General features: G+C 44.8%; 1 protein-coding gene across 6 annotated transcripts; it reads left to right on the top strand.

The window, feature by feature from the left end:
* Positions 1 to 77,558: 77,558 nt before the first annotated feature.
* epha7 (eph receptor A7) lies at positions 77,559 to 129,752 on the top strand (the record flags this gene model as incomplete). Of its 6 annotated transcripts, none has more annotated exons than XM_084439881.1 (15): positions 77,559 to 78,177; positions 91,124 to 91,279; positions 96,784 to 97,119; positions 118,549 to 118,673; positions 120,135 to 120,303; positions 121,076 to 121,184; positions 122,075 to 122,130; positions 124,105 to 124,218; positions 124,670 to 124,855; positions 125,271 to 125,332; positions 125,555 to 125,764; positions 126,087 to 126,236; positions 128,228 to 128,421; positions 129,173 to 129,328; positions 129,638 to 129,752. In XM_084439881.1, exons 1-15 carry the CDS (start codon positions 77,574 to 77,576, stop codon positions 129,750 to 129,752), a joined length of 2,742 nt encoding a protein of 913 aa, XP_084296007.1. In that variant the 5' UTR covers positions 77,559 to 77,573. The 6 variants fall into 6 exon arrangements, with proteins under 6 accessions (XP_084296007.1, XP_084296006.1, XP_084296003.1 ...); XM_084439880.1 differs by having other exon boundaries at positions 124,093 to 124,218; XM_084439877.1 differs by having other exon boundaries at positions 124,093 to 124,218; positions 126,021 to 126,236.
* Positions 129,753 to 144,179: the final 14,427 nt, after the last annotated feature.

Genomic DNA, 144,179 nt, shown 5'->3' with positions numbered 1-144,179 from the left:
AGCATTAAACATGGTAATTTAGCAGACTCTATTGAGGTAGCCTACAGAATGCATCGCTTCAACTATCCACACGGATGAGAAATATAACGTTATGGTGCATTCCATTTGTCTCGGGAGGTGCGAGTGGGAACAGATCTTGTTATCAACAGCTAACTAGTAGCTCTAGCCTTTGTTAGCAAACAAGTTGATAACAACGCACTAAGTGGTATTGTGCGCACAAAACACCATAATCAGCAATAGCTTTAGCAGCTTGTTTGTCGCTCTCAACACTGCAGCCAGTAGTCTCGTCAGGCGCAAGGCGAAATTTAAATATTGCTGATTTAAATAATAACACGGCTGCAGCATCATCTTCCATCCGCCGGAAAAATTATGGTAGGCGGGCTCTAGCGTTCTACCTTCCGGATCGAGCTGAAAAAGTAAATAGATACCAGCCTGTTGACACGAGCATAACTGATCATGGCTGGATCATGGATGTATGATAATAGGTGGATAAGGCATGCAAAGATGGCAGCCCATTCAATCCAATTAAAGTTGCTCAGTGGCGCATGAAGCAAGCCCCCATGGCCAGGAACAGCCAGGTTTTGGCGTAGTGGCCAAGCTCGGTATTGCAAGTGGCGCCAAGAACCTGAAACCTATGAGGAAACTGAAACCTAAATCCCCCACTACACTGAAGTTACAGTAAATGGGTACTGTAGAGCCACCTATGAATGAATCATGGTCAAAATCATATGGTGAGTTCCTTGGCCCATGCTGCACCCCTCCACCGAGTTTCATGCATATCGGGCCGGTAGGTTTTGTTTAATCCTGTCCGCCTGCAGACACACACACACACACACACACACACACACACACACACACACACACACACACACACACACACACACACACACACAGACAGACAGACAGACAGACAGACAGACAGACAGACAGACAGACAGACAGGGGCGAAAACATTACCTTCCGCCCTGCGGCAGAGGTAAATATACTTGTTTATACTATAGGCAGTTGTAGCCTAGATAGGCCTTTTACCAGAAAGCGAAACTGTGAGCAGCAAAATAAATAGAATAGGTGCTTAAGGCAAAGGGTCCAGGTACTCTTGAAGAGCTGAGTTTTGCTATTCTCATGGCGCCCTGCGTCTTCACAATGAGTGGCGCTACATTGTTTTGGGAAATTCTGCTTTCTAAATCTAACCAACCCTAACTCAAATATACCATACTGTATATAATCTGCTGTAAGAATAGCCATTGCCATAGATGTATTGTTATTGATATGGATGACAGGACAGGACACTTCATGTACTGTAGGCTAGTAGTGGACAATACAGTACATGGGGCAAGTTCCTTCTTTAACAGGACACATCCTACTGGTGATTCAGAATACTTTATTGAAATAATAAATAAATAAAGTTGAGAGTTGTATAATGTGTATAATTTTGTTAACATGTTAACATTTGTGGAAGCTCCCTTCTCAAATGAATGGGCCATGACATGAGTCATACAACATGGCATATAATAACATGTAGGGTAAATACAGACAAGGAGGGCTTCAGTTTGTCCCTCATCCTCCTCTCCATCACTACCTCCAGACTGTCCAGTTGCTGCCCCAAAACAGAGCTGGCCTTCCTCACCAGCTTGTTGAGCTTGTTGCTGTCCCCCGGCCATGTGGGCAGTGTGTGTGTGTGTGTGTGTGTGTGTGTGTGTACTTGTCAGGGGAGGGAATGTGGACAGTGACTCAGGACCCACAATCCACTTCTATTATCGACTGACAGCAGGATGTCTTCATCCCCCGCCATGCTACGGAGCTCTTGACTCTGGAAGGCTGGTGGACGGCCCAGTTGCACTGGCATGACATCAGAACCCAGTCTCTGGAAGGGGCTGAGCCGGCCCCGTACCCCTGGGCTGGAGCTGAACTCCTGACCCGCTCTGTCCCGGAGACAAGCGCCACAGTACCGTAATCCCCTGATCCGTTTTCACAATGAATTTATCATAGCATAAAATACGTTATGCAAAGAAGGCAATGGGGGCGCGAATGTTATGACAGACAACCCTGTCCTGGTTGTTTTACAAGTGGATTTTCATTGTGTGTGTGTGTGTGGGTGGGTGTGTGTGTGTGTGTGTAGGGGGCGAGAGATAAGGAGTGGGCTTGCTTTCACTGTCTGTGTTCACCATCTGTCTCTGCCTCCAATTGCCTCTGCTTGTGCTGCATGTAGCCTACAAAATAGCGCTGTTCGTCATGTAAAGCTAGCGAGAGAACAGAACAGGCGGCGTCGAGTGCAGTTGAGCAAGCGGCTAATCCCCTTAGCACATAGACGACGCAGGCACCGGCTCTAATTGATTCTGAAACGACTTGGGCTGTATCTGGTGCGGAAAATGAAAAGATTTAGATGCTGTGTGGGACGTAGGCTACAATACAGTATGTGAAGGCAGCCTGGATCTGAGTTGACAAAGTAGACGGCTCCCTCCAGAACCCCATAAGAGGCAGAGATTTGTACTGACATATAACCTATCATGTATACAGTGGACCAGTCGAGGCCTACTCTTTGTGGGGCAGAGCATACATTTTTAACCTATTTCATTTCCTCTGGAGATTTCAGAAGGGGAAGGTGTTCACTTTTTTCTCTCTCTGCCATCACATATTTATTGAATCTTCTGTCAGAGGCTGGAAGGCAGAAAAAGAGATTATGTCGGTTCCTCAGAGAACAGGGCCGCGTGCCAAACTTTTTTTCCTTCCACTAACGCAGCGACTGATTTGGCTGTCGGTATTACTTTCAGACATCTCAATTTGCAAATTAGAACATTTCATTTTCACAGTCACCTGTTTGCAAACAGATCAAGGGCGTAGGTTTGGTTTCAACATTGGTAGGGACCATATAACAGTGTAGCCTGCATACAGAATTTTTGCTGGGGACGAGAGGTTAAACCTCTTATATATTCATATATTTATGAAATTGAATAATACTAATACAATGTTGTTAGTGTATCACATCCTGCCTGCTGCGTCCCTCCACTCTCTTGACTTTTGCTGCTGCTGCATCCCTCCACACTCTCTCTCTCTCTCTCTCTCTCTCTCGACTGCTGCTGTGTTTCATGCATAAAAATGATTTGATTAAAATTGAGATTTTCATTGGATTTTTAGACTGACATTCAACTCATAAATTGATATATCTGTCCATTAGGGGAGTCACAAAATATCAGACAGTAGGCAATACCAATTGTGAAATTCCACAATCCTGGATACCCAATTCGATACCCTAGTTGGAAAAAATAAATCCCATGTACTTCAATATACACCCTCCGGGCAATATAGTGAGAGGAAAATTATGAGATTCCAGTTAGCAAGTAAACGTTAGCTTATAACTGATAGAAAACAGGCTACACAGGGACGGGCTTGTATAAAGAAAAATGGACCTGAGTCCTCATAAAAGTAACGTTAATGGCTCTCATGGGCTGGCTAACCTCTAGATAACGTTACCGTATGAGTATTCAGTAATATAACTGCACTCCAAAGATAATGCGAACAAGGTTGCTTAAAAGTTGGTAGGGACAATTTGGGCCTCCCAAAATGTCCCAACCGTCCATATGCAAACCTACTCCCTTGAAACAGATGCACCAAATAATATTACAACTTTATTATGCTGTCAAGTGTTATGTAGCCCAGCATCTTTCATATTAATCAGTTGTAGGGAAATTATTGCTTTATTATTATTTTTATTTTTTTGTGGGGTGGACATACAGTATGTAATATAGGCCTACTGTGAAGGGCAGCTCTGCAATGTGTTCATTTAGTGATTGAAATTGGTGATTGCATGAATGAAAACATGCACATAGCCTGGCTTCCTACTTCAAGAACCCCAAGTTTTCCCACACAACTTCCCTTCTCCGTTCTCTACACTGGCTCCCGGTAGCGGCTCGCATCCAGTTAAAAAGTCTGGCACTAGCCTACAGGGCAATGAAAGGAACAGCCCCCTCCTACCTCCAGGCCATGGTCAAACCCTAAACCCCTCCCGACCGCAACGCTCTGCTACCTCGGGGCGACTGGTTGTCCTGTCACTCCAAGGCCCCTGCGGTCGATTGATACGGTCACGGCTCTTCTTTGTCCTGGCCCCGCAGTGGTGGAACGAACTGCCCACTGACGTCAGGAGTCGCTGCTCATCTTTCGTCACAAACTCAAAACTCATCTCTTCAAGAAGTACTACAAAGATCCACCCTCTTAAGCACCTATTGTATTCTTGCACTTTGCCTTCAGCACTAGATTATGCTCTTAGTCACTTGTTTTAGAAAGGAGATGCACTTTTGAGTTCTGGCAAGTAGTAGTACATTGGCTTTTCCTGAGTTAAATGCAATTATTATTAGTCGCTTTGGATTAAAGCGTCTGCTAAATGACTGTAATGTAATTTAATGTAATGTAATGTAAAGGACCATATTACTGTCAGTAACGCCAAATTGCACCCCCTAGTGGGCATATCTAAAAATGCAGAAGAGAGACCAGCCTCTGTGTTGCCACACAGCCCCTGGCTCCCATGTCCATATCAACTAATTAGTGTGCAAAAAAGCCCTACTGCATGTAGGGGTGCCTTACATCTGTCATTCTTGTTGCCTCACCCAGATCAATGAATAATTGAGTGCATGGTCTGTCCCATTTTGATGGTTTAAATGAAAGGGATTTATATGAAACTATAAAATGTCTGGGTGGGTCTAAAGAAAGACAGATGAGTCACTCATGTTGGATGTCATGAAAAATTATCTTCATCCAATCATCTTTATTGAGCCTATCTAGCCTGCTGTTTCCAAATAACTGTAACTGTTTTTAATTATTATTATTATTATTATTATTATTATTATTATTATTATTATTATTATTATTATTATTATTATTGTATTAGTTCTGTTATTATTTGTGTATTTGTGTGAACTCGTCAACACTGTAAATGAGGGAAACCTCAGTGCTTTACAAGTATAAATAAAGGTTTTAAATGAAATATGCTATAACCCTTCAGATGTTTAGAATGTGATACAGATTCCATCCTTTCAACAGCTGAGGGAGGGAAAACTCATTCAAAGTGATCTTCTTTTTTTCCATTCCCCTTGTCAGAACTTCACTTAAATAGAAGAAGAAATGCTTCTAGTGGAGTGCAGGAGTGGAAGGCCAAAACTACAGCTGTGAGGGGGAATGGGGGGGGGGGTCGTCAACTCTAGAGGGAACGTCTTAATCAGCAAAATGTTGTCTGGGTTTTCACTAACAAACAAATCGCTTTGGGAGGAACCTTTTATGTAGACAAAATGAGCTCTACTCTGTCAAAGACCGTCATCTCTAAGCCACCCTCGCTCATACTCCAGTGTGTGGCCCCTCCAGTGTGTGGCCCTTTGCTTGCAGCCAGCCTTTCTGAGGGTTATGCAACCTGAATTAAAGGAACACACTGCTGGAAGCAATGTGTCAGATGAGGAATTCTTTGTGCTAAACAGAACCAGGGAATCCACTTCACCGGGCAAGCAAGTCTCATAGTGTTTTGCTAGTTTAGATTCTGTTATGGCAGTTTAGGACAGATAAATACATATTTGTGAGACAAATCTTGGCTACAACCACAAAAGACATGCCTCACAGAAAGAGAACTGCTGCAACAATGTTTATATATTTGCTCAATCCTTTTCTCAAGACCAAACTTTTTTGTTGATATCAACGGAAGGCAAGCGGAATGATGGGCACCTGACCCTCAGATGACCTGTTTTCTCTTGTAGCAGGAGGAGGGTGGTGATTTTAATTTGAAATGCATGTCCTGCGTGGAGATGGTGCCAGTAGCAGTAATCTGTTGCACATCCTCAGTGTGGTACGAATGCCCCCGTCAGAAACCCAACAGGGGGCTGTCACCAGCCTGGTGCCATATTTCAGAGTCTGACGCTACAGAGATGAGATGTGCTTTTATTAGAAGGAAACAAACCCAAAAAAATAAATAAATACAAATGCAAATCTTATCAGTCGGAGGGGGGGGGGGGGGGGGGTTGGGAAATGTCCTCAGAGACTCCTGTGGGTCAATGTTTTTGGTTATAAGATGTTATGGCTTCATGACGTTACCAAAGTTAGGATATAGAGGATTATCAGTTCATCAAGCTGTCCGTTATAGAAAACTTACCAAAGATGGCACATGATCTTCACACACATGTACAGGTGAAAGATTTACTGTATTTCTCCATTTCTATAAAAAATTATCTAAAGATGCATTTCCAGTATGCCCTAGAAGATTAAACTAACCAAAATAGTATTCAATTACTTATTTACTTTTGAATACAGTTTTCAGCCTACAATCTGTAATTCATGGCAGTGACTTCTATCAAGGCTTTATCAATCTCTGCCTTTTATCTGTTTTTCAAATTGAATTAAAGTCAATGGCTCACTCAAAAAGGATTGAATGCGACCTGCTAGGAGTCCTTCCCTCTCCCTGAGCCTGCGGTCTTGCCTGGAATCCCAAGCATCAATTAATCCCCTTGTAATGGAGTCCCATCGTGTTGCCTGGAATTAAGGTGCTAACAAGAAGTCAATCAAGAGGATCGCTCGGCTCGCTTTGCCACGCAGAACACATCAATCGCTCAGAACCAGAGATGTGCTCCTGCATGACGGAGTAACGGGAGGTTTATTCATATCAGCCCAGGAGAAGAGGGAGAATTATAGAGTTTTGATAATAAAGGATTAGTCCTTCAGCCCGTTATCAATCGATGCAGTAAGAAGATCTGATGAAAGGCTACTAGATCATCACTAGCTGGGATAGTCTCTCTCTCTCTCTCACTCCCTCTCTCTCTCTCTCTCTCTCTCCCTCGTGCGCTCACTATCTTTGATAAGGCTCATTTTCACATACCTCTGACCCACTTGGGTAAAAGGGACAGAAATAGCCTAATCCCTGCTCCCTCATTACCCAGTGAGATAAGATGGTCTTCTCCTGGGGTTTCTGCCTGCCAGCAGGTACAGTAGGCCTGAGATGATCACTCTATCCCCTGGCTAGCACCACCAACACACTAACAAGAGAAATAAAGCAATGTTTATATTTACCCTTCTTGTAAAATGAAATAACTGGCTCAGCATCAACTAAACATTCTCATCTAATCAGCTTGCTATATAATGGAAAACAACACAAGGCAGACCAACCGATTCGTTTGTAATCAAACATCAAACATAGATTAGTCAAACAAAGCTATTCAAAGCATATGTGTTAGCAAACCATAGCAAATTCCAAGCGGTGTTTGTGTATGCAAATAACTACAATTCAAAACATGTGGATTAAAGCAGTTGATTTTATGCTTTTCTCCATTAAATTGGAAACAACACAGGAACTAAGCAAGTAATGACATGGGAGAATGGTTATCAGTTGTTTGCCCAGTCTTTGTCAGTCAAAGAAAATTGCTCAACCAATATGAAATGCTGGCATAAGTATTCATGCTTTGCCCAAAATTAGGTCTCTGTTTCCTGTGTCTTTGAGCAGCTATGTTAGTAGGCTCCTGTGTTGAAGAAATTGAAAAGCTAGTCAAACAGTATTCAGAAATACGTCATTATGCTTTTCTCTTTTTTTGTGTTTTGTATATTATTTACATTCCTACTGTAGGTGGATACTTTAAGTGGTAATATTTGTTCGTCCTAAACCCTGTGGCTTAAGAATATAAGTTTTAGATATGGTGCACAGACCTTTGCCCATGAATGCATTTCGTGGCTGTGTGTGGATACGAGCAGGACATTTAGTTTGTATTGGAGCATTTTGTCAGTCCAAGCCCCGTGTCTCTGTGACCTGCCCACGTCGAGATATGGCCGTTTCAATCCCCCCATTGACAATGAATTCGCTCCTGAGTCCAAAAAATGAATGGATGCCAATGGGCGGTCATGTGTGACAGGTTGCAGCGGCAGGGGACAGGGGGGGGGGGGGGTGCAGTTCGGTGCACTCTGGGCTCTCCCCCCGCACACCTCAGTCCAAACCATGTGTCTCTAGCGCCCCCACGCGGGGAGCTGGCTTCGCTCAAAATTGTGTTGTAATTCGTGGGCCGCCCCATGATTGGCATTCCGCTCCAAAATGTAATGGGTTCTAAGTTGGACCATGCTGCACCCCTGCACTGCTTCTGGGGCGGAGGTAAGAAATGGTTGATGGGAATTTTCATAATAATTTACAATGAGCAAAACTAGTATTTGCATCCAAAACCATTTGGCTTCATTTGCTGTTCCATCTGAAGTGAAGAGAACCCATGTCAAGTCTAGACTTAGTGGAATGTGTGAACGCTGTTATTAATTTGGGTAATGCTACAATGGAACACCTTGTGAATTTCTTTTCATGGCAGTTGTGAAATTAGAAAGTGAGACATTTCAGGTCTGGCGACTAGTTGCGAAGAGAGTGGGGGGCAGACCTGAACAAGGTGCTGATAAACACCTCACAAAAATAGTCGCTGGCAGATACACATGCTGAGAGCGTTTTACAGGAGTCTGAGATGGAGTTGGCAGCCGTCTAGGTCAGGCCTGGGTGAATGTTGAGAATGGGCCACCTGGAGGATAATTATGTGACTGTAGGCTCTAAGTGTAGAATTGACTGAACTAAAATGATTTCATTAGCTGCCCTGAATGACCCCCCTCCCAGGTACCACCAGAATACACCTGAATCCAGTGTTTGAGCCAGACAAAATGAGAGTGCAAGAGAGAGAGAGAGAGAGAGAGACGAACCTCATGTTGCTAAGCTTCCTGTCTGACTGGAATCTTAAGGACCTCGATCCAATTAGTTGTGGCTTTGTTTGAGATGGTATGGGCTGGAGCACACCTCTGTCCCCCCCCCGTCCCCCGTCCCCAATCATCTCTTTGTATCCCTTTCTCTCTCCATTGTGTGAGAGCATGCAACATATTTCACCCTCCAAACAAGAGAGGCTTCCACAGGCCCAGTTATCACGCCCTGGCTACAGCGACGGTCTGTTCGCAGTACTGTGTGTGCCTACGGTAAATCAACAACATCTTTTGAAGCTACAGTGATTGGGGTTTACTTTTCAAAAACGCCCATGGTTGATTTGTGGGGTTATGCAAAACGAGTACAGAGCCATCCTTGTCATTCTCCCTGGTTGATGGTGATTCTTTCTACTAAGTAATTATATAGATATATCTATGATGAGCCTCCTATAGCTGTATTTTATCAAGGATTTCGACCGACACTTCATTTTGCCTTCGACCACACTCGCAGGGACAGGTCCTCTAAGCGCCGGGGGAATACTGGTTCTTCTCCCACCCTGGGGGCGTCCCTAGACAGATCCGACACCTCCTACCCTGGAGTAAGTATTGCGCGACAGCATCCCGGCACTCATGTGAGCCCGGGAGACCTCGGGAAGTAGGCTGCAGCCACAGCTCCCTCAGATGCAGCCCTGTGCCAATCCCCGAGAGTCCCTCACTCTGAGTCCCCTGATCTGTCAGTCCAGCGAGGTAAGAGGCGTACCGCTGGCGGGTTCACATGAGGGACAGGGATGATCTCCCTCTCTCCGTCTCCAGCACAGAAGTTGCTATGCTGTCCTTATTACAGTAAACAGCAAAGATCCCTCACTCGGGCTTATACTGGAAAAGGCTTAAGGCAAGATTCCTACCCCCCTCTTTAACACTAATTTGTCATGACTTAGTGTGGGTGTGAGGAGCAGTGTGTGATGGTAATTGGGCCACCTAGTCCAGGTAATAGGTCCTGAGGGGGCGCTGGTCCCAGATGGCTGCAGTCATAAATGCTACAGGAGAGGTATATCTCTAAATACAGTATGTCTCACTATGTGCAGGTCTCTGCACAAAACTAAACTCAGTTAAAGGTATACTATGTAATATGTGGATTATTTCCCCCATCTAATGTCTAAAGATAAGAACTGCAACAACACAACGTATGTTTTGCCAAAATGCCAGAGAATGCACTGTTTCAGTCATACTGTGATAAGATCTTCACTCTGAGAGGAACATAACGTTACACTAATCAGTAATCACAATCAAGTATTTCAGAGTGCCATGTAATAAGTTATGTTAGATGCTGTAGTGTGGAGATAACGTTAGGTCTGGCTATGCTGATTCCAAGAAAGATAACTATAGCTAGTTAGCTAGCTTACCGGTCTAGTAGAAAAGTAGCCATGTCACCATACGACTTTATCCCATGAAACTCCACAAACTCTGTCCAACGAGCAAATGCTGGCCCGATATCTATCCGACTTTTGCTCCTTCTTCAGTCACTGAGCTTTTGAGATTCATATCGCACGGTTCGCCGGGGCTCAGGCGGAGAAGCAGGACGACGAAACTCGACCATTTTACCAAACGTTTAGCTGAAAAGAGTGAGTGGAAGTGGACGGAAAAGCTGCCGTTTTATAGTCGCACACACAATAACCAACATCTATAATGCTGCTAATTCATGGAAGTATAACGTTAGCTGGCTACTGCTAATCTCACAGTGGTGAAGCTAGAATAGTACCTGGCAACCCAGCATGCAGTACCAACGCTGTAATACTATTGGCTGGTATGATATCAACAGAGTGTCATTGTCGGGCCGTCCAAATTTCATAATGTAATAATTTCAGACAAAATATACTTTTTTTTATGGAAAATCAATACTTTTACTCTGCAGCCTTCGCAAAGCCCTATGGATGTATTATTTTTGAAAAAAATGTTTATTTTAATCCACATATTACATATTATACCTTTAATATTTGTTGTATTTGTATTTTTAGCTTAATGATTCTGAATGGGTTTTGAGGACAAACATCTTCACTTTGTAGCCTATCTGTGCTCTGAACTTCAGCAAATTATAATGATTAAAATGATAAACCCACGCAATTTCACCGTCGTCATGGATTTGGGCTCTTCAGATTGCAGTGATGCACCTCTGAAAAGCAGTACCCTATCATTTCGGGAGGAGGGAATCAGAGACAAAAGAAAACAGTGTTTATTTCAAAGAGGAAAATGTCACCCATTCATAGCGTGGTTCATTCAGTGGAGCAGGGGTAATGTGCTGTCTCATCTACGCTGTCAGTCGGGAAGTTAAATGGCAGGCTTTTCCTGCTGAGAAATGCATTGGCAGGGCTGCCTGCTGAGATATCCATATTAGATAGATCGCTGTTTTCTTTCAGTAAGTGCAGCCCTTCCTTTGACTCTGTAGCTTTCGGCTAAATTCGACATCGTTGTTTTCAGTTAGAATACACACACAATTGTACATGTTCTGAGTTTTAAGAGATGAGATGCTACTGTATGCTGGAAATATGATACAGAACCAGACTGCCCCACTAACAAGTCTTAATCACTTGTAAGCTGTGTGAAAATGTAATAATGGTGGTAAAGTATACTGTATTTAATACTATTTGTTAAAATTAAACATTAAGAGTTGTGAAAAGCAGAAAAAGACAGGAAATTCACAAGCACGCACCAGAATTTGACCTTTGCACTAACTAGCACACAGTGCCCATGGAGCCGTCGTGGTCTATCGATCGATCGAGCTATCTATCTAGAACTGACATTTTGGCTCCTAAGCCCAAGTCCAAATGAATAGAGATGAATCGGCAGCTCTGTTTGGACGGCTCTGTGGCCGGGTCTGGAGCCGACAGGGGGGTGGCTTGGTGCACTCGGAGGTCTATCCCCGTACACACCAGTCCAAACCCCTTATCTCTAGCCCACACGGGGAGCTGGCTTCACTCAAAGTTTTTTTTTGGCTCTGTGTGAGTGCATTTGCATGCAAGCGGGACATGTTTGGAAAAACTGCATTGGTTACCTTAAGACCTTTCTGCCAGTCCAAACTGCGTGTCTCTGTGACCATCGCACGTGGAGATGTGGAGATATGGCCGTTTCAACCCCTTGGCAGCACCCTCTGGTGGCTACACGGTGAAATGCATGATAGACCATACCAACCTACCTACCCCTACCTACCTACCCCTACCGTTTCTCTGATTATAGTAGTCTAGATATAAATATGTCTCTTCAGCATTCTCAGCTAGAATGCCTTTGGCTCTTACCTATTACCCAAAAATGGACCATGGGATGAGAGAGCAGAGCCAGTGATGCCACTTCAAATTGTCAGATCTGAAGGATTTAAACCTTGGGTCTACATACCACTTTTTAAATAAAAAGTTAAATACATAAATAAATAAATAGCTTCAAACATAGATTTTCATCGGTTTTCACTGAAATGTTCAATTTTCACCCGTGTTCAATTTTAAGAAACTGCTGGCACTGCATTGCTGTACAGCAGAGATTGTATTTGCGAACCTCTCTAAGTCCTCTTTTGCTTCTAACATTACCTTAATGATTCATGTTCCTTCCAGCACCCACTTTAGCAATTTGCACTTTGCAGGAAGTTGGCCAAAACAACCAACCCAGAAATGCAAATGAATAACAGCTTTTTGTGTTTGCAATTCCATACAGTGACAGACTTGACAGGAACATTTCAGCCATTTCTCTTCCCCCGGCAGCATGGTTTTGCCTACTCATTACACCCACAAATAAAGTCTGTGCTGAAAAGTTGGTCGAAAAGCCACATCATGTTCTCGTGTTGAATACAGACATCAACTTTCTCTCCCCAGATCCCCTCGTTTCCCTTTTCCCTTCTCGTTGGGATTTCTTGTGAACTTGGCGTACTTCAAAGCTATCGGATTGACACCCCTGCAGACGGAGAGAGATCCTATTCATCTGCCTGGCGGAATTACGCAGGCATCTCTCGAGCACTGCCTCAGAAACCAACGCCCCAACTTTAAATGTCTGCCCTCTCCATGACACCCAGCGGGGAAAAAAAACCCTGAACGAAAAAAAAAAACCTTTCTCACAGCTATAGGGTAGAAAGAATCAGTAAAGCACATCAGTGAATCCTGCAAATTGTTTAATGGACTGACATCAGTTACTTTGTGAGAGTGACACTGGGAGAAACAGCCAGGGAGAAACAGACAGCTTCTCAAGAACATTAGTTTTCCTCTGACACAGGAGAAATCTGCAACGCAAATCCGGGGGTGTTGGGTGAGAGCAGGCACCAGACTGTCAGAAAGTGACAAGTAAGATACAGCATATGCAAGGTTAATGGGTTTTCTGCTCCATTGTCTCCAACTCAGACACACACACACACACACACTTGCTCTCTCTAAAAGAAAGGTGTGCTTTGTTGTGTTTTAAGGGACAAGATGGGGTCATTTGTCAAGACTCCCTCTGCCGTTGCACTGCGCTGCATTCAGAACGCCTTCCTGGGCGCCGGTCTTAGCCTCGGGGCAATGTGCAGAGCAGGGCTCTCTACTCAGCCCCAACCCACAGGTACCGACCGCTCAAACCCCTCTCAGTTCGCTGGGGACCGCTCCAGTGCCCTCGATAGATCGTCCATCATGGCTGTCATAGTTCTGTGCCGGCTAATATCACAAACAAAGCCTGCGTGTCAGAGTGCCCTGTCAGAGTGTTATCTAACCAGCACCAGGGTGCAGTGGCCTGATGGGAAATATCTCAGTCAGGGAACTTGGGGTGAACGCCCAAGCAGGAGGCACTGTAGAGGAGGATGCAGTGCTGATGAGAAGATTTAAAACCATATTATTATTATATATTATAAGACCTGATAGGGATAATCTGTTGAAATCAGATAGTTTTGGTGTAGTGTAATGACTATATTAGAAGAATCCTGAGCTTGTACTGATAGGTAGCCTACTGAGATGACTGAGATAATGACAGTCTTAGACTGTTTATATCATGTTTCCTTTTACCACCACATGGTTTACTTGAATTAGTCCCACTCTGCTCACTCCGCCTGGCTCGTAGACAATGAGCACTTATCATATGTGCACCCAATTGTTACCATGTGGATCTTGTTACAGGTTTTATGCAAAAGGCATGTTCTAGGCATTTTTTAATGACTAATAAACCAGTTGAAAGACAATCACGTCCAGTGAAGTTGAAACGAAACAAGTTTTACACAATAAGACCGAAGATTAAGACCATCCAGCCTAGATCCAATCAATGTGTTGCGACGGATGTTGCTTTGTAGTATAAGCTGCAATCGCTGCCGCAATTACAACAGCATGATTACAGGACTAATCGGACATAACAGAGTAATTGCGACTTAAACCGCTAAAGTCTCGTCGGTATGAGTAACAGCCAGTGGAACGTCCGTGTTGCCGAGCCAGCGCTGACGCTCCAATGCCGTTGGAGGGTCTGAGAGGAAGCTGCGCTCAGATCAGATCCCCCAGTGACGCGTGGCTCCCTCGCCCCCTTGGCAGACGCACAGCAGCTGTTCCAGAGACAGATGAGCGGTGAGGCAGAGAAGCCCCTCCGACCGCTGCTCTCCTCCCTCATCAATCATGGCTGACGGCTCTCCATCATTATTCATATTTAAAAATGTTAGAAAAAAGAATTTAAAAAAAAGCTTCGCATCAATACAGCGGGCCGAGCCGGGCTAGGGGCGCTCCCCAGTGAGCTGCTGTCTGTCTCGTGTCTCTGTGCGTCCCTGTGTACTGTCAATCTCCTCTCTCTATCACATCAACTCCAGTGGCAACATCAGACTGAAAAGATGGCGAATGTGATCTGGGATTTGGGAGTATTAGTGCAGGTAAAAGTCAATAAGAGGAAAATAATATTACAAAGTGCCTCAGTGTGCAAGATGTATAGGCCTGCACTGTGGCCATCCTGTCAGTGTGGGGTGAGCTTCCCTCTGAATAATGTTCTTAATTCCAGTGATTGAATACTACATAAAACACTTTCTTTTTTTTTCTGCAGTCCTCTGTGTTACTCAAGGTGGCCAAAGTTGTGACTAATACACCCTGCTGTGCGGTTTATTCGCGCAAAATGTAGGTCTCCCGCAGATTATATAAGAGTTGGCTCGAAGGTTTCTCTGATGTCCTCCCTTGATGCGGATGTGATTGGAATACAACTCTGTTTGAACTCGGTGGAGAACTTTGAAAGGAGAGAGCTCCTGTGTATAATCTCCTACTCTGGGATGAAAGGCCCAGTCATAATGGACCATCTCCTTCTCAGAAGAGCTTTTTGGAGCAGGTCTGTAGCTTAGAGGGAGATTACAATGGATTTGCCACCGATCTCACACACTCCTATGCAAAAAAACAAAACTCCCACTCCAATCGGACCGTGGGGGCTGCAGCCGATTGTCCCCATCTTTGCAGCAGGTGTGTGGTGCGCGCGCGCGTGTGTGAGTGTGTGAATCAGCAGCTGTGACTATATGGGACCAGATTTAAAGCTTAGCCCAAGGGGAGGTTTTCTTCTGGTCAGTCAGCAGTAGTTCAGCGCTCTCCTGCTAGTTCCTTTATTTACCATCTTCACAGCAATAAAGAAGGACTGACGAGGCATCGCTTCCCTTCAGCTCCGGACTCAGGGAAGCAGATTCCGAAATCTGGGTCACCTCTTGATAATGGGGTGAGGACACAGTCAGAGGGATGAGGTCACACTCTGGAATCCTTCACATCCTTGTAGGCTCAGCGAGTCTCTCTCGCGCCTCTCTCCTAAAACGCAATATAGGTCATTACTGCATAGATTTGTATGCACCACGCAGAGGAGGGGGTTGTGCCAATGAATAATTAATTGACCAGGATTGCTGGGTGCAGAAAATCTGATGCTTGTGTGTAAAATTCAGAAGGACGCCTAGCTACGTAAGCTTGCAGCAAGACGCAAAGGGCACGTACCAGGGGACTTGACCAAGTTTGGAGCGATTAGTCATGTTTATTACGACATACAATAGGAATCTCCCTCTAGGATACACAACAAAGGGCCAGAGATTCAGGCACGGATTTCATCAATTCCTCTCGGTGCACTCAGGTGCAAATTCATCAGGAGAAGGTATTTGCTTATTCTGCACATGTATGGTTGACTAGAGCGTACTTGTATACACCATTAATGTTACCACTGGGAGCACTAGAAGCAGATGGAAGACGATACGGAGTGCGTGGTGTCAACGATTGTAATCCTATGAAATAAGTCACGCACTGCCAGCACACACATACCAGCTCATAGCAGCTCCAGATCTCCAGGTGTGAAGACACAGTGGAGATTCATCTTTGGAGCATGGGTTTCCTCCACAAAGAGCCCCAATATAAAATCATGCAGAGCAGATCACTCTCCTGTCCTGTTCATGACCACAACATGGGCATCAGCAGTTAGAACGGGTCCCTGGACGCTGCTGATAAAGACTGCCCACTGCTTCTGGCTGCCCTTGGAAGGACAGCAAGAATGGGAAAATACAGAGAACAAATGTCTGGCGATCATCCTGCATGTGTGTGTTTGTCTGTGCAAGTGTGTCTCTGTGCGTGTCTGTAAGTCTGTGTGTGACTGGAAGACGAATAAACAACCCTTCAGATCCAGAATTTGTATTATATTAACATGAGATTTTTGGATGATAAGCCACAGACCAGTGGTTAAAATGAAACCAAGTTTGGTTTCAATTTGCAACATTTGCTATTAAAGAGCCTTTCTGACTCCTCATGAATTTGCAATAACTCCTCTTATAGTTTTACAAGCCCTATCAGCCCTTAGGATATGTAAAGTCACTTCAGATATCTCTAACTAAATGACACCAGAAATGAGAAACAACGGTGAACTATAAAATGTGCCTGGTCTGCTATTTGTTAATGTTAATGTAAACCACAACTTCCACTCATTAAAAATAAATCAATTGCGTAATGGATCTCAAGCACTGATGAACATTCCCATTACAAAAAATAATCGGAGAATATGCAATTGTGTTTTAAGACGAGGAAAAGTACGCTAATTACTCTCTGCTTAAACTGTCAGGTAAAATAAGTATGGTTTAATGATTTTCAAAACAAATCCACTGGTGGATGAGCAGGAATCCTCCACTCAAAAAACCCTCTGAACAATCAAGGTTGGTTCATGTATTTATTTTGGTTTGAATAATTTACATAACATTTGTCGATTGAGGAAGAAGGAAGCACACTGTGTGTTTGCTCCTGCCCACAGAGTCATTCCTGAGCTCTCTGATAGCACACAGCTGCGAGATACAGTGCTCTTTTGTAACACTGTGATGCTTGTCTCCAGTCTTACTGTATAACCCACAGAATGAACAAGGCTGGCCAACTGCTTTTGCAGTTTCCCCTGAATTGCTTCCCCTGAATCGCATCTAATCAGAGGACGAGTAGTTTGTGTTTTATTGATGAAAATTGCAACAATTTAACATCACAGGACAGAGAATTTCAGGATTCATCTCAAGCAAGCAAGAGCAAATTATCGTAATAATCAGCTTTAGAGAGAGGTAGACAAGCATACATTACCTCTTCTGTGCAGGGCCAGATTTAGTGATTTTGAGGCCTAAAAAACTCACCTGACAATGGTTAGTATGGTGACTGCTTCTCACTAGTTGGTTATTATCTGTGATCGCCATCTTCATCTGCTACGTTACCATTTCCAGTCGAAGGAGGATTCTTCTGTAATGTAGCTCCTCTTCGCTACTAGTATGTAGCATTGTAACAGTTAGAACTAATATGGAAATATGACTATAAGACTAGGTATAATCTATGATTATACTGCGGTTATCACAAATATGAAAGAATATGTATTTAATACATTGAATGAACTCATATGGGGCACCACCCTGTTCTGTACAGGGAAACAGATAACCTTTATCAATAGTCAAATTTATCAATCTGTCTGAACGAGGAGGTCTTGACTCAATCAAGTGACCTAAAGATCATGTGATGACGCTATGACGTGATCAAAGCTTAATAATATTTATTGAAGTTATACTAATCAATTATTGAAATAACATGAAAACAAAAATGTGGCAATATGAAAACTCAATAGAGAGAATTGAAGAGGCACCTGACTGAAGACAATTCGATTCGATGTCCGGTGTAGCCCGCCTGTGCTTCCGTCAGAACAGTCTTTTGATGGCAGATTGTTGGTGAACAGTGAGGTTTGCGGAGACTCTCAGACTTCAGAGTTCAGTTTCAGAACTGCCAGTACAGTTATAATGTAAGCACTAGTACACTATCTATCTTGCTAACATTCGCATGATAACTAGAGTAGTTTAGGTGTACTGCAACACTGCAATACGTTACATTACGCTAAGATCACACCAATTTATCCATGCATTTGTAATTAGTCTCACGCATTGAGCGTGAGACACACGCATTTCAGCCTCTTCTCACACACAATTCTCACACAGAGAAATCAAAAATCTCTGTTTGCACCCCCCCTCCCCCCCCCCCCCCCCGTCAACAACAAGAATTATCTGACAGCACCCCCCCCCCCTGTCAACAACTCGCCCGACAATAAAATTGACGGGAAGGGGATAAATCTCACTCCAAGCTCCACTCTGAGTCTTGGCAACCCTGGTAATTACTTACCTAGAGCCTTCTCACCGCAATTGAATCATGTCTTTCTCCTAGCCCTCGAGGTCAAATTAGGACAATATGGCGAGTGGTACGTGAGTTCAAGCCGGTCAAGCCAGGTGAATTGTGGAGAAATTCAAAGGTCTAGAAAGGCCATTGTCTGGCCCCAGGCAGTGGCCGTGTCCGAAATGCCTGCTACCTGCTATATAGCAGGCGAGAATAGCATGCTACTTAGTACCTACTAGTCCACGAAAACGATATAGCAGGCGAGAAAATGTAGCATGCTACTCGAGTCAGGTGACGGGAATGCGTGGGTTACGTAATGCGTGGGGCACTGGCTGGCTAACTTAGCCGGTTGCGTTTCCATGGCTACAGGGCTACTAGTTAGCTACGACATTGTGAGTTTTCGAAATCTAATTTTTACCTCACATATAAACACAAAACTGCATTTGTAGCTCTGTGTCGTTATAACTAAGATATCTGACAAAAATTGTTTTTTCCATGGACAAATTTAGCCAATACTTAGGCTACATTTAAAAACTCCTTCGCTCTGCCCCGCCTGACAGTCACTGGCATCGGCCATGACAGCTGTCCTGAAAATTTTGCTGAACAGTGAGGTAGCATGTTCCGATTTCCGGAAAAGCATGCACTGAACTATGCTACGTTTTTTCTCTGTTTTTTTCGCCAATATAGCAGGCGAGGTAGCAGGCGAGAATAGCAGGCGAGAGGTAGCAGGCACAGTTTTGAAGTAGGATGCTATAGCAGGTAGCAGGGTTTCGGACACAGCCAGTGTTCGAGTACTGCCTTTGCGGAGTGTCTGCCTTGAGGCCACATTCCATTATACATTTCCGGAGTAGCCGTGACTGGTATACGGTTATCTGCTATTAAATGACAGTTATCGACAGTTATTTATAAAATTATTATTATTATTATTATTATTTATCCCAACTGCAACTGTTCATTTACATGCGAGGGATGGGTATTTAACAGTAATTTACAATTATTATGAAATACAGTAAGTGACACTATCTGACATTAACTGTCATAAATCCTCTGTAAATTAACAGATTTTTTTTTACAGTGTACATAAAAAGCTTGGTGCCTCAGTAAAAGTATAGTATATTCTACTCAAGAGCCTGTCTCCTTTTTAAATCCACACTTCAGAGCTTGAGGTGTTTAGTAGCACTTTGGTGCTTGTTTTCACACAGGGTGTTACCAGCTGCCTGTATTTGTTTGCACCACTAGACTAGACATTTCTACAATGAGTCAATATTTTTCATTCAGTCCAGGGTTAGATGCATTGTGCGTGCAATTGTTATAGTGGTTATATTCGCAACACAGATCAGATTACTCTTATTTAGGTACTGTATAAGTTTGGCCATGATTATATAGATCAGAAATAAATTATGGGGCCATACTATGTTTGCCATAATATGTTTTCCACCCATGACAATTTTAGTCAGGCTATTAGATGGGGAGCCTGTGAGGTTGAGTCAGACAGTGCAGAGCAGCTCTCTACTTCCACAATTGACATTGAGGCACGCTGAGTGAGGTGTGACATAGGTAGTCTCTCCTAATGGCTCAGATACACAGCTCTGTGAAGCTACTGGAGTTCTGGAATTCCACTGCCTTTGCATTTTGACCAGTAACGTCAGCAAGAAGCAGGATGAGAAGATGGAGTTAAAATTCAACAAGACGACCTCAGAAGTGTGTGGCAGGGACTAAACACCATGACTGGCTACAAGGGACCCAAGAGGTGTAGATGCTGCTCTCGTGAACAGCCTCAACACTTTCTACGCATGCTTTGAGACCAACAACGGCTGGATGGTCATCATACCTGAGGTGGTGGAGGGCGGGGGGGGGGAAGAGAGCACTCATTCTCTCTGAACACAAGGGGAGAAGGGTTTTTAAACAGCTGAACACCAGGAAAACCTTGGGACCAGACGGTATTGCAGGGTGGGTCCCCAAGGCGTGCACTCACCAACTGGCTCCTGTGTTCACAGTTATATTCAACCTGTCCCTGGCCCAATCCATTGTCCCCCCATGCTTCAAGAAGTCCTCCATCATCCCTGTACCGAAGAAGCCAAGACCAACCTGCCTCAATGACTACCGCCCGGTAGCTTTCATGATGAAGTGCTTTGAGAAGCTGGTCAAGGAACACATCTGCTCCTCACTGCCCAGCAAACTAGACCCCCTACAGTTCACATACAGACCCAACAGATCCACAGAAGATGTGATAGCTCACATTCTCCACACTACCCTATCCCACCTAGACAAAAAGCAAAGGGAACATGTGGTTATGTGAGATTGCTGCCGTTCATTGACTACAGTTCAGCTTTCAACACTATAACCTCACCCAGACTCAACACCAAGCTCAGGGTCCTGGGGCAGAGCGACACCCTCTGCAAGTGGATCCTGGACTTCCTGTCAGACAGACCCCAGGTGGAGAAGGTAGGCAACCACCCCTCATCCTCCCTCACACTCAACACAGGAGCCCCCCAGGGCTCTGTTTTGTCCCCACCACTGTACTCCCTGTACACACACGAGTGTACAGCCACCTTCGACTCCAATACCATCGTCAAGTTTGCCAACGACACAGCAGTGATAGGCTTGATCACCAACAATGATGAGAGGGCCTACTTGGAGGAGGTGATGTTCCTGACCCAGTGGTGCCAGGAAAACTACCTATATCTGAACGTCAGCAAGACAAAGTAGATGCTGGTGGACTTTGGGAGGAAGCAGGATAGGAACTATTCCCCTCTAATCATCAACAGGACCCCTCTAGAGAGAGTGGACAGCTTCAAGTACCTTGGCGTCCAGATCACCAAGGACCTGACATGGACCAACACACACCAAGGACCAACACACATGTCAGACACTACCACCTCAGACAACTGAGGAAATTCAGAGAGTTCCACCAAATTTGACAGATCTTCTACTCGCTTCCCCTTCCTCACTGGGAATATCACCACCTGGTACAGGAACAGCAGCTCTCAGGATCGCAAGGCCTTACAGAGAGTGGTACGGCCAGCTGAACGTACCTTGGGGGGCCACTCCCCCACCTCGAGGACATTTGCTCCAGAAGATGCAAGAGCAAGGCCAACAGGATCCTAAAAGACCCCAGCCACCCACTACAGTCAGGGAAAAGATACCCTACTCACATGGCGAGCACGGAGAGACTCAGGAAGAGCTCTCCGCAAGCCATGCGGCACCTGAATGACTCTGTACACTATTTCATATATTCTAGGATTGAGTCACCAAACCCAGCAGAGTGATGCAGCACAGGGTGGAACAGCACAGCATAGGGTTGAGAAGTGTAATTTAAGAGTTAAAAGTTAATTAAGAATACTTTAATTTCAAAGATAAGATTATTAAAGGCTTGATATTTGCTATTAATGAAGCAGTATAGCCTAAGCACCGCCATCACTGCTGCCACTGCACACACCCATTTGCACCCTTGCCAACCCCGCTAACACAGCCCCCACCACCCCTCTCACATAACAAATCACAATTCAACCCCTGCATGTAACAAACCCCACATTTATTTATTAATATCCATATATAGCATGTACATAATCCATCCAGACTATCTTATTTTACCTTTATCTTTATGCTGTATAGAAATAGTACTTATTGTGTAATTTGTAAATGTGTAACTTATAGTAAATCTGTATTGAGCATAATCTTGGAGTTGGCAGCAACATTTCACTGTGACTGTAAACTATACATCACATGTGACAAATAAAGGAATCTTGAATCTTCACTCTTGTAACACACGGTCAGAAGTTACATATTTCTCTGGCCATCTGGGAAACGGTATCGTAACCTCAAGGCCCGGACCTGCAGGTTCCGGGACAGCTTTTTCCACCAGACAACCTGGCTCTTGAACAATGGACAATACTGGCCTGTTGTCTGCCTGCCTGTGACACACATACACACATGCAGGCACACTCAGGTTCAAGCTGCGCATATACAGCACACCAACATGCAAAGAATGCACATTTGCACTTTTACAAACCATACACTTTATGCACACCATGTCTTTCTATTGTATCGTATTATACTGTTTTTATTGCTTACTGTACTGTTTTATTACTATTTTATTATTATTTGTATTATTACAGTTTTTATTACTATTATATTGTATTATTCAGTTTTTACTGCAAGGCTGAGGAGTCCTCATACTAGTATAATGGATGTAACAAATAAAATAATCTTGAATCTATACTACTACACCGAATCCTTTCATTTAGCTGCAAGCAAATGGTCAGACATGTAAGCTTGAGAGTGGGCAGGACAATATGCTGCTCGTGCTTTGTTGCCTTCAGTTGGTCTCACAACTCTGCAAATAGTAGATGTGTGTTTGTTTGCTTTGTTCCTACCCCCACCACTCATTTGATTCTATTTCACTCTGTCAGGGGATTTTATGCCATTTTCTGTCATTGATCATGCAAAGATAATGTATGCTTGGGCATAGGGCTTTCTAAATGAGAACATATACTGCCAGAAATCAAATGTGTACATCAAATAAATGCTAAACCAATATTTCAGTCTGCCTGTTGAAATGGTGTTTTATATCAGGTTTACATCCTATAAAACGTCCTGTGGTCTCGGACGCTTTTGTGTGTGCCAAATTTTGCATTTCCCATGCCTGATTTCATATGCAGTAGTGTATTGTATACATGGAGGTATACTAGTGTGACAGTTTCTGACTTGGTTGCAGTGTAAACACAAGATATGGAGTCTAAGCATACTGAATTATTAATTGGTGGTGCCAATTATAGGTCTAAAAGTTTACTCAGACAGTATAGGGAATACTAACACAAGCAGGGATGTGCAGATGCATAAAAGGTCATGCCGGCAATGTTTGCAAATAATTAAATGAATATATGCCTGGAATCAGAAACCAAATAGGCTAGTCATAAATAGCTAGCTAACTACCAAGCTGCTTATCCTACAGTATGCAGGTAAACAGGCTATGTAATGGCTTTTTTAAATCTGGACTGACTATGTAAACTAGACAGAATGTGAGATTGCGTGATAAGGATGGTGAAGCCAGGATAGCCTACAGTTAAGTGCTACAGTATTTAAGTGCAAAAAAGTGTCCTTTATACAAATGTTGTGGGACAGAAAGCCATGCCACTGCAGAGAAAAGGCTTTCATCATTCAAAAAAGGCCTTCACTTCGGTTAGTGTTATATATAGACACCAGAGTGGACGGAATGAAAAGCGGTGATGAAGAAAGTTATTGTCCATGACAGTAAGTGAGAGCTGAGAAATACATTATACAAATCCTGAACCAGAGCTAAGATAGACCCTACTTGCTAAAAGGTGTCTAGCAATTCCCTAAACACATCAATATGAAACAAAAATGAACTGTATTTTTATACTTTGTTTGGCCACATATCTGGTATCTGCCTTAAAGCAGCCCAATGTAGGATGTGGTATATTTGTGATTTGGCACCCCCTACTGGTTCACTTTTGCACAACCGTCGTAAAATTGTTCAGTACAGCTGCACGCCTGCATTTGTGAAACCAGTCCCCAAACATCCACATGAGACAATAGAAAACAGTTGATAGCTGGAATAAAAGGGCCTAGTTAGTATATATATATATATTCCTAGATATAATGTATGTGATAGTCACAACTAATGTCGGTCTATTGACAGCCTCGTTGGCCCAACTTGCAACAGTACACACACACGTGCATGCACCTATCTCCAAATGCGGTAACTACAAATCATACAATGCTGCACTTCATGGCTCTTGACAATCCGTGTGGCTAGCCAACTAGTCATAAAATGCTGCACAATGCTCCTGACAATCATATTGTGTGGGTAGCCAACAAGTGCTGCAATAAGTTACCTAACAAAACTAACTCAATTCCACATACATACCACACACTTTATCAGATCGCCAATTCTAACTCAACTGTTACACTAGCAAGCAAACGTCAGCCTAACATGCGATGTCAGCATGCATCCTCAGACATTCACAGCTAACACAGCCAAACGTCAAGCAATTCACAGTTAGGATCAGAGATCATGAGAATCAGACTCATAGCCAGAGTCATAGCCTTTCATTACACTTTGTCAGCACGCTAACTCGCTAGCAATTAGTCTAAAAAGTTACTACACAGATTGAAGTTTAGCTAGGGGACATGGTGCCCCAAGATAGCTAGATTACATGTATCCTCATACATTCACAGCTAGCACAGCCAAACACCAAGCGATTTCAACATAAGACATAGCAAGCTATCTAGCCTAATATAGGCTAGCTAACAATAGTACAGTACTGTCAGTACAAGTTCAACAGCAAAGAGGTCAGCTCTGCGTCAGTCTTGTAGCCTTTCAAGCTCCCACCAGCAAGTAAAAGCCAAACCAATATTAACTCTAGTTTGGCTTCTGGCTTGGTCTCTTTCTCTTTTTTGGATCTGTCTCTTTCTGTGATGTTCCTCTTTGGTCTTTTCACCTTCACCATGATGTGTATAATACTAATTTCTACTATTATTTTAGCAATAGCCAGCGGAGGTTGCTGTGTGAAGTAATGCCGTAAAGCGTTACGGATTTTATAGCGGCCCGCTACACCAAACTTATTATTTCAAGAAGAAGCATTTTGGGGAAGGGGTGGGAACAAAAGAGGCAACTTTTACTAGACAGTGTACCATCAAAATGATTTTGAAGCTGTTTTAAGGTTAAAAAACTACATTGAGCCGCTTTGAAGTAACTCATCACACTGACTGACTCACGGCTGTCGAGTGCTTATGCATGCATACAGTATATGTGTGCAATCCTGCATGCGTGCGTTCTTTCACTATAGGAACGCTCGGTGCTCACAGTGCTCGCCGCTGCAGGAAATCCGGAGGGAAGTAGGAGGGTCGAGGGCATCGCCCGGAAGCACCACTCTCCTGATACAATCAATGTATCTGTTCGGCAGGGTAGGGTGCACAGGCAGGAATTGATTATACTTTCTTTTTTAAAGGGCACTTCTCTATTAGGAGGCCAAATGGCAGGTTCTCAAGCCCCGTTTGAGGTCTCGATGCACGCGCCCGAACACAAGGCTTCGTTTTGGGGAGAAAATAGCTGGTAATAAGTTTACAATTTCTATTCTGTCATTTTTATCACAACGTTACTCCAAAAGGTACCTCAGCGCCCTTGCTACACTTGACCCGCCTCTCGTTTTACAATATATTCTGTTAGGCAAAACTAAAAGCGTCGTAGTGTGCATTTATGTTTCACCAGCATGGCCAAGGTAAAGGTCACAGAGAGACAGAGTAATGGCTCCAGCAATTCACTGCACTCTCTTCCAGGCAGCCGTTCATTTGCCAAATATGAGCTGGGGGATCTGCTGGGGAAAGAGAGAACAGTGTTGACTCATCCACACTCTATGCAGCTTGTACTTTTTTTTTTATCAGTTGTGTGCGATCGTGTATATATGTGAATGCAGAGGACTTGGAATACAATGTCACAGCCAATTTAATATCAATGTTAAGGATATAGGTTGTTGTGAATGTGGCGATTCAGGGCAGTCTCTAGTTATATGGCTTTATACTGATGTGGCAATTGTAGTAATAGGATGTATAAATCATGTAATAGGATGTATAAATATTAGGAGGTGCAAATCATATACAGGTATGTGACGCTCTGTAGTTTTGTCAGGAAATGGAATGACTGTGAAATGAGGGTTAGGGTTTGGGTTAGGGTTTAGTTCAGGGTTAGGGTTTGGGTTTGGGTTAGGGTTTAGTTTAGGGTTAGTCAACGGTTAGCGAGGTGTCATACTGGAGATGGAGAAGTGCGCTGGGCATCTAATCCACAGGTCCTGAGTTCAAGCCCAGTTCTTCCTTGAATACTGAGAATACCGTTCCGCTGTGGATATATTGAAATATGTCGAATGTCTTAAGTGACTGTAGAAAGATGTGACGTGAAGCTACAACTGTTATCTCTACCTATTAAGTCATGTTAAAGTCTTACAGGGGGCATCGTCAAAAAGATGTTCCGTTTTGTTTTAGATATCAGTGTTATATACTGTAGGGTTGAACAACAAATAGAGTATTGGCTTTGCGTCTATTCAAATCATAGGAAAACCTTGAATGGCTATCCGTTACAGAAGGGGTTGGCTCATTTTGCCTTTTTTGTTGTTGTTGTTCATTATGTGAAAGATGTACAACGTGTTATTTTCTCGCCTGCTATCAATTAGATATCCATGTTTTTCAGGTTTCGTAAATGTAATTCAAGTCGATGAGAATGACACTGGTAAGTGGCAGGAAATTGCTGTGTTTGACTAAACAGTGACTCATCTCAGAGTCAGACCCCAAAATGTAGCTCTTGGCACTGGCTGAGCAGCGTTGTGTCATCACAAAAGGTCAAAGGTCTAATGTGTTCACTTTGCTACAGACTTTCTAAAAGTGTCACCCAGGATTCAACAGGCAGTTAGTCAGTGCTGGCCAAGGGACACGTATGGAGTGAAAACACTCTCTTATGCACTGGACAATGCAATAGTGGAGGTGGAACTGCATCCGCAGTATCTCTAGGGTAAGTTCTGTCATCAGGAAGGTCATAAAATATCCCTCCTTCTCCGCCAAACAGTTGACCACTCTCTCTTGATCAAAACAACTTCGATTGTCTGGACAAACTGGACAGCAATAAGGTTATACCACTATTGTTTCATATCATGCTATCTTTATTGTGTGATATTGGATAGTTTCCTCAGTTGCAAAGTTTAACAGAGCAATAAAAAAAAACTCCCTTTCTTGTAATCAAAACCAGAGCTGAACAAAGAGATCAACGATGGCGTGGCGCAGGCCCAGCCGCAGCCCAGCGCGCCGGCGTGAGTCATCAGTGTCCCCGGCAGGGCCGGCCTGCAGCTCAGCCAGTAGGGAGGGACAGCAGCCAAGGGAGACCCAGCGGTGTGCCAGCTGTGGCTCTCTCCCGTGATCCGACCCTATGACCCTCCGGTCATGTGCTCGGAGGCTCCGAACACGACCCCGGCCTGCCGAAACCGGACACCCCTCCCTTCAGCCCTCTCACACGGCTGTGGTTACAGCAGCTCTCACTGGTCTCCAGCGCCATCCAATCAGCACGGTCCACCGGGGCTCAGTGTAACATAGAGGAATCAACGTCATTCAGATTCCAGACGGCCCTCTCACGCCAAGCTACGACTTTACGCTTGACATTGATCTGTACTTCAAAACCACAACAGGGCCCCACATTCCACCCCTCAGCTGACACAAACAATTTGTTGGGAAGGGTCCTCCGCTCGCAACGTGTACTGGTTTCCCTCCCCCCACATCTAAACTGACACACAATATCTTTATTTTGCAACGCAAAATAGATTTTCCCCTGTGTTGCTCTGGTGTTTCAACACATGATCAAACACACATACACACACGCGCGCGCGCGCACGCACATGTGCAAATTTGTTTTCCACACAGAACGTCATTACATGCCTTTCTCCGTCAACAACCGTCTGTTTGAATAAGCATTGTATTGGATCCTGCCCTCACTATGTTTGTGTTAGTGTCTGGATTAAGATTGTTCTCAAGCTCTGCAACTTAACAGTATATATTACAGTATATATTCAGAAGTCAGCATTTGATGGCAGTACAGATTTTTTTTCTGTTGGAAGACATTCGAAGTAATTCCGATATTAGTCCAGTAGAACGTTGTAGCTTACACACATCCAAGAATGTTAGAAGTGCTGACTAAAGGAACAAAAAATGTGTATAATCAATAACGAATGTTCACTCTTTATTTGCTCTGATACCTGTGTTGGTTCAAATAAAGAGTTTTCAACTTTCTTTAAAGATTTACCATATGTCAGATATTAACCGATGGAAATCATATTAGTTGTCAAGTATATTTTCAACCTTGCAGTCTATACACTATTCTGCCAGGGCTCTTCATTGTTCAATTGTTTGTGATGTTGGATTTAAAAATGTGTAATCACATGCCTCATCACATTTCTGGCAGCTGATAAATGCACGTCCTGGAGATAACTAGCACTGCACTTCAAGGACACTTCATATTTAAACCTCTTGGAGCCTGGAAGGAAATTCTCCCATGCAGAATGAGTGGGTGTCATGTGGTCTCTAGGTCTCAGCGACCCCATCCACTCTCCACCACATTCCGTTGTCCAGCTAAATCATTTTTAAAGCAGTCCTAGAATAAGCCTTTTCGCAGGACCCCAAACAAATGACACAATTTACAAAAATAGTCTGGTTCCCTCTCCCCCACTAAAAGCTTGTCACACAACGCTACTGTTTATCCATGGTCTAGCTCGTCATTTTTAAAAGAGAGGGAGTGACTTTAAGAGATCATGGGAGCTTGGCTGCTTAACCCTCAGACCTGAACTTTTTCGGTGGGGTGGCTGCGATTTACTGTGCGCCAGATCCGAGGAGTTCCCAGAAGTGTGATTTATAGGGTGCAAATTGATTTCAAATCAGTCTTAAGGCCATTTAAGTTTAAAACAGCATTCATTCTGTTTCCTATAGGCAAACCACAGAGGTTTCTAAGGCAAACACAACACGCTAGCACCGATGACAATAGAATTGCATTGCGGACCGTGTTATTTATATACCGTAGGGGACGCCTGTCGCCTGATTCCTGACCTCCCAGTGTGGCAGTTATGCATGTAAACAGCTACTAAATGGATATCCAAGCTGAAGTGCGCTGTGATTTGTTTTGGCGCCCAACAATACACCCCAGAACACATGGAGAGAGGAGGAACAATATTTCACCCATCCATAATTCATGGTGTGTTTGAGTTTTAACGAGGTGCTAAAAATCCCAACATGGGGCCCACTCAACACTATACACCCCAGTATAAATTCATAATACTATTTTATGAACTGCATTGCCACTATGTGTTGATGTAATCTACAGTATAATAAAATCCTGAATTGACAGAACAGATCAACATATCATTTCACTGATTTGCCAGACAGTGTTCTTGCCTGACAAATGCGGTGAAAATTGTCAGTAAAACACACACATTTCATTTCTCACGTAATTTAGGCCCATTTATCAGGAAACACTGAAATTTGGACAGTTTATTTCCACACATTGTTGGAGACAGAATTCATCTGTCTCTCTACAGCCGAGGCCAGTGCTCTGTGGTATCCTGCAGATATAGCAACGTTCTCGCCATCTGAAAGCCATATTCAATACCCAATGACATGTGTTGGAGTGCATCATTTTAGACTATTGCTAGTGTCTAGTATTTCTGATGTTAATGCAACAAGTGCATGTCAAATAAGTGTACAGTATAGTGTGTCGATCCCCATAAATACCCCCATAAATCAGCTGTTCACTGTTCACTCCACCCACACTGCTGCCCCTCGTTGAGGAAGAAGTCCCCACAACAGGAAACCTGTCATAGATCTTCATGATAAGAGAAAGAGGGTCCATTTTTTCGAGCGTGAAACTGATTCCATGTGCCAGGCGCTCACATTTCTGCCTGTCTCCTGGTGATGAATAGACAGCCATTGTACGTGCAGGCCAGGATGGGTACTGTGACAAATGTGCCATAGCTTTTGAATGACGTGACCTGGGAGCAACATGGGCTCTTTCACCCGCCCGTGCACGGTGCACATGTAGCTGACTTTCTCATGGCTCCAACACGCCATAACAGGGTGATTGCATGTCCACCAGTGTGCAAAGTCTAAAATCGACCAACTTCCAAATTGATTGTATATTTTGAATGGATTTGCTTGAAGTTAATGCACACGAGTACAACACTTTATAAGAACTATAAGCCTTTATAAGCCATTCATAGAACATTAACCAACTATTAAGAAATGGTTTGTAAACAGCTATAAATGGTAGTGATAGTATATACTGATACTTTACTCATCATTTATAATTGTTTACCAACATTAGTAGTTATTCAATCATTTATGATTGCTTTATTGAATTGCTTATAAAGGATAGTTATTATGAAGTGTCAATGTGATGGGCTTTGAAATCTCCATACTGTCGATGGAAAAACTCAGCTGCTCGCACGCTATGTCATGATATAGAAAAACACGGGGTTGCTAATCCACATGGCCTGGTCCAATTAGTGAATTGATCTGAACCAAGAAATAGACATATTGACTCAAAAGCACTGACCTTGGAAGAGCACAGCACCATCTGCAACACGGGTCACAGAATGAGGTCCCTGGGGAGTTCTACTGACGTTAGCTGTATAAAACTACAATAGTTCCCTCCCTAACATCATACAGATGTTTTCCTGGAACTCAGGGGTGTGTTGTGATGAGGATTAGAGGGTCCGTTTGAACACAGGCTGGACTACAGTCCACATCCACTGACTCCTACTGTAGGTAACTATGGCACATCACATCTTTACTGTACACAAGGGGTCATAGTTTACCCTCCATACCAGCTGTAGCACCAGCTATTGCAGGTACAGTACACTACGGGACAGTGCCAGATAAAATGAGAAATGGCAGTGTCTGGAAAATGCACAGTTACTGACTACAGCATACACACGCACACACGCACGCCCGCGGCACACGGTTAGTAGATTACACACCCTCATATACCTAAAACAAATGGTGTGAGAGACAGTGCACCTGCCTTGTGAAAGGGCCTGCGTAGCCTAACCTGACTTCTCTCAGCCTCACATGCCTCCTAGACAGCCTCAGAGCTCCAGCGTCATCCTTTCCAGTGACAGCAGCAGCGCTTGTTTCTGTTGGCTGACTCCCCTCCCCTCCCCATCTGTGGCCGGGTTACACGGAGCCCTTTACATCAGGGCCAGCTTTAAACCGTCTCCCGGCCATCTGGGAAATAACTCCTCGGGATAGTACGCAGGACTTTTCATCTTTGGGGTTTTGTTCCTTTACTGTAATCTGGAGAACCTTGAGAAGGGGTGTTCGCTGCGTGTGAAAACGACAGCAGGTGACAGTACGGCATGATCTGATAAGAATGATCAAATTAAGAATGATCCTGGTAAAATGACGGTTGATGAATTAATCCACCGGTATCTTGTAAAATGGTTAGTTGCCAGTTCAGCTCAACGTGTTCTGACAATAGTGTCTTTGACCTGAGTTACCCTGAGCGTTTCCACATTTGCGTGTAGAGGTTTGTATCAGGGTCAGTACATTCCATGCATCCAGGAGTTAGCATGTGTGTAGCCAGCTCCACTTGGTGCTGCATCGTGTGTAGCTTCCATGTCCAATATCTGATAATAGGATATATTAATACCAGTGGGCTCAGGGACCTCAGCTAAGAGTGGGAGTGAGATGTGATGCCCTGCTACTAGTATTCATATTACTAAGTAGACTATCGAGTTCAACCAGACAATTTTGATGATCAGTGCACTGATTGGAGCGTTGTTAGTGAAGGATAATGAAGAATCCTCAATGGCAATTATAAACAAATTGCTAAATCCTGTCAATATTGCTTTTCTAAATGATATAGTGGATTGCGAAAGTAGACAATTAAGCCAGACACCCAGGTTTTTTTTTTTCTATTCCTGGATCATAAAGGCAGCTCCTCCAAAACGGCCAGTCATAGAGAGGATGACCCCCAAGCAGTAACTAGACATCTCAGCTTGGATTTCAGGATCACCTGAATGGATAATGAATTGCTCATTAGCTTTGGTGTTCAATAATTTGATGTTTATTACTGAAGCCCAATCACAAGATATTTTTTTTGCCGGTCACTATCCTCATGTTAAACAGGTCGGATTTACAGTCATTATGGTTTGAATTTATCTTAATTTACATCAACAGAGATTAATAAATGGTATTTGGTCCTCATGTACTGTAGCTCAAAACAAAGACGTGATAATGATGAATTCAGGGGAGTGAAGCTGACATTTCTAGGCCAACAAAGAAGCAATATCTCTACTGATGAAAAAGCACCATAAAAAAAACAGCAGCATTGGATGGTATTTGTCACTGAGATTCTGTGAAACAGAAATATCTCTCTATCCATGGGATCCCTCTCGTGGCTTCTCGACACACACACACACACACTCACACACACACACTCTCTCACACACACACACACACACACACACACACACACACATACACACACACACACACACACACACACACACACACACACACGCTGTCACATTATGGCTGCGTTCCATTCGGAGCAAATTATGTAAGTCCAATAGAAAATGTGCACTGCATCTCTTGACGTGTCTAATGAAAATGGATGTGCGTGTCGGGCGGATGGGATGGGACCGGACACCTGACAGTCTATTGTCTCTCTCCATCGCTGCACAGCAGCCTGCTCCATCCAGCCTGCACGCTCCCCCAAGGAAATGAAGACGTCTCACCTAATGGGAGGCATAATGACTGTGGACAGATGGAAGACATCGCACTTTACCCCATATTTTCCCAGCCTAACGAAGGGACCGCTCGTCGACAGATACGTGTTTGGGAGAGGGGGAGAGAGTGTGATGTGCCACAGTGCCTAGACGAGCCGCGTGTTACATCCCTCTCGAAATGTCTCTCCGATCCTTCACGCTCCAACTCTCTCCAATGTGGAATGCAGGGTCAATGTTAAAACATATTTTTCTACATAGATAGTGCAGTATTGCCGGGCTAAATAACTTTATATCATATTTCACTGTTAGTGCATGTTTGTTGACATTGAAGTTGAACCATTTTACCTTGAACCATGTGAGAAAAAGTGATTGGTTCCCAAATAATTGGCCCAGCTGTGAACTCTGTATTTAAATGGTCCCTGTAACTTTCATACGTTCTGACGAAGGCTGATTGCCGAAACGCGTTAGCGTATTTTGTGTATATGTGAAAAGTGAGTATTTTGCCCTCCTTGAATTGAACAACTGAGATGTGCTACCATTGCAATGTTTGCAAGCTTTTTCAATCATATAACAAATTTGGTTTTAGCACTCTAACTTGAAGAGCTATTTTGTTGAAGCACAACCTCTTTTTGTAATCGCATGTTTGTGGTGTGTGTGTCAGGCAGAGGGGTGCCCCCCCCCCACCCCAGCATAACATCAAGTCAATAAAGCCTGTAGGATCCATGCTCCCACCCAGGCAGGTCAAATGTCACAGTGTGTAAAAATAGCAGCTGGCAATGCAATGCCTCTGATTTATGAAGCATGTCAATATCCAGACTGTAACAACACATTCACCGGGAGAGATTGTGTTGTCCACACTGGTCAAACAATAACCATAGCCTCGTCCCACCATCGACAGCTGCCTGCTGTCAAAATACACTCTTCTTCAAAACACATCATTACAAAATCCATTAGACCTCAATAGCCAGTGTCTGGAGTTCAAACATTAGTTCTGGTTTGACTTTTTCTGCTCTGCCCTCAAACTTTTCCTTTCTTTGATGCTCTGCTGGTTTCTGACAAACACAGATCGACAAGATGATGAGAGTTCTGCTGATTCATCCTCGGTTTGTGGTGTGATGATTCTCATTTATTGGTGGGGTGTAATTTTGTTTGTGCTGGTGTTTGCTCTTCATTGTCCTGCGCCTGGCCTGCACTTAGTGACAGACTGCAGTCAGAGACGGCAAAGTGCTGAGTGGCGCAATTGTCATTTATGAAAAATGGAGCCCCGGGGGAGATGGGACAGAAATAGCAGGAGGGCCACGCCACAGTAAAAAGACCGGCACATGTTGTCTTTCACGGGGGTTCCTGTGCCTCTGGCTGGGCCGGCCTCCAATCAATCAACAGCCTGCCCGCCCCATCGGGGCCTCGCTCCACACACTGACCCCCCGCCCCCTGAAGATCAAAGATAGGCAGCGGGTGGAGGGGCGTGGCAGTTGGTGACCCCGCCCGTTTTCTCAGGAATCTTCTTCACTTGATGGAAGCCGTGTTCTAGCCGGGTTTTATGAGCCCATGATATACCCTGACTAGATCAAATGTTCTACAACTAATGGTTCCAGTGAGACAGAGATAGACCAGTCAAAATATAATGTAATGCTTTATCCTTAGTGTAACACTTGAAACCTTGTTTTTAGTTATCACTGACATAGAAGTGGGCAATGCAATTTAGTGGCATTTTCCATTAAAGATAGCTCGATGATGTCATAGGCTGTGGGCCATAGAGAGTTCACTTGTGAACCAAACCACGTCTCCTCTGAAGCTGACCCAGAAAACTGAAAAATAGAAACATGTACTTCATGCACCTCCGTTAATCTCCTACCCAGAGGGCTGTGGTGGTTAAGATCTAACATTTGGATTACGGTGTGTGCTATGGGCGTTATCATCATCTCTAAGCCAAAGGCAAAAAGAAAGCAGAAATTGAGAAAATGAGATTTGTCAAGCATGTACTGTAGCTCTGTCCTGCATGCTGCAAATCCATGCTATTTACCAGTTCCGACAGTTCAAAATAAATATCAAAAGAAAAAAAGAAGCCCCTGCCATCATCTAAAAATACCCCCTCTGTCCGCTCTTCGTGCTATCGGTGAAAAGAACAGAGACGAGGAAAGGGGAAATGTCTTGATTTCTGCCATATACACAAGCCTCACCCCATGGAGAGATACAGAATGGAGTGGTGGCATCACCACATGCATAATTCATGAGTGTAAATTAACCCTGAGCGGGGCGCCTCCATCAATCAGGGAGGCTGCCATAACAGGGTGCCGGCCGGGGGGTACAGGCGGAGAGGGGGGGCTGGCCGCGGAGTGGAGGGTGTGGGGTGGTCCGTCAGACGCGGCGTAGCCCCCCGCCATGTGTCCTAACTCGCTACTAGAATTAGCCACCAACCATTTCAACAGGTGGCCTCGACAGTCACGCGTGGCATTTGCAGAGGCCCAGACCGAGCGAGGGATTTGGGTTTTAGTGTGGCGCAAAATGCATCACTTTGAACGGACAGACAATAAGCAGACGACGGGTTTGGCCGGGGAGACCCCTTTATGTCATAGGAAATCTTAATAGGAAAAATAGAGAATTTTATTGCTCTCTGTTTTTCCATGTGCTTTGTACCACACTGTGTTAAAAGGCCACATGGTGTACATGAACAGGAGACTGCATAGTGTAGAATAATATTATTATATTATAATGTGAATAGTTTTCAGTGAATATGTGGGAGTGAGCTACTTTGTAGGAATTCATTCTTTTGAATTGAGTTCCAATTTGTTTCCCCGTTCATTTATTTATTTCTTGCCAGTGCCACTGCTGTGAAACGCAGGCAAATATTTTATTGATTGTTTTATAGCTACGGTATGTGGGACACTTAGCAGAGGCCTTTTTGCACCTGCAATAACATCACCCTTATTTCTGATTCTGCTACAGTGATTTCTTATACAGTCAGAAAGGGAGCAGAAACAAACAGAAATGATCTCCTTGCTATTATAATTACTAAGGGAGTCTCAAAAGGACAGCCACCTTGATAGGCTACTGCTCATTCAGGCTCATATGATCAGACTACATTGCAGACATAGCCATTACTACCTCCACCCCAGCGACAGCGCAGGGCGAGAGGTAATGTTTTTGGTGGTGTGTATTTGTTTTTTGGTTAGCAGGATTGAACAAAAACTACCAGACTGATTCATATTACCATTACATTTTGGAGCAGATCTGAATCAGGGGCAGATCCACAAATTAAAACAAAACTTTGATTGAAGTCAGCTCCCCGTGTAGGGGTTCTAGAGACACTAGAGTAATTGTCAATGGAGGGAATTGAAACTGATGCTCTTGACCTAACCAATACAGTAATACCAAATATGTCCTGCTCAAACGCGTGCACAGAGCCACACAGTGCATTTATGGACAGAGCCATTTCTAGTTACTGTAGTAACAGATTTTATCTTAGTTGTACAGATAGCTCTGTGCTCTACAATGCCCTGTGAATTTGGATGTCAATTGAAGATGGTAGGCTACAATCTGTTCAGCTGGCAGTACCCTGCTCTTGATTTTAACCCAGTCAAAGAATTAGTTCACTTCTTTGCAGCATTGTGCTGTCGGAAATGAAGTTCTCTCAACGACACATTAAACTACAGCCCTGTATACAAGCCACATTACAGATTCAAAGCATTATTCAGTGGAGAGAAAGGCTGTTAACTCGGCTTTCTGGGATGCGGTCCAAGTCTGATCAGAATGCTATTGCGGTGAAATCCCACAAGAGTTCCTCAAACAGGACTGGCGCTCTCTTCCGACAGACAAGCCGCGGCGCGGACAGACGTAATGATGTTAGCCACGGTGGTCTTACTTGGATGGTTGTTTGTTTAACTGCATATTCATTGGCTGTTTGCTGATAAAACTGGCACAGACCTCTCGGAGCTGCCGTCGCTGAATCGCCGTGGAGGCTTTGGAGAACATTATTGTTTTCGTCCTCCTCAACCTCCTGGCTGTGTGTTAGGGTGAGTCGGGTGAATTGACTTTGAAAAACAGGATGTAGATCTGATGTCAACGAGCAGCCTGTGGATTGCAACAACATCTACCGCTGTTAGAGTCGGCTTCCGACGGATGTAGGATACCTGGCGTCCCCCACCCATGATGCATGTCATCAGCATGTAGGCTACAGTTATTGAAAGAGTGGGCTTTTCTAGTTTAGATTTATCTGTAGAGCTCGCACATAGGCACATAGCCTATTATATTGTAGCAAATGGAGGGTTGGAGGGGAGGGGGGGCAGTAGAAAACTCGCCCCACAATCTCCTTCCAAACCGGGCCCGTTAACCGCAACACCAAGAGAGCTAGTAAATTAATGAGTGTAATCGTGAGTGTGAATTAACGAGTGGGGCCCCTCCATCAATCAGGGGAGCTGCCACAACAGGGTGCTGGCTAGGGGTACAAGTGGAGGGAGGTTGGCTGTGGAGTTAACTGCAACACCAGTTAACTTGCGGTTAGCGAGCAGGGTTTGGAAGCGGGAGGTTGTTGGCTTGATCCTCGCTAGGGGATGAGTTCTCTACCCCCGCCCCCCTGCAGTGTGTGTCAGAAGGGAAATGACAGCTATGAGACCATCAGAGATGTGTGAGGGGCTTGGTATAGTGGACACTCTTCCAAACGCAGCAGGCAGTGCTTCCCCTAGGATTTTTTTCAGGGACTAGTGTTGTCAACTACTACTACTACTACTAGTGTTGTCGCTGGGCTGAATTTGTCCTTTGCATTTGACCCATCCAAGCAGTCCTCCTCCTCCAAGGGCAGCCAGGAGCAGTGGGCAGCCTTCATCAGTGGCGCCCAGGGACCAAGTCCATGTGCTCAGTCCAAGTCCTGGTCAGGGACAGGACTGAAGAGCGATGTGTTCTTTTGGATGTTTGTACAGTACATTGGGGTTCTTGGGAGGAATCCCTAGTGAACGTGGGGAGAATATGCTAACTCTGCACAGAAAGGCCTGGGAGGTATCCCACCGGAGTACCTGACAACCCTGGGGAGAACATCCCCAGCCCTGATGTAGCCAGACTCACTCTGCGTCATGTTTTCTCAATGACTAAGCTGAACAACGACGCATTGCATCCATTTTTATTGCGTCGCTCGCCATCTGCATGGAATATTTACACAAGACAGGCATGGGCTAGATCAGCACAGGGTTCTTTCCAGCTAGCCTACCTTGCATATCCATATGGTTATCAGGAAAGAAGTGCAATGGAGGAGGGGCTGCGTGAGCTGCGACAACAATACACACACACACACACACAGCCCTCCCAAGTACAGTGATACATAGATGTAAAAGTACATTTACAAGGTTTCTGTGATTGCCAAATTAACAAATAAGACCAGCTCAGTGGCCTTATTTGGTTAGAGTGTCTGCCCTGAGATTGGGAGGTTGGGGGTTCGATCCCCGGCCAAGTCATACCAAAGACTATACAAAATGGTACCCAATGCCTCCCTGCTTGGCCCTCAGCATCAAGGGTTAGATTCAGGCTCTCAGCATCAAGGGTTAGATTCAGGCTCTGCAACAGCGTCATGTCCAGGGAATTTACTTTTATATCAAGCTGTCTCATGCTAAGGAATCAGGCGATTATTAGGCCACTAGGCTTGAGAACCATTGGTTTTCAACGCTACTTAGTTTTACTTATTTACAGCAAGAAGGTCCTGTTCTGTGTGGAGTTTTCATGTTCTCCCTGTGCCTGTGTTCCCTCCACATAGAACCCCAATATGCAAAACATGCAGAATAACCAATGCTCTTCAGTCCTGTTCCTGACCAGGACTTGGACTGAACACTTGGACTTGGTGCCTGGGCACTGTAAGCTGTTGCTGCCCTTGGAGGAAGGACAGCATGGATGGCTCAAAGGCAGAGATCAAGTTTCGTCGGCTGACTGGATCATGTGTGTGTGTGTGTGTGTGTGTGTGTGTGTTGTGTGTGTGTTCCTTGTCACCGCTTCCTGCATGCGTGTGGGTGTGTCAATTGCTGTGCGACCATAAAGTGAATTTCCTTTCCTTTCTTTAAAAGAATCCTTAGCAATTGGGTGAGGTGCAAATATACAAAAATGCCTTCCCCTCAAGATTAATTAATAATCTATCTATCTATCTATCTATCTATCTATCTATCTATCTATCTATCTATCTATCTATCTATCTATCTATCTATCTATCTATCTATCTATCTATCTATCTATCTATCTATCTATCTATCTTTCTTTCTATCTATCTATCTATCTATCTATCTATCTATCTTTCTATCTATCTATCTATCTATCTATCTATCTATCTATCTATCTATCTATCTATCTATCTATCTATCTATCTATCTAATCTTATTTTATCTTTAGGGTGGCACATAGCTCAGGGGTTAGAGCAGCCAGCTGGGGATTGCAAGGAGGTCTCCGGGCCTTCTTGTGCGGAGTTTGCATGTTCTCCCCGTGTTTGCAATGGTTTCTTTCCAAAGAACCCAGTACAAAAAACATGCAGAAGAACAGATGCTCTTCAGTCCGGTCTCTGACCAGGACTTGGACAGAGCACTTGGACTACTGTAGATCCCTGGGTGCCATGAACGATGGCTGCCCACTGCTCCTGACTGCCCCTGGAGGAGGATGGGAGAAATTTCCACTGGCGACCACTGAAAATGTGTGTGTGTGTGTATATATGTGTGTGTGTGTGTGTGTGTGTGTGTGTGTGTGTGTGCTGTGTCTCTCCTCATCCACGTGTGTTGTGTGATCAAGTGTGGCTTATAAAGAATTATTGTAAATAAACATGGTCTAACTTGAATGAATACAACTCAGCGATGTTGTTTCTTCATAATGCTATATATTTGTAGTAGTGTTTAAGGGTTATTGTATATGTCCCCGAACATGTAACCTTTGTTCAGTATCGCAAACCAAACCGCCAATTCGTCAGGTAAAAAGACAACAAAAAAAAGACAGTAATTAGGGTCGCCACGGTTCTCTGTGCTTGTCTGACATTGGGACTTTGATGAAGCATCTACTTTGTACATGACCTACATCTGCTCCTATTTCTCTAACTCATTTATTTTCCTTTCTGATTTTGCCCAACGAAGAACATATAAAATGAAAACAGGAAGATTTTCCTTCAGAATCTATCTGCACTGCATCTATCACACTATGGTTCTTATTGGAATTGATGTAATGTGTCACTCAATACATGCCAGTTCTATTGTCTGGCTCAAGCATACTGCTCGAAGCTCGGGGAAACAAAAGCTATTGAGTGGAATGAATGTTTATTCATTTAAAGCCCTTATAAAAGTGAAAAATCAAAACCATTCACCCCAAAACCAAAACAGATGACATGTCCTTCACAGAACAGCAGTGACCAAACAAAGACAACTGGACATGCGAAAACATTGGAAGGCCTTCACTCACATTGGAGCCCCTGGACAAGTCTAGCCTGAACACTGTCCAATGCCAACAGGATTTCAAAGGATTCGTTTTGCTTCAATGTCTCTCAGACTTTGCCCATATCAATCTATGAGCGATACCGGGGGGCACAGAATTAATTCTCTGTATGGGCCTAAACCCAGCCGTCTGCCCAATAAATGGGCATAGAGTTCAGCCCTTGGTATAATTACTTTAAAACCAGCTGGTGAGTAAGGGTCTGGAGCAGTCTTATTCAAGCATACTGTATGCCAAATGTTCTGTTTTTGCTGGGTTAATGAGAAATTCTTGAATGTTGTTATTTTTATTGTTCTGCATTGAGCAAATCGCCTACACAGCCATGTGCCATACACATGGCCCACATGGTCCAGATGGCACAGTGTCGACATCTTGAGTAGCCCATGCTGTGGTCTTATTTCTTGCATAACTGCGCCTTTAATGCCGGTCAGTATGGCTGACATCAGGCAATAGCACAGCCCAAACACAAGGACGTATGCCTGTCCGTTGGTAGCTTACACGGTAGACTGCACCTCCTCATAGCTGATAAATCAGCTTGAGTATATGACATATACTGTCATACTTCAACAGTGTGACTTTTTGGATTTACAGCCACAAGAGGTGAATAACACACTGGCTTATCCAAAACTCATTTCCGGTGCCAATATCTACAATATCGGCCAAGTGGCACTCTGTACTGCTGATAGACATGACACAATCTTTGATCCTGATGTTTTACTAACCGGCGGGTTCGTCCTTCTATCTGGAGAGGCTGCCAAAACTGTCACATCAGTGGCTTGTCTCCAACAGATAACAGAACTTGTACGCGTGGATCACTGAGGCCTCTGACACGCTGAATGAAAGAACTTGACATTGTGACACCACAGCGCCCTCAATACGGCACTGACAATCAGCAAACGGCTCGAAAAGGGAGTTTTGCAGACACCAGTTGCCAACATGTTGCCCACACGGAAATCGTCAAAGCACTGATACTCTGTATGACGTAAATGCGCACTGATCGTGAGATCTGACTCACTTTTCTCCATATTGAAGATAGCACAAATACAAATGGCATGTCTACAGTGCAATCTGCTTGAGCTGCTTGTTCTGACAACCAATCATTGATTTCATCTGCAGCGCTCTCAGATAAGACACTTGCCTCTGTTGTTGTCTGGACCATAAACAAAGCGTCCTTAGCAGCACACGGGCCCTCTACACCGCTAGACCAGCTGCATCAATCAACAGCGTGTGTCAGCCGGCCCCTGTGCAAGAAGCCCAGTCCCCGCAGTTACAACACACTTTGGGTTTTGTATAATGAAAACACACAGGCTCTCTCTCTCTTCTATTTTCAGAGATGACTTCAGAAGGGGGGGTGTTTAAACGGCAAGCCAATGGTCTGTCACATCAATCAGGGGACGTCCATCCAGCAATCACTCAGGAAGTCCACTAGAAATGGCCTGGGCATCAATAAGCTGGCCTGACAGTGGGCTTGGGGGGGGGGTGGGGGGTGGGGGGTGTTAGGCTGACCCAACCAGCTCACTCACCGCCGAGGTGCCAGCTCTCTCTGCCACTTATTCAAATCAAGTCACGGAACTCGGTGGGAGTCCCGCCGAGGACAAAAGCAAGGAGGCCTGGACCATGAAAGGCGATTAACATTTCAGAGATTTGGATTCTGAACAGCACGACCACCGCCATTGTCTTCGGCTAAACGGATGAAGTGTTTGTTTACTCGGTTGTTTCAATAGTGATTCAATTAATAAAAACGGGCTCCGTCCGCACAGGAAATGGAGGCTGCATGACATTGCTTTTATCACTCGTGCACTATAAATCAAGGGCTTGTTAAATAAAATAAAATAAAATAAAAGAACACTAGCCATTAACACTGTTTTCTAAACATGGTTGAAAGGCCTCGTGCTACTGGAATTTCATTTGCATTGAAGCTTTTTCCAGCCGGAAATCTCTTTAGCCATCACAAAGGATACAATCAAACTATTGTTGCTAGTCTTATAAAAAAAAAGCTGCTCACAACTCCTCTTGTACAATGTTGATTTATTTACGTACATTTCATTGGCATGGCTCATCAAGCACAAGGTTAATCTGTCTGTGTTACAGTGAACAACCATGCTCTCATTGCCCTACGGAGGCATGGTCATGGAACTGAAAAGATAACAAAGGACAATGTTTTCTCCAGTCCTATCCCAGTCCACTGCACTTAAACAGTGATCAACCTTGTGCCATTGACAGGCATTGATGAAGTGGACTCGGGCCCATTGAGTAGGCCTCAGGATTGATGGGTCAGTCCAGGAAATGTAACTGTGGCACCTGTGCCTTGTCAACCATGGGAGCCGTCATTCAGGAGTCCCCCTGAGCCCACAGTCACATCTCCTCACATTGTGGGAAGTGTCCCATGGTTTCCCGTCCATAACAATGAGCTGGTCATTGCTCTTTATTTTTCTTTTTTATTAAATTAGAGGTTTGGAAAATGATCTCAAACTTTTGCAATGGCTTTAGAATGTGTTCCCTGTTGTTATCCAGAGACAGGGGAATGTCAAGTGGTTGTGGTGGTGGTACAGCTTGGGGTTTTAGTTAAGTAAATGTGAATTCCTTTAAAGCCAGCATTGTTTTATTCTCTCAGGGAATTGAACTTACTCTGTTGTAAAATAATGTGCATTAGAAACCAATGATGTACTTTTGCTGTCTAAAGAAAAGTGTTAGAAACTGGCACAAATGAATCACGCAACAGGTGTACAAAGATTGAGATTTGAGATAAGCAATTATAAATATTGTGCTCCAGGATTCTTTTCCTTAGTCTCCTATTTAGGGATGAATAACATTAAACCGTTATTAAACAGACAAGTGTAGACCCCCAAAACAATCCTCACAGCCAAAGCAATAATATGTCATATTCACTGTTCCAAATGAAAGTCATTATTTTGCATAAATATCATATATTTTTGAATAGTGAATGATTGAGCAATGATAGTTCTGCACACTAATGAAGGAGACGACTGTTAGGAGTTGTTCTCGCGGCCACATCAGTTGTTCTACTGGTCATATCAGTTGTTCTACCGGTCATATTAGTTGTTCTACCAGTCATATTAGTTGTTCTACTGGTCATATCAGTTGTTCTACCGGTCATATTAGTTGTTCTACCGGTCATATCAGTTGTTCTCGCGGCCACATCAGTTGTTCTACTGGTCATATCAGTTGTTCTACCGGTCATATTAGTTGTTCTACCGGTCATATTAGTTGTTCTACCGGTCATATTAGTTGTTCTACCGGTCACATCAGTTGTTCTACCGGTCATATCAGTTGTTCTACCGGTCACATCAGTTGTTCTACCGGTCACATCAGTTGTTCTACCGGTCATATTAGTTGTTCTACCGGTCACATCAGTTGTTCTACCGGTTCCATCAGTTGTTCTACCGGTCATATTAGTTGTTCTACCGGTCACATCAGTTGTTCTACCGGTCACATCAGTTGTTCTACCGGTCATATTAGTTGTTCTACCGGTCATATTAGTTGTTCTACCGGTCACATCAGTTGTTCTACTGGTCATATTAGTTGTTCTACCGGTCATATCAGTTGTTCTCGCGGTCACATCAGTTGTTCTACCGGTCACATCAGTTGTAATATGTCTTGCAACATTCTTATTTCTAATACTGTGAAGAGCTGCGTGGGCAGGTCTGCCATAATCCTATCCTGATTTAAGTCTAGCCCCAACTCGCACGTTAGATGTGGGCTCTGCTCGACATTTCCCCTTGAATCGCTTATATTTTTATGGGCAGCATTTGCAAATTCCACCAAGGTTTTTTTGTGTGTTTTTTTTTGGAGCCAGATCAAAATTTGTTCCAGATTGTCTGTCTATCTGTCTGTTTGTTGGAGGACTGGTTCCGAGCAGCTGCTTTGCAACCTCCTCCCGGCCCTCTTCTCTGGCACAATAGGAGGCTGCAGGCCAACGAGGCCAAGCTGTCGGTGTGCTCTGGCGACTCCCTTTGATGCTCACGCTCAGACACAACGACCGCAACCAAGACTCCCAGCCCTGCTTCCCTGGCAATTAACACACTTACATTAAATTGTCATTAACTAAAATCGCAATCGTTTCATCTTTTTCAATGAATCCTTCAATATCTAGCGTTTGCGTTGTTTTTTCACACAAGGCTATGTGATTTCAATTGATGCGTTAAGTGGACTAAAATTACATTTCAGTCATGAAAACAATGCTTCTTTTTATCTTTCTTTTCCTGGTACCTTTTTGATCAATATCGCCTTTGTTCCTTTGATCACTAAGCCTATATATGCATGAAGTACACATTAAACTGATTTTCCTACTGAACCATAGATATGGCCTGCGGCTGGATCTGAACTCTGGGAGAACATATGGGGTCAATTAGGCTGAGTTTGCTCCTGGAAGGGGTTCAACTGATCCACAATAGAGACCTGCGGAATAGGTGGTCTCAGGCCATTTGGCAAGGCAATCGTGGGCAGCCTCCGAGTTAGCAACATGAAAGTATCAGGTGTTAGCCAGCAAATGGTCCGGGAAAGGTGAGTCCGAGATAGCAGGCCTGCCGGCTCAGGCCCTGTGTCACCACTGTTTGCACACTGAGAGGTAGAGGCAGGGGAGGGTATCGGCGTGCGATACACACTTCTGTACAAATACAGTGCAAGCTCATGCTGCCTTTAGACAAACACGCTCACAGGAAGCTTGTTGTTATTTGTCAATTGAACACAGATTGAATGAAGCTCTTACGACAAGTTTACTCCTGGTGTGTAAATATTTTCAGCATTCAGCATTTTAAAGTGGATCATCGATGTGCATGTTCATGTGGAGTGTCCATGTTAGTTAGATCTACACTGTAGCTAGAACTGCTTAATTCATAACATGGCAAAATGAGGGCTGCAGACAATGTTTGATGAAGTCACGACAGAGGAGTCGAATTATGTTCCATAATTCAAAACACATACAGTAGCAGGACATATTTTTTCATATGGTGGTTAGACGTATTTTAAGTCAAAGCTGAGTTGAGCCCACATAATATCATACACATGCATGCAGACCTAAAGTTGGCTGGCTGGTGTTGCATTTGAGGTAAACCTAATTTTGAGTGAAACAGGATAATGTATTCCATGAGACTTCACTGGGGTTAAGAGCATGTTCTTGGATCTGGATAAAACCCAATGACTGGAAGTCCAAATCAAATGTACCACTGTATGATATTATGTGTAAATAGTGCCTTTATGAGAAATGCATCATGGACTTTCATGTACTCAGTAAACATGCCATTTAGATGTTTTAAGTATATGACATTAGAATGTGCTGTGCTTGCTTTAATTGAGGATAACGTTGAAGAGCAATATGTTTATGTCATACTGATCTGGTAGAAACAGGAAAGTTCAAAAATGGCAGTGGTTTGGTGATTCATAATAATTTACCCTTTTGCTGGGTTTGTGTTTCTTCGGCAGAAACCTCAAAGGAATTACAAAAATAAATAAATAAATAAATATATATATATAAAAAAAGAAGATACTTTTTTTTTCTCTATGATGAAATTGCTTATTTGTTTTTTTCAGGGTGACATTTTCCCTTCTCATAAATCATTTATTCCGTCAGAAAACACCTTCCAGAAAACATCTTCCAAAAACAGCCCTTACCCGGTTTGGATTAAATCATTGTCACTGGGTACTCTCCCTATATATCTTAATTGAAAATTGAGTGTGTATGCATGTGTGTGTGTGTGCACATGTGCGTGTGCACGCACCTCTGTGTGTGTGTGTGTGTGTGTGTTTGAGCACTGATAGGTGTGTTTGTGCACGTGTGAAGCGCAGATATGACCATGAATGGAGACAGTGTTTCCTGGCAGGCGATGTTGCAGGTTCAAGGGATAATTCTGCCTTTCAACTGGTGCCCATTTATTTCATAGCTGTGCACTGTCACCGCACCCTGGTCAAGATGAAAAGCATTGTTGTGTAAAGAAATTGAAATGAAAATCCTTCTCGACCCAGCAGGATGGGGGGTATTATGCCTGACTCAATGGAGTTTCCCTGAGACAGGATCTAATTCTGGGAGGAAAATTTCTTCATATGGCCACCTGCTGTCATCAGCTTTGTCCCGGGATCACAAGTTGTTCTGGGTGACCGGTCTTGGGACACGGCGAGAGGAATGCACTCAGCTCCCCGCTGACATTTAGATCTCTTTATTTTTTTTCCCCCAGCTTTCATTCAGCCAAGAACGACTGGCTGGAGAGGGAGGGAAATGCCATGAGCCCGGGTCCCAGGATGAGGATGGATGAGGGTGGTGGTGGTGGTGTGGGGGTAGAGAGAGAGGGGGAGATCATCCTCAGAGAAGGGCAAGGGGGCAACAGCACATTGGCACACACTCTGGGAACCCCACCATCATCAACAGCACACCAGCACGCACAGAGCCAGAGTCACCCGTCAAACCCTTCCCACCCAAGGAAAATATTTCCAGTCTAGAAGGTGACAACAGTTCTCTCTGAGTAGAATGAAAACTCCTTTCAGCTGTTTTGGATTAGAAAAAAAACAAAAAGCCAAGTTATTCCTTTTTTTTTTTTTTGCCTCAATCACGCACGCACGCACACAAACACACACACACACACACACACACACACACACACACACACACACACACACACACACACACAAGATGACAGAATGCTATCGCCATGCATTCCGCTGTGGGGTATCATTCATTACCTCTGCGTTTTTCCCCTCGTTTTCGAACGAGATCATTGGTACTGTGGGAAGAGGGAGATGGCGGTTGGTCAGGCAAAGCTGACTTTAAAACCTACGTACTTATCATTCAGGTTCTTTGAAGGGAAGGGGTGGGTGCAGCTCTCTGTGGACCTCTTGTGTCTTTAAACAAAACAATAGATCCTCTCAACGAATTCAGCTTAGAGCCAAGAGACAAATCTCATGAAAAGACACCTTTTGTTTCTCTCACGCCCAAATCTGCTGGTCTGCTCCAGATAATTAATAGCCAGACGTATGTTTCTTTTTTCTCCCTGTGGCTGAATGGAAACTGTACCATAGTGATTTGTCTTTCCCACGGATGTCATCACCAGCCAGGTCTCATTTACGCTCCGCGCTCCTAATTCAGGGTGTCAGTTTAATCGCTAGATATGATGACATTAAATAAATAAAACACAATAGTATAATGATGAAAGATGAATGAACGACTGAATCAATGACTCACCTCTTTAAAAAGTTTGAATATAATCCATGTCATTGTTTAACGTGAATTTGAATGTGGAATAGTACTGTAGTATAAAATTCACACTGTTGTTTCTAGCTTTAAAAATAGGTCTGTTCCTGACTCGGATGAAAATTCACAGACCTGAATAAATGCTTGGATACTCAACACTACACTACACAACACACACACACACACACACACACACACACATGCACGCACTTTCAGGTATTGAAATGATAGATGTAATAGATAGTTGTAGGAGTGTCATGTGAAAATACTTTAACAGAAAACTGACGACTCATCTTCAGTAGCCACTGTGCATTTGAGACGGTGGTTGGCTCTGTGCCCCTAGAAGAATGTCTTCCATCCAGCACATGTTTCAGGCTGGGCCTACACCATGTCTGTGGATGACGTTGCACATGAACATGCAATTCTTTAACCTTTACCTTTCCATCTATCATAGATTTCTGACACAATGTTATACTTCAGATTGTTTACTAAGTTAGATATGAGCAAAATAAGATATTTGTTTGTTTTGTGATTTGTGATCCAGTAAAGAAATATTTACTTTATACTTTTCTGATCAACTTATGAGACGTTAGAAATGCATCTGTGACTGTGCCTGGTTCCATATGCATCTGCCTGTGACTCTGTGAGTTCATGGCCTGTTGAGTTCGTGCATCCCAAGGTCTCCACTTTCAGCGCTTTCAAACAGAGAGGTGTTTCTTTGGGAGCAGAGGCAGTGGCCTGCAGACCTGGCCCTGTGATAGGATCACCTTACCCATACAGCTTGGCTTTGTTATTGGATCTCCAGGGCTGAAGGACACAAAGCATCATCTAACCCGGTTTAATGCATACAAGATGTCCAATCAGCGCAGTGTTTGGTCATTACGGCCGGCCTCGTCAAGGGCTCCTTCCTGTCTCCCGTGCGCCGGGCCCGAGAGACCCTCAGATGATCCCCCTGCGCTGGGCTCCGTTTACCCCCGCCAGAGACCCTGGTCCCACGTCTCTGTTTACGTTGGGGAAAAAGCGCTGTGATCTGCGTGCCCACCACACATCAAACTCGTTAAATATTTAATCCGAGTAGAAACGTTGCTGACTTTTGGATCACATCCGATACCAGCCTCGAATTTGCCCGGGTCGGGAGCCGACACCTGTGGACTGTCCGCGCCTGACGTTGTTTCTGTGGCTTTGACTGTGAAAGAAACAGCTATTCTGGAGAAGAGAATGTGAACTAATGCTCTTCCCCTCTCACTCTAACTCATTCACTAACCCACTCAGTTTCTCTCCCACTTTCTATCTCGACTTCCTCTGTGAAGTTTAATGGTTGAAATGTGTGTGCTAATTCTCAAACTGGTTAGCATTCATTATCGGCTAGGATTCATCAGAAACTCTGGGACGCTCCAATTAGCAAGATCACTGAAGTGAGACCGATGGCACTCATATCCCATTCAACCACTGAAACGTGTGTGATTCGACTGGTGAGAGCTTGATGTTCTTTTATTTTTCGCACTTTGTCCTGCATTTGTTATATTTCCTAGGATATTTTCCACAGAACTATTATGAAGTACTCAGAAATAGGTCAGTGTAGTACTTTGAATTGAATAGAACTGTAAACATGTTGCTCCAAATGCAAAAACTTTCAAGGCTATGTACTAGAAAGCAGAGGTTCCACAGGTAGAACTAACATGTTACACGCGATAATATTTTCGTTGATAAACAGACTCAGAGGGCACAGAGAGGATTAACTTCAAACCGTAATGGACAGATGAATGCAGATGAAAGAGAATGCTACCTCCACACAAGAGAGTGTAGGAATTCACAAGGCTCCACAGGACTGGAGTCATTGCTATTGTATTGGGGGGGCGGGGGGGGTTGACATGCAACATTCCTTCCCAAGAAAAAGCTTGAATAAAATATTCCAGATGGAGAAGAATAGAGGAAGGATGACAATTTGCGTAAAATGAAAGAAGAGGGAAGGAAAACAACGACTGGGAGGCATTTTCTAACAAGGCAGGTAATGTGAAACAGTAGCGCCAGCTCGCTAAGAAACACAGAAAAAAAAAACATTGGAATGCATAAAACCGATGGGGGGAATCAATCACATGGCCCCACCTGATTATGGAGTGAAGTAGACCATCAACAAAACACAGAATCCCCTCCCTGTCAGTTCTACTGCCACATTAATCACCTGGTCTCCGTCCAAACCAAATATGAGAATACAGAACGCCTTCAAATCAAGGCTGTTTTTCTGCCTAACTGGGAAGCTTTTCCTGTTTCTGGACGGGAGATGCTCAGAGGTGGGAGCCGGCCCCTCAGTGTGTAGAGTTACACCCCCCGCCCTTGGAGCCCGCCGACTCATAATTCGCTTAATGCCTCTGGTTTCCTGGGATGTTATTAATCAATATGACTGAGAATGAGGGCTGATGCCTGGGGTGGGTTCACACACATACTAGGACCACATGACACAAGCAAACTTCTTAGATTGTGTTTCAAAGAACCCCCCCCCCCCCCCCCAAAAAAAAAAAAAAAAAAAAAACTTACAAAATATAGCCTATTGTTAGTTTCTACAGCAAAGTTGCACCTTATATAGGTCAGATACACAAAAATGTGTATTCAGACATTGCTTTAGGCCAAACGTTGAACTACTGTAGTGCTCAAATAAAGACATCACCAAACTCTCTGTTAACTTCTCTTTACCAGAAGCACTTGTTCATGTTTGCTGACACTTAACCACAGTGTGAATTACTGCACCTGTGCTTCAAGCAGACAATCTTACATTTGGTTCACTGTAACGTTTGATTTAAATGGCTTTTTGCGTTTGTTTGGAAGGGGTGCATGTGTATTCTAGCTGGGAGCAGGACGAAAGACCACCGATATCTCAGATGGGTTCAAATTAGCACAGCCGTTAATGTCAACAAGGCAGCTGTGTTTACACAAACGCCTTAAGAGGAGGGTCGTTGAAGAGGTGCCAAGACAGGAACAAGATTATGTAATAAGCCAAGAGGGCTGACCCCTCACCCCTGCTAAACCACCATGGCATCTTTACTGTACAGTATGATCCAACACATCATGAGCTATAAAACATGGTCTGTCTCAGCTTCTCACTAGCCTGACTTCAGCCCTTGAATCACTCGCCCACTTTCATTTTCAAAATGCGATTCGGGGTCTGGAAATGCTCTTGTTCAGAATGATTTCTTAGTTGGAATTCCAACCAGACCAATCATTGTCCTTTGAATTTGATGACGGAATTAAACTGCGTGACGTGATTGGTTAAGGGGTTAACTAATCGCTGAGGACTCTTTCAGCGACGCCCATCTGCAGTGGGAGCACTTTCAGACTGAATAATGAAACAAAATAGCAATTCGGTCTGAGTGTCAGGCTGCATCTCGCCATAGGGAGCTACAGATTCATAAATCCTCCATGCTGCTGCGTATATCATTAAACACCACATGAAAGACAAGCTCAAACAATGAGTTGTTAACAACAATAAGCATTGCATATTCAGGATCCTGCTGGACCAGCTTGGTTTTTCATGAATAAAGCAACACCCCTTTTTGTCCTGCTAGAATGGAAGTGAACTTATGGACCAAATGCTGTACTACCTACCTAGGTTTAGTGGACAAAGCATGGGTTTACACTTGAACTCACAGAAGAAGATGGTAAGACAAGATCTATCTATGTTTGGAGAAATGGCAGAGATGCTAAAGTATTTCTGTTACGGGGTGTTAACACTGGAATCCACTGCTTGTTCCTCCCTGATTGAGTGCATGTGTGCCTGTTCCACACAAATGAGAAGCTTTGTTCCCTTTTTTACTGGCAGTACGTATTAGTCGTTACCATGGCCGTGTCTGATGAGACTTTTATGGCCCTGGAGAGGAATAAAGCCATAAAGTCTATAATCTAAAGCTGACAGTTATTCAATACGATCAGAGCTGGGGGGTTTCAAGATTTTACTGGCCGGGGATTTTCACCTAAAGCAGAGCACATAAATCTAGACAAACAGAGGGCGCCTGTTCAAATGACACAAACTGCTGCCTCGTTAGAATCAATAAAGTAAAACACAATGCTGTGAAAGCTGAAGAGCAAACTGGGAGCCACCAAAGGACTCAATAGCCTGAAGAATGCGTGGGAATTGGTAGCTCAGGTTAGGGGGGGTGCTTCAATCCCGCCAGCTTTGCCATGTAATAGAATGGGTGAGAGCAATTGACCCATGAACCATCCTAAAAGAGAAATCACTTGTTCCGATAATGACTGCTTTCAACGCAGCCAGAGCGATCCCAGATATATGACCTATGGCTGGGCATTTTTACAAAAATCTGGTGAGAGTGTACAAGGAGAAGGGAAATGCTCAGGCTCTATTTCAAGTCCAGCAGCTGGTGTGGAGAATTTAGATCAGCCAGTTTCCACTCACTCCTCTCTAAACAGGAGATATCAAACAAACAAGACTGTTACTTGTTAAACAGTGTGTGAGACAAATTAGCAAACTCATTAGGCGGCCGAGGTGAAATTCCTGAATGAAAAACCGTGCGAGCGGAAGATAGTTTATTTACAGAGCAGAGGCGGCAGACACAAGCAGAGTAAATTGGTGCTTCTGTCTTATAAGAGTGAGGAGCTTATTTGGGCCTATTGGGAAGCGTCTGTTGGCTAAGTATCCTCGACATTCCCCAGACCTGCAGGATATTTCCAGACCGGTGTCACACAATGCTCGGAGGTGCTGATAATGGAGGAAGCAAATGAACAAATCGTTAATCTATCCTATCTTTGGCTGATTCCGGTGTTGAGTGTGTCTCGCCATGTGTTAAATTGGCCTGGCTACAGCCTCCCACCAACCTCCCTGTGATCCTGATAAGCGGCATTAACTCCCCCGACCACCCGGGCCCCCCACCCCCACCCCCACCCCCTACCCCCCACCCCAGCCTCTGGTCATGTATTAATCGTCCCTTGTGTTCTATTTGAGAGGAGCATCACTCCCTCCAGCCCCAAGCCCAGCCCCCCTGCACTGTCCCTCACACTAATGTCTTCCCCCTTAGCCTATCTGTCGGGGAGTTGCACTCTCTCCTGGTGACAGCCTCTTCCAAATGGCTCCTTGATAGTCGGATATCTCTATGTGCCCAAATACGCCCCCCCCCCCCCACCCCACAAACACTCTCTCTCACACTCTCTCTCTCTCTCTCTCTCTCTCTCTCTCTCTCTCACACACACACACACGCATACACACACACACACACACACACGTGGTATGGCCTTGCATTCGTCCTCTCGCCTGGACCACAACACTGGTCATCTGTCTTCCTCAAATCTATCTAATGGTGTGTTTCCTTGCCTCTCCATGCCACCCCAGCAGGTCTCGGAGGGGCTGGGAATCTGATGGCCGAGGGTATTTTTGGAGCAGCAGGAATAGAAGTGGGAACAGTCACACGGCTGACAGTTAAAATGTGCAGAATGGCTTCGAAAATGTTTATGGTCTCTCCCTTAGAGCAGCCTACAAGACTTGGACACACAGGAAGTCAGAATAAATGAAGAAATAATCCATCACAAAGGCATCATTCTGATGTTTCAAGAGAGCACATGCATTTTTACACTCTGTGAGTGTATATATAGCGCCCCTGGGATGGAGAAAATTAATAATTAAATGTGGTGGTAAAAAACAGGTGAAATTGACTTTCCATGTAAATCCTTGAGATAGCCTTCAAATGGATATCTTAAAAGGGCAACAACAGAAATGAAAAAGATGTCTATTTGGAAAAGGACCAAATCAGCTATCTGTCCAATTGAAAACTGTATTTCTCCCTACGAAACATCCTCCCAGCCAGAGCACTGCCTGCTCAACCTAGACAGAACCCAAATGGAATTCAGAGACATCACTAACAAAGACGTCAATGTCTGACACTCTCACAAAGGAGGAGGGAGGTGAGAAAGGAATATCAGCAAATGCAAATATTGACCCAGCGACTAAATTGCAAATTAGTTGCATGATTCTTAGATAGCATGACAGCTCCTAATCCACTCGCAACCCCCTTGGAGATACATCTGTAAAAAGAAACCATTAAATTGTGCGGCTGTGAGTTTAGAGTTTATTTGTGTGGCCAAGCTCCAGACAATGTACAATATTTAATTGCACACACGTATTGCTCTTTAGCTTATGTATTTGTTTTGATGTAACGTGAAGACTGGAATGCTACACCCTCGTACATCGGAATGTTTACCTCAAGATATGACTGGATATGGAAAGGGCAAGATGTCAGGCTCTCCAGGGGAGCTTCCCAGAATAATTTGGGGAGATGGTTGGATTTCACTCAGAAGTTGAAAGGAGAGAGGGGGTTAGAGGTCACCAAAAGGATGAATAATCAATTAAAGGGGAATTACACTCGTTACACGTATTTGCAGACAATATAACTTTTTAAATTGAAAATGGCAGCCAATGAATGGTCTTGCTAGGCTAAGTGGAGCATGCGTGCTGATCTCTACAGCTTTAAAGAGTCATGGATATGAATGTGGCGGGTGCACAAAGGCCAATCGTTATTGGACACAGACAACAGAAGGTAAAGTATTTTAATTGAATGTTGAGTCCACCGAACTGGCCTTTCAATTGCCCGAAGATAACTTATGATACCCGGTTTTCAGTGGTTTCGCTTTGCACATTTAAATTGCTTCTATTGTTATGGGTTCTCACTTTGCACAGAGGCTGTCTCACCAGCCTATCCAGTTAAATAGGAATTGTCTGCTTTAGGAAGATCGCCTACCAGGTTGAAATCAAACACTGCAGTCCCTCCCTCCGATGACAACAAAACGTTTTGAAGGCCATTGTTTATATGAATTCATTCCCGTATCACCGGGCGTGTGGTCTCTGTGTGTGGGTTAAAGTAATAAGGAGGTTCTCTGTCCCCAGGCACAACACCAGCCTCGTGAAATTCACTGAAATTCTCTACCGAGACACTGTTGTGGAGGAGAAAAGAGGATTTGGCACGCAGTTTATGTCACCAAATTGATATCTTCTAGTTTGGGATGGGGGTGGGGGATACTGAAGAGCTTGTTTAGATCATAAAGAAGTAGGCTACATGTGGATTTGGCTTGTATGGCATGGCTTTTCTTTGGTAAAGATTGTTTTTGGGTCCACATGAAGACTACTGGCGGGTCAAGGTGACAGCGATGACTCCTTTCAGTAACTCGAGGGAATGGATGGCAGTCACTCCTTTCTTGCTTGTCCCCCTGGATGTCAGTTACAGTTTCCACTATCAGTTCTGTGACTGAAACTCAAGCCGATCATTGTTCCCCTGGGTGTCTGGACAGTCATCAGCCTCAAGCCCGAAGACAGACATGGCCTAAAAAACAAACAGTTTCGATTATTAGTCCTCTCCATAGCTCACAATACAGTGAGGAGATGTATGAAGGGAGGGTGTACTCATGTTGAAATGCAGTGTATCCTTTTACGATGTTTCAAAGTTTGCATGTGAAGCGAGGAAGACCAATTAAGATGTCTGTCAGTCCGCCTGACATACAATCTCCTGCGGTGACAAGGTTCAACAAAGAGACGCACCTTGCCGTGTGTAAATTCAAGTCCGCCCACCATTCAGTTAACCCATCATTCATCGGAGACGAAACGAAGATACAGCAAATCCTCAACTTCACACCGACTATAGCGAAGGGACAATGGGGATTGCTATCGATTTAAAAAGCGCCATGCTGCAGAAATAGGAGTGAAAACACTTATGGGACGGCACAGAAAATCTTCCCTGTGAGTAAATCAATCTGAAACAAACTCACTGAGAGGTGATGTGAAGCCGTCTCTGCTGCGATCTCATTGAAGACGTCTCCCCTCTGATGCAGACCTCTGGTCATAGCGCTGCTAATTGGACGACCTGTGTAAATTGCAAGGGAAATCAATCCTGACCCTGTGCCTCAGTGCGCCAACCATGTGTTAATCGGAAAAGGGCGCCAGTCAACAAATGCTTGCTTTAGTACTTGTAGTAGTACTTGCTGTAGTTTGTGGCTATTCTAAGCATCGCTGTTCATGCTGTGTGCATGTCATTAAAACTTTGTCACCTCGGGGTGTGTGCATGTTCACTTTAATGTCTTTGAGAAGACAATTAACATTGATTACCGGTCCGAACTGCAGGGGGTGTTGTGTTTGTTTTTCGAGCTTAATGAGGTATTTTTCACACCGATAACTTAATGTTTTAGAATTAATGACACAATTCTCCCCTTCCCAGATGGAGGTATATTCCGTTCGGAGACGACGTGAACATTCGCTCTGTCGATCTGAGGTAGACGCGTGGAGCCAGCGAGGGAGGGGCCAGTGGGGTGGATCCTCGGGTCTTGGAGGGGGCTGACGACAGGCAGAAGGAGGAGTAAAATGGCCACATGGGGGATCAAGAGTATCTGGTGTGAAACCAGAACGTGTCTCCGAGTGTAAACTGGGACGTCGGTGTTTCCTGCGGCCCCCGGGCTCGCACACGCTTTTTCCCCCGCCGCCCGGTCACGCTCGATCCCCGCCGCCGAGCGAAACGGCGGAGAGAGGGAGGCTGAATAACGCCGAGGTCCGCCCCGTCCTCCGCCGAGGGGGAGAGCTGACCGGGGTGACTCGCGCCATGCCTGCACATCCCTCTGTCCGACAGGGCGGACACACATTCCTGATTTTAAGCAGGAGGGAGACTCGCTGTTCCATCCTGTGGATATAGCATCACTTGGCACCCACCTGGAACACAGCATCGATGTTTATGGAGAAAATTGTGAACGCACGGCCATTTGAAATGACAGCCCGGCCCGATACATACTCGCTCTGATGATATACACGGTCAATAAATCAGATCAGTGGATCTCTAACTCAATCAGTACCTGATCAATACAACTTTCTGCTGTGCTCTCTCTCCATCTCTCTCCCTGCCTCTTTCTACCTCAGCCGTTTTTTACTCCGTCCCTGTCAACGCCCCCCCCCCCCCCCCCCCAACCTCTTTTTCTCTCTCGTTCCTGTTATTATGAAGAGGGCCTGCAGAGGTGACCTGCTGCTGTGGTGCCACGGCCATGGGGAAGGGTTTAGTGCCAGGAGCATCTCTCTTTCTCTCTCTCTCTCTCTCTCTCTCTCTCTCCCTCTCTCTCACTACGGCACCCTCTCTCTATCCCTCTCTCACTACTGCACTCTCTCTCTTTCTCTCTCTCTCTCTCTCTCTCTCTCTCCCTCTCTCTCACTACGGCACTCTCTCTCTATCCCTCTCTCACTACGGCACTCTCTCTCTATCCCTCTCTCACTACTGCACTCTCTCTCTTTCTTTCTCTCTCTCTCGCTCACTATTGCACTCTCTTTCCCTCTCTCTCTCTCTCTCTCTCTATCCCTCTCTCTCACTACTGCACTCTCTTTCCCTCTCTCTCTCTCTCTCTCTCTCTCTCTCTATCCCTCTCTCTCACTACTGCACTCTCTTTCCCTCTCTCTCTCTCTATCCCTCTCTCTCACTACTGCACTCTCTCTCTCTTTCTCTCTCACTACTGCACTCTCTCTCCCCCCCCCCCTCTCTCTCTCTATCACTCTCTCTCACTACTGCACTCTCTCTCTCTCTCTCTCTCTCTCTCTCTCTCTCTCTGACACACAGAACAGATGCCCTGCACTAACAAACAGCACAGTGGGCAGCGGCCGTCTCCTGCAGCGCCGAGAGCCCCATGCGCCGCTCCAACAGGAAGCCCCCGAGACCTGCAGCTGCCGCAGTGACCCTCTCAGCCCCCGCGCAGGTGACGTCCGCGTGAGGCTCCACAGCTGTTGCTTCACTCCGCGTTCGCGTCCGACTCTCCGGAGCTGTTGACCCGATCACTTACCGCCGATAGACGCCGTTGATGCGATTTGTATGACCTTCCTCCGATCCCGGTGACGATGGAAGCGTTATGTATCTACAGCCTGTGTTTCTTTCAAGAAAGAGGCTTTTGTTGCAGGATTATTCCTCGTCGAGACGTTCAAGCGGAGATGTCGATGCAGTCGTCTGCCAACTAAGATTTTCTGCACTGAAGTTTCTTTGGCTCTAATCGTAGTATTTTCACCACAACTGCCTCAAAGAACAAGCAAAGGCTTTATGAAAAGACCCTGACCCCGACATCACGGATCTGTTTACATCAACATGTCCTCCTTGGTGGGTGTTGTTTGTTTCTTTAATTGTGAGGTTGAGCTTAACTTCAAACAAAGACACACACACACACAAGCACACACACATGTGCACACAGATGCACACACACACACACACACACACACACACACACACACACACGCGCACATGCACATGCACACACACACACACACACACGCACACCTACACACACACAAACAGACACGCAAGCAGCTCAAGGTAAAAATGTATTGATTATCTTTGGGTTCAGCCAAAGCTTATCACGACACCATAGGCATAAAACATGAGACTAAAACAGATATTTAATTAATCTGCCAAATGCCTTTAAATTGGGATTATTATTTAGTATCTGTATACTTTTTAAACAGGCGCAGTTTTCAGACATTTTAATTACACCCCGACTGCAAGGGAAATAAAATGTAGGCTACTTTTCATCCACTGCCAAGTGTTCTACCACTTATACTACAGTAGCGCAGTGTCTTCCAAACAGCGCCGGTGCTGCAGTCAGTCCATATTGGTACTTGAAATGCGACGTCCGTCACGGCAGTTTAGCTCCAAAGTAATGATCTGTGCGCCGACTTGTAATGGTGTGTTTAAGCCCTACTCATTAGACAATATACACAAGAGAAACCATGGCGGTGTCTCTGGCGAAGGGAGAGCCTTTGATCTGATGCAACTGAAGCGTCTGAGAGCTTGTTTGCGCCTGTAGATGCGCGCTCCGGGGCAAGGTTACCCGTTAGATATGTGTCAGGTTTTTTCTTCTTCCGCATTGCTCTCGGTAGCGGCACATTGAAGCGTTTGTGATCCCCGTAATCGCATCAAAGACAGAAACTGTCTAGTCTTTTAAGCATATGTTGTTCGTATGATTATACAGGGAGCGGTTCTGATGTCTGGTTCACATTGGGACGCTGTAAGCTTTAGATATTCTCTTCAGTCCGACACGACGAACTAATCAAGTACCATGGGAACCTTGGTGGGCCTCTGAGGCATCAAACCTCCTCCCTCTCTGCTACCTTCTTCTGCGTTTAATAAGCCATTAAGTGTCGTCCTGAAGGTCCGCCGAGCCACTGAGCTCTAGCTCAAACACGACCCTCGCCGTGTCGGTGACCTGTAGGACAATCGGAACGGCTGGTGATGGGAGAAAGTCAGGGCGGGGGTGCTTGTCTCGTCCCCTGTTTTAAGCTGATATACAAGCAGCCTAATCTCTCTCACACAGGGCCTCTAGTCGGCAGGGTGTGAGAACGTCATCGCTGCTTCCTTTCCCCTCTTCCACCTCCCCCTCACACACACATTTAGGCAAGCTAAACTCTCCGGGTTTTGCGTCACCGGATAGAGACGTTAACTTCAAACCAGCTGTCACTGTCCCGGCCTGCGGTGTGTCATGCTCATAATGTGATTAGCCCTCGACATCAAAGTGTCTTTGTTCACACGTAGCTAGGCACCTGAAAATCAATCAGACAGAAGATGATGATTTTCTTTCATGCATGTTAACTAGGCAGAGATGAGGATTTGGAGGCTCCCAACTCTGTATGTCACAATACTGAATAAATAATCCACTTCTTTATCCACTGACACACAGTACACCCTCTTCTTATCCACCACGGAAGTGAAAATGGTAAAAATGCCGAATGTTTATTGAAGTGTAACCACTTCTTCAGTCACGACCACTACACCATTGCTTGAGTGTACACCATGTCATGTAATTGCTTCATGCAAGATGGCAGCCAGGAGACTGGCAGAGAAGTGTGAGACACTCACAACAGCCAGTGCTCTGCTTTCGCTTTGAGACATAGGGACCTGACAAAAACACTACAACACCTGCAGTCCAAGCGGGTCAGAGAAGATGTAATGCACACACTGGACAGCATCTAAAAGTAATGAGGAGAGAATGGAATCGACCAGTAAGAGAAATGGCTGTTCAAGAGATGTTTGAAGTTGCTCACTGTGAACGATAGAGAGACGTCAGATGTCAAAATGACTTCATCAATTCAACATCTCCCAAGATACAAATCCTCGGTGTGACTGCTACTCAGCCTCCATACATTGATTGATCTCCGTAACTCTGTTGATGCTGAAACTTTTGACATTTTTCTGTTTCCCCAGAGCATCGGAGGGAACACACACTCACGCACACACGCACACGCGCACACACACATCCTGTGCTACTTAAGCTTTGAGTGTCTTTGGTGCTGCGACTGAGTGGGAAGCTACCTGCTGCGGGGCTGAAGATAAGATTGCTGATACGGTATTCCAGAAGCCCCCCCCGAGACCCTGATAGGCCCAGAAGCCCCCCTTAGACCCACAAGCCCCCCTTAGACCCACTGGCGCTCCCGCTGTCCTCTGTCCTCTACCTCTTGCCCATACATTTTGAACAGTTCCACGGGGATTACGGGTTCATTTGGCCAGCCGTTTAGACCCGCAAAGCCACTGTCGGCCTTTGACTGGAGGTGCCGTCCCCTGACGTGAGCCCGGGCCGCATGCGCCCCGCATGCTAAACGGGTCCGGAGGCACCGGGATAGGCGGCGGCGGCGCTTCATGACAATCCCTGCCCCGACGCTTGACGTGATGTCAGCCCTGGGCGCCACGGCGGCTAAGCCCCCGCGCAGAGCTCCAGACAGGGCAGATCCAGACCCTGACAGCCTCGGTCTGCGGGGAGAGGCTCTGTCCAGACGCACCGCTGACCGCTATGACCTCCTGTATGTTGTTTACCTTCAGGTGTTGACACTTCCACCAGGAAGGAGTGGGGGGAAAAAAACACCCACGTCCGCTTCCTACCTTCCAGATAGACGGAATTGACAACGACGGGATATGGAGCGCCTGGGCTGAACCTTTGAGGGCCTTTGGGGCCTGACAGGTCTGACTGCAGCCGGACCGAGGGGTTAAGCAGATTCTCTGGACCAAGTGAACACGCACTCGCACGCACACGCACACACACACGCACACACGCACACACACTATTAGCTTGATTTCGTATTATTCTCTGCATTTCCGATAACAATGAGAATTTGAAAACACAATGTGACAGATTTAAATACACATCACCTTTCAGGTTTGGGGGTTAAAAAAAAGACCAACTTCTCACTCCTGGTTTGCTGAATTGTATTCTATTCTCGGTGAGCATTAATGCATGAGTAATTATGGAGGATTATTCAATGGGAGCATAATTATGCAAAGTCTTAAATGACAGTCAAATCTGTTGCATTATGTTTCATTGTTTTGCAAATGTGGTTGATAATTCTGTTATCAGTCTCTTACTGAGCAACACCTGTTTTGTATAATTAAAACAAACTTTGACATGTAATTTTGACAGGGGCAATCAACGTAACTGCCATTCTACAGTAAATGTTGCTTAGGTAATAACTGTCCACAGGTGATTTTTCATATTATGTGCATTTCCTCACTCAGCTGTGACTGTTAGATTATATTCACTCTATATTCATCCTCTAATTCCCAAATTACTTTCCAACAAACCCCAAAATAATTTTGCACCATGTTATATATTGGGTACAGAAGCTGTGATTCATACATGCGAACGGAATTCTCTGTCCATTGCTTCGGTCAAAATCCAAGCACTCATAACAGCTTCAGAGTAAGTCATTCAAAGTGAATGGAAACAGTATTTCAGAAAATAGAGAGTTTAGCTGCATGAATAAGAGCTTTGGAATCCAGCATCATGCTATCATAGTATCATAATACAGAAAATGAAAGGGCGGGGTTGAGAAAAATACAATGCTGTCATGAAATAGAATACACTACTTTGAATAAAAATAGTATAGCATGCGTTTGTATTCGGGAGTCACAGAGGCACTGAAAACTGGGGGTGAAAAACAAAGCTTTCACATGCGTATAGGATGGCATAGACCTGTCTGTATAGGGTCCCGGAAAGCAATCTGTTTCTCCCTGGAAAAGAAATGCCTCAGCTACATTTCAGATGCCTAAGCAGATGAAGAGGATGGTGATACAAGGGTAATAAGTATTCTCTTGTCTCATGGCTTGAACTGCAATGCAAGTAAAATAGGATCACCTACAGTATGTCCTCAAATGGTGCTCCCAAGAGGTCAAAGTCAATAACCCATTACATGGATTAAAAGTGCCCCCTCTGTCCCTCACTGTTCTGGACTGGACAACAAATAGCTTCTGATTTTTATTCATTGGTTTCTACCGCAAAGAGATAGTTGGTAAAGAATGTGACAGAATCAATCTCAGACATGCTCCCCCCCTGTCCCCACCGTACCAGGCTCCCACTGTTCTCACAGGATTGGACTTCCTGCTTCGAGTCGTAAGCAGAGAAGAAATCCTATTTCATAGGAAATCTTAAGCATTTGCAAAAGGCCCTGGCACGAAAATCCCCCATGATCAAGCGCCATGGTGTGAAAAGCCCTCTCTAGTTATGAGCTGAGAACACACTGCCTTTATTAAACATGGGTTTCATCTGTGACGGATCTCGCCAGGTATTTCAGAGATGCGCCACAGATCGACCTGAGCCGTGAATCTGCCGGTATTGGCTGCTTTGAAACATTTAAACCGCTGCGGCATGAAATGCGACGTGGGCCGTGGCCCCACTCCACCCCAGAAATTTCAGGTTATGCTTGACAACATGTTTACCACTTGATAGTGAGTTCTGAGCCTCTTCCATGGCAGACTGCTATTACATCTAGAGTTCAAACAGCTCTTTAAACCTTTTCTCAACTGAGCCCAGGCTTAATCACACTGCTCTGCAGTAGGCGTAATCCTCTGCTGGAGTTCAAATGCGCTGTATCAAGGGTGTGAATACAGTATCATACCTTTTCAGGAGCCGTTCCAGGAACCCCATTACAAGTCAGTACTGCTGAAGAGCAACACTGATACAATTTAAGACTAATTAATGATTCATAGAATTCCAGTCCTTGGAAAAAAAATATTTAGGTTTACATACAGTAGAAACAATTATGCCTATTGCAAATAGTCTGAAAATGACCATAAACAGGTTATGGAGTATATAATAATAATAATAATAATAATAATAATAATAATAATAATAATAAATAAATAAATAAATAAATAAATAAATAAATAAATAAATAAATAAATAAATAAATAAATAAATAAATAAATAAATAAATAATCAGAGCCAATATATAACCATCCTTAATGTTCCAATATATGTTCCCCTCTGTCTATTTACACCCTGACTTCACCTCAGCCCCAGAGTTGTTACAGTACTGTGAGGCTATGATTTATTTATCCAATTAAACTTGGGGATAATTAGTTGGAAACAATGAGGGGGGGTTGTTTGGGGTATTTTCCCCCACTATTTAGAGGTTAATGATAATCCTCTTTGAGATAGAGCCATGTGACCAGTGGGAGCAGGGACTCCAGCCTAGCGGTTGATCCCTCAGACATCAGTCAGGGTCTCCCAGCCATGTGGATCTATTAGTATTGGTCTGGCTGGTCCCTTAAGTTGATGTACTGCAAGCCAAGTCTCAGAGTCATTACTGTAATGTTAGGTCCAGACTCCACCACACTGCCTCTCCCACTTATTCAATCACACTTCTTCACAACTGATCATTAGTGATGTTTTTTTTATTATTATTTAGAACGATTAATGATTCAATGTAAAAATAAAAGTGTCATAAGTGATCATTGAGTGAGTGAAAAACTCAGATCCCTGTACATGCACTTGTACCCTTATGTGTAGCTGTATTGATGAGTTCAGTGTAGTGTGTTGTGGTGTGAAACTTTGGCTCAGCGTAAAAAGACAAACAGCGCACAAAATGGAATAATTAGCTCCCATTTCGGAGCTGTAACTACCATGGCAATCAGTCCTGTGGAGGAGGTTCGAAATTAGAGTGACAGGCATGAGTGAAAGCCAGGTCCACTGAAATAATCAGAGAGAGTGCCAAGAAACCCCACATCACTTGCCGCCAACAGATGGACAGGAATTATGAGATGATATGATAAATGAGAAATGGTACATACTGTGGAAACACAGTCCAAAACACAACACACCGTAAAAATGTTATCACTGGCACAGGACACAGAGCTGGAATGCAAGTTCTCTAAGGAAGGATAAGCCAACCCACATTTTCTGATGTCAAAATCCGTGAAAAGAGAACGCCATCATGCACGCTCTGTCAGGCTCTCCTCAAAAAAGCAGGATGTTAACAGACCACATCAAGTCCAGTGCATATGACAGTTTTTATGATGATGCGCTGGCATGTATTTCAAAACAACGCCAACCGCAAAGTGTATAAACATGTGCAGAAAGCTCTTGGTGGTTGGACGTAGCGTCTCGGTTCAAGCCCCACTGGGACCTCAGAGAGAAAACACCAGGCATGGCGATAAGCAAACCGGGCTGTTAGTCTGTCCGTTTATACCTGCTGGGGCAACTGGTGAGGGAAGTCTGCTGCGAGCCTGCTCTGTTTTCACCTACCCTCCTCCTGCTCCCCCTCCCCTGTTCGTGCTCTGAGCAGCAGGCTTTGCGAACACTCCCCAAACAAACAGTTGATTGTATCTTCGGCCCTTTGGGCAACCAGCTTTCATCGCTCGGCCTGCGCAGCGCCCAAAACAAAAAGGGAAGCGCTATAGGAAGTGCCTGGGTCGTTGAACACAGAGACACAAGGCTTTGCTTTCTGCTAGTACTTCCTCAAAAAGCCTGGGAGCAGCGCGGCAGCTATCCCGACCCCAGACCCTTCTCAAATCTGATGGCCACGTTCCAAGTACGGTGTAGAGAGAGGGCCCTCTTCGAAGATGTCTTCATCCGAACTTTCATCATTGCTCACGGCGAGTTAGGCCTACTTTTACAGTGTGTGAAAAACCCAATGGTGGAAATCACTTCTTTTCTTACATATGCTGCATTCATGTGGTGTCGGAATAATCTGAAAAATGTAGTAGTTGAAGTAGTCTCGCAAGCCAGATGAGTTGACTTCCGGCCCGGACTGTCAACTACGTCTGGTATTCAGACGCAGAAATTTTGATGAAGGAAGTTGGGGAAAAACGGGTGGATATCCCGTCAAAATTCCGTAGAGAGTAGTAGACAGTCCGGACCGGAAGTGATGAGTTTTTTTAAGAACTTCCTTTTACAAATTCTAAGCAGCTGAAGTCCAGACTCTCTACGGAGGAGAGAGTCTGGCTCCGAGACTACCTTTGTAGCATCCACGTTGTTCCCATATTATGACTTAAAAGCTCATGAACACATCGAAGTCAGAAGAACGACTCGGGAAGTAGGACCATCCGAGGAGCACATGAATGCAGCATCAGCCTTACTTTTTACTTACATGATTGAATAAGGATCATATGACATTAATTTAAAAAAGTGAGAATGAGCCCACTTCCCACATGAGTGAATAGTAATCCAGGAAATGTTGAATAAATTGTTTGGATTGGCAAAATACGAACCATTTATTAATTCTGAACACATCTCTGGGAATCATCTAGGAATCATCCAAACGTGAGTAAAATGAGCATTTGTACCAGCTGCCTCCAATAAAATGGTATAGAATGCAATTATCTATTGTGACTTCTAATTATAAATGTGCAGTATTATGTGTAACAATGTTCATGCATTTTGTGGTTAGCGATTGGGGTTGGGAAGGGAACGCTGTCTTTAAATAGCAGAATCCATAGAGGACTAGTTCATTTGAATACAAACTACATTGGTTGGCCCCGCGACAATATTCACGAGTTCACAATTTTGCACAGCAGCCTCCAAGCATAATACAGCTGGGAATCAAAGATTGGATCATTAAAAAGGCATTATGTTAAAAATAAAAATTGATGCATTGTGTAAAACACAAGAAAGCATCTACCGCATGTTTATCCCAGGTGTGCTTAGCATGTACCGTACCGTACTATCATCTGTCAAAATATTTTTGCTCATTCCATTAACAAACTAGAAATGGGGCTCGGAGAGAGCAAATCTCCGCCCATGACTGCATTTGGAGGCTCTGTGTGCACACACGTGCGTGCAAGCAGGACATGTTTGGTATTGCTGCATTCGCTTTATGCCAGCCCAAACCCTGTGTCTCTGTGACCTTCCCACATCGAGATATGGCCATTTCAATTACCCCCCATTGACAATGAATGGGGGGAGTTTTCCGATGAATGGAGGTGAATGGGCGGCTCTGTGGTTCGGTGCGCTCCGAGCTCTGCGCTATCGCTTGGGCAGAGGTAATGAAATAGATGTTAACTGGATACAGTGACTGGATATTGCAGCAATATACTGTTTTCCCACAATAGCCTGGATAAAATGTATGCTGCACTATACAATTCGCAGGAATATGCCAAACACGGGTGAGAATCTGGCGTAACATCATTTGAGCTGTTGTATGTGCCAAATAACCTGCAGTCTAAAGCTTCATGCAACAAACATAATCTACACACAGGGAGTTAGACAACTTTCCCTACCACAGATGTGCATAATACAGTAGTTGGATAAAGTTGCTTAACATGTAAGTACAAGTTGTAACATTCCATCCCATTACTAACATTATATCAACAATTGATTCTTTAAAGGAAGCACAATCCTCACGGTATGTGTTAAGAAAACATCACCTACAATTAAATTTAAGGAGGGAATAGGAAAGCCACACCATTATTTCCCTGAGGTTAGAGCTCATGTTCTGGGGCTTTCAAGAAGAAAAACTACAGCTGGAATGATCTGGGACAGGGGTCTGATGGAATGGCCAAATTGTTTCATTTTCCAAGACATTAAGAAGATACATTTTTGTGCACTGTCCCATGTCCCATCTGTTGTCGTCATGGGATACGCAGTATTCTGAACTCTACAGTTGTTATTGCCAGGAGTGAGAGAAAAAAAGGGGGTGGAAATCAAAACGTGTGACTGCAGTGCGCCCTGGGTAAGAGAGACAAAAACTGGACGCGCCCCTCTGACAGCTTGCACTTCCATGTCCCAGGCGGCGTGACAGGCGAAGAAAGGAAAGAATGCTGAAATAGATGGATATCAGGATCTGAAAGATGAGAAAAGACAACAAATCAAAAGCAGAAAAAAGCATGGGGTAACACCAGTAGACTGTGTTCATGGTTCAGAGTTTACTGAATGGACTTATTGAAACCAGATAGCACAGTGCAGGAGTTCTAAAAGTGCCCAAAGCATTCATCAAACTCACAATAAATGTATAAAGGCTGTTTATACTGTAACATGACACACAGCACTGGCACGTACTATAAAATACAGTGCCGCACTGTTTTGCAAATAGCACCTATGCTTTTAACATGACGTCATTTTTTCATAATTACCAATAGTTGCGTGAACACAGGAAGTGTGGGTCAAAGCCTAGTGAGGGTAGATGGCCCACCATGGTCAGCTTTGTGTGGCCAGTGAGATCGTTATGGATGGACCTGACCCACACCCTGTATGCACAGTATATTTTGAAAACATGTTTTCGGCACAGGGGGACACTTTGATGGACAGGATGGTGCAGGGTTGAGTTCTGGCGTACTCAGCTGCGCAGTCTTGCCTGGAGTCATTAAAATAGAGAGAGAGAGAGCAGAGAATAACTGTAAATTCATAGATCCTCATGCCTTAACAAGTGACATGACAGGGAGGCCCATCGTTGAAAATCACTACATACATTCTACATTCTACGCCTATAGCTACATGTTTACAGTCGTCAAAAGTCTAGTTTTCCAACACCGTACAACTGTTGGACTAATAGGGGTATTGTCTGGTGACATGGTACTGTAGTTACACTGATGACTTGCCCAAGGGAAAATAAATCAATTGTTTTGGCTTAGCATTGCTCTAAACAATGTACTTGGTACTGTGTACTCCATAACCTGCATGAAGACATTTAGAAGAGAGATGTTTATGAGGGAAGGAGGTGTAATAACCATGTCATTGGATGTCACTCAAGTGTCACAACCTTGACAGGAAGTGCATTATCCCCCAATCTGGGAAAAAAGACAAGTCTGTAGAGTAGAGCCCAAGCTAGCAGCTAAAGTTGATGAGCTGTTTAAGTGAACTATTATGTTTTCAGGTGCCATATCTATTATGTCAAGGGGACAAGATTTCAATTTAACGGCAAATATGTTTTCAACCATTTAAACTGTACAGTGCAGTGCCTCCGGAGCTCTTTTGTTATACGACGGCTATAATTGAGTGAATGCTCTTGGACTGAGGAATAATTGCTAATCACACTCTCCATAACATTGGCTTCTTCAATCCTTAACGTACAGTATCTCAGAGATCTAGTGTGTCTGTTCTTGTGCTTTTGTACCACAGAGTAGCAGTTTAGACTTCAAATGTTGAATCAGACATTCACAAAGGTGTGAAACAAAATTGTTTCATGATTTCATTATCTGATAACATTGTATGAGGTACACTTTTCCAATTAAATCCATGTATCTTGGCCTGTCTTGTCAGTTCTGACCAAATCCTCTACCACCGCCTCTATTTTCAACAATCCTCAGGGTCATAAAATTAAGCTGATTGGCACAGTATCTGAATCTGAATCGTTGCAAAATCTTATGCTTCCTGTATTTTCCCCCATCTTCCTCATGTCAACATTAAAGGCTTTTGAAAGCTTTGCATTCTACCCTCCCAATGGTATCATATTGAAACCATAATTGGGATGTGTTGTGTCAACAAGTTTTGGAATCTGAGATAGGGGTCAAATGAGGAGATGCAATGAGGAGGGAAGTCTAAACTCCACCACATCGGTGCCGGCTTCACATTTGACCTAGTCTGTCATAAATAACCTACGCAATCTAGTGCCGTTCTCGGCCTAGGTGCATTTTGCATTCAGTTTGTCATCATCTTACCACACCACATGCACACACTCTCCCGGGAGGGCCAGTAACCTGCTGTAGGCGAGCCACGAAGGGCCTCTGGAGGATCCTCAACTCTCTCTCGTGACTGTTCTATATAAAAACCTACTTTGACCGACATGCAAATACTACCCTTAGGGCTTGCTTGACTTAATATAGCTGCATTCATTACTGCCATGCCCATTTATATTAGAAAAACATTCTAAACACAGTGTTTTTTCTCCCTCTCCCTCCTAAACAAGAATGATAGATCATGCTATTAAAATAGAAATACTGTACTGTACTAGTGTAATTTACCCCGGAGTATGTTTACATCGGCATTAATATGCTAGGGGCGTACTTTGACTCGGAGAGAGGTCACTGTTCCATGCCCACACTTCCCAGGGTGCCTCGATTAGCATGTGAAAATATGCCACTTGTTAACTTGACTTTGGGGTTCGCACGGCTGTCAGAGGGAAGAGTAGCGAGTCTCTCTCCGTCCTGTGATGTACGCAGGGAGAGAGGGAGGGAAGAGGTAGGCGAGACGGAGGAGAAAACAGGCCGGGCGCTGAGGCGGTTCACACAATGTTACACAGACACAGTGGGGGATCGGGAGAAACCGAGAGAGATGTGTGAAGATGTTATTCTGTACGGAAGCAAGCAGGGGATGAGGAGGAGGAGCACCCAGAGAGAGAGAGAGAGAGAGATAAGAGAAATGTAAATGAAGAAGAGTGGAGTGGACCGAGCGAGCCCCCTCCACCTGGACCCTCAGACCTGAGAAGGGGGACGGGGGGGGGGGGGGAACAGCACATCTAGAGTACTGATGCAGGCAGGCCTTTGCTTCAAAGCCATGCTCCACACAGCACATCAGCCCGCTCTTTACCCCAACCAAGAATTAACCCAATCAGGAGATGAAACGGAACAGAGGAGTAGGGCTGGATGTGGGCCGATCCATTTAAAGCTTACATAATCCCTTTTGTTTCCCTGAAGGAAGTAAAATGAACTGAATCTGAAGTCAAAAGTCCATGCAGGTGCCTTAATGACAGAGGTGAGCAGAAACTTGGGAGCCAGCCAGTACTGTCTCAGAGCTCCCGGGTTAGAGCCGATGTGAAGGGCTTACTTCCTGGTGTCTTATTTAGTCTTCCTGCAGAGTCAAGGCAGATATACTGTAGTGAAAAAATGTGGAATTGAGGAGAGGTTCTGAGAGAACAGCAGATTGACAATTGATGTTTTAATGAGAGCAAAGTCTTTCATTATGTAAAGGCTATGGGTCATATGAAATCAGGTGAGGATATAATTCATTCACTTTGACTTCAGATGGGGGTGTTAATTAATGATGCCGATGGATATGGACTTACTACAGCACTAATTGGCTTTTCAAGGACACACTTCTTAAACAGGTCTGGGTGCAGTTAAAGATCTGTTGCGCTGGATTTTACATGAAGGTCATTTGCAATGAACCACAGGAAGCTCTTCCAGCACAGCCAGCAACAGCAAAAGTGCATCCAATGGACACAGAATCATCGCCTGGGCGAAGTCCAGCTGATGTAACTGTACATTGAAATGCTCGTTGTAGAATGTGTCTGCACAATGTTGGGGACATGCTGCTCCCCTCCCATGGCTCCCATTCCCATCCATATTTGCGAATAGTAGGGAGGGAGTCAATGAGCCATTGACTTTATGGACTAACAGTGTACATATGCTACCCTATTATGAACTTCTCATCCCGCAGAGCTACTCTCAATACTGAGAACACTGAAAGTCTGCAGCCTTAGTGAGTTGTCATGAAATATGTACTGTAAGCATTTCCCAACTTTCTCTGACAATCCCTGAATATACCGAGCCAGAGAAAGGGCCGTAGTGCACAGGGGACACAGTACTTCTCCCCTCTTGAATATCCCTGCAAAAAGGTTTCTTAGGCCCTGGTTCTTTAAAAAAAAAAAAAGGGGCCAATAAGCTGTGTAGGGAGCTGATTAAAGGATAATTGTGGAAGAGGAGGACATTCGTTTCTCAGGAGCAGTGAGCCCAGAGCAGCAGCGGTCCGGTTCCCGGGCCGAGGAGGACGCCGGTCGGACGGAGAGACGCGGGCCGGCCGTCACCTGACCGGAGGCCGTCAGCATTTCAGAGCGAGCAGCTGGAGAAACAGTGAAATAAAACACCTTTCTGCCGGGCATCCTTCAGATTCAAGGGGGCCACCGTCTGCTCCACCACGCTATGGAAATCCTAATTCAGTCCCCCTATAGCTGTTTTTTTCTCTCGAAGGTAGTTGATTTATAATCGACAGTTGAATAACGCTATAGTGTTACTGCCACATTTGAATCTTGGTGATACACCTAACTGTCTGACAGTCTGCCATACCTGAGCGATGCTTGTATTCCAGCCCAGAAACCCGCTCCTATTTTAGCCAGTAAAACAAGATTTATCGCCGAAAGAGCATGCATCTGTATAACGCAACCTCTAAATTGTGTTTTCAGCTGCATGTCTAGATGCATGTCAGAGCGCAGACAGTGGGCTCATACCAAGCACACTCACACAAAGCTGAAATAATGCCGAAGGTTCTTTCTAAATGTATGGCAACACTACATCATACTGTACTTGTAAACACACTGTATGTTGGCATGATTTATTACACGGGGATATGAGTTTCGTGTTTAAACGTAATGTAAATTCCCCCATGAACAGTACAGTGGCCTGTGACATGCAACCATGGGGTTATCAGTCTCACAGCCACACAAAAGGCTTTGTCTACTTCATACTTGCATCCAGTAGGGTATTGAAACGTTGGCTTTCTCCATTTTGCTTTCAACATTATACATCATGTAAAAAATAAAAAATAAAACCCAGATCAATCTAAATGTTAACATGACAACATTAAACAGAACTAAATCAGCCCCTACTAAATCATTGATCACAATAATATCCCACCTACCATATATCCATGTGATTCTGTGGTTCTTGGCCAGAGTGACCATTTATTGTAGCAAAGCATATCATTCTCTCAGTGCTACAAAATGGCATGCAAAGGTTTGTGGCAAGGGGAGGGCCATTCTAATCATGCCAAAATATACAAGAAGACATAATCATCCTAGCTGAACCAATCGCATCTCTGTGCCTGAAAAATGCAGGAAAAACCGACCACATGGTTTCCATATGCATGGACGTCTGGATGTCCTCAACTGTCAGCCCAAGAAACAGCCTAGGACAGGCCAGGGACCAGGGACGCAGGAGGTGACCCAGTCATCAGCGAGGAGACCTCCATAGACCCCCCCTCCCTCCCCCCTCCCCTTCCCCGCCAAAAGACCGACATGCAAGAAGATTCAGTGGCTCGCCAGAAAACCAGATTATGTATGTAGGCCTACTGCAGATAGTGTTTGAGTGCTTTAATTAATTTCCACTTGCAATGACATATTACAGAAATTGAAAATACAAGTTTTGTCGGTACTTAACTGTAATGTGAAAACATCAATCAATACATGTTCTATTTCTGCTGGTGACACTGGGTGTTGTTTGTGGCTCCATTAGTTCTCTGTTATGTCTGTGATTTTCCGTTCCAACTGCTCTTCCTGTAATTAAATAAGTAAATGTTTTTTTTGTGCTTCTTGCTTCTGTGACAGTTAATCAAGCTAAACAGCAAGCACTTATTCACCACACCAACAGATCGCTGTAGCATGAGTCCAATGACTCCTTCACAAAGAGAGCACAGACCACCCTTATTCTTTAGTGAAATGCTTCAAATAGAACCCAGCTGCAATCCAGGAATGAAATTATGTTACATAGAAATATTGTTCATAAAGATAAGTTTACATATTACTGTATTTGGATGAATTTATTGGATCACTGAGTGTTATTGATTTTGAGCATATTTCCCTCTTTCTGATCCATGACTTTTTAAGATCAACCTAATTGTGACCTCGGGCATGGATATGCCTATGAAACTCTAAGGGAATTGGGTGGAATGATTACTGTTTCCTCACTGCTTTGCATTTTTCTAACTTTATACCGGTAGTGACAGACTTCGACAGGAATGTGATTATATCAACAAACTGGTGTCAGGTGCAAATGGGTGTGAGCTGCCCCACAACAATACCAGTGAATTTTTAACACTCGAGATTTCCTATGGGACTGACATTCCATATTACTGAACTATAAAAAGAACTAAATTGCCTGCTAGCACAACCAAACCGCCATTTGACAGGGCCTCTGGGCTGTTTGTCATGGTCGCCATTAAAGCTCTGGGTGGTGTTTTCCTCCAGGGCCTCACAGACTTCGGACTGCCCCAGTCAAGATGCATGGATCAGCCTGTAGCACGCAGCTCTGGAGGTGTTTCCCAGTACTTACTGACACAGCCAGAGGTGCATGGGAACTAGATTGAACTGTATAGTTAAGTATTCATACTTTTTTTTTTAGATATCTCAGCAGTCCTTGGGTTGCCGATGAAGGCAAAACTTTAATTGGAAAGGAGCTATCAACCATCAGTAAACAGAACTTTCATAACATGTGCAAGTGTGTGTGTGTGTGTGTGTGTGTGTGTGCGTGCGCACGTGCGTTTGTGTGTGTGAGATCGAATCTACTTTCTCTTGTGACTGTTAGTCACAGACAGCGCCCTCCTTGTGGCTGTGTGATTTGTTTAGTTTTGTGCATACATTCTCTTTCCCAAGTGATAGAATGATGCCATTGACGACTGTCATTGATAACTACAACCAGGGGGGTCCTCAAAAAACTAAATGGAACCATTAAGTGTCTGTCAGTTCACAGCTTGCAATAACAGTTTGCCTCAACTCCACACTGGGCCTAACAGCGACAGCTGCATCTCTCCCTCCCGCCACTCCCTCATCTTTGTTGTGAGCTCTGATAGACACCCACCTCGACCTACTTTAGCTCTAAGAGGCATGTCTGCTTCTCTGTTCCCAGCATGCGCCTACGCATGAAGGTTTCAAATTTAAAGGTCCCCTATTATGAAAAACTCACTTTTTCAGTGGTTGTGCACATACATTTTTGTCTCTGATGGGCCTTCTAATGCACAAACTGAAGAAGACCCAGTCAGTTTTTGTGGGCAGCCAAATAAGACTTGATTCAACAAGCCATTCAGATTTGCCTCCTGTTCATTAAAATTATACAACCCCCCATCTGAAAAAAAAAGTTCGAAATAATTGTTAACTAACCATTCAGAAACGTCCTGCTGCATTTGCAGTTTGAACTTCTTGAGGTACGAATGGAGTGGGGACAGGGAGCAGCAGCTCATTTACATTTAAAGCTACAGACAGAAACGGCACATCCAGAACATGACTGAAACAGGGGGGCTTGATTAAATGCATTCTAGAATGCTTAATCTGAGTGGTATTTTCAGCAGTAGTAAGTCTTTATGAATACGCCACACACAAATGCAACATTGGGTGCAGTACTGCTTCTCCTGTGCTGAGTGTCACTTTCATATAGCCATAGCATGACAGCAGTGGGCGAACCCAATTACACAGCACCGGGGTCAACGTAAGTAAGAGATGATAAAAGCAGAAAGAGGTAATGCATCTGGCAACTTAATGCGATCTTTTCCAGCCTCTTGACAATATCTTGGCATGTCGAGGAGAAGAGTTTATCTATGGGTTGTCTTCAAAGTGCTGGAAAGACATGTCACCAAAATACCTCTCAGCATTACTGTCTCTCTGAATTTATGCTAAAAGTGCATTCTGGAGGATTGCACGCCTGTCACATTGTCACAAGGACATATCCAAATAATTAATATTCAAAAGTCACTGATACAAAGCCCAAAACTCCAAATCTATCTTTGTCAGGATTACAGTCCACATAATCAAATCAGTCTAGAATGATGTCAATGTGATTTGTTCACAATTTGGTAGCAAAAGTATAGAATGTATGATTAAGTCACTGTAATACTCCAATAACAAGAGTACACCTAAGTGTATGATTTTAGCAATTGCAAATTCAATTAAAACTGGAAAAAAGAGAAAAAAACAGATAAATAAACCATAAATCCTCAGATTGTGACCTGCAACAAATGTTGTATATACAGTATAAAGGGCTAGTGGGTTCTCTTTTATTCTTCAGTCTGTCATTAATTTGCATTTGCATGATTTCATCTGAATGATTGAAAATTAACCTTAGACTAATTGTTTGCTGTTTATCTTGATTATGTGGCGTTACTTCCAACCCCAGCAGTTCAGTCTTTGTGGTAAAAGTATCTCTGCAGCACAAGAACTGACTCGTCTCCTCGGGTGTCCCTATCTTCAGGTGAAGACAAACACTTACTGTCAAAACACAATACGTCTGTCTGTGTGGGCTCAAATGGTGCTGTGCTGTATGTGCTAACGTGTTAATATGACTGACTATAACAGCGTAAGGACTTTTGCGAGATGTTACACATGGATACTTGCTTGGATACTTCTGTCTTGTGTGGTGGTGTAGTGGTCTTGGGATTTGAACTTGCAACACGTTTGATATTTGTCTAAAACTTGTCTAAGAGCGTGTCATGAAAAACAACTAGGCCTATGCATTTGTGAAAACCTTTTTTTTTTTTTTTTTTACATGCTACGCTTCTGTTTCTAACTCTATTTTGTGAAAGTGAATGAAGTGTGGCAGGGATCGTTTGGATATTGGTAAAAGTAAAGCCCATCATAGCAAAATATGAGTATTGGAAGTTCTTCTGCGGGCTATTTCTTCTCACATAGCCTACAGTAGGCTACATGCTTCAAACTGGTACTGTGCGACACTATTGGTTGTTCGGATTATTCAGATTTTTTTTATTTACGAGCCACGAGTGGCTATTTCCTCTGCCAGTCTCGTTGAGTGACATCATTTGTGTTAAAGTCTCCGCCCACCAGCTGCCGATGCTATTTGAGTGAGAGACGGTAGTTTATTGTACATAGAGCTGGTTAGAGCGTCGCAAATGGGAAGCACACGCCACGGTGGAAAAGCGAATACTGTCTAGCTTACTTCCAATTACACCATGGCTTCCACGTCGATTCCGTGTTTGTGGATTACATTTTACCTTCATTTATGTTGTTATATGTACACTGGAAAAGCACAGAATGCGAAAGAAGGTAAGTAATAAAGTTTCTGTCTCTCATCATCTTGTCACCACGCAGATCTCCAAAACTCAACCAGTCGCTTTGCGAAGTGATGTCCAATGGCGATAAGAAGGGATTGTTCAATATTGTTGCCTGCGTAGACATCATTTATCAGTTTAAAAAAAATTAAGACATCACATTGTGCTAATGACAAGCCCAGTGACAGTAGCTACGAGGCATTTAAAAACACTGTATTGCAGTTTTCTCCGTGCGCAACGCATTCATATCGTTGTGTGACGAGTGACCCGTTGCCGGGTACAGTGTTTTACGCATGGCAACAAACCCCCCAAATAAAGCGTTAGTGAACCCAGAGATTGATGGATTTTGCTAGCCATGTCATAAAGCTTAGGCAGAAATATGAAGTGTTATATTCAAGCACACGACCAATCAGAGTCTGTAATGTAGGACAATAAATAAACTTTTGCGGCAAAATCGATTGGCTGTCACACTCGCTTTTGACAACTAGGCTTATACTACGGACACAGCATCCATTTCATCACTTTTAAATACATAATTTGGACGTTTTTGCTACAATTATATAGCCGAATAAGTAACATGGATAGAGAGCACAATAGAAGTTGCTCTTATCAAATAAAAGATGAGTTGATCATTAAATAGCCTACCTACGGCCGTTTTGACGAATTAGCTGTTGAATAATCTTAGCCTATATGAAATAAAATGAAAATGGTAAAAGCAGAATATGCTAGGAAAGTTAAATGACCTTCATCAGGATTTCTATGTTATCCTACTAAAAGTGTTGCATAAATGCTATCTGAATAGGCATAAGGGGTTCGCTAAAACCATCTGGCTTTCTTAAGTTTGAAAATCTGTTTTGTATATTATTTAGGCCTTAATATTTGCTTACATATTCCATATGAGTTGATATTTAAAACACACTAACCATGACCCAGCGATGGTAAGAGAAATTGTCGGCATTGCGCCCTATCCGAGCCCAGTTCCCGTGACAGTCTCGGCGTTATTCCCGATGATAGGCTTAACTGCATGCTTCCAGACTACCAAGTAGCAGGAATCAAACTGATCCTCTAATGAACACACGTCTATGTTCAAACTGACCACAAATAATTGTATTTCTACCCTGCCCTTCATTGGCAAGGCTACTCTTCTTTTCAATGTCCTATTTACGTAGGCAGGTGTTCTCTTTGGACCTTATTGTAGCCTACACTAATCATAGCTACCCAAAAGGGTTTAAGTATGGACTAGCCTACTTTTCAGGTTATGCTTGTGTTTAGATAACAATAATGAAAACAGACCAGTGCCTGGGTTGTTTACTTTGTTAGATACAGTAGATAACCTAATACGTTTTTAGATAGATGGATACAAAGTTGAGCATGATCCCTTAAAGGGGTTTGTACGGCTACGGCTACACGTGCTGCCCTGTGTGAACCCCATCACCATCGAGTGCCCGTCTACTTAGCCAGCGATTCTGCATTTTCATGGCTGAAAAAAAGAGGGGGGGGGCGGTTGACTGGCCTAGGACATGTGTATCAATGGCATGCTCGGTGGTTGGGTTGACACTGCCATCTTCTAAGATTTAATCACCTGTTTTTGTGTTTCTGTCGGTAGTGATTCTGTTGGATTCCAAGGCGCAACAGACAGAACTGGAGTGGATCTCCTACCCTCCAAGTGGGGTAAGTGCAGTTTTGTGAATTTACAAACTCCTAATCATCGATATATCCCCCCAGTGATGGCTCAACATCGATGTGCTCACTAATCTAAACATTATTATTATGATCTGAATTGAACGTTTCGACGCTGTCACATGATTAGCTCCTGCTCCCAATTCGGGAGAGGCCTATACACTATGCCTTATCCCGAGGCAAGCTTTTTCCCTGTGTCCAGAATGTCTGACGAGTTCGAGGAAGGTCATTTGTGTGGAGTGTTTGTTTATGGTAATTGATGTCAGTAAATGTAGCATAAAATCCATTGGATGGTTGGCATATGTGTAAAGAGAAGGTTTTTTTTTTTTAAGCCACAAGGTCTAAGGTCAACTTCCTAGCAATTACCAAGTAATTTAAAATGGCATCGTTGGAACTTCTACAATCTGCATAGACTGAAATGTACAAAAAAAGTTTACTGAAAAAAAAAAGAACACGATGCATTCGACTTCTCCTGTGTATGACAGGCCTATACTAATTGTAATATGCTAATTGTGTCTTAAATCAAATTGCCCCTTTCCCAACCCAACATGTACATCATTATTACATTTTGTTCTCTAATGCCTGTCTCATTGTTATTAACTGGTGCCATATAACCTTAATTATATTATATATTTTTATTTCCAATGTAATTTGTTTTTTACTTTGTTGGTGGAGGAGAGTAAATTAATTCTATTTACAAATGTGCATGCTCTTTTATTTCAGTGGGAAGAGATCAGCGGGCTGGATGAAAATTACACTCCTATACGCACATACCAGGTTTGCCAGGTCATGGAGCCCAATCAGAATAACTGGCTTCGGACTAACTGGATAGAGAAGGGCGATGCCCAGAGGATTTTTGTCGAGCTGAAGTTCACCTTGAGGGATTGTAACAGCCTGCCTGGTGTGGTGGGGACTTGCAAGGAGACTTTCAACTTGTACTACCAGGAAACCGATTCCGAGGTTGGCAGGAATATACGAGAGAACCAGTATGTGAAAATTGACACAATCGCTGCAGACGAAAGCTTCACTCAGGGGGACCTAGGCGAGAGGAAGATGAAGCTGAATACTGAAGTGCGCATAATTGGACCCCTGTCCAGGCGAGGGTTCTACCTTGCCTTCCAAGACGTAGGGGCGTGCATTGCTCTGGTCTCCGTCAAAGTTTATTACAAGAAGTGCTGGTCCATCATCGAGAACCTGGCCACGTTCCCAGATACGGTGACTGGATCTGAGTTCTCTTCACTGGTCGAGGTCGAGGGCATGTGTGTAAGTGATGCCGAGGAGGAGGCCGATAACTCTCCCAAGATGCACTGCAGCGCCGAGGGGGAATGGCTGGTGCCCATTGGGAAATGTATATGCAAAGCAGGATTTCATCAGAAGGGCGATGCATGTGAACGTGAGTAGCTACAGTACACTGGTGATCACCCAGTATTTCCCTCTATTTCAATACTCACATTGTTTCCAATTTTCTGATGCTTGAACAGATACACCATTGAACAGTTTCATTAACTTGAACTATGTTTTTATGGGGGAGGATATGAAATATGCTGGAAAAAAAGATTACCAAAAAAGATGAGATTATTGCTTTTGCGAATTGTGCCAGTTTTAATAACTTCTTTTCAAAAGTATGCTGCTTTAGTTTTACACAGGATCAGGCAAGCTGAAAACAAGACACTCTGTTGAGCATTTGAATTTGGAATTATGCAAATCAGCTAAACGTAATTTAGGTCATATTGAATAGTTGTGCTTGCAAAGAATTAAACTAACTGACAGGAATGATAGATAAAGTATTGAGGCCAGAAATCCTTGGTGTAATAATTGGAATCCTTGTAATTGTTTGATTACCAGACTCTTAATTTATAGATGTGGTTGTGTTGACACTGGGATTAAATGATAATTTGCTCTTCAGTTTAGCTGGGTGCTCCTCAGCTAAAGCACTCCCCTGGCTTGCTGGCAACAAGCCAAGGCAATCACTTGCAGAATACACAGGTCTGGAGGAAGTCCAACCAATCTTTCAGTATCCCTCTGCCCCTTCGAAATGACCCTGACAGAGAGGAAAAACAAATAGCCCCCATACCATGGCATTTAGGCCCCCGGATATTTATGAAGAACCTTAACAGGAAACACAATTACAATCTCTGGATGTGCATTTTGTGTTGTTGTGTCGCATGAATGGCAGGTCTGTGCCTGGGCAATTAGCATTAAAATGCTTTATGTCACTCTAATTACACAAAGGATTATTTTCAGTGGCCACCTGACTTGTAAAATAAAGAACACTGTGGATTAAAAGGGAACCACTTAGGTCACAGAGTTTAAGTGGCCTGTCTTGTCAGCCAAGCTTTTTTTTTTTTGTGCAAAATGGGCTACCTCCATTTAAGCAGCTTATGAGCCTAGTGACCAGTAATAATTGACTGGAATGTGTGGGGAATGGACAAATTAGTAGCACTGGAAGGATGTCACACTGTCTTCCATCAGGGAGCTACCCGGTGGTGTATTATGCTATATTATTACAAAGAGCGTAAACTGCCTCAAGTTGGTATTTTCTGGCTCAAATGTGGTTAGTGCTAATAATGAACCCAGGGAAATCCAGTTTCATGTTATTTTATATCTACTTCAAGTATGCAAGTCTGGCCTGAGGAGGAAAGCAAATGGGGGCATTTTGTGATTTATTTCTCTGAGCAAACAGCATAGTGTAATAGGCAATAGCTCTCTCAAAGTCAAATTAGAAACATTGTCCTCTGCTAATAAAGCATTGAGTATAAACCTTCACAGTCGGCTATCCCATTAGTTGTTTGTTACTCCTGTGAATGTCCTTGGTGGGGGAAGTAGACCAACTACTGTGTGGGGACTGCATGTGAGTCTCAACACCTTTATGAGTTTTATTTCCACTGGGACACAGCCAGCCATTGTATTAAGGGGTAGTTCATCTAAATAAGATGAGAATTATACTGCAGCATCAGCACTTTCTCCCAGAGATCTAGTGACATTAAATTGCCCATTCGGTAAGTCTCCCTAGAGCAAATCAAAGAGAAAGTCAAATTGTTTCTCCCTGCTGAACACCAGCACATTGGGACCTAGAACAAGGCCCTATAAAAGACAGAGGACTCTGCCCTCTAGACCTTGGACAGACTTGTCCTGGTCTTGTAAAAAGTACAGCTGCTTTTGTTGGAGTTCACACAGACCTCCTCCAGAGCTCTCTAGTGGCTCCCTGCCCAGGATGCTGCGCTTCGGAGTAAAGATTAAAAAAGTACACATTCCCTCACTGTCCTATTTTCAATATCTGCAGTATCTCGCAAGTGCAAAATGGCCGCCGCTGAAATATTGAACAAAAGGGTGCGGGGCAGAAGAACAAGCGAGTCGAGCTGTCAGTCATGTCATTCGAGGAGCCCCCTCTGTGGATGCGAAGGCCTCCTCCAAAATGTGTTGTGATCCACTCATTCATCGCCGTCCGCGGAGAGGGACTGCTTGTCTTTCAGTCCACTCCCACCCCGCCTCTGTCTCTCTCTTTAACTCTTTGTTTAGCAACCTGCGGCACTAAATGCCAGTCTTCTTCTCCCTCCGCCCTGTCAGTAGAATCAGTGTTATGGGTGTTGAAAAAGGCCATTTGAAGTGTCCTGCAGCCTGCACATGGTTTATTTGCATAGGACTGTGGGGTGTTAAAATAGTGCCCATTCATTTGCTGGTCCGGTTTAGCAGTGGCCACTCACTGCAATGGAGCCACTGAGCCGATTTTGAGAAAGAGGGCCCTTGTGGAGGGACATTGGCGTCTTTGTTTTGCTCAATCCAGGGAATGCATGTTGTCCAATTTTAACACATCCCATAATAATTGTGGTTCTAAGTAACGCAGCGCCTGCGAAATGATTAACTGTTGACCCGCTCGACATTCTTCACGTGTGGGAGGCGCGTGTCTCATTCGAACGGATAAAAACAAGCCTTATCCCACTGCTATCTGTACATGCTAACAAGAAAATAAATGAAAGGATACAGCATGCTGCAGACACTGCTGCCATCCATCTTGGGTGTCAGAGACTTGGACAGAAGTTAGTCTGAGGCTGATTGATGGCGGGGGCCCTGAGACGGCCCTAGCTGTAGGGGTTGACCACAGAAGCCAAGGTGTGGGGAGGCGCCGAGCAGCCAAGCCCGGCTCCAGGCTCAGGCAAGGCCCCACTTAGCATTTCAAATGAAGCCAGGAGTCACTCATGGGGTCCTCATACAACCTGACGTTCCCCCCTGATTGATAAGGCGGGTATTTAATGCACCAAACTGACGTCCTTTACAACTGCTCCTGAGCTTAATTATGCAAATGGCAGTGCAAATGAAACCCCCACCCAGGAGAGCCCACTGGACTTAAATCACTCAAGATTGAAATCATTTCTTGATGGACGGTCGCTGTCTTGTCACCCGCCTGTGAAAAGCTGCATTCTTCCACAGCCCAGGGTTTTTCCTCTTTTTTTGTGTTTGTCCTGGCAGGCAGCACAGTGATGGACACAGATGTGCCGTTGTAGCGACAGTAGTAATGCCAACATGGTCGACAGCTTTCACAAGTCTTTGAAATGGATTCGATGTGTGAATGGCATGTGGCCTCGGGCAGCTTATTGATCAAGCTTGTGGAGCAGCGGTGGTTTGAGGACCACGCTCCCGTGACGAGTAACCCCGCCTCCTAGCTTCTCTCAGTCCTGTACTGTAGACACGGACAACATGACGTTGGATTAGCCGCCACTCTCTCAGGTTCATCTACAGTTGCTTATCCCACCATAGGGAAAAGCCCTTAATTTAGTCTCGTGGCCTGATCGGCAAAGCTTGTGGAATAAGTGTGGCAGCGAAATGTCAAAGGTACTCACAGTAAACATTTTTAATTTTTCAAAAACATTGTCCAACGTTTTGTCGGCTGTACCTACCGGACCGAAAGGAGCTTCCTGTCTCCTTGAGCCAACACTTCCTGCTGCTCTGTCTATGTGAGTTATGGTGCGTTCGTTTGTGGTCGGAGGTGGCAAGTCGCAAGTGGCAAAATACCTACCTCCGACCTGTGTGCATTCGAGCTATATACCATTATATCACAGTTACCTAGTTATATCTAGTGCATTCGAGCAACTGGGGGCTGAGAAACATATCCGAATTTGCGACAAGGAAGTGCGAGTTCATGCAGCGTTTTATTTAATCATTCCTAGTAGCAAGTCGCAATTTGCCACCTCCCAGTTATAAACGAACGCACCATTAGCACATATCTGTCACGCCGGTGACCCAAGCTTGATTCCAGCTTCAGCCAGACACACAAGTGCGGAGAGCAGTCACTTTGTGAGGCTGTTTTCTACATCCAGACCTGGGAAGAAATTCTGGGTGTTCAATAGAGCGCTCCTAAACACATCTTAAGCTCCTGCTCTCCCTCCTCGGGCTACGCGCGGGGGGACGGGGGGGTGAGGTTACGTAATAAGTTATCGATTTTCCTCTTGGGGGAGATTGAAGTGCAGAGCCCCCGGGTCTCTGAGCCCCCAGAGGGGGCCGGCACAACGACAACAGGGGCGTCCTCGCCGCCCCGCGAGGCGCAAAGACCCCGGGCCCCCGTCACGTATCGCTTTCAATCACATGCCACAGCGTCGGCGGCACTAAACGCCAAGACATTGTCCTCCGACGCGGCGTCCGCCTGTCCGATCGCATCCCTCACCACCGGTCGGCGGCGAGCAATTACAAAACAGACGTGAGCGCCACGGTTTAGACAGCCAAAGAGAGCCAAGCCCACCGCTGGAGGTATGGGGCAGGGATCGATGGAGACGTCCGAGCCTGTTAGTGCAAGTGGAGATGAGGCCCCCCACCCCACGGGGAGGGGGCTATTGTTGTGTCGGGACAGGGGGCCGGAGAGGTGACTCCTCTGGCGATCAAGGGTCAACCTCCGCGATCATCCGTCATCCCTCTTGGCAGTGTCCTGTCAGCCGGGGCGCTCACGTCACCGAGCACAAGAGGCAGGCCTCCATTGTGAGGCCGGCCCCCGTTTGCAGCCATGTGTAAATGAAGTTAATATCCACTGACTTAACGCATAGCCAAACGGAGACCTTGGTGTCACCTTGGAAATAACGCCATCTGACACAAAATAGCAAAGGTTTCTCTTGTTTGGGCCGACGCCACCTCTCACACAGCTAACCCTATCGCTTTGTTTACATGAAAATGAAGAATGTTTACCAGCATTTCTGTCTATTCAGGAAATTTAACCCGAGTCTCTAATTTGACCTGACAGGTCAGACCCTGACACAGTTACTGATGATGAATGTCGCTGAGTCTCTTTTCACTTTGAAGTTGCATCGTTAAGCAGCACTTAATAGACGGGAGGGTATCTACAGTTCTGCTCCATTTGAGTCAGCGATGGGTAAAATTGTTTCCTCTAATAGTGTCTTGTGGACTAGTTGTGTGCCTCCACAACCGTTAAGTGGATTATGCTCTGCCTCTTGATGATACTCATATACATGAGTTAGTTCCAGCAGCTTATAAAGAGAGGTGAAAGAAAAACCTCTTACCAATAAACAGGCACTGGCAAAGTGTTGTCTTCTTCAGGGAGACTTTGTATACTTTGCTGTTAATTTTAGACCCTCATTTGATCCACTTCCACTAGATTATACCTATAAAGAACAGTGGGAGCAAACATGAATCATGAACAGTGCTTTTGCTAGTCTTTGCATTATGATTGGGTTTAAGTGAATCAATGCATACGCACAATTCTCATTTTCAATGACTTTGAAACTAATATTGACCAAACTTGAAGGCAAAGAAAATGAGCTGGCCAACGACCCCTTTATTGTTTGGGAAAAGAAGGCATTTGTATTCAATTTGACGTGTTGACATGGCAGCAGGATCCCGCAGAATGTCCGCCTGGCAGCGGTGTGAGCGCCGAGCCTTTGTATCCAAGGAAACATTTTTATTTTCATTCTTTTATTTCTCATTCGGAAGTGGCAGTGTATATTTAAAACGGAGAGACGTTGGATCCAAAATTACAATGAATACCCTGTTTATTATAGCTCTCCAAATCACAATTTAAACCATGCTGTGCTCTTTTACATTCTCCGAGGAAGGAGCTACGCTCAAGTCTACTAATGAGAAGCAGAAGAAACTCTTTTTATGTTAACCAAGGATTAAAAAGAGAAAGAGTGCATGGGAGGAGACAGAATGTGAGGTGAGCATTGAGTATGTTTCTGGGCCAGGTTATTACCAAGCCAAGATCTAAACAAATTCTTTGCAGAATCAAAGACTCAATGTTCTCAACTCACACTGCCTTTTGCCCCCTACTCCAAATTATAATGCATGCGATTTGCTCACATAAGCAAAGTCGAGGAGCGTAGCCCTTATTCAGATGCAGAAGATGTGTCTAATCATAATGAGACATTATCATCCATAAATGTGTGAATAGCATCAGTCTAAACTGTATCAGTGACTAGGGCAGGGAGATTTGGGGGAAGGTTGTCCATCGACAGTCTTTGACCTCTGGCCAGATCCGTGCGAGAATGCGCGGGCGTCTGAGGGCAAACACGCCTTTCGCGTGTCACTGCAGGCCATGCGGGCAGGACGACAGTGAGGGCTCCCAGGCGACCGGTTTGACATCGTCTCTGTTTTCAGTCCTCCTCCTCTCTGTCACGGCAGAGGGCCCATGAGGACCGGAGCGGAGCGGGGTTGGGGGGATCGGTGAGCATTGGCACAATTTGGAGATAATGCTTAAGTTGCTGACCAGGGACATCTTCAGTGCTGATTCGTTACGGCCGCAGGGAGCATTGGGGCTGGACAGACCTTTGGACCTTCGTCCTTTATCACTAGAACAGCAGTCTCTTCTCTCATCAGATGTCTTTCAACAGAGGTCCTCACCGAGCTGACCACATACTCCATTTAAGGTAGCTGCCTTACTGACCTTTGAATCCCCCCCCCCTCTCTCTCTCTCTCTCACTCACTCACTCTCTCTCTCCCTCTTTCTCTCTCTCTCTCTCTCTCTGCCGTCAGAATTAAATGAACTAAACAAAAGACGATTAGACAGGGACATTTTATTTGGGAGATTTTATTTGGAAAGCTCCAAACCCCCGAGGTTCAGTTTCTGTTCAGAAAGACTGAGAACCATAATTCCTTTAATATAATGAATGTAATCTTAAAACGCCCGTCATTTTCCACCTGTAAATCCCTGCAGAGAATCAGAATGATAGCTAGGGGAGGAAACAGGTGGTGAGGTTTATTGTTCTTTATTTGTTTGACTGTAGAACCGTAGAATCAGAGCAGGGTACAATGCAGCAATAACAGATAGCAAAGGTTACAAACCGAGCAACATTTAGTTCTGACTGATGTTGGCACCATCCTGCTCAATACTCCCAAGTCCATATGCATAGGTTTCACTCCTGGGGATGTTATTTAGCGGATTAGTTCATATGTTTAAGTTCCCCTTTATGCAACCCACATTAAAATGACCAGAATAAGTTCCCGTCCAGACTATAGTCTCTAACACTGGTCTTTTTGGCTTCAGATTTGACATTTGAATAATGAGGAGCAAGGCTAAAGATACTTCCTTGGCAGGATGGATTACTAACCTGAGCCAACATAAATGTTAATGTCAAAAAATAATGTATTCAACAGTAATTGCAATATCATGATTATTTTGCCTGCTGTGAGTTGAATCAGTTACGTTTAACTATGGGATTTGAAAAAGCACATACTTGGCTCCACAGCTTAATGATGTGTAATGTAATTTGCTATCGACGCAGAAATAGACATACTGTAGTTTTATATTATATCCAGCCACAGATAGAACTTAGGTTAGTTATGTCGTGTAACTTCATAAACGTTCATATAAGTTAATCAGGCGCTGGCTTTGATCTCTACTCGTAACATCTGCTCAGACACTTCCCCGGGGTTTTGGCTGCTTAGAGGGCAAAGCACTGTGCCCTCCAACACAGCGTAAAGGGGATGCTAATCTTCCTTTTGTTTCTCATGGAAAGCTACTTATCTTCCCCTAAGCACAGGTACCCCAGATGAATGGAACAGTTGTCTGTACGTTGGGAGCGCAGCCCTAGTCAGGCGGCGCCATTGCAGCCAGGCGCGGAGCTATGGGAGGCTTTGGGACAATATGATAGCTTGACGTTTTAAACCATTTTAATCTGTCATTGTTAAGACTCTCAAAGTTTTCTCTTCTTTTTCTCACTCTCACTCTCTCTCTCTCGCCGTAACCTCCCCGTAGAATCCCTGTCCGGTGCCCGCGGGAGGCGGAGGTGTCTAAAATGAGCTTGTTTGGGAAGGGTTAGACACTGAAACTCTATCTCCATCTCCTGTGAAGAGGCTTCCAGCGGCGCCCTCAGTTCTCTCTTCTCCTTTGTGTGTTCTGCCACTGTTTCCAGGAGCCGGGGAGGCGCCGCGCCTCTCTGAGGTGGGAGATTAACATGTCTGAGGGCAAAAGCCCAGCTGTTCATCTCACGTTCTCTTTCTCGATGTAGAAAAGAAGCAGGTTTAAGAAAGCGTAGCGGGCTACGGCAAGAATGATTTTTTCCTCGAGAGGTGGGACAGTCCAGGGACACCTGTCGCTCTTTGTGTCGGGCCTGCGGATGCCGGGGAATTGCTCACAGAATCTACTTCCTGGGAGAACATTGGTGAAGGAAATACCATGGGGCTTCTTCGGTGTGTAGAAGAGATGCTGTAGCTGTCCTGCACACATCAAACTAGAGCTTGATAAATGTCCACACGTTGTGGGCCCACTGTTTATTGAGGCAAAGTCACATCTAATCAAAGCAACACATGCTTCCTTTAGGCAATATTAAATAATGAGTTATATTCATCACGGGAGCCATTGATATCTTTCTCCAGTCATAACACATTGTCAGGGTTATACTTGTATGCCCTGAGAATAAAAAACAAAAACATGGACGCAAAGCCAGATTTTGTAAATAACATTTCACGGTCCCGTGAGCTGTGAAGGAGAAGGCGTTTCTGAACAACTCGCAAAGAATGTTTATGGAGAAATTAACACTGGATTTCAGTGTAAAGGAAACGATTAAACAGCAAGTTTCGGGGTGAAGAGGAGGGTGGATTTATTATTTATGCTCCGTTACCAGACAACTGAGCAATGAGTTCAGAACCAGGAAGGAGGAAGTAAACAGGAATTGTCCTAATACAAACACACCTACAGCAATCGACCAATCTCAGCAGGCCAGTGTTTTGTACGGGATATTTACAAAGACGTTTCCCGGTCGTGGACGGACGGCGGCGGCGGCGACTGCTGCTTAACAAAGGCGGTGGCATTTTTTTTTGAAATAAGAAAATAAACAGTTTCCTTTATCGCGTTTGACCCGCTCCACCTGGCATTCATCAGGGACTGGGCCCGCACGTTGGTCCTGTCGCCTGCTCTCCCATCCTCCGCCTCCTTTATCACTCTAATGGGGTGCTATCTCCTCGCCGCTCTCCCTCGCTCGCTCTCTCTGGGTCTCCGCTCGCCGCCCCGGCTGCATTCCTTCCACATCCATCCCCGCACACGGGCGGATTTAACACATAATCAGGCCGGGCAGTGGGGGTGGCCGGGGGGTCCGGCCCTGACGGGGCTCATCACGGAGGGCCCGCGCTAGTCCATCTCACCGCGGGTCAGGGGGCCTGAACACAGTACTCGCCTCCTATTTGACACTACAGCCCCCCCCCCCCGAACGTTCCCCCACGACCGCCCCAATCCCTTTGTACCAAACCCATAGTACTATTAAACGTGTGAGGAGCTGAATACTACCCCTTGCCCGCTCCAAACCCCGCAGCCTTCGCTGTCCTCAGTAGCTGATAAGGGGATAAGTAGCCTGATTATTAAGAGTTAACGGGAGGGGAGGGGCTTGTTTTTTCACTGTCACTGACCACATAAAGAAAGGGAAACCCGTTGCTAAGCAGTAATGGTAATACTAGCTCCAAGGCTCCCTCGGAAATGTGATCTGTTGATCAAGGCGCAAGGTTCACCCGACGAAAAACAGTGCAAGCATTGTGGCGTCACAACGAGACATTAGAAATTATTATTATGGCACGGCCACGGGAAGGGATATATCAGGCTGTTACAAAATGTCACCCCGGGTTGAGAAGCTCATCCATCCCTTTCCGTTCGGCGCTCGTCTCTGCGTCCTCCATCTAGGTAGTCATTCAATCAGCAAACACTGAGAGCGGCTGGATGCAATTCAAGAATGCCGGGCTTTGAGGGGAAAAAAATAAATAAACCAGTGTCTTTCAGAGGAAAAAACCCCAGTGGATTTCCGTGTTTTTATTGTCGTGCATGTGCGCGCGCGCGATAACACCTCGTTTTATCCGCTGTCTCCCAGCGCGGATTGTGATTGAGACGAACCCCAGTCCTGGACTGGCTCTCGTACTTTAGGTCTTCCCTGCTCTATCGGCGCTGTGTAGAAAAGTGCTGACTGCAGCCTGTCATCCCTCCCCACCCCCTCCCCCACCCCCCCCACCCTCCATCATTGAATGGGAGTGCTTGACCGCTGGAAGGGAAATTACAGATGCCGGCTCTGTTGCACGCCGAGGAGCCGGGTGGAATGTCAGCCTTGTGTTTTTCTCCTTCTTCTCTGTTTAACCTCAGCCTCGCTCTCCGAGGACGGACTAATTTCGCCGTCGTTGCGTCTGCCGCTCAGTGTTTTGAGCGCGGCTGTGTCAACATGCGCAGCCCATTAAGTCTGCCTTTCTTTGGGTGCCAGTGGGACCACTTGATGTCACAAAACCAGGCCTTTTCTGGTAGCCGCTCTGTACTTCCCTCCCCCTAATTTAATTTGAAGTTAGTCAGCCGTCAGCGTAGGGTAGGCTAAAGACAAGACGGGAGACGCGTACAACGTTTTAACATACGACGGTGTCATGCTCGGACGCTTTGTCAGTCGTGAAAGAGAAGGGCTGGCCGGCAGTCACCTCAGAGATTGATGTGAGTCTAATTATCATTTTGCATTGTATTTGTCTCATCAAGAGAGTATCGCGGCGGGTTAAAAAGAGAGAATGAGGGGCGCCCCGGTAGCTCACCGGATAAGGCACGCCCCATATGAAGGCTAGTCCTTCGCGCGGCGGACCCGGGTTCGATTCCCGGCCCGGGTCCTGTGCCGCATGTCCTCCCCTCTCTCTCTCCCACGTTTCTGGACTCACTAAACTGTCCTGTCCCATTAAAAAGCTGAGTTGCCCTAAAAAAATAATAAAAAAGAGAGAATGAGGCATTACTCAGCATCGCTCATCTTTGACTCGTGAGGCTTCGGCGTAGCGCCGGGCGAGTGTGCGTTTGGCATCTGGTACCGGCCCGAGGGACGAGGCCGACAGTGTCTGCGCTGCCGGGGCTGGAATGCAGAGCCGGGACGGCGCTGTTTGTACATGTCACTCAGGGCGCAGAGGGGGGCTGGAGGGGTTTCAAAATAATGGTTAGCCAGTCATGTCACACCGCTTGCTTTTTTTTTGGGCCTAATTTGCCGCGTTGTTGCCTCTGTAAACATTTCCGGAATGCCGAAGCCGGTCAGACACGTTGATAAACACCGGGCGATCGAGGAAAAACGGGGGAAAATAAACGATGTTTGCATGGAAACTATAACTAAGAGCAGTGTTGACATTTGAAAGCTATTTCCCTGCGCCCGGGCGACGGTGCTGGAGCTAAGCTGTTGCCCGCCGGCGCTGCCGAGCCTGTGAACCGGCAGAGTGGTAGGAGCCGTGGCAGAGAGCCCAGGGCCCTGCCGGCCTCCCCCTCTACACACGCTGGCCACTCAGTGGAGCATCTCGCCCAAACCCAAAGGCAAACAGACATGCTGGCTTATCAGAGTGTTTAAACAGACATGCATGGTGGGGGAAATCAACCCCTCACAGGGCATGTCTGGCCAATCTTTAACCTGCCGGAGGGGGCCTCTCTTTGTGATCAGCCAGGCAGACCTCCATATGGGAATATTTACATAATGCTATCAGGGAACAGGACAAGATACAGTTTGTTGTGTTGGTAGAGTCAACGGAAAGTCTAATGCTCTGACAAATCAATCTAATTAGAATGGCCAAGATATGATTAGTGAGCAGAACGCGTGTAGCTAGGCAACAAACGACCCCCGGCCATCACAAAGCACCTCTCACAGTCTTAGAAATCCTGTTTTCAATTACTTGCTCTCACAGGTAAAGAAATATTAGAGATAAAATCTTGTATTTTCCCCTCTCTGAAAAAAAAGGTCTTGTTTCACGAGGCCAGAGCAGTGAGATAAATACAGAGTGGCAGGGCTTTCATGTCGCTGAAATGGGGATACCATGTCCCTCGGCCACCTCATTGGCTGAGGAAGGTGTTGAAATGAGGAAGCCTGTATTTCTTTATCCTCTCTATTCTAGACCTGTCACCCAAGTCCAGGCAAAGGTTTCTGAACCCCTGAAAAAAATAGTGTAACCAGGATCTGAGACAGGGTTCTTCACTATGAAGACCGGTGCCCATTTCCCCCAATGGCTCATGAAAAATGCATTTCTAGTATAATTTGATAGTTTGTATGCAGAGCTATTTTCAGAAGTATTGATTCCTTGCAGATTGGATAAGGAATAATGTGGCCTAGATTGTAGTTTTTTCACTATAGGCTTAGCTTGGATTTCCACAAACAGCAGGTCACTGTGGATTAGCTGACTTGTAGTGTTGAGGCGTACAAAGCCAAACCCAAAATAGATATTTCCCTATTCAGTAATGCTGAAAAGTGAATAACACTGGAAAAAACACTTCATTTTGACTATTATGGCAGAACCTTTTTAACCGAACCAATTTTGTTTGAAGCAGTGATCCGTCATGATTATAGTGCCCAAATGTGAACAAATGTGATTAGTGTCTAATTATTGAATTGTCACTCAGATGTGTCGAACAGCCAACATACACAACAACTTACTAATGGAGAATAATATTCCCTTTTGTGTCTTTTCCCCTGGTATTACCAGGTGCACGCCTCCGCAGTCTTGAAGGTGAAATGCTGAAATTACCCATTTAGGTTTCTGCAACCCGGTCTGTGCTCTCTTTTATCTCACTGTTTAGCAATGTGTGTTATCCCCTCTAAGATACCGGGCTTTTCTAAACAAAAGCCTCCCCCTGTTCACCAACCTTAGGACGCGACAAGTCCCAAAATAGCACCGTTTTTCCCCTCGAAGTTAATAAGCCTCGTTTTGACACGGTCTGTGATGTGGTTTTAAGTGGGTTTGTAAAGCCCGCTGATGAAGCCCGAGGGGTAGGTTGATCCGCACGCCAGCTGCTCCGAGACATGAACACAAGTGTAGTGGAGGTATGTCCCATCATGCCCTCTTCTTTAATAGGAATTCAAGTGTAAACCAAACCTCGTCTTATTTTCTCTCCTCGCTCCCCGCCCCCCTCCCCCCTGTCTCCACCATAGCGTGCGGCCGTGGATTCTACAAGTCCTCTTCTCAGGACCTGCAGTGCTCGCGATGCCCCGCCCACAGCTTCAACGACAGAGAGGGCTCTTGGCGCTGTGACTGCGAAGACGGATACTACCGGGCGCTCTCTGACCCGCCATCTGTGGCCTGCACAAGTGAGTAGTGTCGCGCTGTTGCGTTGCTTGATATACTCAGGACGGGGCCATAACTGTGCACTTATACACCCATACACACACACACACACACACACACACACACACACACACACACACACACACACACACACACACACACACACACACACACACACACACACACACACACACACACACACACACACACACACACACTGGCACCAGACCAGACCTCCACCCACACGACTTGTGTCCAATCAGGAGGAGCCTTCTGAAAATCCTGGGGCTGTTCTTCATCCACTCCAGACACAGACCAGGGCCCTGCCTCCTAACATGTCTTTATAATTACGCTCATGGGCTTCTGTGTGTGTGAGCGTGTGTGCAAGAGAGCAATGAGCATGTGTGTGTGAGCGTGTGCGAGTGTGTTTTCTCCCCCGATTTAGCTGGTACGCAGCTAATGATCAGAGGAGCAATTTGCCATTTCCTGTCTAAAAGATCGCAATTATTGTCAGAGGCGGTTCAGGCAGCACCCGCGGTCTCCACCTGTCTCCATTTCTCCTGGCCAATGTTGCAATTATGCGACAGGCATTGATGACTTGTTTACACAGGCCAGGGGATCCGTTGTGAAGGGTGGGGCTCATTTGCTCCCAAATCTGTTCCCAAACAGGTTGATTCAAGAACACCCCAGGGTGTTTTACTCAGATCCCACCTGGATGAGAGAGAGAGAGAGAGAGAGAGAGTAAAAGAGAGAGAGTAAAAGAGAGAGAGAGAGAGAGAGAGACTGGGGCAATGAAATTAGGCTTAACCTAAAGAAACAGCTCTGGAGCCTGATGCAGGCAAGGACTTTGCTAATAAGGGATCGGGACAAATGGAGTTACTGTCTGACAGGCCAGATTTATCATTAGCACGTTAGCCTAGCGTCTCCCGCTCTCCGGGATGAACTTAGGCCCAGATTCGTCCGTCCAATCTTCATTCGCGGGCAACCCCAAACAAGGACGGAACACGTCGTCAGCAATCTGACCTGACTGTTGCCCGGCGGCGGTGCCCCCCCCCCCCCCAACCCCCACCCCCCCGAAATCTGCTACCGCCAGCAAACAAAAGTGCCGCATTCACCACAGAACCACCAGGATCATTCCATGAGACGGATCCATTACTCTCTCTCTCCCCCTCGGCCCTGAGGTGGTTTTACTGTCTGGAGATGAACACACCGGCTTTACAGCTACACAATTGCCTGTTACGTCGACCAAGGACAAAACACACTTGCCACGAGGATGAGAAAGTTATCTCCTCCTTGTTACCTTCGATGCAGTGTGGGGGTTTTAGTGCAAAGAATCCCTTTGGTGGAAACAAAGTGCCCAAGTTACTTCACTGACTTAGTTTGTGTTTTCATAATCACGGGTTATGTACATTCATAATATGGATTTCATTCTAAACATGGATTTGTGATTTACTCTTGACTACTGATATTATAATCGAGAAGAGACTACATTTTCTCAATCGTATTTGAATTAAGTTATTGGCGGTGGTCATTGAATTTTTCACTGTGGGGTCTGAATTGGACTTAAATTGAATAGTAATTGAAACTGAATTTACATAGCCCGAGCAAATAGTTTGATTGTCAGATATTGAAATGGGGGGTATGTAAACCTCCCATATCTTAGGCCTCAGACAAACAGTGAGACAGAGCCCAGTGGCAGGAGGGACTAGGGGCGCCTCTGAGCCCCAGATTGGGAAGAAAAGGAGATAAAGATGTAACACGGACATGTTGAGATTCCAGAAGAAAAAGAAGAAGAAGAAGAAGAGAAGAAGAAGAAGCAGGATCCATGCTGAATAGAAGGCAGACGTTCTGAAAAGACGTAAGCTGATAGAAGGTTGCACAGAGGAAGACAAAAACACTTTTAAAATGTCGATCCTACAATATTTGCTCTCCATTATTATGCAAACCTGTAAGATAATGAGATATATGTGAAGGCCTGGGAGCATTTTTCCAGAAGCAGGGCAAAGACGGGAGCTGTTGACAGGTCGGGGAGCGGGCATCAATCATGCGACAGCTGTGAGCGGTGCTGGCGCTAGCAGGCTCTGAAAAGGGCAGTCGCGAGCAGACGACCCCCCTCCACCCCCCCTCCCCCCGGCCCCCGTCAGCCCACTGAAATCCGCCACCTCAACAAGCCGACGTCGGACGGGTCTCATCCTGCCTGTAGTTGCTAGGGGACGGCCGGGGGTGGGCGGGGTGGAACGTAAGAGCCCCCTCTCCTGTCGCAGAGCGCCGCCTGCCCGCCACTCCCCCCCCCGTTCTTCCACATGGCTTCACTCCTCCAGGTCTGCCAGAGCTACAATGCCGGAGCAGGGCCAGGGTTCACAACACACACCCGCAGTTTGAGGATTACCTCACGGGCGATTTGAATACCAGTCATCCAGGCCGCCTGCAATTAGCGAGCGTCCTACCGACAGAGGATGGCGGAGGCGGCCCGGAGCACCTCTCAGGGCAGATAAGCGCCGGGTTCTTCTCTCCTAAGCTCGGATTTACTCAGGTCTCACAACTCTACACCGCGCGGAGACGGGCTCAGCAAAATGGCCTAAATAGCAGTCTGGTATTAGACAAAAGACTCAGCCGTGGAGGCTTATTGTGAAGTCTGTAATTCCGTTCGATCTGAGGAAGGTCCCCTAGCTACAGGTGCATTGTCTGTCGTGTGCCACAGAGGAGAGAGGATGTGCTGGTTGAGATAGTCATTCAGCACGGAAATCACACACGTCGGGAGAGTGAGCCGTATTACAGCAGGTAAATGAGGTGACAGGACACACACACACACACACGCGCGCACACACACACACACACACGCCCACGCACGCACACCCGGCTCCCAATGCAGTGTCGGAGAGAAAGCTAGCATGCAATTGAAACATGTCAGACTGTGAGAGCTACGGAATGCTAATCCGTGAAATGAAACTTCAGTGGGCGGACGGGCGAGAGTGGAAGACATGAAGAGATAAGGCTGAGAGAGAGAGAGAGAGAGGGGGAGTGAGAGACAGAAAACGAGAGCGCCGAGCCCCGGCGCTACGGGGGATCAGCGACCGGGGGGGTGGAGGAGGCGTCGCCCGCGCCTGTGTGCTGGAGGTGCGGGGGGCGGCGGGGGGACTGTTTGGCCGAACAGCCCAGAGGCGGGGACACATCCTGGGGAACAAAGCCAGGCGAGCGCTACAGGAAGTACAGTGTGCTGCGTTGGGACCAGGGGGAGGAAAGGCCGCAGTGTGGCCACGGTCCGGCAAACAGGACAGAGACATGCGGGCCACGTCTGACCAGGTCACGCTGTATCTGACAAGTCACTTCCTTGACCTCTGACTCCTGGGACTCAAATGGACACGGCTAAGAGTAAAATGAAGTTTTATCATTGGTGACCCTTGATAGATTGTGTGTGTGTGTGTGTGTGTCAAGTCAAGTCAAGTCAAGTCAAACTTTATTTGTGTAGCACATTTAAAACAACCATGGTTGACCAAAGTGCTGAACAGGAATACCAAAACAGATATAAAATAAATAACAATCAACATGATAATAACAACAACAATCATCATTATTATTATTATTATTATTATAGTAATAGTAGTAATAATAATAATAATAATAACAGTAATAATAAATAATAGTAATAATACACACAATTCCAAAACTATTTAAAATGATGTTGAGGGGTCTAGCTCATGCCAACGAGAAGAGGTGGGTCTTTAACAACAATGAAAAATTCCTAGGGTCCCGGCAGTTCTTATGTGGATAGGTAAACTTCTTGTTCGCCTCTGTTTCTGAGCCTGGATCTCGGAACATCCAGTTGCAACTGGTTGGTCGACTTTATTGCCCTTAGTCTAACTGGAGTTCTGCTAGATTGAGCTCTGCTAGAGTAGATTGGGTGGCGCCAGCCCTTTTAAGGCCTTAACAAGGCTAAACAAGCAAAAAAGTCAATCAATTTTGAAGCGGACAGGAAGCCAGAGGCTGCACTCTGTACTAGCAGCAGACAATGAAGAGATGACTGTTCTAGACCCACGTACAAAGAATTACGGTAGTCTAATCGAGAGGGAATAACAGCATGAATAACTCTCTTGAAGAAAGTGGGTGAGAGATTGGTCTAAACCTAGGCTAGAACAAAGTGAAAAAAGCTAGTGTGTGTGTTTGTGTGGGTGCGTGTGTGTGCGCGTGTGTGTGTGTGCATGCGTGCGTGCGTTCGTTTGTATGTTTGTTTGTGACTCTGCCCCCGGAGAGGATTACGAGAGCAGGTGGAGTTGAGGGTCAGAGACGGAGCTGGAAGTCGTGGTGGTGCTGGAGAGGAGCTGAGTTGCTCCTCTTCACCTGCCGCAGGTTGAAGCTTCATCTCGCGTGGACCAGAGCGTCTATAGAGTCTCGCTCAACAGTCATGAATATGGATGCCTCTGCCAGCCCCATTCATTCCTAATGGGAGCGAAGAGGAGAGCAAAGCTACTAAGTGCAGTATTAATGAGTCACGATATTGTGATTGTGGGTTTTTCTGTCCATGCATATGTATTACCTATTTAGTGAGTAAATTTGTCAAATTAAATAGGTCGAGGAGTCCCTCTCCAAGGTTTGCGAGAAGAATTTTAATGAAAGGAAATCGCTTGGTGTTTTTCTGTGAGAGAATTAAATATATTTTAACTGCACCCATAAACAGAATACAGGTCATTATCTATACTGCGTTATGGGGGTATAAAACGAGCACTCAATTTCAGCATATAAACATCTGGGTCATAAAAAAACAAAGCCTGAAATTTGAATGATAAAGGCAGCAATTTGTAAATCATTCTTTTATGGGATGAGCTCAATTCTTCTCCTTAATGCTGCCATTTCCAGGCCAGTGGTGTGTGATCTGTTACAGGTTGGCGATTTTATAGAGTGTTGGTTATTTTACCTCAGGTAATAGTGGCGGCCAGCTAAAGGGGAGCGATAACTTTAATCTCTCCCATAAATTTTTCTTTGGCGAGTCAGACTTTGCGGCCTGCCTATTTTTCAAAAACAAACTTTACTTGTCTTGTTTCCATTACTCATTGAGAGGGCAGCGCCGTCACCGTGTGATCTTTTTGAGTTTTTCGTGTTAGACCAGAGGGAGGGAGCTATTGTCACAAAGTCTCTGATCTTTTTTTCTGAATTAATTTCAGAATGGTGTGACCTCTCAGTCGTTTGTATAGCATTGCTATAAATAAATGCTGTCTTACTCAACAATATTAAAATTGGAATTGTCTCAATCAGTAGGAGTAGCTGCTATGAATTGCTGTGCCTCATTCACACTGACCTTGGTATCGCTCGAGTTTCACTTCCTCTTAGTGCACCTGAACTACTTTTTCTCCGGATCTGACTTCTGTTATAATTGAGTGTCAGTGTTTGGCTCGGGGGGGGGGGGGCTCTCGTCAGTCCCATGCCGTTCTCAGAGAACAGTGAAGGCACAGATCCAGTCAGTGCGCACGGTGGACTGTCACTTTCCTTGGCACTCCATTATTTAACTCTGGCCCCTCCCCCTCCCTGACAGGACCTCCCTCGGCGCCTCAGAACCTGGTCTACAACATCAACCAGACCACCGTCGGCCTCGAGTGGAGCCCGCCGGCCGACGCGGGCGGCCGCAACGACGTCACCTACAGGATTATGTGCCGGAGGTGCGGCTGGGAGCCGGAGGAGTGCGTGCCGTGCGGGGGGAACGTGGGGTACTCGCCCCAGCAGGCGGGATTAGTGGACACCTATGTGACGGTGGTGGACCTGCTGGCCCACGCCAACTACACCTTCGAGGTGGAGGCCGTCAACGGGGTCTCCGAGCTCAGCCGCACCCAGAGGCTCTTCGCGGCGGTCAGCATCGCCACCAGTCAAGCAGGTGAGGGGGTCTGTCTGGCCAGAACAAAGCTCTGCATCACTGAGAATAGAGTCAGCCACCCACCTCATTAGCACTGCTTATTACTTTCACACTTTCACTGTGTACCCGTGTGGGCTGGAATTTGCTTTTATCATTGAGTTACAAAGAAAAACGCATTTTCATTAAAAACACCTCTCGGTCTTCGAGATTCTCCAGATGAGCTGTGTAAAAACCTTAGATACGGCTTATATGTTAAAAAGTTGCTGCACTCATTCGGCGAATGGAGTATGACGGCAGTTTAATGTTGAGGAGCCTGGCTTCTTAACTACCTTAATTATGCCCCATGCTCTTAATGATCACATGTTGATGTTATCCATAAAATTTGTGGCTTGCATATTACATACATTAATTTAATGTGTGTGTGTGTTTGTGTGTGTGTGTGTGTGTGTGTGTGTGTTGGAGCTGTGGTGGAATACATTATTAGCCCAGGAAGGCTCGCTGCCTGTGGCACCTCAGGAAATAGTGCGTGTCATTCACTCCCAGGGGAGTGTACCGTAATTAAAATGCTGTATTTTGTGGTGACACACTCCTGCTAAAGACAGCCAAGACCTTTTTAAATTGGTTATTTCTATGGATCCACCAAACAAGGTTCTATTTCACGCTCAGGCATCCATGAAACAGGGTTGGCCTAAAAGGCCACACTGATTTTTAGCATTAAAAGTGGATTGTGCATCGTTTCTTGCAAAGAGAGTTTTGGGAATAGTATTATCATAACCAGTAGTAATGAGCCCTGTGGATGCTTGCGAGATTCTCTGTATGTCGTCTATTGACCGTATTGTACTTTTTCTGAGTTCAAAGTACCGCATATTGTCAGAGTTGCTTACAACAAGGTACAAAAATCCACCTCAAGCTGTTTTGCCTGTGAATCTCCCCAACAAGCAAAGTACAGGTGGTAATACTGTGACAATCTTGGCCAAGGTAGCCAAGAGGTTAGCGAGAGAGGGAAGGATAATTGCTGCCAGCCAGCAGAGTGAACCACGGATAAACTGTTTTGGGATGATGTATGTTAGGTGACACGGTTCGTGACAGAGACACACGCTGGAATCTGCGGAGGGTTGCCTCGGCAAGGACACGGGGACGTGGGGAGGAGGTACACCTGCAGGAGAAGAGGGGTGAAAAACAATTAACACACGCTCTCCTTGGAGCCATTTATAATTACACGTGGAATGCTAACAACAGACTGTGGCTCTGTTAACCCTCCGGAAAATGTAGACGTCAAAGCGCTGCGGTACGGCGTTCCAACCCTGAAGCGAGCGTCACTATTTGAAGTTCACATCGTGTAGTCTTCTCCACGTAGCAGGTACCTGGAGTAGTTGTTTCAACCTAGAGAACATTGACATTTGTTGTTTGATTTCAATGTCGCTGAGGTTAACTTACTGCTTACCTGATTGCGGTTAGATGACTTGCAAACGCGCCATTAGTCCTCGCTTAAGGAGGTGAGCCAGACTAGTATTATTCAGCACATACCAACGCAGACATGAACGACAATCTGTTAGGTCTGGTAGCATTGGTCACTGGGGCTTCTGTGTGTCCGTTTCTCCCTATGCGCTGTTATGGAACGCGTCAATGGAAACAATGGGGCCCTACCTGAGCAAGAACGCAGGGGATATTGTTAAAGAATGAAAGCATTATTAAGCCCTTTTACAGCTCATCATCCCGAATTGATTAAGCTTTCCTGGGATGGAGGTGTAGAGTCCATAGCTTCGAACGGGGCCGAAAGAGAGGAGAGACTGGCTCTCTAACCCCCCCCGCATGATAATCTATGCAGAGGGAACCCAGGATACGCGGGTGTGTGAGGGCAGATGGTGATCCATCTGACGAGGAATTCACACACTCCCCTAATTATACCAAAGGAAATGTCTGAAGTGAGGCGGGGGCCCCGCCAGGCGCCGAGTGCTTATTGTTCCTCCAAAACCTAATTACCTCTCAGCTCCGTCTTAAATGAGTTTAAGTAGCGAGGGTTTGCATCCGGCGAGGCCCCGCGCTTGATTTCTCTATCCCTCCTCTTCCTCGCAGGTGTTACTGTATGTCGTCTAGATGGTTTGGTCTCTTTCCAGAAGACTTGCTCAGAAAGACAAGAGTGCATTTCAATCACGGCTCTGTTGTCAGATGTTCCCTCTACAGGGCTGCCCTCATAGGTTCTCCGTGCTGTAGGCCTACCTTTAATGCTGTGGAGTTGTAAACAAAGTGCTTTGTTCTTCCCGTGCTTCTGATTTGGGGAGCGTTCATAGAAGAACCATTAATATTTATTCAAGAGAGTGCTCACATCTCGAAGCCAGAAAGTCCACTGTGGACAACAGCACCAAAATAGGATTGGGATTGGTTAAAGGAATGGTTATATACCCCAACTCGTGTGTGTGAGTGTGAGTGTGTGTGTGTGTGTGTGTGTGTGTATGTGTGTGTGTGTGTGTGTGTGTGTGTGTGTGTGTGTGTGTGTGTGTGTGTGTGTGTGTGTGAGAGAGGTAAACATAGTACTAAAGGGAGGAGGAGAGAGGGGTAGCGCTACGCTGTGGACATTGATTTTTATGCTGACCGCCAGGACCACAGAACAGGTTACATGCTCTAGAAACTTCTACAAACGCTGAGCTGCACTCAAATCTTCTCAAAGATCTCTAAAATAGTATAAGGATATACTGTATAACAGCTCAATGAAAAAGCTTTAAATCGCTACACATTTTTCACCTCAAAATGGTGTTTTCATGTAGTTTAAGGGACTGTTGGTCTTTGAGCAGGACTTTATCATCGCAGGTTACAGATCAGTTCCTAGAGATAAAAAGGTGTTTCTTTCTGGGTTTAGTTTTTGTGAATCTCCACCAGGTCAATTGTTGTGTAACTCTACAGTACTTAAAGGGAGATTGGAGCCCTGAAGTATAGACCTGTTTAAACATTCAAAGGGCACAACAGGCTATTCCCTTTGTAACCATTTCTCTCAGTAAGAAAATGCATTCTAGCACGCATGAATGTACTGTAAGCTAAGCATTTCGCTTTGATCTGAGATGCCTTGTGCTCTAGCGTTGCGTGAGAAGCAAATATCCCCCTTTCAACATTGCTTAGCTTCTATTGTTAGGCCTATTTCCACCACAGTCGTCTGGTTACAGAGAAATAAAAGTGTTTGCTTAAGGACTGCTCAATCTTCCCTTATAACATAGATGGGTTATATAAATGTTGAGCAAGTACTTCCATGGGCGTCTATGCAAGCTGATACTCTCAACGTCCCCAATGGTAATCTATACGATCACTTTATCGACACTCAATCACCTTAAAATGGATATCCCTCAGTACATTTGTGAAAGTAACGCTTTTGGGAACAATAAGGCCATTGATTGAACCCTTTTATGTCCTAATCTATCATGGTGGCCTTAAACAGAATGGATTGATTGATTCTAAGGAGTCCCCACTGACCAGTGCCAGGGGGTGTCACCTTCTAGTTAAGCGGATCCTCCTTTGTAACATTTGTCTGCGGTTTTACGTTACCTGGGAGCCCACTTTTTTTGTCCCTCACATTTTCTTTCCTCTCTCTCCGACTCCACACACAGTCATTTGACGAGAGCTGGGCAAAGCAGTGAGATTCAACAGCTGCAATAAAACAGTGGTGGTCTCAGAGCACCGGCTCTCAGCACTTAACCTGTAGCTTTCTGTAAATGCCTCCTGATTTGTCTGTCACCCAATCCGTCAGCAATGAATAATTTTCATGGAAGGTGCACTTTAATTACTTTCCCATTTAAATGGCATTATCGTAGCCTATCTAGGTAATTAATCTCCCCAAGTATCCTGTTTCAGCCTTTTATTGCTGGCAGACGAGCCCCCTAAATCCCTCTGAATCTGCTGTGCTTGAATGAGTCCCCCCTCACAGAAGCCCCTGTTCTCTCTCCCCTGGGGCGGTCGCTAGCACAGCCGGTGGACAGAGTGGCAGAGGCCCTTTCTCTGGGAACGCCGACGCTTAAACGCTTCGTGCGTCCTGTCAGGGCGACACTCTGTTTTTCGGCCATTGGGAAGTATACAGACTCACACACAGACACGGGAACATGCGCCCATGGCCGGGCAGGCAGGCACGCATGCGTACACACACACAAACACGTGCGCGCGCACGCACACAAAGCAGCATTTTGCAACTGGCTGCATTAACGACAGCAGTTACGATGGGTGAGACTTAGTGCGGAATTAGTTAGGCACTCGTGCTCGCACCTGCATTTAGGACGCGGCAGCCATCTTGCCACACACACACACATACATACACACACACACACACACACAGATAGTTTTTCTGTGGAGGACCTATGAAATACACGTTGCCATGATCTTATAAATTGAATTTATTACCCATGTTTAGCAATTAATGCCTTTGAAATGAGTCTGCAGGTCAGCAAAATAATATTTTTGCAATTGTATCTTTGCATTTGATATTAAACTGCTGTTGGAAGTTTGCAGCTTTTTTCATGAGTACGATATTTTAGCTCAGTTGGGAATTGTGTCAGAGTTAAAAGGGTTCACTGATTCTTATTCAGTTTCATCTTCTACCCTGTGTCTCCCAGAAGTGGAGAAGGAGACGGCCTGAATTATTTACTGTCTGAGGCAGCAAACTGAGTTTCATGCTAAGTTTTTCCAGTCAATCTGTTGTTTACCTCAGCAACATTACAATTTAACTCCATAACAGATTTTGAATGTCAATGTTCACGTTTTATGCCAAATACAAAGAATTCTACACGTTTTACTTCAAGGCTCAGTCCACTAACACAACTGAACACAGTCTTACCCTGAACAATGACGATAAGAAAGATAGTTGACAAGGAAAATGGAAGTCTAGTATATGTTAATTTCAACTTTGCTAGACCCGTATTAATGAGCTTCTTTGAAACTAATTGAAGCAGTCAGTCTGGACAGAGCAGAATAAATAATAGCATGAGCTGAGAACAAAGAGGTGATAATGAAAATATATTTAGAGCTGATAAAAAGGCCTCATGACTCACAATGGTTTCAGGTTCAGAGACAATGCTTTTATTGTTTGGTAGGAATAGATCTGCCAATGCATTACCTTTCTGTTAATGAGGTGACACTGTAGCTCATTCATTTCAGAAATGGATTTTGTATTAGCATATAACATTTATCTATACCCAAAAAAAAGGCATTCCACATGAAGGTATTCCAGAAAGCAGTTTTAGTGAAAACTCAATTCACTGAGCAATTCAAGTTTCAATTCAATTAAATCTCAGGGTTAGTAAACGTTTCACTAAACTTGCTTATATATTTATTAGCTAATGGAAAGAATGAGTCAATAGTAGACGTTTGGCTGGGTGAGACTATGTGGTGGAAAAGTATGAAAGTTAGAGATTTCAAACAATCCCTAGTGGTGCTCCTTTGAAGAAGCTGTTGCTCATTCCTCTCCAGCCAGTGACTGGTGAGTAGAACTCTGGTATGCAGAGCCTGGTCCCGTTACTGCCCATGGGTGACTGGGAGGCCCCCGTAAACACCAATATACTCTCTCTCTCTCACACACACACACACACACACACACACACACACACACACACACACACACACACACACACACACACACACACACACACACACACACACACCAGCAGCAGAATGCACCTGTGACTCCCAGACACTGTTTATATGGAACACATGATTCTCCATGTCACACAGCGCAGGCCCGTAGAGGCTCCGGCAGTTTGCAGTGTGGGCATTCAAGTGTTTCATTTCCTGTGGAAGGAGTTTAAGGATGTTTGCAATAAAACCTAAATAGTGATGCATGTCAGGGGTGCCCGATAGTGGCGAATCCCCCGCCCCCATCGCCCCAGACAAGAAAAAAAGCCACATTCCTGAGCGTCAGACCGTATTCCGAGACCTTGATGGCTGATCCCTGTAGCAGAGGGTATTCTCCCAGCACAGAGGGACACCTCAGCGCCCAGATAGTTTTACCCAGTGTGACAGGTAAAATTCCATCTGTCACACACTGAAAAACAGCGCTGTCAGGCCCACGTTTGAATCATTTGTCATATTCGCAGTCTAGTTTGTCACCGTGACTCTCCAATAGGGAGTAAATTTTATTTAGACAACCGTCTGTTGAACATGACCTGGGAACACGACCGCAAGAAAACAACTCGCTGTTTTTCAGCATCCTCTCTCTCTCTCTCTCTCTGTCTCTCTCTCTCTCTCTCTCTCTCTCTCTCTCTGTCTCTCTCTCTCTCTGTCTCTCTGTCTCTCTCAATTCAGCCTATGGAGGATTGCCAATTGTCTTATGGGAGGAAGTGGAGTGGAGGAACTTCATGTCGTGTTTCTGTGGCAGAGAGAATTCTTTCGGGTCCGTGAGCACTGCTCACTAGTGTTTTGTGAGATGAAAGAATAGGGGAAGATTGACAGGTCTGTTTTTTTCAATCCTCCATTGTCTCCTCAGCATACTGTCTCCTGCAGCGAGGGGAGCTAATTATGTCTTCAACCCGCTGCCTCACCCCTTCTTTATTCAGATCATCACACTCAGAAATCATAATGAGTTTGAGCCAGACTGCTTCGGGTTCGGGGGAAGAAAAAATCCAGAGAGCTCCAAACTGCAGTCGCCACCTATGAAAAAGGCTGCTAGTAATTATATATGACCTTTGAACCCCTCAAAGCTGTTGCCTCAAAGCCTCACGGTCCGGCCGTGGCTCGGCTTTCGTCTCGCACACCTGCTGGATCCCCTCAGCTGTGCTCCTCACCCCCCTGCCTTACACAGTTCTGTACCGGTACGGTTTTTAAAATCAAAGCAGGAGGGATGTATGACGGCCATCTGGTAGCCTGTTTTTAATGATTTGATATAAAACAACAGTACAGAGATTATGAGGCCCAGAGAACAGGCCGGGCGCCGGGAAGGGGCTCCGGAGCAGATGGACTCTGCATCTGGGCTGGAGGGAGTTAGCGAGGGCGTGAGGGATGGCGCGACTGGAAGATGCGGCGCTGGCCGTGGGCCCTCACTTCCTGGGTTTCAACGTCCAGATGCGCCGTTAGCCCAGCAGAACAGAGGGTGGAGTCACGGTGGTCGTCCTGTGTCCTCTTAAACGGAATCTTTAGACAGTAATGAAGGAAGTTGAAATCAGGCCCATTTTGAAGCGCCCCCTCTGTGTCTGAAATTCTAAATAGGGAATTACTGTGTGTAGCTGAGACATTGATTGCCTGTTTAACCTTGTACATCAGTGGAACATAATCATGTTAAACCCCCATTGATAACACAACATGCCTTGACAACACATTTTGTTTGAAACAGCTTAATTACCTTGCCTGGGTCTCTGAGGATACTTTGAGAGGTAGTAGACCGGACAGTCAGCTGGGAATGAATTATATTGCGTGCAGTACATAATTCATAATTTTAGCTACAGTACCATTATGTTTGTTTGTGTTGGGGTTGTATGTATTTTTACATTTTAGTGACAGTGTTATTTTTGGGGTTGACTTCCCCATGCATATATGCTGACCATATTTCCGCTTTGAATTGCCAATGTCTTTTTTTTTAGGAGAGCCATATGTGTGTGTTGCTGGAGTTTTCAGAAACATATTCTCCAAGGGGAATTACTATTTAAATGAAACTTGGAAGAGTGAATATCCTGAGAGACTGAAATAATTCAATTTGTAGATTATTCCCAATCATCTCATTTTCACATGGTGCGGATACTGTGGTACTATAGGATCCTGCCAAAAGTAGAATGACATTCAGGAGCAAGATCAATACAATTGGCAACAGGATATTAGAGATGCCTGGGTAGTAGTAGGTAGCATCCAATCAAGTGTTCAGTATTTCCTATGCTTATCTAACATTGACTAACTAATGACATTTAGCTGGCAACATTATTGTAAATAACCAGCTTGCTGTATTTACTGGGCTTGAAGCAGGTGAGAGAATGTTGGTTTTTCACAGTTGTTGTTCAATTGTTACCTCAAACTTACGAAAGGTAGCTCGCTTTTAAATTGGTTGAGCGTTACAGTTATTTGCATGATAATAAGACAACACCCTGCAATTAACTGGTGACCAAAGGTGGATTTAGTTTTGCTAAGTAAACACATTGTGACACAAAGAGAGACAAAAGCCAATGTCTGTCATTTTGGAAAGGGTAATTGGGATTGGGTTTGGAACAAGCTCAACACCCTGAAAGCAAACCATTGGCCAGCCCTCCCACTTAGTGCTAAGCCGTTCCCTTACTGTCTAACATGGAAAAATCCCCAATTGCAAGAACAGAAAAGGCTTGTCCTCAATACATAACAGCTGAAAAAAGTGACACCTGGCTAGTCTTCATTAACATGTTTCACTTGATCTCTCAATTGTGGTACCCTCAGTTACTAAGTCCTATGTACACAAAAACCTTTAGCCACCTCCTGAGTCTAATTTTGGTTGATTTTGTTATCCTCTTTGGAGATTGTTGAGAGATTTTGCTATCTGTGTAAACATATGGTGTGTGTGTGTGTGTGTGTGTGTGTGTGTGTGTGTGTGTGCGCGCGCATGTGTGTGTGTGTGTGTGTCCTCTCTACATTGCTGGTGGTCCTCGTGGTGTAGAATATCTGCATCACAAACAACGTGTGTCCCCCCTGCTGCTCCTGCTGTTCCCTCCCCCTGCCTGGATCCACGCTGAAGCCGTGCGGCCGGCATGGGCAGCTGGATATGGATATGAATGGCTGGAACAAGCATTCTTTGGTTTAATAGTGAAGGATTAGGGCAATTCAGACTGGTGAACAAAGAACTGGCTAGGGCAGCTTTTTAATTGTGCCGTTTGATTAATGGCAATTGCGTTAGACCAGGCATTTTAGACACAACACAATTAAAAGCGAGTCCAGTCATTGACTACTGATTAGTTCCATGTGGAGGCTGAGAGTTTATTTGACCAGGGCACGTTTTCAGACGTAATAGATAAGGCGATGTTGTTTTTTCTCCCTCTTTACAGGAGAAGTGTCTGTTCACACTGTACCTGGCTTTTTCATCGAGAAAATTACTATACAATTGCGAGCAAGTAAAGATTGCGGTTTTGGGTCTGGACAAACTCAAAACGTTAATCAGCCTGTCAACTTCAAAAGGGCTCATCGGCCTTTCTATCCACCCCCCACCCAGCCCCCCATTTCAACTCTTTCCACCAGTTGTATTCCTTCCATACTGATAGTGATTCATCTGAGTGTGATTGGACCGTTCACTGGGTTTGCCATTTTAAGCAGCTTGCAATGCCCTTACCACAAAGCCCTGACACATCCTGCTTTGATCCTAAACAAGAAAACAACATTGCAGTTAATGGAGCAATTAGACAAAAGTACCACCTATGATTACTTAATCACACAAGGTGCGTTGGGGATGTGCGCAGTGACAAGGCTAGACGGTGGTTTTATAACCGACTACAATCGACTTGTACATTTCATACATTTGTAATTTGTATATTGAGTCCATCTGTTATTGAGCATAATCTTGAGTCGGCAGCAACATTTCACTGTGTGTTTACACATACGTTACATGTGAGAAATAAAGAAATCGTGAATCTTGATTATACGACTAGTCTAAAACAGTGATCCCCAAGTTTCTGCAACAAGTGCTGGTTAGAACAATGGAAGGGGTTTCTCATCCTCTGCTAGCTAAGATGCAGGACTTCTATCTCGATGTTTCCCAACCAACCAGCAGCAGCCAATTAGCATGCGTTGCACAGGGCTACTGAGGTCACACACTCACTTTTGTTTGCCAGTGCAAAACACTATTTCAGCCCGTCTTACAGCTTACTTAGCAAGATCTCAATGTGATTTATTTGGTTTAATTGAAGAAGAGTAGGCTAGCCTATAGCCTGTAATGTTTCAGTAGGCTAAAATTCGATTTCCACATTAAAGACTGCGGATGTCAGAGTGGGCAATACGTATGTTCAAAGGCAAATTTATTCAAACATTGATCCACAAAGAAATAATGTAAAAACAGTGTACATAATAAAGTGAAAGAAATAATAGCTTAGGCTACTGTGCAAATCATAGCTTAAACTAATTACATTTGTGAAAGTGTTATCGCTATTAGTTGAGATAAACATTGGACTACAGCGCAGCATACGTGATGTACGGTAGGTTATACAGGCCCAATACGGCATAAAAACATTTTAAATTAACAGGCAGCTAGATAAGTTTGATAGTATGGCCTATTTGCAATTTTGCATATTATTAAACAAAGTGAAGAGTGAAAGGACCAGGCTTACTCACACCTTAGCCTACATTTTTATCAGCGGAGAGCACATTGGATGTGATTTCTCATCGATCCAGTCAAATGGTTATATGCCAGTTCATCAGACACAACCTAAATGAAACTTTCTCATTGTCTTTCAAATCAATGTACTCCCAAACTGTTTGTTTACGACCAGACAGCTGTGAGACTCAATAACGCTGTAGAACTATGCTCTCTCTCTCTCTCTCTCTCTCTCTCTCTCTCTCTTTCTCTCTATTTTGCTCTCTCTCTCTCTCTCTCTCTCTCTCTCTCTCGCTCTGTCACACACACACACACACACACACACACACACACACACACACACACACACACACACACACACACCTGAATAGACTAAACTCAGACTGACTGACTAATCTCACAGTACTCAGGCGCTTATTAATAGAGTTGTTGTTAGGTTCAGTCCAGTCAAGACTGATAACTATTTGTTATTAGTTTAAACGACTAGTATTTCCTAGCCGACTAGCAGAAGCTGAGCCGTATAGCACATCCATAAGTTGCGCTACCTTCAACATTCTCTATTTAGTACACACCGATTGTCCCACACATCTGTGGGTACGTCAAAATCTAGCTTAATGTCATTCAAAGAGCCATTGTCATTCAACACTGATGGTGTTAATTGCAGTAATATTTTTCCAGACAGTTGCCTGAGAAGACATTACCAAGCTCATTTAAAAAGTTAGCCACCATTCTCCTTTCTGACAATTGGTGGGAAAGTGCAGACATTTGAATAGCTTCCCAAGGGATAATTACCATGAAATAATGATACCTATAATAATTTGTAATGATAGGGACTTTTTGCTCAGGCACATGTGTAAAATATGAAGCAGAGTTCACACACACACTCCCACATGATTGTCTCATTCACAATGTAGATTATTGTTTCATTGACGCTAGAAGCTAGATACGTTCTGTTTGTTTTGAGAAACAGGTCTCATGAAAAGGCCGAGAACAATCAAAGGTAGGCAAGCAACAACTCATCCATACCTCATAGGCCACCCTGTGACTCCACTTCCTGGGTCAAAGGTCACAGTGCCGTGAACAGCACAGCTTAGCCGGCAAAACAATGTTAAAGAGGATTAGGCGGCTGCTTTCTAGGGAAATGGAGCCGATCGCTTTATGTGATAGTTATTACAGTAGTTGCGGTCAGCCCGCCGCGGGCAGAAGACCATTTCTGCCCGGCGATTATGGCCAATCACACGCCCTGGAAGCCTGCGGAGTAAAAGGAGGAAAACAAATGACATTCTGGTTTTGTAGGGCAGAGAAGCTTCTGGTGCTCTGGACTCCACCAGGCAGCCTGAGAGAAGGCTTTGTTTGAGCAGGTCGCAGATCACTCAGCGTAAGACAGGTAGCAGCCATTTGAAAGCTCCTTCGGGGGGGGGGGGGGGAGGAGAGAGGAGCGTTGTTTGACTCTGGGAATAGTCGATCCTTTCACACGCCGTTTTTGACTCATGGCCAACCATGGGCTGATAGCACGTGATGCTCCGATGAGTTTTAGCAGCGCCAACAGCTTCTACCTGACGCTTTATAATAAATCATTGTTACAGATGTGATCAAAACAGATTGGAGCATGCAAAGAGTCGTGGCAAAACCAACCTGAAATAGCCGCAAACGCATGAGATGTAATCTCTTATCCAGTGATATCGGAAAGCCCCCATAGACTGTGAGTCATTGAGATTCTGTTTACGCACAGCAGTCATTAATCTTAATCAGTTACTGTTTCCCTAGGCTAATAAAACACAGAGGTAATATATGAGGTTGGGTGGTCTGTAATTTAAAGGATCAACACATTTTTCTACTGTAGATGAACCGTCAATGGCGTTTAGGCCGATAATTGTATATTCACCATAAGATGAATGCGCGGAGTAGGTTTTGTAAAGTAAAGCCGGTCAAGAGGCACACCCCGATCATTTTGAGTGAGCACCTGCAGTACGCGCTTAGTCTCCGTCACGCCCTGTCATTAAGTCTGTGTCTGAACGTAAAGAAGACATCAAGCAACCCAAACCTCAGACGGATGACTGACGGGAGGCGGATGTACTCGGCCGCTGACGACAGACACAAAACGCCTCGCCTTGAGACCGCAGGTAGAGTGACTAAGCACACCTCTTGCGCAATCCGCGCCTGCCCCGGGGCGGAGGAGAGCCGAGACCGCGCGACCGCGTCTGCGATCGGGGGGTTACTCACCCCCACCGCCGCCGCTAGTAAAACGAAGGCGTATGAGAACACCCTTGAGCAAGGTGTGCTTCAAAATCAAGGGTTTTCCCATGTGAGTACCCCCCCCCCCACACACACACACACAAACACACACACACACACACTAACGCGCTCTCCGTTTCCCGGGACGGGCCTCGACCCGTGTCGTTTTCGCGGTCCCCCGTTCGCCTGTCGCTCCCAGGCGAGCTACACTCAGCCCCTCCACCCGCCTCGGCCGTCCCGACCTCCGCGTGAGGTCACCGTCGCCTCGGCGCGAGCCGCTTCTTGTTGCGCGCGTCATCGGCTGTGGTGTCATTTGATCGCGTTGCAAAATAGAAGGCGGAATGAGGTGGAATTTTCTGTGTGTGTGTGTGGGGGGGGAGGGGGGGGATTTACGGGCAGGCGTGTGGAGAACTGGATCTTACCTCCCAACTCCAAGAGTGTGTGTGACCGTGATCCGGTGACGCCGACGCTTACGGGAACCCCAGCCTACGCCGTAACTGGCGTTAAACCAGGCCAGCCAGCCGGCGAGAGCCAGAACAGGCCCAGACAGCGCATTACTGACACTTAGGCTTTCCTTATATGTTGTTTTTAGATGGCTATCTTAGCAGCCTCTCTTTTCTTTTCATTTTGTGTCTGCCACGAACAACACTGAAGTGTTTGTTAAACAGAACCAGGTCCGCTCGTCTGCCGCTTGCGCCGCGAAGCCGATCCGTCTAGAACGGACCGTGTCCACGCTACAGCAGATGTGTCCCCGCTCCCCGCGGATGGTTTTCAGTCCGCCTGCCAAATGAAACATCAAAACACCCGTCCGAACGTTCAAATAAGCCAGCGCGGAATGTGGGGCCCTTACCTCGTATGATAGCATATTGGGTGTGTTGACAGACTCAGGTACTCGGTAACCTGGCCCCTCGGAGCCGGGGCGATGACGATGATGTATTTATTTTTCCACTCGCTGACCACACCCCCGCCGCCCGTCCACGGCATCGTGCGCTGGGGGGGGGGGGGGGCGCTTCTCCGCGCTGCGGAGCGACTGTCCGCCCTCGGCCCGTAATCTGCAGGTATGAACCTGACTCTGGGAGAGCTGCCTAGATCTGTTGGCAGTCAGCGGAGTGCTTCCGACCAGACCGCTCCGCGGGAAAATGACCGACGCGGCTGGAGGGGCTCTGGATATGATTTCCCTGGGATGGATGCTGTCCAAGGTTGTGATTAAAGAGCATATGAGCTCTGATTAATGAGATCATCTCCGTGTTGACAGAGGTATTTCTCTAATAAATGGATGTTTATGACGCCAACCCCCGGTGATCATACATTCCCCCTCGTTCTGCGCGACAGTTGCGGTGTTTTTAATTTGAAATTTTAATATTCCTCGCGCCTGATGCCAAACAGCTGATTTATTTGCCGCCGATAAGGAAATGAGAACACGGGCTGGAGGAACCACCTCTGTGGGAAGGCACAGATAAGTGGCCATAATGCATAAAAACATGAAATAACAGCTTTGCCTTGGGATACTGACCTAGCAGGCCCCATCAGTCTGTGGCACACTGCGTTTTGTGAATCGTCGTCTTTTGCCACCCCTATATGGCTCAGACGTCCAATCAAGGCTCTCGGTTCAGGCGTGGGGGCCTGAGGGCTGTGCTATGACATTTACTAGGGGCGCGGCAAGGCGGAGAGCCTTTTGGCTGGTTAGCAGCTCCTGTAAATATCCTCAGTCGCAAAGTCAACTCTCAGGAACGTTTGGCTTGTAGCTGTAATCGGCTCTGCTTTTTATTCAGTCCAGAACCTTTGTTTTACTATAATAAATGATAAAAGCCACTGTGTATGCAAGCGCATATCTCTGCTTAGCCAGTTCGCGTATTTGAAAAGACATGCCTCGCAGCTGCTCGTAGCAGAAAGGTCATTGAGGAGACGGCAGAGCAAAGCCAAGCGTCTGCGTCCCAGCGCTTTCATTTCTCATCTGCGCTGCGTCTGTTGTTCCAGAGCCCATTCCATGTGACATTCAATGTGCTGAGCAGGAGTTAGATATCATCATTATAATACGGCTCACCAGAAAAAAGGATTTGGACGAGCGCGGCATATTCTTATGACTTCATCACGCCGTCCCCGGCGTGAATTGTGAGGATCTCAGGAAATTCTGCAATTAAGGACGGGGATATCGGACTGTACATCTCCCAGCCAGGCAGTTCTTGGGGATTTAGTCTGATTAAGCGAGTTCGGATGGGAGGCGGCCTCCGAACAAAACGAGATTTATTTACAAAGCCGAGGAGCCTTTCCTCCGCTACTGACCTTGTCGTTTATTTCCGAAAACCTCCCTGAATCACGTCTTCCATAGGAACAGTTTACACCTCCCCCCCGTCACACGCTGGCCTGCTGTTTATTGTCAGTATAATTTGGATTGCCAACATAAGTCAACAAAAGCCCTAATTTGGCAGCGAGTGGAATTTATTGTATTAAATTGGGGTCCATATTCCCTGCTGTGAGCGACAGAGGACTAATGTGCACGGCGGCGCTGCGCATTTTATGATGATTGCGGTTTTAAGCCTGCGCGTAAAAAGGCTAACTTTGGCATCAGGGTTGAAGGAAGGGTCATAGTCTGGTGCCGTCTGGATGTCCCCACACCTTTCATAGATGTATCTATTCATACTTCATTTATTAGGCCTTAGTATTTTCCATTAGTCCAGTTGATTCTCAGGCAGGTTAGCATCCTGATGAAGAAATACCCATGTGTCCTTTGGAAACATATCACCTTAATCTCCCTTATACACTGACGTGTTCAGGCAGAGCTCGATCGTTGATCCACAAGAGGACATTCATCATTGTGTTCTTATGTCTGTATGTAGAAGATGATGATATATTATGTCCACATTATCTAGTGGATGATAGTGGGGACTTGTGGGATGGGTATGGTAGGTACCAGATTATTCTATTCATGCCCCACATGAGGGCAGATGAATATGTACCATGGCAGCCCCAGCTCCTGGCCTCTGAGGGATCAGGGCGCGTTCCAAGAGCTGACGATGATAGCCTGCCAACTCCGCTCCCTAATTTTGACACTAACACGGAGCAGTCGAGCGCTTACTTCAATAAGTGGGGTTCCTACCGCCTAAACAGTTATGTACTGTTACACAGGTGACTAGTGGTTTCTGCATGTGTTACGCAATCCAAGTTTGAGATTGCGACACGCGTGAGTTCATAGCACGGGATCCATCGCAGGTTCTAATGAAGTCCCTGTCCGCATGCGACGGAGGGGTAATCATGCACGCTGCACATTACGTGTGCGAGCCAGTGTTGCATGAATATCAAAGGGGTCCATCCGCTCTCATCTAAGACTCTTCCTCCAGCGTTCACAGCTCTGTTCAAGCCTGTGGTAATGCCGTTATGTGTGGGTGACAGGCCGCCTAAAATTATCACCCCAGGCACGGAACTGATCGAGTCAAGGAATTATTTATTATTGACAGTTTAAATTATGACCGTAGAACTTTTATTGGACTTTTATGCCGCCATCGCACATTATGTTTAAAAACACGTCACGTCAGCCATCGAGCTACACCACACGCCACGCAGACAGTTACACTTCAGAAAAGTTCTTGAGCAAAGAAAATTGGATGTGATGTCTCCCTGTTGAGCCACAGAATATAAATTAATATATATGGGGCTGCCTTTTAGAAGGTCTTTGAGCAGGGGGAAATCATGATGCAAAATTGTCATTTTGATGGTTCAGACGAGCTATCAGTTACAGTAGATGGGTATTCATCACCACCCTTTCAGCGCTAGAGCTGTCAGGTCTGGGATAGGCCTTAAAAGGCCCGGGCTAGGCCTCCCCCAAATGGCCCTGGCTAATTGCTTTTAAATGGAGCCTCCTTTGACCCTCACTGCATGCCCGCCAAAGGTGCCCCTAGTCCGGAATTGCTATGCAGGTAGTGCTCTGTCCTCCATCAATCTTTTTTGAACTTGATTTTGAAGCACACCTTGCTCAAGGGTGTTTTCATACGCCTTCATTTTATTAAGCACTCGCAAATAATTTGAATCAGAGACTTAAGCGAGGAATGGCAGCTCAGCGTAATTCAGAGATAAATAAGACATGATGACTTTAGCCACAATGCACAGTACAGTTAAAATCCTTATGATCTGCTTAACGGCTGCTTCAAATGAGAACGAGATTGCCAGGTGATCGGATTGAGAGCGAGCGAGCCCTAGTTTTAGCTGTGGGTGCAGCCTTGGGAATTTCTCCATCAGAAAAAGACTCCGCTCGGGGATGTCGCCCACATGAAAGCTGAAACCCTGAAACCTCGAAGAAATGAAAGCGTTAGTTAACGGCCCGAACAATTTATGTCCGCGCCGGTCGGTTTCACCATTCTCTCCCTGACTCTAAGCGGAGGTGACAAAGCCGTGAGCGGGGTCGGTCGGCGGGAAGCACATTCTCTGTGTGCTTCACTGCTGCCGCTCACGGACGATGCCCGCGCCGAGGCTCACATGCCAGAACCTTCTCACGCCAATTCCGACAGTCACCCTCACATTCATCAAAGCCCAGGCTTGTCATTGTCTCCCGTTTTTATTTTCCGACTCACTGATCCCCTACTGACTGTTCCCAGCACAAAAAAGAGAATTCTCCTCGCTCTTCTTTTTCACGTCTGCCTACTGAGTGATTGAATAACCTTCAGTTTGAGGCCCTGGTTACTACCAGCCCGGCACCTCTACAGGCAGGCAGGCTAGCTTTGGGAACCTCAGGGGAGATAATGAAGAGATCTCTCTCTCTCTCTCTCTCTCTCTCTCTCTGCATACCCAAACACACCTACACACACACTTGAAATGCTCCTCTCATGGGTGCCGCCAACATTATACAAGGGACTTTTTCTTTCTTATGGGAGTCACAATGTCAAATGAAAGTAGTCTCGATTATGTCATACCTCATTAGTGTCAACCTAAGCAGCATACAGTCACCAATCTTGATATTTCAGAGACTTCTGGAAAATATGTCTGGAAAAGGCCCCCGATCAATTAAAGTTGAGTGCCTTAACAAAGTGGACCATAAATATCAAACTTTGAGTTACGACAGGATAAAATCTAGAGGACACTGAAGAAAACATTTCACTGAGTGAGTTATATGATCCTGTATGACATCAAACGCTATTTCCCTTTACATTGTTTTATAGCTTATGGTAGTCATTTGTGTCCCCTCTTACATCAAAAACTCGCCAACTTAAACAACTGTCTTCATCACTCCATCCAACCTCTTGGAGCCCCACCAGTCCGGGTATAACGTGAGTCACTCAACAGAGACAGCCCTCCCTGCAGTGGCGTCCTCTTCTTTTTTCCCTCTATACGATATCTCTGGTGTTATTGACTAGCATGACCTTTACCATTGTTATGCCGATGACACTCAGCTGGCTTTGTTATTCCCCCCTCTGACACACAAGTGGAGACCTGTCCATTACCAAGACCGGCCTATCGCCACTGACGATGTTGTGGTGACGCCAGTAACATAATCATTATGCCAAAATGACACCCAAAAGCATTACACCACTGGCCAGCATACATCTAAATCTCCCCTAGCATACTAGTCGTTATCTCCCTCTCTCCCTGACTCCAAGGTTCTCTCCATATTCCTCTTCTCATTTCTAGCTATCTTTTTCTTTTAATACATCCATGCTGGTAATGCTTTTGCTACCCGTGCTGTCCACTGAAATGACGTTGGCCTGCCCTTAGGGTTCCAACTGCTTAGAAGAAATGAAATACATCTGACTGTCGTTTTGACGCCTACGTTACTCAAAACTCCCACGCATGCACAAAATTCACACGGGGAGCCAGTGTCATTGCGTGACCTGATTGATGTCTGTCATGTCTCTGCCATCCATCCAAAATAGGCAAGCAAGCGATTTACAAGGATCTTCAATGGGAAATAAAAGAATGGCAGAACAGATACCATTAAATCTTACATACAATTCATTTTGATAAATAGCAAGTAGGCAAGTAGTAGTACATTGGCATTTCGTACATTAAATGCAATTATTTTAAGTTGCTTATCAATAATAGCGTCAGCTAAATGACTAATGTAATGTAAATACATTGTCGGTGCTGGATCCATTGAAATAGGTCCCATGCAAATCTTCGGCCCGCGGAAATATTGTCAATATGGAACCAGTCAATGGTGCAAAAAAAGGTCGGGGACCGCTGTGCTAAATGACTGTAATATAATGTGTCTGGGTGCAGGGATGTGTAATAACATCATTGTCTGCCTCTGTTGAAGAGTAGACAGTGATTTCTATCTCATATTGCATTTAAAAGAGAAACCATTTCGTTTATGATGTAAGTAATCTAGTGCACTCCACTACAATCAATAGTGTGGGCGTGAGATACTGAAGCTTGACTTTAGTACGGTGGTAATTAAAAGATGAGTTTATAGCGGTGGTATGGTCCACAAACCAAGCAGAGAAGCAGCAGAGAAAAACGCTAATATAATGCACTGACATTTCTCATGATTCTGCCTCCACCACCACTGAGCTTGAAACCTGAGTGAAGGAAGAGGATATTAAAATCCCTGGCCCTTAATGTATTCATAAGGTATTCAAATGCAGAGCATGATAGAGATTGGCTTCTGGATGAGTTAGCTTTACAGGATGAGGTGTTGGGGATCACTAATACCTTCTCTAATATTGCAGATGACTGCACAGATGCCTTCCCCAAAAAACCTTTCAGACAGGCATAACAATTACAGTTTTATGGTACCCTAAGCCCCACAGGTATGTTAAAAAAGTCTGACTGGCTGACTGGCTCTGGTCTCTGTAATGTTAAGTATGTCATTAAACGCTGCCTGTCACATGGTGCTGGGGAAGAGAGAGAGGGAACCCAGAGAAGGAACACGCCTCCTTGTTATTAACGCCGAACCCAAGGTCCTCATTTCTCACACCGCACAGATGTTAGCTGACGTTCAGGCCACCCCTCCTTTCTTTCCCTTTCTTCTCACGGGAATTCGTGGCACCACCTTTTCGTTTTGCCGTGCGAGCCACGCCTGCTAATGCTGCTCACTGAACTCCTGATGCCCGTGGAAACGGGGCGGACCCTGGCTGGCTGTCAGCTGTGGTGGAATGAGGGAGCAAGGGAATGATGGACACATGAAGGGGGTGTATATTGGAGGAGGAGGAAGGGGGGGGGGGGGGGGGGCTGAGTTATGGCTGCTGGAGCCCCAGGGCAGAGAGGGGTAAATGGGGCAGGCAGGATGTAGCCTGCGTCACTTTCTGCGGAGACGTACCCATGTGAGTGGCTCATCAGCAAAACACCTCACCACGATCATAGATCCTCTCTGCTACTACTCACTTCCCTTATCCAGGGCATCCCGTAGCTAAAGAGACCCCGAAAGGCATCAGGAACACCCAAAACAAACAACCGATGTGGCCAACTGTTCAACGGCAAAGAGTAAAAAAAAAGTTGAATGCCACTTCTAATTCGCGTCTAGCCACCCACGTCCATGGCGGAAACCCTCGGAGGATGTGACGCATGATTGACGCATAATTGATGGATAATTGACAGAGAATTGTGAGGGGGGCGAAAACAACCGCCGTATCAAAACAGCGCGGAGAAGCTTCGGCTGGAGGCATATTCAGGCAGTCGTGAACTGAAAGCAGAGTTAGCGTCAGGAAAAAAACGGCTGCTCTTCTTCAGAGGCTCAGTCCCTGGACCATGGCAGAAGCTGGACTAAGCTAAACTGCCCTAAACGCCTTGTTGTGACTGGGGGAAAGAGAACATAATTGTCCCTTTAGAAGACCGGCCGCGCTGAAAGGGATACTTTGTCGGTCTGTTTTGGGTGGATTATGTGGGACATGTCAAAACAGGGTCTGCGGCCGTCCGCAGTCGCGCGCACCGCTGTCAGGAATGCAGATGAAGCCCAACGAGGGTTTAATCCGAGAGGAGTCATTAGTGACGAGGTCACCGTAAAACAAATCTGGGTCACCGAGGTCACCCCTTAGCCCAGGTCACTGAGCATGACACGCAGACATCAGCAACTTCATCCGCTTTGAACTCTGACCTTCCCATAGAAATCAGGGATTCTTTTCCCGTTCTGGGAATCCCCCCCACCCCCCACCTCCCTTCTTTAGCTGACATTCTCGCCGGTTATCTTCTCATTAATAGCTTAGCCTTGGCTAGGTTCAAATGAGGAGCTTTTTCCGTTTCCCGTAGCTCTGTGGAAGTGAAGGTCATAATTTGTGGTTCTCCGAAAATAAAAGCAGCGTCTTTCATTGCGAGGCCAGCCGGCCTGAAGGCATGACTTGATGTCTATATGTGGTTGATATTATATATGTATGTAAGGGTATCACAATCTGGTACATCTCCCAGACCACAACAGCAACAACGCATGGCTGCCTCATTTGCTCAATGACAGTCTAGTTCAGTGTCTCCAGTTTATCATCTTTCCAAAGATGAAGCTACTCAAAGTTCAATCTACTCTTGCTTTTAACTGTTCTCTTGCTCATTCTACAGAGAATTAGCATTTTCAGACAGTCTTTGACTACACCGTATACTTGCAGGGAGACACAAAAAAACATACCTTTTAAGTTTATGCGTAGTGCAACAGATAATTGCTGTGCATAAACTTCGCTGCTGCAAGGTTACTGCTACAGCACATCTCTCTAAAAGATTACCTCTGTCATCAGGGAGAATAAGTAGCTGCCTCTTCCCCTGGCGTTTACATTGGAATTAATTCAACGTAATTGTCATTCATAACCCTCGTGTTGCAGTGCCACGCTGGCTGGGATAATTTCATCTTCCGCTGTTTGCACTGTAATTGAAATTTCCATTATGAGGTGTAAACATTTAGGAGCCGTATGTAAATATTCATCAGAGTGCTGGCAGAGACGAGAGGGCCATGCGACTGCATGTTGTCTAGCCATCTTGGCGGACCGGGGCTTAGAGAGTGCCTGATTGGATGGGGACGAGTGCATTTGTTTACCTGTCTCTCATCGATGTCGTCTTCTCTCCCCCCCCCCACACACACACAGCTCCGTCCCAGGTCAGCGAGGTCATCAAGGAGCGCGTGCAGCAGCGCAGCGTCCAGCTCTCCTGGCAGGAGCCCGAGCAGCCCAACGGCGTCATCACCGAATACGAGATCAAGTACTACGAAAAAGTGAGCACGCATTGTACATCGACGTCAAAGAGAGAGAGAGAGAGAGAGAGAATGTGTGTGCGTTTCTGTTAGCCCTTTATGGCTTAAACAGACAACTTTCATTCTCTCTCTCTCTCTCTCTGTTCCTCTCCCCGCATCCTCTCTGTTTTCATTCTACCTACTCTTCATCTTGCATTCTACCCGCACGCTGCCGTGAGTGGAATATGCAAGCTTTCTTCAGTGCTTCCTTTGTCCCGTAATTGCAATAATGAATGAGATGCTCATGCGATTTTAATCAGCCCGCCGTCCGTCACCGCCACCCCCACGCGCACGCCAGCCCCCCGTCTCCGTAGCCATCGCTCTCCCAGAGCGAACAATCTGTTCCTGCGTTTTCCTTCGCGCCCCCCCCCCCCCCCCCCCCCACACACACACACGCACACACACTCATATATAATATACCGCTGGCTCCTGTGTGTATTAACTTTGAACGAGATGAGCACGGTACAGCAAACTTCAGACGGGCAGGTTTTAAAGCAATACGTCACGATATTTGGACCTTTACAAACATGTCTGGTGCTAATTCTCCAATTAGGTTTACTAAAAGTAAGCTGAATCGTCCAAACAGTCTACTCAGAAAGATAATACATTGACAATTATTACCTTTTGAAACTCGCGCCCCCGGGACGCAGCATTCAGTCGAAGTGCGCATTCGCAACGTTGTGCTTAAACAACACAGTAGTAGCTAACTATTCCGGCGCCTATGGATATCATGCATGCATTTTTAGCTCAATGATATCATGGCGGAGGTGAGAAAACCGAAGCGAAACATCACGGAGGAAGCCAGAAAAAGAAAAAGACAATCTGATAACGTTAACTTACGACAGTACGACAGTGCCCTTACTCGCAGAGCCTGTGGGGGCGCAGTTCCGAGAAATCCAGAGAAAACGCTATGTATTGCTTTAACACAACCAATCAAAGCCGGGGTATTGGCAAGGCGCCGGGTCAGGTCAGGGCCTCTCGGCCACCTCGGACTCGGTCTCCTGTGTCACGTAATGTGGCTGTAATCTGGCCAGCTGTAAAATTGGAAACAAGCTTGACTTGACTCCTAACAGGCTTTTGGCATTCCATTTTGGGGTTGTTGTTTTTGATTTTTTTTGCCCGGCAAATCATTTACAGATCAACTGCAAAATATATAGTCCATGCAGTCTGTATCCAAGTGGATTCCGAGCACAACATACTATAGCAGTTTCTTCTGTCTACTTCAGTTTAGTAATGCTCTGTCTGTGTAGACAGTACACCGCCTAACCCTGTTCACCCAGGCAGACACAGACATTTCATATCTCGTTTGTGATAAGAAAACATAAACAATGTCACATCGTAATCTGAGCCTCTCCAGTCAAACACTTGTCTTTTTTGTGTGTTCTTTACATTATGACTAAGGGGTTATCATGGATTTAATAATTTGCGTTCCCCCCTCGACAGGACCAGAAGGACCGCATCTACTCGACGGTCAAATCCAAGTCGACGTCGGCCACCGTGAACAACCTGAAGCCCAGCACGGCTTACGTGTTCCAGATCAGGGCCTTCACCGCGGCCGGCTATGGAACGTATGGCCCCAGGCTGGAGATCACCACCAAGGAGGAGTCCACAGGTAGCAGCAACACACGCGCGCGCACACACACACACACACACACACACACACACACACACACACACACACACACACACACACACACACACACAAGGATTTTCAAACGATACACAAATGTATTCGCACTTGCATATAATATAATATGCACCCACTCAGCCACACACACACACACACACACACACACACACGTACCCATAGCTACATTCTCACATTTTATTTGATTTATAAGCGTACCAAACAGTGGGTCTCAACTACTGTCGGGAGTCAGAGATTATTGCTCTCCTCCCTGGTATTGTATTTATACAGCTCTGACCCAGTTGATTTGATATGCATGAATTCTCCAATCTCACATCATGTGCATTGACAGTGCAAAATGCTATCGGGGCCGCTTCTGAGTGATGATCAGTGGTTTGTCAATGCAAACAGTCTAAAGAAATGTAAGTGCTTTGAATGGGAAACGATCCAACCTGAATGTGTCATTGTTTCAGATGAAGGGCAGCCGAGGCTCCATCTGGGACTATTAAGCCCACTTTCTGAAACAGTAGAGCTGTGTGTATGCAGATGGCCCCGAAATAGCAGCAGCCCTCCTTGTCTCTGGGAAAAGGGCGAGAAGGGGGTTATCAGTCTCCCCACTGCTCATTGGCTCTGTTATTTCCAATAGATTGCAGGCTTGATGTGCTGAAGTTCACACTGTGAACACGCCTCTGTCTCTTTGCGTGTGTGTTTCCGTGTGTGTGTGTGTGTGTGTATGTGTGTGTGTTTCACTCGTCAGCTGCGATTGTCTCCAGTGAGCAGAACCCTGTCATCATCATAGCAGTGGTTGCCGTGGCGGGGACCATCATCTTGGTCTTCATGGTGTTTGGCTTCATCATTGGGAGAAGGTACGCTCTCGCGGGCCCCATTGACTCTCCGCTGCTGTGAGTCTCCGCTTGTCAATTAGCCTTTCTGTCACTCACAGGCCTCCATAGCTATGGAGTCCACACACGCACCCATCATCTGTGGCATGCTGTGCTAATGGATTGTGATGCATCATTTTCCAGTCCTCACACTGAAGAAAAACTGACACTATTTTTTGCATGTGTTTTTTTTTTTTATGGATCCATTATGATAGTACTTCTCCAAATGAAAGGTTTTGGCTCCACTTTGAGTGTGCGTGCGTGCGTGCGTGTGTGTGCGTGTGTGTGTGTGTGTGTTGTGTGTGTGTGGTATGTAATATACTGTACTCGGGGAAGGGTGAAGTATCTCCTATCTGTCAGTAACCATTAAAAGCATCCCCTGATGTACTTCTCCAAAAGGAAGTCCCATCAGTATGGATGGTGTTTCATCATAGCATGCCCTACATGGGGATATGACCTATATCCATATCTCCACACACGCAGTAGCACAGAGGACACATGCCTGTATGATTTTCATATCCATTTCACTTAGCATGTCCGCCGCTTGCTCCATCAACCCATTTTTTCACATCACGGTTAAACCACAATCTCTTACAGTAATGCTCTTCTGTCAGGGTGGATTCAAGACGTTAATATTACTATGTTGATGTTGAATAGGCACCCATTTTGTTTTTTGTTAGTGACAGAGGAGTTAAACGACAAGTGGCCAGCAAGAAGCCAGTTTTACCATTCTAGGCCATTCCTGCAATGCCCATACTCTCAGCTGGTTATGTGTATCTTGTCAGCAACGTTAGCTGAGCCCTGCTAGGATTCCTGTAGAATCACTTCAACACAAGCGACTAACTCTGCGTTCCTCTGTCTCTCTGCTTGTAAAGGCACTGTGGGTACAGCAAAGCAGACCAGGAGGGAGACGAGGAGCTGTATTTCCAATGTGAGTGCCTGCTTCCATCAGCTCACACATACACACACACACACATGCACACACACACACATTAAAAACCACTCGTTCGCAGCGCCCGCCACAGGAAGGGCGCTCCGAAGAAAAAGCAAGACCCACAATGGCTCTACTACCCCAATTCAGTTGATGGTCTTGATTCGCGCTAAAGCTGGAAACGATCACGCCGACATCTGTTTGGGATTCAATCCGCAAATCTATTGAGACGAGGACATAAAATCTGAAAACTGCAAACACATGAACGCGAGACCTGTCGGAGAGGGCAACCGAGAGAGAGAGAAGTCGTCATAAAAAATGTAAAAGGCCCGCCTCACGCTCTTCTGTGCGGGGCGGGGGTGGGGGCTGGTGGGGGGGGGGGGTCTCCTGGTGATGCGGGAAGCAAAGATGCTCACACAGTTCACTTGTATCCCAAGGTCCCCCGTCTAGGCTCCTTTACCTATAAGTCTCTTTCTTTTTTTATAGCTCTTTCTTTTCCTCCTGCTTTTTTTTTCCCTCCACACTCACACACCGCCCATAATGATGCCCCCGGAGATGCAGCTGCAGACGGCGTCCCGGGCGAAGCCGTAATGATCTGCGCTGTAGGCAGACCGCCGGTTCGGAGGCAGAGGGTCAGGGTGTCGCGCGGCGCCTGTGTTAGAGGAGAGCCGTAGCCGGCGAGCCCGGGTCCGCCTCTGCTAAGTACCTGACAGATGGGGCTCAGGAGTGCACATGTCCCCCCGCCGAAAACACGGGGAACAACAGCGACGCCGGGGTGCCGGCGGCAAGCCCTAATAGTGGGGGGGGGGGGGGGGGGGGTCCGCTTTGCAATATTAAGCGGCGAAAAGCCGGCAGGGCGACACAAGCCAGGTCGTGTAAATTCGACGCGTAGGTCCAATCTGTCCACCAGGTAGCACGGGCGGACGAGATAAGACGTGTCCCCATCAGATACGCTGACAGGCTGGATGGACGAAGCAATTATAGGAGCGGGTGGAGGGAAATACTGTATCAGCTGCCATCTCCCCATGCTGAAGTGTGAAGTGTTGTGCTTTTGTGTTTAGGTTACAGGAGAGGCCAACATGACTTTTGAGGATTCAGAACAGAGAGGATATTAGTGTGTTTTTTCACGTCAGGTGTTATCATGCCAGGAGCTGATTAGTCATTTTATTACACTGCATTAGTGAGTGGGTTTATTGTGTTTTAGTTTTTGCCTTTGCCCACTATGTTATTGTCTTATGCTCATGCATCTTATTAAATATATTGTGGTAATGTTGTAATTAGGGGAGTTTTGATATGCGCAAATTAGGTCAACGGGACACACTGATCTACCCCAAAACGGTAATTTATCAGTGTGGCTTTTTTTAAATGTGTATTTTGGGAGAAGAACCACACAGTCTTGTCTTTTTGAGACTGTGGCCTTTTCAGTCCTTCGTCTGCCAAATATTTGTCTTTATTTCCAGAGTGTGTGCATGCATATTCATTAACCATTCTAGTATCATTGTGTAATTTCATATTGTATACCAACAATTCATATTATATATAATATGTGATATTATACTGTGTCAAATGACAGAGTAAAGGTAAAGAACTGCTTTGAAATCCTTCTAACAGATGTTATGGTTTGGTACTAGGCTTCTCAAATCACTGGTTTAGAGAATCATGTACCAAACTGCTCAGGATGGCTGACATCCAGGGAGGCAAATACTGTTTTGGACATTTCAAATCTCTGTGACTCTTGTGAAGAAGGTCAGGGAGAAGCCATGATAATGGTAATACCATTGTCATTTCTATTCAGGCATACGAACAGGGAGGGGGGAGGGGGGTGGGCATAGGTGCTTTCCATCAGCCGACTGCTTGGTAATTCCTTCTGAATCGTTGCCTTTGGTAATCGCGTGCCTGTCAGGGGCCTTGTGCACTGTATGCATATTTAATCGTAACAGTAATCCTCTTACCCTTCTACAGTTAAATTTCCAGGCACCAAAACATACATTGACCCTGAAACCTACGAGGACCCGACTAGGGCTGTCCATCAATTTGCCAAGGAGCTGGATGCCTCCTGCATTAAGATTGAGCGAGTTATTGGAGCAGGTGAGCCTAACTGTGTCTCAGCTCTCTCTCTGCTTAGTCCCCCCCCCTGCTGTCATACATCACCATGACAGCCAGATATTTACACCTTGAACGGGGGCCCTATTTCCCTCGCTGTATATTGATAGCGCAATTGCAAAGGAGGAAAAGTTCATTGCAATTAGTGTGTGTGGGCTGCATTTTTAGAGGTAGGCAAAGCAGAAATAAGTCATGGTTGATAAATTGCTGGCACATGGGTTTTGGAGATCCGGTCAATGATGGTATCTATACATCTCTTGCTTGTCTTTTATAGGTCTCTTTTACACTCCCCAGAGTATAACGAGATGTCATACTCCATATTTGTATTCTCCCGCAGCACAGCTGTTTTGGCTGAAAATACACTAAGCAGTTTGTCAAACATGAAGTGCCTTTTTTTTTTATATCTCTCGGTCACGACTGCTTTTGTCCCTCACAGGAGAGTTTGGGGAGGTGTGCAGCGGCCGTTTGAAGCTGCCTGGGAAACGCGATGTGTCAGTGGCCATTAAAACCCTGAAAGTGGGCTACACAGAGAAACAGCGTAGGGACTTCCTCTGCGAGGCCAGCATTATGGGCCAGTTTGACCATCCCAATGTCGTCCACCTGGAGGGAGTGGTCACGAGAGGTAAGGACTGCGGCTTGCATAGGAAATGGGGCACGCGGCGCGCACCCAGAAAGGTTGCTGGTGAATATTCTCTTTGTTTTCAGGTTTACCCCCTCTTTTTTAATGTTTTATGGTCACACAAGATTAGTTGTGGAATTAGTGACACTTTATTTTGCTGTAGAATATGGAAAGTGCTTTAGTTGAAGTAATGACATTGATAACTATCAGACGGAATTACATCACATTTTCTCATTTAGCAGACTAATAAGGAGCAGATGTTAACACTTAATAATATCCCAGTTTAACAAAGTGCTAAAAATAACACCAGACATACATGTATGGAACCATAGGCAAAAGTATCCCATGTTTGCAAGCAAGCAATATACAGTATACAGTATATGAGTCAATTAACACCATTTATCATCCTTGCTTACAGGGAAACCGGTCATGATTGTGATTGAGTATATGGAGAATGGCTCGTTAGACGCTTTCCTCAGGGTGAGTAGTACCTATGCATCCAAGCGGCTGGAGAGACACACACTCAGATTAGTCATCTCGTTTACCTTCTATACGGTCCGTCACTCAATACGTTTGCAATGCGCTTCCTTTCGTTCATGGATAAAGCACCAGCTCTTGCCACAGAGCCGTGACCTAAATACTGCCGCTCTCTCACTTCTGGCGGAGACAGCTGAACTGACTTGTTTTCTCCCTGCCATGCAGAAACATGACGGTCAGTTCACAGTCATCCAGCTGGTAGGGATGCTGCGCGGCATTGCGGCGGGGATGAGATACCTCTCCGACATGGGATACGTCCATCGAGATCTGGCCGCTCGAAACATCCTTGTCAACAGCAATCTCGTATGTAAAGTGTCCGACTTCGGCCTGTCAAGAGTGATCGACGACGATCCCGAGGCTGTCTACACAACAACGGTGAGTCAATTAAACCGGCCCCCATGTTGCGCTCCCTCTCCCTCCAGACTCCCAGAGCTGCCCTGGAATACGCAAAACCTTGCCTCATCCAATGCATGAAAATGGAGCAAAAACATGGAAGCAGGCCCATGCATGTCTGCCCCCCCCCCTCCCCTGTTAAATATGCAAAGCATGCAGTTTCTAGTTTCAAGTTTGTTTTGAAGGTTTTTGCTGACACTGTGTGCAATCTTGTAACTCTTTTTAATTGACGTTTTAGGGGAAGATGCAGGATATAATGAATTTGATCTTTACTCCAGCCACTGACCTGCATTTTACTGAACAGGGTGGAAAAATACCTGTCCGATGGACTGCAACAGAAGCCATCCAGTATCGTAAATTCACTTCCGCTAGTGATGTGTGGAGTTATGGCATTGTCATGTGGGAGGTCATGTCCTATGGGGAACGGCCTTACTGGGACATGTCCAATCAAGATGTGAGTTGCTACCTTACATGATCTTTATAATTCACCTGCTAGTCAGGTTTATCATTCTGCTGGAACACTACCACATAGTCCAGGGTTATCACAATTATTAGAGAACACTTAAACTCAGAGATGGTTTTAAACGGTGTCCACAATCATTGTTCAGCGGTGAATCTGAGTGTATAAGATTTGAATGAGTAAAAGTTTTTAATTCATACCAGAGACTGATATTCATAAACTATGCATGGTAATCTAAACACAAATACTTGGAATACAAAATACTTGTGGATACAAAATACTTGTGGATACAAATGTCTTTTAACCTACATATAATGACATATGGCACTATAAACCGACTTTGTCATTAGCAAAACTTACAGTTTCATAATTCTATCATCTGCTTAGTTATGTAGAACTTGTAGTTTGAGCAGCAGTCATTGCTTTGTCTTAGCTAAACTGGAACATATGAATATTGCAAAGCTGTTCATTTTCTCACCAATATCAATACAATTTATGAAGTCAACTAGAAATGGTGCTCAGAGAGCAAAGACCTCTGCCCATGAGTGCATTTTGAGCAGGGCATGTTGAGTATTGCTGCATTCATTAGGTCGAGAGCTTTATGTCAGTCCAAACCCCGTGTCTCTTTGCCTTCCCCGTGTCGAGATATGGCCATTTCAATTCCCCCTATCGACAATGAATGGAGGGAATTTTTTGCATGATTGGAGGTGAATGGCCGACCTTCTTTGGGTGGCTCGTGAACCCACCCCATAATTCGGATCCGCTCCAAAATGGGTTCTGAATTTACTACACCCCTCCGCCGAGTTTCATGGAAATCAGTCAGGTAGTTTTAGCTTAACCCTGGTCTAAAAAATGAATGGAGGTAAAAGGCCGGCCGTGTTTGGGCGGCTCGCGGACAAGCCCAGTGATTCCGATGAGCTCCTACATGTCATGGTTTCTAAGTTTGCCTATGCTACACCTCTCCACCAAGGCTCATTAGGTTTCATAGTATAGTAATCGTTTCAGTAGTTTTTGTATAATCCTGTTAATAGACGAACAAACAAACAAACACACGCCACCGAAAACATTACATCTCGCCCTACGCTGTTGCTGTGGCGGAGAGACATATCTTAATCCGCCACTGTCTGCTAGTACTTGTCCCACGGATGCTCTTCTGTTTGTTTTATCCTGTGGAGAAATTAAGAATGATATAAAACAGCAAATATTCCCAGAGAATACACGGGCCTCAGCAGAGGGACCAATCATGATTGGGATTCTCAGCCCCTCCCAGAGGCCTGCTGATTGGACCATCAGACATGCTAAACCAGATGATTGGGGATTTAAGCAGCGTACAGCAGATGATGCTTTGACACTGCTGCTTGACAGACTGTCACAGACATCAGTGTCAAAGAGTTTTGTGCCCTGTCAAGATGTTGGCAAACGGCTTCTCCGGGGATGGGGAGGAACAATATTTACATTTCTTCAACAGTTAGAATGTTTTGACACGTTTCTCTCCACAATTCAGCCTTGTTTGAATAGCCTTGACAGGAATAACACATGAATAATATATGGCAAATAAACAATCCCACACCCCCACAATAAAAGGAAGAGTCAAAATCAAAGGTACCCATGGCCCCTTAAGTACCCACACAATTGAGTTACCTCCATGTCAAACCATGTTTTTTTGTAATGCAGAAAGAGACTAGAATTACTGTAGTTAAATGTTATGCGGGTACATTGTTTTTACTATTCAGCAGACATTATGTAAATGCTCCTGGTCACATTCACTTCAGCAAGAACACACTTAGTGTAGCAGTCTGGCCTTTTTCTCCTGCAGACACCCCCCCCCCCACACACACACACACACTTAATGATGTTCTGCGCTGTTGTTTACAAACATCTTGATTAAAGGATAGAATTGAAATTATCTGTGGTGGATGGTGGCTTAGTGCTAATGTGGCAGTAATGGTTGTTAAAGACTCCCTCCTTTGTTTTGGGTTTTGCAGGTCATAAAGGCCATAGAGGAGGGGTACCGCCTCCCAGCTCCCATGGACTGCCCCCCTGGCCTACACCAGCTAATGCTGGACTGCTGGCAGAAAGACAGGGCTGATCGACCCAAATTTGATCAAATAGTTGGCATCCTTGATAAGATGATTCGCAATCCTAATACCTTAAAAACCCCTGTGGGAACATGTACCAGGTAAGGAAAACCTGTCGCATATTAGATATTACAAACCACAATGCGGAGACACTGAATGACAGTATCAACCTCTAGAATTAGATTTCACCATGATAAGACTTTGAAGTACGCTATATATATATATATATATATAAGTTGCTTTATTCAACTGCATTAGTGGAGAATCCATAGCATCCAGTGGTTGATTTATCCACAGGAGCACCACAGATGAAAGATAAATCCAGGGAATCAATAAGCCAAAGCAGCTTCCATGGGTTCATGGTCAATGGCAAGGCTTTTAAATCAATCTCTGTAATGAGTTCCTGGGACTTTAAAGTGCTGTGGGAACTCTGGACTCAACTGTGACATTTGTCAAATGAAATCTATTTACAGTCGGAACACAATCTCCCTGGGTGAGATTGAGAATGTAACCAAAATAATATTTGTAAAAAAGGAGTTCCATTTCTGGAGACCTTTGTGCAGTTGGAAAACAAATTTTAATTCTACTGATATTGAGCTTTTTGGTAATTGCTTTGTGAAAATATTCGCGCACAAGGCGATGTGATGATGTTTTTGCCTTTGCCTTTGAATTTGTTATTGATTTGTATTTGATTTCAGTTCAGCTAGTTAGTTCTTTACTCTCAATGTCCGGCGCCTTTGTGTGCCGCCTTTGATTGTCTTTGTATCTTGATCCCGACTTGATAGTCCTTGTCATTGAAAATGTTTACAGATCATGGTCAGCAATGCATGTTTCTCTCTTCTCCCCCCTCAGACCAATCAGCCCCCTGTTAGACCAGAGCACACCAGACTTCACCGCCTTCCGCTCAGTGGGGGAGTGGTTGGAAGCCATCAAGATGGAGAGATATAGAGACAACTTCACAGCAGCCGGCTACAGCTCACTGGAATCTGTGGCCAGGATGTCTATCGAGTAAGGAGACACTTGTGCTGAAGCTGTCAAACAGCTGATCTACCGCACTGTGTGGCTCAAAGCCAAAGTAGCATGAAACCTAGAGTTTGAGATTTTTATTTACACCTTTTTTTTCTCTAGTAATATTTTTTCACCCAGCAAGACTGAATTTTAACTTCATCATTGTGATTCATGAACGAGCCTGTCATGTTTTCAGATTTCTATCCCCCTCATTCCATTAATGAAATACCTGAGCCTATAAATCAAGCTTGTTTTGCGCCTCTCCGTGGCCCAGGAGTGTGATTTATGAGCGCTTGTCTTGTCTTTCAGGGATGTGATGAGCCTGGGGATCACTTTAGTGGGCCATCAGAAGAAGATTATGAGCAGCATACAGACTATGCGAGCCCAGATGCTGCACCTTCACGGCACGGGCATCCAGGTGTGACGGAGGGCTTGGCCCGGCGAGGACATGGCAGCAGAGCAGCAGTATCTAGAGCAGCACTAGGGGGTCAAGGAACCAGGATAATCACGGAAGTCAAAAGGACGTCTCCTGTGTCTGACTCTTCCGGGTGTCCGGAGTAAAATCATTCCTTTGTTCCTTGGCGAAGGAATTTAGTCCCTCTTTAGAATGGGTACTAAGCAGAGAGAAAGAGCATTCTACCTGGACAAAACGATTTGTGAAAGCTCTTGGGAACTCGCAACCACATATCAAATGGAGACGGCGCTTTTGAAAGCAGTTTGATACTTATTACCTTGTTCCTTTATCTTTGTGAATGATTTAGTTGTGCACCGTGAATGTGGATTTCACAAAAAAAAAAAAAAAAAATCCCCCTTGCAGTGGTTTTCAGTATTTCTTTTCTTTGCTAGTTTTGTTTATTTTGTGTCAACCACAGTGATACTGTATGATGTGGTTCGTACAGTAATCCATCATTTTTTCTTTAGTATTCTTTTCCTATTTGGACTTGACAACAGGGTAAAAGCTCATTGTCTAAAGGAGAGGGACAATGAACATGGTGTCTGAACTTTCTTGCTGAAGATTTAAAGGTACTTTGAGCAGTTTGTCTGGAGACAGTCCTGGCTCTTTTAACTGTTTTGCAGTGAGTAGTGTTTTTTTTTTTCCTGTGTTTTTTTAAGTGAAAAATTATATCCTGCACCTCAGATAATGACTTCAGAGATAATTCTCTTTTTGTTTTAAGCTTGCAGGGATACTGCTGTATGCTTTTTCTGAACACGGATGCTCACGTTATGATGAAACATAATCTTTTGACAAAAAAAATGTCGGCATTTTGAAACAGTATGACACTAATGAAGCAGTTTTAGATCAAAACTTTTATATAAAATATCAAGCGGCAAGCGGCCATCAAAGTGGCAATATTATTTGCTGTACATCTTCATGTGCATTAGTCAGTAGTCAGAATCAGTATGTTCAACAATTTGAACTTACTGTATTTAAATAAATAAAAAGTGTCTGATTATTTTGAAAGTTTTCCACAGATAGCACTATTGAACGATTGTATTAAAACCAGGGATGTTTTGAACCACCGCAAATAGTTTTGCCATCGTAGTGCCTTTAGATACCTTTTGTAGCAGCAAACAGTATTTGTTTCGTAATTGAGTCGTGAACAGCATTGGGTGAATCTATGAAATGTGTACGTTCTAGTCATAATACTGCCTTAAAACGTGTTAGAGTAATGTATTGCCACTATTTTAGGCACTCCAATGGCAATGCTTTATGCGGTGCAATTAGACAGAGGTCTTATATTTAGGGTTGAAAGGAAGGCTCCCAATTTTATTTGTGGTATCCTTTCATCCTACACTTGAAAGTATGAAATCAAGTGCATGCACACTTAAGTTGAGGGCCATATTTGACACGGTCAGTGTCGGGAAGGAGATCGACTGAACAGAGCAATAATTACCCCGGGAAGAAACGGTCCTCCTCTGAGATTTTTACGGTGCTAGATATTGCAGATCCTCTATTGTGCTGGAGGAACGTTTGGAAAGATCCTGTCACCCATGGAAAAGTAACATGCGTTGCTCAGTTGAAGATTGACTGTAGTGAGTCTGGAGAGATGTGTGTACCCGTGTCATCAAATAATTACACAGTCATTATGCCTTTCGTGTAACGGTATACTATTATATGATAATGGCTTAATGACAATATCATAAGGTACACATGTTTAAGATATACGACTGCAACAGCGGGGTCGATGTCATTCAACGCGCTGGAGAGGTGCACATATTACTCATGACATCATCCTTTCCATTGTACAACACTGAATTTGCAGGCCTTAGACATGCAACCCATATTGTACTGCTCCAGTCTGCGCAGTGTATTGCGCTAACTGGCACGACACCAATATCTTAATATACCCCGAATTGTCTGTTTCAAAGATCATACTGTGAAAATCACACGGTTACATACACAGACATGGCCAGGAGAGAAGCCCGCTTTGCTGTCATGTATTCATTTGTCTGTGCTTAACTTCCATGGGCACATACACCATGTTTGAGGGAAGGCGCATAAAAGTGTTTTTTTCTTTTCTTTCCTTTCCCGCCCCTATGTATGTTAATCAGGGCACAGAGATGAGGAATGGGCTCTGCAAAGATGTGCTGCAAGCCAATCTAGAGGTGCCATTCACAGTCTTCACTTTTTACAACAAATGAATGTTATGTTGAATATGTCCTCAGCAATGTATTCTCTGATGAAAGGTTCACTCTTTTTTCACCATTTGAAAGTCGGTGAAATGTAGTTGTTTTCAACTGCAGTTGTGGAAGATGGGTGAGGGTGTGGGACTCAATAATATTGAGAAGTTCTATATAAAAATATATAGTATGTACCTAATGTTACAGTGTAGAATGTGGCCGTAGATGAGCCTGTTTCTGCTCCTATGGACTGGACAGGGATTGAGATGATCAGAGATACAGCTTTTTCTATCGTTCACTAAGGAAATGACCTCATGTGTCCAGAACGCTCACTGTTCTCCAGAAAACAACCTTGAGCTCAAGCATCGACTTTCCGAGTTTAAGCATTTCTAAAGCCATTAGCGACTTTATTCTTTCCTAGATTAATTTCCTTTGTGGTTGGTCTAAAGGGACAGTCCCTTGTGGGGGGTACCCAGGAGTCAGGCAATGCCCGCTCTGGGCCGTGTGTCACAGGCCTACTCTTTATCCATACAGCAAAGCTCAGCATTTGGGTCCAGGCCAACCCTTTGAATTGAATACCAGCTTTACGCGTTCAGTCAGCACAAAACTCCCTAGTTCACAGGCAGCAGTACACCCCCACTCCCCACACCCCATCCCCTGTTCTGATCTTAAACTGCAGGCGCCCCTAGAGGCCCTCACTTCTCGGGCCTGGAGGTCTCCCTTCCTCTCCCAGTCTAGGGGTCCTGTAGAGACAGCAGTTAGAGTCAAATTGGGATGAAGGCCTGGATACAATCGATCCGCCATGTAAATCATGTGTAACCTTCATGGACAAGTCACCTCACTGTTGTTTCCTACCCATTTCGATGTTCAGGTTGTTCATCTCTGAAAAGATAAATCATAATTTGGGGGTTCGGTTTCAGCACAGTGTAGAAGGGTTTGTTTGGCGGATTGATTCAATTCAGAATTAAGATGAAATATAAATGATTATTCTACCTTTTTTTGGACAAGCAGCTGGAAATTGTGGACACCGCTTTACAAAGGTGGTGGATGATTCCAAAGAGTTCAGCACTGTTGATTGCGTCAGAAAGATCAGAGATTTGAGGGAAACTTTGTATATGTTCTAATTGTAAAACTTGTAAATTTTATTTATATTGTTGTTTTTTACACACACATTACTCTGTAGTGAGCTCTGAATACATTAAAAATGCACTATATTTTTCTATCTCACTTGCAGATGATTCTTGTCACCCAGACAATTTCAGTTGTACATAATTTCTCATTTAGGACCAAAGACAGCTGGTTTTCCATCTAGAAGCTCTTTTTTGCTTTTTAGTTTAATGTACAGTAATATGAATTGTCAATTTATTATTTATTTTTCTGTGATTAGAGTTTTGAGAGTATTCACTGGTCAAGAGTATTTTCCCCAACAGCAGAACTGTAAAATCATTTACTTAGACAATTTCTTGTTACATAGAGATTTCTTTTTTGCTTTGTAACCTTTGTAATAGACTGTACATATATTTTTGGAAATATAATACAATCTCTATAGAAATTCTTTGTCTCCAGTATGTACTTTTTCCACCATGGAGTGTAGCTTTAAGCAGATTAAGTAGTATGTCTTATTTAAGCAGTATGTGTTATTTAATATTATGGCATGGGCAAACTGACATGTATGATGTGTTTAACATGCAGTGTGATGAGTTTGTCTAGAAAGTCAACAATTAATGATGTCATTAATGACATTACCAGACCTCTGACCTTCCAGAAAGGCTCTGCTGAAGTGCCACCCCCTGGGACCTCAACAAAATGAGTCAAAATGGATTTATAAAGATAACATCTATAGTTATTCTAATATTTATTTTAAAAGATCTAGTGGAATCTTGTCTCGGAGGCTGATGGAATGTAATTATCAAACATGCTGTATCGTTTTGGTTTTCAGCTGAATTTGGCTTCCATCCATTGGTTTTTCCAACTAGAAGGAGACTCCATGGCTAGTCCTCAATTTCCACTAATCCCTATGCTACCTCCATCTGCTAATCTCCTTCCATCTCAAATGGAGAGGGAAATGTTTGGGTATTTGATCTACACAATAGAGTTGAATTAGTGTTCTCCCAAGGCCCCTGTTTGGGGTTCCGTGTCAAGAGTTTCTTGGTAACATTTGTGCCCATGGGTCATATGTCATCTCTTTTTCCTTATGTCTACACAGCTAAATGGTAAACGGACTGCACTTATATAGCTCTTTTATCCAAAGCGCTTTACAATGACCTTTCATTCACCTATTCACGCATACAGTCACACACCAATGGCGGCAGCTGCCATGCAAGATACTGTACTCACCTGCTCGTTGGGAGCAATTTGGGGTTCAGTGTCTTGCCCAAGGACACTTCAACATGTGAACAGGAGGAGCCGGGATTCGAACCACAGATCGTACCGATCCACCACAGTTCTGTCTTTGTCATTGTGGTGCCTTTTTGCTGCCACCATATATATTTCTTTTATTATTGAGTCGTGAGTCGTGAATACAGTTCTAGTCGTAATACTAGGGGTGGGAATCACAGGGTAACTCACGTTACGATAACCTTACGATATTTTGCCCCGATACCAATGGTATCATGACACAGCGATTCTGTGATAATCAATATGTTGTAAGACAGTTCCTCAGTATACATCACGATATCTGTGTTAACTGAAGAAAAAAACACTATAAAGGCAAAAAGCAGCAATTATGTTTTTTATGAATTCACTGCAGCATTGTTGTCGCAGGTTGTGGTGAACAATTAAACAAACAATACATATTACAATATAAAATAAAGTGCCAAAAGGCCGAAGTGCCCAGAATCATCATTATCAGGTCGTCCACAGACGGGCCTCCCATCTTTGTCTCCAGTCATTCTGGTCCTCCACACACCTGGCAATCTCATCGGTGGTCTCCACTTCTGCATCCATCTTGATTATGTCCACAAATGTTTTAGTTGGATGCCGTTGCCACTTGTGTCCACGCCATGGAGATGGCTTCCATAACACCAGCTGGCGGGCAGGAAGCTCACGTTGTCTGTAACAGTGTCCAGCCAGCCTCATTCTCTTTGCTGCTACAGTGACTTCCCACTCACCCTTGGCCTCTCTTCATACAGATCTTCAATACTGACATGCTCATTATGACTTATGTCCAGTGCTGCATGTAGCATTCTGGTGTAGCATCCGTCCAGCTACTTCTGCAGGGAGTGGCTCAGGGTCCAGCACTCACAGCCATACAGGAGAACAGCCTCCACAGTGGCGTTGAAGAAGTGGAGCTTAGTTTCACGGGAAGGTTGGATTTCCACACGTTGCTCATGCCGTTTAGAGTACCTTCAGCTGTCGTTAGGGGCAGATGTTATACAGTAGGTGATGACCTCAGTTTTCTTGGCGTTCAGACCAAGACCCACTCTGGTCAGGAGCTCTGGTCAAAGCAGGAGTTAAAATGTTTAAAGGAAGGACTATAGATACTGTACAACTATGCCACTCACTAAATATAAAAATATAAAAAACTTTGATACTTTACAACGCGTATCAATAATTCTACTGCAAGAGGCCAAGAAACGATAATCGGCATATGAATATTTTGTCCCACTCCTACGTAATAATCCCTTAAAATTCTGTTAGAGTAATTTATTGCCACTGTTGTGGGCTCTTCAGTTGCTTTATGCGGTTCAGTTGCAGTATGCAGATGGTTCTCTATTTTAGTTGTGGTATCCTTTCATTTTAAACTTGGAAAAGCTTAAGCTCAGTGGCACCCTAGCTCAGTCAGTGTAGGGCAGAAAATGGACCCAAACATAAGTTATATTTTAATTTCAAAACTGTTTCCTGTTGCTGTGATCTATCTCTCTAAAAGCCTTTCTCTATGTTTGAACAGAAAACATAGATACTGTACTGCACTCAACTCCACCACTCATACAGAGAGAGAAGCTGGAAGCCTGCCAGAGGAAGATAAAGGGGAAGAAATCATTTATATTTGGTAGATCCGCAATGATCTGAGCAGCCATTCTCCACAGCTAGTTATTGTACGATTTTACCTCATTATGTGAAAGTCAAATGGAGATTGATACGAATGTTTAGGAAGAAGCTGAAATTGATTACAATACAGTTGGCCTGACTAATACCAATTAAACTGCAGGGTGAGAAGAACATGACCCTATCTGATTAAGAAAAAATTTTCACCAGCCAGTCCTCTGCTGTATTCCTCTGGGAAATATACTGTGGAATTCAGCTCCATAGTCATACCATGATCATTAGAAACGGCCCTGATTTGTCTTATACCTATACCAGTTATATCCTGTTTTGTCACATACATACAGTCCAGCACTGTGCCAAACAGTAACTGTCAGATAAGAACAAAGTGATGTGAATCTCAAATCTTCTTTGGGCTGAACCATCCCTCTGTTTTGATCATCACAAGAGGAAGCATATTTTCACAAGGAAGCCTTGTCATCATCTGGGGCTCTATTTGATTGAGAAATATGGACACATTAATAGGAATATATTCAAATTAAAAGCTTGAACCGCAAGAACCTTTGAAATTAATGCAAAAAAGTTCTAAAAGATCTAAAAGCAAGTGTTTGCATCATTTTCCAAAAATAATGACTGAATTGAAGAGAAGTCTGTGAAGTCTGTCATTGCCTTAATTGATCTGTTCAACATGACTTCCTCCTAGAACACTGAAATATTCTTTTGAGGTTACATAATATATTTTCCTGGAAGCATAGAAAATAATTGGCAACAAGTGCAGACAGATTTCAGAATAAATACAGTCTCCATGCACTGATCCAGGATAATGACATTCCTTAGTTATATTCAAACATGCTTCACGTAGATATCATCTATTTACTGTATATTAGGGTGATGAAATATAAATACATCTGCCTCATTCAAGGATGACAGGAAACATTTGCTCAAGGCAGACTAATGTATAATGGACACGTGTTTCTGATGCAAATAGTATCCTGAGATGCAAATCTTACCCTTAACATTCTATACCTTGTCCTTTTGATGAAAGGCTCAGCTGTGACTCAAATCAGGGAAAGCATATCCTTCATTAAAAGCTCTTCATATGCTTCAACCATACCATCCACCTAGAGGCTATTTGATTGGGAGTGGCTTGGCAGCCATGGATTCACACAGACTCCTCTTTATGGCCATGCCCGTGGCACCTTACAGCATTAAGTATTTAGGGGCCAGTAAAATAATGGTACCCCCTCTGCGAACTGCCATCCCCTGGGCAGATGATCAATTTCACAGACTGGCAAATACCTCGGTGCAGAAGGCTGATGGATTTGGCAGATCTGATGGTTTCTTCAAAGACACAGTCGAGCAAAATGAAATATGGCGTTCCTGCCATTAGCTAGCCAGTTGTGGAGACAGCTCATATGGCGTGTGCTCAGGCTCTATTTCTAGCTCTGCAATGGCAGCTCCCAAGATGAGCCACACAAAGCAATGTACCTGCACACACCATGGTGGAATATATATATATTCATGATAACTTCAGCTGCTGATTGAAAATCCCCTATCTATGTTCGGAGAGAGCCAATGATGTTTACTCATATGCATCACAGTGTGTGTGTTTCCATGGCTTCCTGCCAGTCTCTGCAGGGTAATGAAATGCCCTGATGACTGTTGAATAACAATTTCAAAGGCAAGATCAAGTTAAAAAGAGCAAAGGTCAGCGATTTAAATCCAAAGTCAATCTCAGAGGGGTTGGAAAAGCAAAAAGTAGTGGAATAAATCGCAACCGCAGAAAAGTGCATGACCCGCCCCTGTGTTTTCTGCCCCAAAGCAAAGACGCATCCTGCTGTACATATCGTAGAGATGGAGGGAGGGAGGGAGGGAGGGAGGGAGGGAGGGAGGGAGGGAGGGAGGGAGGGAGAGGCCCAGAAATCAGTGACATCTGACTTAATGTGGCCCATGCCGTGATGCCAGGGGTCAAGTGGAGTGATTTGCGTGGGTGTGAGCCTGCGGAAGGCCATGCATGCATCTTCTCCGCCAATCACCCTCTCACTGGGCAGCAATGTGAGGCATATAGAGGCAGTGAAATCACAGAATAGCCCTTTTGTAAATAGTGCTGAGTGAGAGAATGTGTGGGCCAGCTTTGTGACACCATTATCTATCCATCTCACATGAGATGCTCATTATTCACAGGGCAATGAATAGAGTGTGCAGATTCTGAAGAATCGATTCAAACTAGCTAGATGACCGGGAGACCCAGGTTTGTTAAATCACTGTGGAATATATATTACCAACCTGTACAGCTATCATCTGAAAATCCCTTTCCCAAGGAAATGATTAGCCTACCTATAGTCATGCATTTTTCAATTTTTTTAAAATGATCATCCGTAAGTATAAATGTGAGGATAGCGTTCAGGTCTCTCCACAAGACTAGTATGAAATCAGTCACGATTCACTCCTCGATGCTGCCCCGAATACGTAGTAAGCCCTTTTCCCATAAGATTTTCAAGCAAATTAATGCCTGCATCGATGTAAATTTGAGCAATATTAGAAGCCCCCAAATGGTTTTCCATTAACAGAACGATTCTAGCGAGTTAACTCAATCTCTTGAGGTGAACATCTTTGGTATGCGCGAGACAGAAATCGTTTTGTGCAAACTCTATAGATATTGATTTTGATAAGCACAGCTGATCAACATGCTCCCAGGGTATCCAAAAATCGGAGCTCATAATAACAGTTGCCCACTAAGAACCAATGAGCGGGCACCATCAGCACTGTGCATAGAAGTATAGGACTATGGCATGGTAGAGGGACGAGGGCCTGATGGATGAGTGGAGCTAGGCCTGTGGGGGCTCCCCCAATCAGCCAGGCTAGACAAGTCGATGCTCAGAGGCCACCCTCAATGGGGGTCCCTAATGGAGCCGGTATCGACCCAAACCTGTTCCTCTCCCCATGGGCCTAATGGGAAAGACTAGTGAACTTTCCAAACAGAAGTAAGAAAGACAGGGCCACATCGTTCTTGTTTCGGACTACGTAAAGGCCAAAGTATCTGCTCTGCCCCGACACATCGGATTGGCCTTTTTCTGTGTTCCATGTCTGGTTGATCAATCAATATGGTGAAGTTTATTGTGACACTTTGCCATCTGAATTATTCCGCAGCCTTGCAAAGTGAGATGTAGGTTGAGCGAATTCAGGCTGCATAAGCTGTGCTGCCCTAGAGGGTACCACTCCCCTTTGAATATATGCTTACAGCTACAGACTGGATGATGTATGGAGTACATGTCCCCTTATAACCTTGGCGTGGTGTTTTCAATGTAAACTAGGTTACCTACTAGTCACCTTTGCAAGTGAAGTATGGTATGTGGCGCCAAGGGTCATGGGAAGTCTTAAGCCCAGACCAACATCCATCATGCCCTGGTTCCCAACTTGATCACCCCTAAGGGCTTGTAGGAGATAAGGCTAGGATCTAATATTCTTTAGATGACTGGGAATTGGGCTTCAGCAGTCTCAAGGAAGTGGAAAAGTAATATCAAAACTCTCTGACCTATACTTATATGGAGAATTTCTTCTGAGAGTTAATTCCAGACTGAGAATGTTGACCTATTTTGGCCTACTGTATGCTCATGTTCATAGAATCTATATTGAGAGCTGATATCTGGGAGGCTTGCTTTTCTTTATTTTCTCTCAACTTCCTCATCTTTTCCTCACTCAATTTCAAAAGGTTGATTTTATAATGTTCATTTTGAAATATATATCCTATTTTAGGGAGGATGCCGGTTTATATCATTTAGTATAGTAACTACTCATTATGCAGATTTGTTGATTAGTAAATTAACCCTCTAGCCTCCATTCAACAGTAGTTATTCAACAAGCTTTCAATTGACCATAGTTTACTCTTTTTTGGTGACTTACCCAGCTGTCAGGTGCAGTACACACGTACTGCAGGAAAATTAGAGGTTGAGAGGGAAAGCACATTGCCCGAAACAAAAAGGCTTTTAAGTATAAATACTAGGGGTGTAACAATATATCGTGCCACAATATATCGCGATACAGAAACGTCACAATACGTACGGCTACACAACGCTGATAACAAACACGTATTTTACATTATATTATGATATTACAACAGTTAAGCTCTAAATTCACAAAGTTTAGTGGAGTAGAGATGTGGAGAAATGCACTATTGGTGTGAACAGCAGCGCTACTGCAACGCTTCACACCTGCCCTTAGTGTATCGTATCGTATTGTTATCGTCAACCCAATATCGTGTATCGAATCGTATCGTGAGATTAGTGTATCGTTACACCCCTAATAAATACATACAATTTCCCTCATACTATGAGCGCCATGGAAACTGGAGGCCTCTCATGTGGTTGGTACAATAGAAAATGAACAATTAATCACTGATTATTGAAAAATAGAAAACTAGAAAGGGTGCTCAGAGAGCACAGGTCTCCATCCATTTATGCATTTTGTTGGTGTAACTGAGTTGAAATGGTTAAACTCATTCCTCAGTATGAATACAGTATCGCCCACTTACGCCACTGAAGAGTACGCTTTTCAGTGGCGTAACTGGTAGTGGTGTTTGTGACAGGTGGTCATGTGTGAATGCAAATCAGAGGACCCAGTTACGAAAGAAGCAACTGTTCGTTCTAAAACAATGGTGGAGGTTAGCATAGCTGCTACACCATCAGCAAATGACAACACAAGGATTTTCTCTGTGGAAAATATATTTTCACTCTCTTTCACTCATTTTGCTGTTCCCTCTGGTCATGATAAAAACTGCACTGCGTTTCAAGAATCACCCTTCCCACAATTCTCCACTCAGTCTCTGTAATAATGACGTATACAAACACAAACACTGTGCAACAGAATGGATCTGCTGTAAGCTATTTCTATGCACTGGAAGGAAGGCTTCAAATCAGGTAGCTAATACCGGCCTTCTTAAATTACAATGCGCAACATTTTCAGTATAGTATAGGCTTACAGACATTGCAAACACTGGTAAAGATTTTGTGGGGGAAGTTTTGTTTTCCTGATACTGTGATAATCAAAATGCATTGCTTCCCTTGCCATGACAAGATTTCCTCCCTCAAATAAAATAATAAAATAAAATAATACTAAAATAATAAATTCACAGGGTCTCATGTGGTCTCATGTCATGGAAATGATATGCTAAGGCAAATTCATAACTAACAACAAAATATTTAACTATAAAATGTTATCTCATGTAGCTTTAAATGTGCAAAGCGCGTGTGAGAATACCCAGATATGCAGTTTCATAATTAATCTAGATAAAGTAAATCAGCAAATTATGTTCTGGCTATTGTAGTTTTTTTTCAACTAATGTTACATTACTCCCATGAACAGTACAACAATACACTCTAAGAATCTTATTTGCTTGTTGCTTTTAGACATCAGACCTTAAAAGTAGCTACTGTACCATACTGTACTGTACATGTCTGTCAGTCAGTGATAAAATGTTGAAATTGACGGATGAATTGATATGGAAGAGTCAAAGACTACCCACTCAATCCACACTGTCTCCATTACCAAATAATTCCTCACCCCCCTCACACATATACACAAAGAGAGGGGTATGATTGATTGACTACAAACAGAAGAGGGAGGATTGGGTCATATCTGATATATGTGTCAGATCATCAGAACAGGTGAGAAATGACTGCAATTAACACAATGTCATTGGCTGCATTATCATAAATATTGCAAGGTGAAAGGTAATTTGCATGATTGATAGAGGGGATTGCTGACGAAAGCCTCCTCCAAAAATGTATCCCCTAAGGATTTACAATGAATGATTGGTGAGTGACTTCTGTGAACCAAAGGAGACCTGGGAGAATCATAAATGCTTCAGAATAACATCATGTCTCCCTGTGCATCTGGGACAGCTTCCGTGCCATGTGTTCCAGGCAACCACGAATCCTCAAAAATGTATTTTCAAGATTTGCATAATGATCACGTTACTCTGCAGCACCCATATGCTCCACCTGTGTTAATTGGTTTATGGCGTCGCAAGGTAGGTGGGGGTGGGGTTGTTGCTGTAGAAAGCATCTTGTTTAAAGGGATCACGGTAAGTGGGGTTGCAGGCTCCGATTTAAACTGACACTTCCTCTTTTCCACTCGTGGAGCTAGAAAGTGGCAATGACTGAATGGAAGAAGCAGTTGACCCTTTTGTCAGACTTTATATATGGGGTCGCTCCAACGGTGGAGCCGAGATCAATTGCATTCATGTCATTTCCGCTGACGCGACTGTCTCGTTGCGGGTCACTCCACTCACTCCAGCTGTCACCACACACTAGCTCAGTCATGTGGCGGCGCTCCTTATCCCCCAGCCTGCCCGTCCGCCTAGGTCATCCCTCCTTGTTGCTTCTGATTTGTCAAACACAAATGCTCCCGGTAACTGACAAAGAAATTACTGCTGGACATATGTGCCCCTAGACCAGACCGTTCGCAAGAGAAAAAGGAATGTGGAACTCTTTTTAGCACTTAAGAGAGAAGCACTTGCTCTGTTTCGTTTTTGAAAAGTCTCCTCTATGTCACCCATACAGGGTCGTTGGTAAAGTATTGAAAGTGTTTATTTAATTGTATGATGGTATGCATTGAACGTTCTAAATGATCTGAAAGATGGTGGTACTGTACGGCCACATGTGCAACCCAAATGCCTTGACTGAGTGTGCGGGGAGCATAAAAATCAATGGAGACCTTTGGCTCATTTGTTCTCCATGCAGATGCTGTGTGAAGGGGGACCAGAGGTTGCAGGCTGATTCGGATACTAGAGCAGATGAGTTACTCCTGCTTTCCTCTGCTTTTTAATACACACATCGCTGGGTGGGGAAAGTTATCGGCAAGATTAATTTAAGAGCATGGTGTTGATCGAATTTCAAAGTGTGGTTTCAGTGACAAGAACATGCTCTGAAAACTGAGTGTGATGTCTATCTAGAGTATGAATGCAGTATCTATCTAAAATGGCCCCCACCTCTGTATGTCTGTATATGTTTGTCTGACTGTATGTCTGTTTGTATCAAGATTATCTCTAACCACTGTATGAAGTTGACATTCAGCAGGTGCATTGCTCAAGAAAGTGCAGTGTGCACTGTGAAGCTGTTTGGATCAGCGATTCTCGAGAATAGGTTCAGAATGTGATTCTAAGTATACAAATAGCAAATTGCTTTTATGGTAAGCTAATGAAGCTAACCAGCTGTCTAATGGCTGGCATATATGTAACTACAACACACAAGTAACTCGCAATGCATACTGGGAACTGAAGTCCTAATGTCGGAATATGTTCGATACATTACAAACGAATGTGGTAGTGAGTGAATTGACTGAAAAAAGATCTTTACTGAATGTTCAAAAGACTATTAAGGAAGGGGAGTTGTTTCGAGTAGTCTATTTTATGGATAAATACATTTTATTTTGTGCATTTAACAACGGGCACAGGCAGAACAGGCATGGGCCCTGATGGTTAAACTGCACTGGTTACACAAGAGTAGTATACTCCACATCCCGTCAGGCATGTGTAGAGCCAATTCATTTTTTATGAGAATGAATACAATGCCTAGAGCTGCATCGGTATGCACCACAGCATTCTAGAGTCCCAATCTGCTGATCTCTGTGCTATTTCTGTATTTCACCGTGTGTGAAGATGGATATCTTTCTAAAGAGACACAATCTCTTTGTTTGCTGACTGCAGGTCGGTAGCAGTATTGACTGAAAATGTTTGCAAGTACTGTAAATCCACTGGTAATTCATGAGGTCAATGCCTGAAGGATCTGCTTCCATGTCCAACCGGATCTTAATACATTTTTTCAAAAAAATCAATACATTTTCATTTGCTAACAGGATTTCATAACTGCAAATCACTGGAACTTGCATTGTGTGTGTGTGTGTGTGTGTGTGTGTGTGTGTGTGTGAGAGAGAGAGAGAGAGAGAGAGAGAGAGAGAGAGAGAGAGAGAGAGAGGGAGAGAGAGAGAGGGAGAGAGAGAGAGGGAGAGAGAGAGAGAGAGAGAGAGAGAGGGAGAGAAGGCATGGTTGAGCAGGGTGTGAGTGTAAGTGGAGTTGGGGAGGAGATTTCGTTTTAATCAAACTAGAAAACTCTGAATCCCGAATACACAGCAAAGGCTATCAATTTGTCGATCCCCTACATTTCCCAACTTCACTGTCCTGTTCAAGAAGTTAATACATGTGTGTTTAATAGACTCCCATTAAATGTGTTCCTTTTAATCTGAAGCA

Source organism: Borostomias antarcticus (assembly GCF_949987555.1).
Source record: "Borostomias antarcticus genome assembly, chromosome: 6".
In the NCBI taxonomy this organism is placed as follows: domain Eukaryota; kingdom Metazoa; phylum Chordata; class Actinopteri; order Stomiiformes; family Stomiidae; genus Borostomias; species Borostomias antarcticus.
The sequence above is the reverse complement of the archived record's forward strand: the minus strand, read 5'-3'. Positions and strand labels throughout refer to the sequence as shown.